Below are 136,672 nucleotides of genomic sequence, written 5' to 3'. Positions count from 1 at the left end.
GGACAAGGATGTGGGGTGGCAGGCTGGGGTCCCACCTGGCCCTGTGCTGGGTGTGAGAAGACTGATAAAGGCTGATGCTGACCAGGTGGTACTAAGGGCCAGGCCCTATCCAGACTCTGGCTGGGAATTGCATGTGGAACTTCATGGTGCTCTGAGGTGAGAACTGTTTTCATGCCTACCTCACAGATGCAGAAGCGGAGGCAGGAAAGGGGTTAGTTACTTGCTGAGCACCTGCAGCCCCTAAGTGGAGGAGTGAGGACTGGAGGCCAGGCCCCAGCTCCAGAACCTGTGAGCTGTTTATTCCTTAAAGATGCTGGCGGAAGGGCTTGTCCTGGGAATAAGAGCCTCAGTACCTGGAAGGCACTCAGGATGCTGGGTGGCTTTCTGCTGCTCCTAGTAACTGTCAGGGTGATGGGGAGTAATGTCCTGTAGGTCAGGCAGAAGAATTGAGGCCAGGTGAAGTGTTTGGACCTGTTCGCAGGATCCGTGCATTTTGCTGTATGTAAATTACACCACAAGTTACATCAATCCCAGTGGAGCAGGTCAGCTTCATGAAGTGGCTGAGAGGTGGCACAGCAGCCCTGGCGCCCCAGTGGCTGCTGGCAGCCCTGGGTAAGAGCAGGGACAGGCTGAGGACGACTGACCATCAGACTCATGGTCTGGGGAGACCTTGGGAGGGATGACCTTGCACCATGCCTGGCCAGTGAGCCAGCTGAGGCTTGGGGAGAGGGATTTCATCTTGGAAGATTTCATCTTGGGCTCTGTTCTCTACGGAGTAGACACAGGGAGGTTCCAGCAGGAAGCAGCAGTGCCCGGCTGTAACCTGGCCCCTGCCCAGGACCCACCCCTCCAGGCTAGGCTAATAGGGCCCCAGCAGGGGCAGAGGCAGGCATGACCATCCCTACCCTGCTGCCTCGGGCATAAACAAAGGCGGGTGCTGGCACAGGGCCCCTCCCTGCCTAGCGGGACTCCCGGGCAGACCTAAAGGAAGACTTTTATGATGCCTCCCTGGCTGCTCAGCCAAACATTTGGGGTTTAGGGCCAGGAACTCCTCCAGGGCAGCCTGCCCTTGAGTTGGTTTCATTCAGCTCAGCCAGCACTGGCTGGGGACACCCTGCTCAGGCCCAGGGCCAACACACGAGGTTCTGCACCACTCGGAGTGATGCTGTCACGTGATTGCTAGAGAGGCCCGGGAGCGGACGTGTGGGCTCCAGTCTCTCCAGCCTGGCTCTGAGTCCTGCCTCCTCCCCTCGATAGCTGTGTCTTAGTTTACTCCTCTGCAAAATGGGAATGATATCTGCAAAATGGGGATGATATCTGCAAAATGGGGATGATGTCATCTGCAAAATGGGAATGATATCTGCAAAATGGGAATGATATCTGCAAAATGGGAATGATATCTGCAAAATGGGAATGATATCTGCAAAATGGGGATGATATCATCTGTAAAATGGGGATGATATCATCTGCAGAATGGGGATATCATCTGCAGAATGGGGATGATATCATCTACAGAATGGGGATGATATCTGCAGAATGGGGATGATATCTGCAGAATGGGGATGATATCATCTGTAAAATGGGGATGATATCATCTGCAGAATGGGAATGATAGCACCTACCTCCTAAGTGTTAGAGAATTAAATGAGTGAATGTTTGTGAAGAGCTTAAAGCAAGAGTAAGCACTCAAGCATGCTTGATTGTGGCTGTTGGCAGTCATTATCACCATCATCACCACCACGTTACTGATGGGAAACAAACTCAGGTGAAATGGCTTGCCCAAGACTGCACAGTCGGGCAATGGCAAAGCCAGGGAATGCACCCACATCCACCTGACTCCAACACTGATGCCCTTTCCCCATGGCCAGGCCCTCTGGCAAATAGTGTCTTGGTGAGCGTGGCACCTTGCACGCTGCCTAGACTTCTACGCCCTTCCCCAGCTCATACCCTTACCAGCAACCCTGGGAGAGGCAGACCTCAGCACCCTTGTTGTCCAGATGAGACGGGGTCCCAGAGGGGAAAGGCAGTCCCATGGCCTCTCCGCGGTGGTGGCAGGGCCTGGTGGAGGGAAGTGTGGCACCTGTGGTTACATGGCTGTCTACTCAGGCTGGGGCCCGCAGAGACGGGCGCTTCCACGTCCTGCCCTGGAAATGCTGTTCAGCTGGAAAACATACACTGGGCTTTCTAAAGGGCCATTGGCTTTCAGCTTGAACTTTCAAAGTACAAAGTGAATTAAAAATAGTCATAAAACAGAGCAGGCAGCTGAGAAATGCATCATGGATTGGCGCATGCAGCTGGGGCTGGGGCCCTGGAGAGTACCTGTTCCACCTGCCTGTTCCACCTGCAGAGGCCCAGCCTCGGCGCTGCAGCTGGACAAGGCGTGCGGGGGTGGATGAGAAGGGAGGTGTCCTTTGAGGAGGCCTGCTTACCCTGGCTCAATGCTGGCTGTCAGTGTTGTCGATTTGTGGATGGGGAAGGTGAGGCCCAGGGAGGGCTTGAGGAAGCCTGGCACCCCCTGGCAAGCAAACCAGAACCCCGGCCTCCTCCCCTCCTCCCCTGGCAGCCTCCTTGCAGGGGAGTGCCTGTGGTGAGCGTGTGCCATGTTCCAGGCCATGTGTGTGAGAGGATTGCAGAGGCCCGTGCCACTCTCTGCATGCCTGGTCCTTGTTCATCCTCACAGCAGCCTCCCTGTGGAGGGTTCTGGAGCTCCATTGTCCAGGCTGGAACACCTTGCCCATGGCCACGCACGGTGGAGTGGCAGAGTGGTCAGTCTTCACCACTACCCGGGGTGTTGACTTCTGAATTCCCTGATTTTATCAGGGCTGAGGCACAGTGGACAGGGCAGGTAAAAGCCAGGACCTCAGCTCAGGGTGACCTCAGGTCAGGGGAGAGTGGTCTCTGGAGAAAGAATGCAGCTCTGTAGTTGTCCAGCCAGGGTTTCAGTCCTGCCTCTGCTGTATACCTGTGGTGTGGCCCCGGGCTGAACCTCATTGCCTCCTCTATAGAGGACTCTGGTAAATAGTGGGAATGAGGTTGGCATACAGCAGGTGCATAATACATGTGACACTGGTCACGGGCTTCTTTTACCCTCTTCTGTTCTCACCTCTTTGACTCAGAAACAGGGCAAAGTCCTGTTTCCACTTGTGGTTTAGGGCCTCCCAGTGGGCTGTGGGGCCTGCCCTTTTAGGCAGGGCCCCAGGCCAGGGCTTGCCCAGCCCTCGCATGCACCTGCCTAGGGTTGGGCCTGAGCCCCCCAAACCCTCCCGTGACTCCAGGCTCCTGGCTGGAGAGTTCGCAGGGTCTGTTCAGCTAAAAGGACCTGGGGACACATATCATCAGGTCTGGCCCCTGGGATGCTGAGGAGCCTCCCTGAAGCCTGCTGCACCTCCCGGTCCTCGGCCCTGGGGATGGGGCTGGGCAGGTCACTACCTCTAACCTGTGGGAAGACAGCCATCTTCCCCCAGGGAGAGTGGTCCCATACAGGGAAAATTCAGGCCTGGACTTGGATCTGTGTTTGAATCTAGGCTCTCGGTGGCTGTGGGCAAATCACTTCACGCTTTGTGCCTCAGTTTCCTCCTCTGTAAATGGGGATGATAATCCCTTCCTTCCCTAGGGTGGCTTGAGGGTCAAGGAGCCTAGGCAGCTAAAGCACCAGTCTGGGTCCCCCTCACATCCAGAATTTGCAGGTCACCCCTGCTGGTCCTGAGACAGTGACGTTCTTTTTTTTTTTTTTTGAGACGGAGTCTCACTTGTTACCCAGGATGAAGTTCAATACAGTGGCGTGATCTCAGTTCACTGCAGTCTTCACCTTCAAGGTTCAAGTGATTCTCCTGCCTCAGTCTGCCCGAGTAGCTGGAATTACAGGCACCTGCCACCATGCCAGGCTAATTTTAATTTTTGTATTTTTAGTAGAGATGGGATTTCACCATGTTGGCCAGGCTGGTCTCGAACTTCTGACTTCAGGTGATCTGCCTGCCTCGGCCTCCCAAAGTGCTGGGATTATAGGTGTGAGCCACTGTGCCTGGCCGACGGTGACCTTCTGAAAGAAGCAGGTAGCGTGACCAGTGCATGCACACTCTGGGAGCCAGGGCAGCAGATTCAAGTCCCACTGCTGCCCCTACCCTCCATGTGACCTTGGACAGGTGACAGCTCCTTGTGCCTCAGTTTTCCCATCTGTCAAATGGGATTCACACTAGCACCGGCCTCACAGAGTGGTTGTGAGAAGGAATGAAACCATTTAAGCATCAGAACTGCACCTAATCAGTCTCAGCTCTTGTATCACTGAGGGACAGGGGTTGCCAACATTACTGTAATCACCACTCCCACCTTTCTTTACCCTGCAAAGCAGTACAGTAAGTCCATATTTAAGTCTTTAATAGGTTCTTGGAAACTGACTTTAAGTGAAACCACATGAAGTCATTTGGATCAGGCCAGGTCAGTGGCTCACACCTGTAATCCCGGCACTTTGGGAGGCTGAAGTGGGCGGATCACCTGAGGTCAGGAGTTCGAGACCAGCCTGGCCAACATGGTGAAATCCTGTCTCTACTAAAAATACAAAAATGAGCCAGGCATGGTGGTGTGTGCCTGTAATCCCAGCTACTGGGGAGGCTGACACAGGAGAATCACCTGAACTGGGGAGGTGGAGGTTTTAGGGAGCTGAGATTGTGCCACTGCACTCTAGCCTGGGTGAAAGATTGATTGGGATTCCGTCTCAAAAAAAAAAAAAAGTTTAGATCTGTGTCCCCTTCCACATCTCATGTTGAAAAGTGATTTCATGTAATCCCCAGTGTTGGAGGTAAGGCCTGGTGAGAGGTGATTGGATCATGGGGGTGGTTTTCTTATGAATGGTTTAGTATCATCCTCTTGGTACTGTCCTCCTGATAGTGAGTGAGTTCTCATGAGATCTGGTCATTTAAAAGTGTGTGGTACCTCCCTCCTCTCTCCCTGGCTCCTGCTCTGGCCATGTGAACTGCCTGTTTCCCCTTTGCCTTCTGCCATGATTGTAAGTTTCCTGAGGCCTCCTCAGAAATTGAGCAGATATAGGCACTATGCTTCCTGTAGAGCCCGTGGAACCATAAGCCAATTAACCCTCCTTCCTTTATAAATTAACCAGTCTCAGGTATTTCTTTACAGCAATTGGAGAATGGGCTAACACACAAGCTGTAACAAAACCAATTTTACCATAGGCTAATTGATATAAATAAGAGTTAAGTTCGTACAGCATATTTTTGGTCACAAAAACAACACTAAACTTCCCTAATGCAAAGCACCTCTAATATTAAACATTGAAATAAATATGAGCTCTACATACATTTAAGAAAGACTAGTAAAAACAGGACAATTACCCACTTATTCCAGTTTCGGGTCTGGGCTGGCTGGAGCCTGTCCCAAGAGCACAAGATGGGAACCAGCCCTGGGCAGGATATCACCCCATTATCACTGTAGGGCACACTCACAGACACACCCACACTCAGACTGGGGCCATGTAGACACACTGATTCACCTAACATCCACATCTGCAGGATGTGAGAAGAAGCCAGAGTACGTGGAGAGAAGCCATGCAGACATTGGGGGAATGTTGCAAACTCCACACTGACAGCCAGGCATGGCCAGAAATCGATATTTTTTTCTTATCAACAAGACGATGTTGAACAAAATGATGTTATTTGAGGACCTGCTGTATTCAGTGACCTCTCTGCTATTTTCTGGGTGCCAGGCCCTGTGTTGGGTGCCAGGACACAGACCATGTCTTCCCTCCTACTGGTCTCCAAGTTTCTCCAGACCTGTTGCATCTCTGGGTCATTTGAGGACAGGGTGAGGGTCTAGAGGGCCAGTGTGGGAAGGAAAGGCCACTCTCACGGCACATGCAGTCCAACTTCTCCTTGCACAGACAGGGAAACTGAGACCCAGAGAGAGCAGGAGCCTTGGGCCAGACCCACGGGGAGGCGAGTTCAGCAGGGCGGTGTCCGCAGTGAGTAGAGCTTGGGTCTAACTGTGCTGCCCTGAATAAAGCAACCACTATCTTGAGCGTGAGCCATTTCCCCCATCAGATGCTGTGGCATGTGGCAAATGCTCAGTTAATATTAGTTAATAATATTACCTAACTCAGAGTAAGGAAGGACTTCCTTGTAGCCATAACTGTGCACAGAGCACCATGATAGTGGCCAGTGCAGAAGGAGCGCTTGCTAGTTTTGGCACACTCTAGGCGCCATGCTTGTATCAAATGGCTTTGTCCTCATGTAACTGTGTTTTGCAGATGAGGAAAGGGGACTGTGGGAGGTTTGATGGCCCCCCAAGGCTCTCCCAGCCAGGGTGATAGAGCCCGGGGCTAACACCTAGCTGGCCATAGTCATCCCCAGTCTGGGTGCCCTGTGGGGTGTGACCTCTCACACCCCTCAAAGGGGTGCAAGTGGAGGCTTGAGGCTGTGGGAGCCACCTGGGACTTTCCAGTTTCTGGGACTTTCCTAGCCCCTGCCAACCCTGAGAGGCTGAGTTTCTCAGGGTGTGCCCTGGTCTTGGAACCAGAGGGAAGAGATCAAGTGTGAGGGGGGCGCCTGCTGCGGCAGTGGGGAGTGTGCAGGGGCCTTGCCAGAGGCCCGCTCCCTTGTGGTACCCTCCAGCCAGTGTGCGCAGACCGCCGGTTGTCTCGGTAACCGATACCAGGTGGCCAGACAAAGTTACGGTGTGTGTCTGGGAGGCTATTTTGTCTAATATGCTAAAAGGCTTTTGGAAATTCCTGGAGCCCATCTGGTCCTAGTTACCCCACAATATTGCTGCCTCTTCAGCTCGCAGACAAGGGAACAGTTTTATTTCTCCTTTTAGAGCTCAGGAATGTGCCTTAAACACGAGCCGGCAGACGCCCACTTGGTGCACGTTTCCTTGGTCACGTGTCGCACTCATTGTCCTTTAAAAAAGGACTGCTGCTCTTTCCCCTCGGCTCCCCAACCCCAAAGGGTCCCTCCCAACCCCATTACCTAGAGAGTGATGTGGGGAGGGCAGATGCTTCGGGGGTGGGCCCGCCTGACTGCAATGTGCCCGGCCTCTGTGCTTTCTCGCCTGTGTCCTGGGGATGGGAACTCCTGAGAATGGAGCGCAGCCTGGTGCGTGGTAGGTGCTTGGTACATGTAGGTTTCCGAGCTGGCTCTGTGAACTTAAGTAGCGCCCTTGACCCATCCAAGCCCCAGTAGCCTGCTCTGTAAAATCCGGTTGGAAAGTGTGGTACAGGAGTTTAGGAAGGCCTCAGCCACACCAGGGGATGTGGATGATTGTTCCTTATTCACCTGGTGCTTCTGCCCGCCCGTGGCCACCTCCAGACCCAGAGGGTGAGAACACATCCAGGGCTGCACATCTGAAGCCTGTCTTGTGGGGAGGAGCTGTCTTCAGGCCCAGCCACTCCCATGCTTTTTGCGGGGCTGGAGTGTGCGTGTTTCTTCCCTGGAGTTCTTGTCCCTTTGGTTCTTTGGGTTCCTCTGGCTGCAGTGCCCAGAGGCTGGGTGTGGCTGCTCCAGGCTGGCTGAGTCTTGGCGACTGCCCTGCATGGTTGCTTGGGGCCAGGTGACATCCTTCTTACTTCCTTGAAGAGCTTCCTCTCCCCAGTCCCAGGCTGGAACAGGTGCCCTGCCCACCTGGCCCAGCCCCCGCTAGGCTGTAATTCCAGGGGCTGTGTGAGCGTGTGATTCAAGCTCAGATAACCCTAGACCAGGCTTCTTCCAGGCCGGGCAGGCCTGTACCTCCATCCCGTGCACGGTTAGGCGTGGCATGTACTTGTTTTATGAATCCTGAGCTCAGTGGTTTGTGTGCCCTCCAAGTGGAAGCTTTAAGAGCCAGCGTGTGATTCTCCACACCCCTTTGCCACAGCGATGGAGGGAGCACATTTCAAGCTGTAGCCCCCGAGAGTCTGGGTCCCTGAAATCCCAGATGACTCAGGTCTCCCAGTCAAACCAGGGTTGACATCCAGTATGAGCAATAAATAAACCTTCATTGTTTAAGCTCCTGATGCTTAAGGGTGGTTTGTTTCTGCAGCATAACCTTAGTGATATCAGCCTGGCTGATACACTTTCCATTTCCCTGATCATAGGGATGGTTTAGAGATATCATGTGACTCAAGAGTCCTTACTTTACTTTTACATTTTGAGTGGAAGAGGAAGGACTTTATCTTCTGAGTTATCAAGTTTTAGAGAAGCCATATTTCCTACCACAAAGAGAAAGCCTGTCTTACGCATGAAGTAGTAAAATGAAGGGAGAAAAAGAAAAAAACATGATGGAAAAGAGGGAATTCTGGTGATGTCAAGATAGGGCTGCCATGAGCATCTGCACAGGTTGTGCACTGCACAACTCTCGAGGCTGCTGTTACATAGTAATCACAGTAGATTTGTGTATTGATTAAAATAATTTTCTAGCAGACACTAGTAAATTATTTTGAGGAAGTGGAGTCTTTCTCTAATTTGCAAACAATTGCTGTAAAGGCTAGTGACTTTGCCATATCAAGACCCTGTTGTTAAGTTCTTCTCAAAGCAGAACCACTGATAATTCAGTCACACACAAGATGCATCAAGCTGATTTTCTACTTTCCAGAGCAAACCCTTAGTGCTTTTAGAAATAACAGCTCAACAATAAGAGAGAGACAGAACAACCATTAAATGCAGACATAAGAACAAGAATGACAACAAAATATCAGTTTGGGGCCATTTGTGTAGGTGCAAGTAACCTTTCCTATCTTACTGAGCACCAAGACCTTTACTGTACTGGTCTGTGGCCTGAAAATGGTTCACCATGGTAATTAACACAGAGAAGACATTGTGTAGACTCCATTTCCTCTTAAAATAGTTAAATTATAACTGTGTTGTTGTCTAAAAGGAAAGACCAAAATTATCTAGAGAGTTCTCATCTGTGGGACTTAAGCTAGATGAATAACGTATCATTGTAAAAGGATGGTGTCAGCCAAGGTCCAGCCCCCAGCTGTCCCCATTGTAGGAGATGGCCCCACTGGCAGCATCCCTGACAGCACTCTGACCTGCTCGGGACAGCTCTTTCTCACTCCCCTAAATGCCAGGAGTTTCCAGAAAAAGTCTGGGGGAGGCTGTGGGCTCTGGGGTCAGACACTCTGGGGTGGGGTCCCTTTCCAGCAAGGTGACTCTCAGCAAGTGGTTCCCCCACTCGGAGCCTCGGCTACCACTTCTCTAAAATGACAGTGGCCACACCCACCTGGGGGGCCGTTGTGGGGGTTTGGGGGCCGCTGTGGGGGTCGGGTGGGCCTGGGAATGACCCAGCACACAGTAGGTGCTCAATGAGAAGCAGCTGGCACCTGGGTAGGACCTGGGTGAGTTCAGAGCCCAGGCACGAGGGCTCAGAATCTCAGCCCGGCCTTGCTGAGGGCTTGGGCGATTCACTTTGTCTCTCAGAGCCCCCGTTTCCTCAGCTCAAACTGAGATCCCCAGGGAGCTGAAACAAGCAAGCATTCCTGAGACTGCGTTTCCTTGCCTGTTCTTCCTGCCGGGCAGTAAAGGGGCAGGATTGGGTCTGTCCCTGACTCGACCCCCAGAACAGGGCCTGCAGCATGCTTGGTAAAGACTCAGTCATTTGCTCCAGTCGGGAGGGAAGTTAGCTGGTGCCTGCTGGGGGGCTGCCCCTTCCCTCCTGACTGTGGGGAGCAGGCCCAGAGCCGGCTTTGGCCAGGCCAGGGTAGAGGCCTGCTTCTCCCATTCCTGGTGGGCCCCGGCGTCTCCTCTGAACCTCCACCCTGCTCCTGAGCAAGTGCTCCCATCCCCCACCCTGCTCTGGTGGCTTGGCATCGGTGGGACACCAAGCACGGAGCTCCCGGCTGCTCCAGCCACCCCAGCCAGCCCCACAATTGTTTTTCCACCTGGAGCGTCCAAGGAGTTGCTGGCAGCCAGGCCAGGCCGGCGGGGCGGAGGGGGTGGTGTTGGAGGAGACACCAGTGGGCGTGGGAGGAACAGGCTTCACCCTTTCCATCCACAGGGGTGTCGGTACTGGGATAAACTCGACGGCACTGGTCAGGGCCCACTTTCCTTTGACCTTAGGCGAGTGACTTAACCGCCCCAGTCTCATTTACTTCATCCATAAAATGGGGATAACATTAGTAGCTGCCTCTTGGGGTTGCTGTGAGGAATAAATGCATCAGTTCATGTAAAGCACTCAGAACCATGCCCAAAAGCGAGTGGTCCTGATGGCAACCCTTGCTATAGGCACTCTGGGCTGGATGCGAGGGTTCTGCTGCACACAGCTGCCTGGTGTAGGCCAGCCACGTCCACTGCCTCTGTGTACCATGTGCACCCACAGCAAGCCTCCGGAGGTGACAGCCCCTCACAGAGGCTGCAGGAAGGAGAAGCGGAGTAGGTGGCAGCACCCTCCCTTGCTTCCTCGGCTTTCCCTCCCTTCTTTCTTCCACCAGCCTGGCAGGTGCCCAGAGGCAGGGGATGGGTCCTCTGACCTGGGGGAGGACCCCCAGCCTCATCAGCTGTGGAAATGGTGGACCTGTGGGCCCTGTGCTACTGCCATGCTGCAGCCCTCGGAAGAACTGAGCAGGGACAGGGCCAGCCTGGGTCACTCGCTGCAGCTGCACAGATGTCAGGCCCGGCATAGCCGAGGTGTGGTCAGGCCAGGTTCCCCTGGGCCCCGCTGTGGGAACAGGCTGTCCCGACAGCCTGGCTGCCATCCCTTGCTGCTGTTGTTTGGAAGATAGAGCAGTCATCAGTCCCAGTCCCCGGCAGCCCCACCCTCCCCTCGGCTCCTGCAGCTCCCGGGCCTGGGACAGTCCCTGGCTGACCCAGTTTGTGTACTGGGTGGCCTGGGGCAGGACCTGACCCTCTGTTGGCCTCCATCTTTTACCTCTACTGAGAAACTGGGGGCAGAGCCCTCTGTCCCCACTGCCCTTCCAACTCAAGGCCTAGGAAAAAGGACAGGAGGCACATGGTGGGATCTGGGGCTAGGGTGCTCACATGTGCTTAGTGAGCACCAGGAGCCACCTTAGAAGGAAGGCAGGGAATTTGTAACCTTGGCCAGGAGAGCCACGCAGGAACTGTCCAGGAGGAGCAGCAGGACCCAGCCTTCTAGGCAGCAAGGGAAACTGAGGCAGGAGCCCAGTTATAGGGCCTAACAAACTTGATCCAGCAGGAGGCAGCTACTGCGTGGAGACTTGGGCTCCAAGGTCATTGTGAATCCAGGGCCCAAGACCATTGACTTCCAGCCCTACCCGCTGATGGGAAGGAGGCTGCCATCTCTCCCACACCCATTCAAGTAAGGCCCAGGCCCCAAACATGGGAGGCTGGTTTCAGGGGCATTGAAGATGGGTCCTGGGTTCAATCCTGCCTGTGCCACTTCCTGGCTGTGTGACCTCAGGCAGGTCCTTTCTCTCTTTTTCTCCATTTCGTCTATAAAGAGGGAGAGTAATGCCACCAACACAATGCAGTGGAGGTAAAGCTTGGCTGTCATGTACACCAGAGGCCTGGTCTGCAGTGTGAGCTCTGTGCCTCTGTCTTCCTCTGCCTCCCCTTATCCATTCAGAGGGCCCGAGGAAGCAGGCACAGGTGGGGTTTGCTCTGGCACTGGCTTCGGAGTCCTTGGATACCTCCAGGTGACTCCTTGATGCTTTTCCCAAATGATGCCAGCCCAGGGATGGACTCTTTGCCTATGGGAACTTGGGTCCATCCCAGGAATGTAGGCCAGATGGTGGGGAGGAGAAAGCGCAGGGTGGAGGCTCGGGCAGCTTCTACCAAGGTCCCTTGGGCACGAGGTGAAGAGTGGGCACCGCCTGCAGAGGCAATGCCAGAGACTGTCGGCCAGGGCGCAGCACAAATGTTGGGGTGGCCCCCCGAGGGTTGGCAGCAGGAGGCCTGGGGAAGCCTGCAGGCGGCAGCAGGTATGTTCTGCTTGGAAGGATGCTTGGGACAAAGTCAGCTCTGGGAACTCCTCGTGTGGCTGGACACATGGGGCAATTCCCGGGCTAGGGGAGGAAGGCGGCACCTGCTGAGGGGAGAGGAGGGCATCTTGCCAGGGTTGGCAGAGTCTAGGGCCTGGGAGCTGGGACCAGGCATCATGGCCTGGGTCCAAGGCCTTGGGAGGGCTGGCGAGACCCAGGCAGGCCCCAGTCTGTGGGCCTCACAGACCAGGACTCTGGGTTCACTGTGCCTTGGGTGTCAGCCCAAGTCAGCCCTAAGTCGTCCTCAGGGCTGGTCCTTCCCTTCCCCGAGGCTGACCCTGGAGGGGCAGCTTCCTGGGTTCGGGGAAGCTTGGTGACAGTGCTTCAGCTGACTTTGTCTCCAGAGTCCCATCTTCCCTCCCCAATGACTCCAGGCCTCTGGGGGTGGGCGAGACCAGGTGACCTTCCCTCTTCTGATACCCTGGCCCCAGTGTTACTGGAAGTCTTGCCCCCAGGTCCTATGACACACAGGGCTTGACTGTTTGGAAAATATTCTAATGAGGACAAGAGGGAAATAAACACAGAGAGTCTGGGGAGTGGGACAGTGGTGTGTGTGTGTCTGTTGGGAAGGCCCTCCTGCAGTGGTGCTGATGCAGGATTAGGCTGAGGCTGCACTGCCCCTACTCCGAAACCGCATCTTTGCCCCTCCTGCCTCCCTGGCTGCCTGGCAGGCCTCTCCCAGCACTGTGGGAGTTCTGTCCCCGTTCTCCCACATCTCCTCTCCCACCAGGCAGCCAGGCTGAGATTGGGGACCCTTTCCCTCTTTGGTCCCCCGTCAGGAAGTGGGCTGAGGTCCCCAAGGAGTGCCCACCCCTTTGCAGCCTGAGCATTGGAGAGGCTGCTGGGGAGGGCTGGGGCGGGGCCGGAGCTGGGCACCCACAGCGACCCCAATGGACCTCAGAGTGCCGCAGCCCCTGTCTCAGCTGCAGGAACATGGAGAGTGTGGGTGGAACTCCATGCTAACTTGCAAGTCGTCTAGCTCTGACAAGAATCAAGCCATCAGCTTCCCTTCCTCCTAAAGAGGTCCACTGGCTGCAGAGCCTCCGAGTATCTGGCCCCAGAGCCTCTAGCCCACCCTTGAGCAGCCCGGCAAACTCAGTGCTCTGAAAGCTCAGGGGCTTTCGGCCCAAGGAGCTATTCCAGCCCAAGAGGGCTTCCTGAACGAAGAGACTTTTGAGCTAAGCTTTGGGAAGGGCATTCTAAGCAGAAGGAACAGCATGTACAAAAGCCCAGAGGCACGAGAGAGCATGGTCCCTTCCAGAGGTGGTAGGTGGCCGTGGCTAGAAGCCTGGGAGACTGAGGACAGGGCAGAGCTCTGGTATTTTGGATGCCTTCTCCCCACTTCAGGCCTCTTCTTGTTTTGGTCTTTCCCTGACCCCGACCTGGGTACCTCCCTGGTTCTGCCACTTGCTTGCTGTTAGTCTTGAGCCAGTTACCTTTTCTCTCTGAGTCTGTGTCCCTATCTATAAAACGGGGCGGATCCTTCCTCCTCCCACAGCTGTTGTGAGGAAAACACCAGCATGAACTTGGCTAAACCCTCTTCCAAGGTCTGGCACAGAGTAGGGCTAACAAGGGGAAAGTGAAAGAACAGAACAGCAGCATCACCACAGTGTTTCCCTCCTCGCCTTCCGTTGGAACTTCTGTCCTCAGGAAACCTCAGTCCCATCTCCAAGGAAGAACGGAAATACTGGACCTGAGGGCTTTTCTGTTTTGGCCTCCCTGTGTGATGCCAAATGAAACCCACCTCCTTCCCGACCCTCAGTTTCCTCATCTGTGAAACAGGAGGGAGGAACCAAGAGGAGGCTTGCAAAGGACCGCCAGCCCCTCCGCAGGATGTCCTCTTTTCTGTCATGAGGAAGACCACCCAGATCGTCTACACCGGGACACTGAGGCCCACGGAGAAGGATGGAGTCCCTGCCCTGCACATGCTGTGTGGCCCTGACAAGTCCTGATACTCCCTGGGCCTCTGTCTCCCTGCTCCTGCTCCTTCCAGGCTATTCTTGGAACTTGCTGGATGGAAGGGACTCCAAGGCGGGGGACAGAGAAGGCTGAGGGGAGGAAGGGCGCTTGCCCTGGGTGCCCAGCTGCCGCTGGGGTGAGACAGTGCTGTGCCACCTCAGGGGGTCCCCACCCCACCTGCACGTCGCTGCCTGCAAAGGCCTTTCCACCCCTCCAGCCCCACAAGCCAGGTATCAATCCAGAGATGACAGTGCTAGGCCCAGGGGGAGGCTGGCAGTGTGGCCAGGAACTCTGGGTGACTGCTTGGTGCCAGCACCCCTTCCTGACAGCCCCACAGGACACTGGACTCTCAGGCCAGAAGCCCCACTCCCAGAGGGGCCACTGCGTGAGCTGCCAAGAAGAGCAGCTGTCCCGGGCAGGGAACCTGGGGTGTTCCTGAGTGGGGAGGTCATTTTACCATGCTCTCTACTTCTGCTAGAAACTTTCTGAAATAAAAATGTACAGCGCAGACCCTGGAGAGCAGTACACACCTGCCCACTGTGGCATGAACCCTTCTACCCAGGACTTGGTTCCTGACTGTTTTCTCTATGAATACATTAATTATAAGGAAGTGATCTGCCCATATGGGTGTAGATGTGGCAATCTGGTTTACAATTTTGTGTCGCATAAATGTGAGCCAAGAAGCAGAAGCAACCTAAATGTGCATCAGCTGATGAATGGATGAGTGAAATGTGGTGTTTGCACACAATGGAATATTATTCAGCCATAAAAAGGAATGAAAGACTGATGAGCCCTACCTCGTGGATGAACCCTGAAAACATCATGCTGAGTGAAAGCAGCCAGACACAAAAGCCCACAGAGTATATGCTTCCATTTGTCTCCAATGTCCAGAACAGGAAATCCATAGAGACAGAAGCTAGATCAGCAGTTGCCAGGGTGGGGAGTGGTGAATGGGCAGTGAGTGCTATTGGACATGGGATTTTTTTGTTGGGGTGATGGAAGTGTCCTAAAATTGATTGCGATGATGATTGTATAATCCTTCAAATATTCTAAAAACTATTGAGTTGTACACTGTATTTGTCTGTTCTCATGCTGCTAATAAAGATATACCCAAGACTGGGTAATTTATACAGGAAAGAGGTTTAATGGACTCACAGTTCTGCATGGCTGGGAAGACCTCACAATAATGGTGGAAAGCAAAGGAGGAGCAAAGTCACATCTTACATGTCGGCAGGCAAGAGAGAGCTTGTGCAGGGGAACTCTTCTTTATAAAACCGTCAGATCTTGTGAGACTCATTCACTATCACGAGAACAGCATGGGAAAGCCCACCCTTCATTATTCAATTACCTCCCACCAGATCCCTCCTACTACATGTGGGAATTATGGGAGCTACAATTCAAGATGAGATTTGGGTGGGTACACAGACAAACCATATCATACACTTTAAATGGGTGAATTATCTGATATGTGAGTTATATATGAATAAAGAGGTCTTTAAAAATATGTGTACTTTATGTGTTAATGTAAGTATGCCAGTATTCAACTATAAGGTGTTTTGTATTAGAAACTGTGAAAATAAAAATTATGATCTTGGAGTCAGTGTGCCTGTGGCCCTAGGTGTGAGACACCCTTCCTGAGCCTCAGTCTCCTCATCTGTAAAGTGGGGATAATACTAACACTTCCCTCACAGGGCACTTGTGAGGATTCGGAGGGGGAAAGCACTCTGGGCTGCCCCAGCTCTTACAGTTATTGTCGATGTTATCCTTGTTGGGCTGTGCAGGGAGGCCCTGCCCAGCTCTGGCAGATTTCACTCTGAGTTCGGGCCCTGCTGCCACGAGACAGCAGGTGTCTGCTGGTAGTGCCTGAGAGACTTGAGTCCTCTCCTGACTCCATCCTGCACAGCTGTGTGCCTTTGGGTAGGCTGGAGAGCTCTGGAAGCTCAGTTTCCCCATCTGTGAAATGGGAATGAAGCCAGCAGATCTCCCCCACCTCTTCCTTATGTCCCCTCCTCAGAGAAGCCTCCCCTGGGCCCTGTTTTAAAAACAGCCATCCTGCTACTCCCTCTTCTTTTTCCCCATTGTATTTTTTTTTTTTTTTCCCACTTGCCACTTCTGAACACTGATGTGTTTGTTCCTACTTGTTTTTATTGCTTTTCTCCTCTCCCTGGAATGAGCTCCGAGAGGGTCTCCGGCAGCACTGGGCACATGGCCAGTGCTCGGGAATGTCTCTGGAGTGTGGAATGAATCCCAGAAGTCATTGGCCAGGACAGGGAGCCAGTGTGTTCCTGCCTCAGGGCCTTTGCACTCGCTGTTCTTTCAGTAAGTATCCCCATGATTCCCTCTCTCATTTTTTTTTTTTTTGAGACGGAGTCTTGCTCTGTCGCCCAGGCTGGAGTGCAGTGGCCGGATCTCAGCTCACTGCAAGCTCCGCCTCCCGGGTTCACACTATTCTCCTGCCTCAGCCTCCGGAGTAGCTGGGACTACAGGCGCCCGCCACCTCGCCCGGCTAGTTTTTTTGTGTTTTTTAGTAGAGACGGGGTTTCACCGTGTTAGCCAGGATGGTCTCGATCTCCTGACCTCGTGATCCGCCCGTCTCGGCCTCCCAAAGTGCTGGGATTACAGGCTTGAGCCACCGCGCCCGGCCTCGCTCTCTCATTTTATGCAGTTCTTTGCTTACCTATCACCTTCTCAGGGAGGCCTTGCCTGACTTGTCTCATATTTACCCTCCCCTCGTGCCAGCCCTGCCCAGCTTCCCCCTGCTTCCCACGTCACCAGTTGACCTTCTGCATGTTGGCTTACTGACGGGCCTGCTGGTGGCCTCCCCACACAGAGGTCAGCCCCAGGCCAGCAGAGATCTGTGTGCCTTATTGCCTGCTGGGGCCCCTCTGTGCATAGTCAGCACTCAGCAAGTATGTCTTGCATTAATGTCATTTATTTCCTGGAAGAGTAACCATGCATGGAAACCCATAGAAAAATGCCTGGAAGCATAGACACCAAAACTCATGACTGTGGGTCTCTCTGGGCAGGAAGGAGAAGACCTGATTGCCCATTCTGTGTTCCAAGGAGAGGCAGGCAACTGTTCAAGGGGCTGGGCCACAGCAGGAAATGGGGAACAAAGACCCTGACCTTTGTGGGGCCAACAGTCCAGTGGCAGAGGCACAAATAAATACGTGCAACACAGAACTTCTCAAAGTGTGGTCCACAGACCCCCAGGAATCCCAAGGCTCTCTTAGAAGATCCACAGGGTCAAATGGTTTTCATAATGATCCTAAGATATCATTAGCCCCTTTCCCTTGCTGACATTTGCTCAAATAATGCAGAAGATGAGGAGAAAAGCACAGTCGGGGCCATGGTGCATCTGTTGGCGGCCCCTAGAGTCTTCACCAGCACACCTGGGCCACGTCCTTGCTAAGCTCACAGACTAGCAGAGGTGTTGAGCCTGACCCTTGAGTGCATACCTTCTGAATATTCTTTGTGACAAAGTGGGAAGTGCACATAAAGCAAGCCCAGGTGCGATGGTTCTCAGAAAAAAGACACACGTGAGATGTTTGAGTTGTCAGCCCAACTAGCCATGTTTTTACAGAACCCTAGGGTTCCATAAAAATGGCAAGCTATGGTTATTCAAACTTGGCAATGTGGCAGATATTTTCTTGAAAATGATCAAAGTAAGCTGTCACTTCAAGGAAAGCAATTGACAGGAATTGTTGCCAGTGAAAAGATTCCAGCTTTCAAGTGAAAATTAGAATGTTAGAAAACTGGCCAGGTATGGTGGCTCACACCTGTAATCCCAGGACTTTGGGAGGATTGTCTGAGCCCAGGAGTTCGAGACCAGACTGGGCAGCATCACAAGACCCCATCTCTACTAAAAATATAAAAACTAGCTGGGCGTGGTGGTGTGCATGCCTGCAGTGATTGGGCCACTGCGCTCCAGCCTGGGTGACAGAGCGAGTCCTTGTGTCAAAACAAAAAAACAAACAAAAACTTGTACCAGCACCAGAAGCCAATACTTACAGACTTTTCTGATGAGATTGGCAGGAATATCAGCAAACTGTGATGTTTACTTATTGAATAATAAGATACATCAACATTTGGAAGGTGAGTGAACCAATATTCTTTAAATGATCAACCCATATTGTTACAATTTGTCAGAAGGTGGAAAAAAAAAAAAAGCCATTCAAAGAACAAGATAGACAGGCTGGGCATGGTGGCTCACTCCTGTAATCCCAGCACTTTGGGAGGCCCATGCAGGTGGATCACTTGAGGTCAGGAGTTCAAGACCAGCCTGGACAATATGGTGAAACCCCATCTCTACTAAAAATACAAAAATTAGCCAGGTATGATGGTGTGCACCTGTAGTCCCAACTACTTGGGAGACTGAGGCACAAGAATCTCCTGCACCCAAGAGGTGGGGGCTGCAGTGAGCCGAGATCGTGCCATTGCACTCCAGCCTGGGTGACAGAGTGAGACTCCATCTTAAAAAACAAATCAAAACAAAATTCCAGGCGCCGTGGCTCACACCTGTAATCCCAGAATTTTTGGGAGGACAAGGCAGGTAGATCATTTGAGGTCAGGATTTCAAGACCAGCTTGGACAACATGGTGAAATCCTATCTCTACTAAAAATTCAAAAATTAGCGGTGGGAGTGGCACACGCCTATAATCCCAGTTACTCGGGAGTCTGAGGCAGGAGAATCGCTTGAGCCTGGGAGGCAGAGGTTGCAGTGAGCCGAGATTGCGCCACTGCATCCCTACCTGGGTGACAGAGTGAGACCTGGTCTCAAAAAAAAAAAAAAACAAAACAAAAAACAAAAAACAAAAAAGATAGACAGATGGATTTTTGTGTAGCCAAGTATGAAAATCTCTTCATATGGTTCCAAATTCTACATCATGAATAAAGTTTAAGAAATTAACACTTGTTGAGTTTTGGTGTTATAGCAAAGAAAAATATTCATAATGATCTGAAAAGTCTATTAAAATGCTCCTCCCTTTTCTAACTGCGTATCTGTGCAAGGCCAGATTTTGTTCACATAGTTCAATGAAAACCACATATCGCAACGAACTGAATGAAGAAACAGCTATGAAAATCCAGCTGTCTTCAATTAAGTCAGACATTAAAAGGATTTGCAAAAGTGCAAAACACCACTTTTCCCACTGATTTCTTTGTTTTGAAAAATGTAGCTTTTTCATAAAAACCCTTTATGTGAACATGTATTGTTTATTACTTTTAAAAATAGACTGATAAATATTCTAATAATTCATCTTAGTTTCAAATACAGTAAATATCAGTATTCATAACTCACATGAACTACAGCTCTTTGAAGTCCTCAGTAATTTTTAAGAGTATGGAGAATATGCTTGCCAGATAAAATGGAAGTGTGTCCTGTGCAATATTTGGGATGTAGTTGTTCTAAAAATAATTATTTGTTATTTATCTGAAATTCAAATTGAACTGGGCATTCTGTACTTTTATTTGTGTAGTAAATCCGGCGATCCTAGTAAAGGGATCCTGAGAGCAACATATTTGAGAACTGCTGGTTGGGAAGAAAAATAAATTGGGTAAGAATTCAGAGTGTTCCTCGTGATCAGGGCCCGTGTCATCAGGGCCAGCCGCATGGGGAGGAGGGCTCTGGCTCGGGGCTTGGTGAGGGTCAGGGCCTGGAGTCTGGATGGGGCTTAGTGAGCCGGAGACACAGCAAGGGGGGAGGGAGATGTGATCTCCTATTGCGCTCAAATCTGTTCCAGGAAGGAGGACACCTCTATGTCCAAAAAGTAGGCTTGCAGAGAGGCAGGAACAAGCCCAGACTTGCGAAGCTAGTGCGTGGCATCAGGAGCAAACCCTCTCAGGCTTGACACAAAGCCCACGCCTGGCCTTTCTAGTTTCTTCTCAGCTGCGGACAGGGATGAGGATGGGAAGGGACGGCTGGCACTGGGCCTGGAGGTGGTGTGCTCGGCAGGGAGCTTCCTTCCTCCCTGGCTGAAGAAAAGGCAGCCATGGGGGGCAGGGAGGAAGGGCAACAGAACAAAGGCCTTTTGTGCAAGGGAGGGTTTCGGGCTGGCCCTGTCTGCACACAGGATTAGGGTCACCAGTCTGGTGGGCAGGCACGGGCTGGCCCAGGCTGCCTGCCGGGCACGGTGTCCCTGCTGGTGTGAGGCTTGGCTGCTGGGGCACATCTGTGATGGGTGGACTCACAGCCATCTGGGCTGGGAAAGTGAGAGGGACCCTGACGAATGTCCTCCTGGAGTCACAGGGCAGAGCCAGAAATGTCCACATCCCCAGAGACCTCCTCCTCAGGCCAGCTCTGCCACTACTCAGACCAGGGGTGGTGGTTGCCCAGGCGGGACACAGTCAGGGTGAGGACCGAGGTGTTCTGGTGTCTCCAGGTGGGGGCCAACGTATATGAAACAGTCTCCAGCCACAGGATCTATGGGTTAGGTCAGAGGGTTAGGCCTGGGGGCGTCCGGCAGGACCCTTCCTCAGCAAATGAAGTGCCAGGGGTGTGGCAGACTAAGGCGAGAGGCGGGAACTGTCTGTCCTCGGACAGCCAGTAAGGGGTGCATTGACTGCTCATGATTTGAATCGGTAATGAACCCGGCCAAAAGCCAGGCTGCTTTTTATTATCACCATACTCTGAAAAATCTAAAACAAGGTGAATGATAGAATATTGCTCCTTGGGCTAAACAATTGCTGTAGATACTGTTAAGTTTTACTACTACATATGCATGCTCACATTAGCATATTCTGGTGACTTTTTTCTTTTTTTCTTTTTTGAGATAGAGTTTCACTCTTGTTACCCAGGTTGGAGTGCAACGGCAAGATCTCGGCTCACCGAAACCTCCGCCTCCCAGGTTCAAGCTAGTCTCCTGCTTCAGCCTCCCAAGTAGCTGGAATTACAGACATGCTCCACCACACCCAGCTAATTTTGTAGTTTTTAGGAGACACAGGGTTTCTCCATGTTGGTCAGGCTGGTCTCGAACTTCCAACCTCAGGTGATCCTCCCACCTCGGTCTCCCAGAGTGCTGGGATTACAGGCGTGGGCCACTGCGCCCAGCCGGCTTTTGTTTTAATAAACATGGAGAACTCGATTATGCAGTCAGTCCTGAAACATGCCCATTCAACGACAAGCATGTGTTTAGAGAGTCTGTTTGTGGTGATTTAGGATCATTTGAGCAGCTTAATGTACAATTTGTGTCTCTAGTTCCCGGTGGTGCTACCTACTCTTGTATTTAGGCAGTGGGTTTGAAATCATCAGCGACTGTGCAGTGAGTAGAAAGACAAAGAAACACGGGTGGGTGTGGTGGCTCACGCCTGTAATCCCAGCGCTTTGGGAGGCCGAGGTGGGTAGATCACCTGAGGTTGGGAGTTTGAGACCAGCCTGACCAACATGAGGAAACCCCATCTCTACTAAAAATGCAAAATTAGCCTGGTGTGGTGGCACATACCTGCAACTAGTCAGGAGTCTGAGGCAGGAGAATTGCTTGAACCTGGAAGGCAGAGGTTGTGGTGAGCCAAGATCGAGCCATTGCATTCCAGCCTGGGCAAAAAGAGCAAAACTCAGTCTCAAAAAAAAAAAAAAAGAAAGACGAAGAAACAAAAGTTGAGTTACTTCAGTTCTTTCTCTGTGCCCACATGAAGTTTTTATTTGGATTTAACATTTAAAACAGTGAAACAAATGCAGAGTGAAATGGTTTTGCTTGGTTAGTGCACATTTTATCCATACAGTATTTTCATTTTGTGATTATTACCAACAGCAACTTTGTAAAAGTGACCTGCTCTGAGTGTCCGATATGCTATGTCTGCCACTGGGTCAGAGTAATCACAGAGAGAACCCGGATGGGGTGCAAGACCCTGGGGTGTGCCACGCAGAAGGTGACTCTGAACCCCAGGTCTGGGCAGGGAGGCAAGGCAGGGCTGGGGAGGGGGTGCTGAAGGTGGAGCTGAAGCAGGGGTGGGAAAGAGGGCCAAACAGAGGCTGGGGGGCCACAGTAGGCTGGGGTGGAGGAGTCTGCCAGCAGCCACCCCTCTCCTACTTTCTGCATGTTGCATCAGGACCCTTGGCTGCTTCTGCTGGCAGACAGCCTTGCTGCCCTGGAGCTGCAAATAACAACTATTCTGCCCATGCCTCACCTCCTTCATCCTTTCTCTGCAATCATTTGTTTGACCCCAAGGGCAGAACAGGATGGAAGAGGAGGCCTAAGGGAAGCGAAGGAACTCTGACTGAATGCCCTCTCCGCAGCCCCTTGTGGCCTGGGCTCCTCCTGGGCTTCTCCACCCCTTTCTCCCCTCCCTACCCCTTTACTCCATCCCCACCCCTTTCTCTTGGCTTCCTTCCTGGCTGGCTTCACTCTCCTGTCCCCAAGGTTTTGCCTTATCCTCTGGCTTTTTCCACTGATATCTGGACATTTCTCTCAATCCCACATGCTCCCTTCCCCTCTCTCTGTTAGAACCCCCAAGCACAGCTCCAGTCCCCATGACTCCCATCTTTTCATTCTTTATGGCTGGCCACTCCTCCCTGGACCCCAGCCCCTGCCTTAGGCTAGTCACCACTATCACTCAGTCCGCTCTCCACTCCCAATGACACTTCCAGCGCACCCCTGCTCCAGCTACCCCTCACTCCACGCAGCTCCTGCTGTGTACCCACCTCTGTGCTAGGCTTCAAGGAGGTCCCCTGGGTCAGATGAAGACTTAATTGCCTCCCCAAAGGCCTCACCACACACTGGGGTAAGGAAATCCTCTTATCCCATCCCTCCATCTATCTCTCCCTCTCTCTGTTTCTGCATCCATCCATCTTTCTATATCTCCCTCTGTCCCCGCCTTCCTTCCTCTCTTCATCTCTTTCTCACTCCTTCCCTGTATCCATCCACCCATCCATCCCCTTTTCCCTCCATCCCTCCCGCCCTCCTTCCATCAAGTCATCCTTCCTTCTTTCAACCCATCATCCATCCATTTCTCCCTCTCTCCCTTCATCCACCTATTGTTCTCTCCCTCCTTCCATTCCTGCATCCATTCATCCTTCTATCCCTCTCTCTATCCAGCCCTCCCTCCCTGTATCCATCCATTCCTGCCTTCCTCCACCCACCCATCTCTTCTCATCCTTCCCTTCCTCCATCCCTCCCTTTATCCATTTATTGATTCAATTTGTCCCACTTTGTGCCAGGCTCTGGGTTGGGCATGGGGGCTCAGGCCTGATTCAGGCATAGTCCTTGCCCTTGCAGAGCTGGGTCTCATGAGACAAGGGGAGTAGGAATACATCTAATGGAGGAAGCTCAGGGCAGAGGGCAAGGCCTAAACTGGGCTCTGGAGGGTGAGTAGGAGTTTACCAGGAGAAAGAGTGAGTGCAGGGCATCAAGGCAGAGGGAAGAGTATTTGCAAAGGCAGAGGTATGGATGGTGTGGTCTGGCTGGAGGGGCAGATGTTGGGAAATGGGGAGGCAGAGCAGCTGAGCCTGCTCACAGGGACCTTAAAGGCCAGGCTGATGCATTCAGACTCCATCCTGAAGGTGGTGGGGGCCCAGGAAGCCTTCTGGGCAGGGGAATAATGTAGGCAGGTGTATGCCTCCAGAAGACCCTTCCTGGCTACAGTCTGGGATGCAAACTAGAGAGCAGTTTGGGATGCAGGTGAGGGCCTGAGGATGAGTCAGTACATTTCTCTCTGAGCATCCAGTCCCAACTTCCACAGTCAGGTTTTCATTTGGTGTCTGCTGGTAGCCTGAGAGTCCTGGGTTCAAGTCCTGACTCAGCCACTTCCTTAACCTCTCTGCCTCAGTTTCCTCAGCTGCAAAAATGGAAAGACGATGGCCGCCACGCCCCTAGCCTCAGCTAAAGACTCAAGAGCTCCATTGCTCACAGGGTCTCCGAGAGAGGGTGAACGAGTCCAGGATGGCCAGCAGTATTTGGCCCTCTGCTCAGCATGGAGGAGTCCAAGGAAGGGCAGGGAGTGGCAGGCCAGGCCCTGGCTAAGGGCCACCACGTGGCTCCAGCTGTGGGAATGCAGGCCAAACCAGACCCACTGGCTTTTCAATACAGAAAGCAAGAAATACAGATTCTTGAACTGTCCTGAGTTTTAAAGTATCCTGGGCAGTCAAAATGCTTTTGTGGCCCAGATCAGGGTTGCTGTGAAGATAAGCTGAGGCTGCATGTGTGGATGATGCCAACAAATGCAGCCCCTGACTCTTCTGCCCACCCACATCCCTCCCCTTCTTAAAAACAAGCCTCAGAAGGACTGAAAGCAGTCCTTCTGCAGCAAATCTCCCCAATCCCAGTGTCTGAGCTAGTGAGAGGAGCCAGTGTTCCTATGGTTTGAAATAATTGCAAGCAGGAACTTGAATAGATATTGGTTCCCTTATGTTCACAGCAGCATTACAACAGCAAAAACCGGAAGCAACTCAAGTGCCCATTGACAGATGAATGGATAAAGAAAATATATGGTCTATTCATCCAATGGAATATTATTCAGCCTTAAAAAGGAAGGAAATTCTGACCCATGCTGCAACATGGATGAGCCTTGAGGACATTATGCTCAGTGGAATAATCCAAGTCACAAAAGAACAAGTACTGTATAATTCCACTTAGGTGAGATCCTTAGAGGAGTCAAATTCATGGAGTCAGAAAGTAGAATGGTGGGTGTGAGTGCCAGGGGCTGGGGAAGGGGCAACGGGAGTCAGTGTTTAATGGGGACAGAGTTTCAGTCTGGGAAGGGGAAAATGTTCTGGAGCCCGATGGTGGTGATGGTTGCATGGCAATGTAAATGTACTTCATGCCACTGAAATGTACATTTAAAAATGGTTATGATGCTAAATTTTATGTTATGTGTATTTTACCACAGTTTTTAAAGAAAAGTGGCAGGTGTTCACTGAGGAAGGGAAAGGCAGGCCGGGAAGCTGACTTGTGGCACTGAGTCAGCTCTACCGTGCTCCCCAACCCCAGGGGCGGCCATCTTTGTAACAAGACAAGGCCTCATTGAGGCAGGACAAGTACATTTCGTTCCACCAGGGTGGGATCCCTTGCTATTTCTGTGTGATGGGCCTGGCATGAGAGGTGTTGAGGGACACTTGCCTGCAAGAGCAAACTGATCTTAAAATAGGACCTGCACACTCATCTGGCCCTATCTTTAGTTTTCTGTAGAAAACGAAATATTTAAATAAACTTTATGATATTAAGGCAGTTCTTTCCACTCCTAGCTTGTTAGGTGTTGCCTTCTGTTTTTTTTTTTTTTTTTTTTTTTGAGATGGGGTTTCACTCTGTCACCCAGGCTGGAGTGCAGTGGCATGATCACAGCTCACTGCAGCCTCCACCTCCCAGGCTCAAGCGATTCTCCCACCTCAGCCTCCTAAGTAGCTGGGATTACAGATGCCCGCCACCTCACCCAGCTAATCTTTGTATTTTTAATAGAGATGGGTTTTGCCATGTTGGCCAGGCTGGTCTCGAACTCCTGACCTCAGGTGATCCGCTTGCCTTGGCTTCCCAAAGTGCTGGGATTACAACACCGCGCCCGGCCTGGTGTTGCTTTATTATACACATTTCCCTGTCTCTACTGAGGTGATCATATCACTTTCTTCCTTTACCTTGGTAAACCAAATGCCTTGCTCTTCTAGGCTTAAGCCAAACTTGCCTCCCTGGATACCTCCTGCTGGCGGGTGATGAATTGCCTTCAGAAGCGGCTGCCCTGAGTTTGTTAGTGTTTGTACTGTAGGGTGCTGCGTCTGTGTCTCTGCATGAGGCTGGCCTGTGCTTTCCTTTTCTCAAACTTACGACCTCCTATTGCTCAATCACGTCCACCCTGCTCCCCACCCAGCCCTTGGCCATGCTCACCAGCTCAGTCATCTGAGCTGGACTAGGCACCAAGACCAAGAGCTTGGCCAGGACTGTGGGGCGAAGCTTCCTGGGCCCTGGTGGGGATGAGCTGGGGGTCCTCTGGGGAGAGGAGTTAATGATCCTGGGCATGAGGCCAGTGGCCACTTGGATATAGTCACTGAGGGTGATGGAGACTACCCTTAGTCTGGAGAGCGGCCATTGTGGTGGGTGGGTAAGTGGGGGGCTCCTGTGGCTGTGCCTTAGCCAGATTCCCCTTCCCCATAACCCCACATTCCTGGCTCCCCTCCCATTCCTTCTTCATGTAGGGCAGCATCCCAATCCAAGCACCACCAGTTTTGGGGGCAGCCTGAACTCTCTGGGAGGACAAAGGGAAATAATTCTCTTTTCCCTCTGTCGGTGCTATCCCCCGGGTTCTATGGACTCTGGTGGGCCCTAATCTCTATCTCTGGGACATCCCAGTACACTCAGATTGAAAATCCTGATCAGACTCTGTCACATTCCATGCTCCCCCCTCCCCACTGGGTTTGGATGGATGCAGACTGAGGCACCAGCGATGGGGTGGGGAGGGTGGGGCCTGTCTTTCCCTGAGGCTGGAGACAGTGGGGAGGAGGCCAAGTTTGACTCTACTGGCCAATCTCTGTCTCTGCAGCCTCCTGGCTGCACTGACCAGTCATCAACGCCAACAATGCCTTTGGTACGGCCTTTGTCCACCAGAGCTTTTGTGATTCTTCCAGAAGTGCTATTGGGAGAGGACCCCTCTGCACTTGGCTCCGGCTGGACCCCATCCCACCAGCTCAGTTCCTACTCCCATCAGGGTCCCCTTCTGCTGTGGTCCCCCCATGGCCAGGAGTATCTTTATGGTGCAGAACCAAGGAGACAGCCCATGCCAGACTCCCTATTGCGGTGACATTTAACTTGCAGAAACTCATGAGACCAACCCTGCCACCCCTCCTTGTCCTGCGGCTCTCTCCAATTCCCCTCTCCCTGTGCCGATGGGCCCAGGACAGCACTGCTGGTCTGCTGCATGAGATGACACCCAGGCTGAGATGGGGTGCCCATCTCCCCGCCTTGCAGGCACTGTCATTCTCCTGGAGATTTGGCTTTGGGCTTTACTTTGGCTTTTTTTGGAGCAGGAAGGGAAGTGCCGCTTTTGCCCCATAGCAACAGTTTTCAAGCCTGGTGATTTCTGAGCTCCCCTTCTCTTCCTGGATGTCTGCATATTTAAGCTGATAGGGCTGGCTGATGAGAGGATCTTGGGGTGCTGGCAAGGGCTGCTGGCTCTCTTTAGAATGTGGGCATCTGGTTGCTTCTTTGTCCTGAACTTTGGGTCCTGGCCACTAATTCCTGCAAAAGGAAAGGGCTCCCTCAACACCTCATTCTCCTGCAAGAGGCTCAGGCAAGGCTGGTGACCTGACCAACGCCCTGTGGTATGTTCTGATTCCTTCGGAGACTGGCATTCCCACCTCCTGATTCCCAGATACGAACAATCCCTCTTGTCTTAACATCTGGGGGCATGAAAGAAGACCTGGGGCAAGGATTTGGGTGCAAGTAGTTTATTTGGGAGCTTATTCCAGAGAACACAGTGAGGGTGTGAGGCAGGGAAAGCCCACAAAGGGTGTGTTAGGCCTGGCACAGTGGCCATGCCTGTGATTCCAGCACTTTGGGAGGCCAAAGCAGGAAGATCGCTTGAGGCCAGGAATTTGAGGTGGCAGTGAGCTATGATTGCGTCACTGCACTCCAGCCTAGGGGCAGAGTGAGATCCTGTCTCTAAATAAGAAAAGGCATGTTAATGAATGTCATCACTGGGAGCCGCTGGAGCTCAGTCCAGCCAGGATCAAAAGGGACAGTGCAGAGCACAGTTCAGAATCGTCCCAGCAAGAGACCTCCCGCCTTGCCCCCCACTGCTTGAGAGGGGCTCCTAGAGGCACTAACTCAGGACATGCCTGGGCTGCCCTGTCAACATGGGCCAGATGAGCTCTTGCAACCAGTGGTGTAGGTGAGAAGTCATCTGTGTGTGCAGGAGCCAACCATGAGGCTGCAGGTGACCTTCAGCACCAGCTGAAGGATGATGGGCAGGATGTCGTCTGCACTGAACTACTCTAGCCATGCCTTTAGAGACCAAGAACAAAATAAACATACCCGGGGGAACAGTGTACCACAACCCTGTCTTTCATTAGCTAGTGATGCCTGTATCATATGTGTGTGCACACTGGCTTTTCATAAACTGAACATACTTGTGGAACTGACACACAGATCAAGAAACAGAACCTGACCAGCGCCCCCCAATCCCCTTTGTGCCCCCTTCCAGGCACAGCCACCCCAAGGGTACCTGCTCATAACTTTTTTTCTTTTTTTTTGAGATGGAGTCTTGCTCTGTCACCCAGGCTGGAGTGCAGTGGTGCCATCTCGATTCACTACAACCTCTGCCTCCCAGGCTCAAGCGATTCTCCTGCCTTAGCCTCCTGAGTAGCTGGGATTACAGGCAGCCGCCACTAAGTCCAGCTAAATTTTTTTTGTGTTTTTAGTAGAGACAGCGTTTCCCCATCTTGGCCAGGCTGGTCTTGATCTCCTGACCTTGTGATCCACCTGTCTTGGCCTCCCAAAGTGTTGAGATTACAGCCGTGAGCCACCGCGCCCGGGCCCCTGCTCCTAACATTTAATAGCATAGATGAGTGTTGCCTGTTCTGGAACTTCACACAAAATGAACAAAGTGTATATGCCATACATGTATGTTCCTTTGTGTCTAATTTCTTTGGCTCTGAGCTGTGTCTGTGAGCTACATCCACCTTGCTGTGAGTAGTTGTGAATTGCGGATATTCAATTGTGTGGCAGCCCCATGATGCACCTGCCCATCTCCACTGTCAGTGGGTGGGGAGTGGCTTCCGGTTTGGGGAGCTGTGGCCAGTCCTGCGGGGGGATCTTCTTGTTTGCGCCTCCTGCCTGGAGGACACACGCTCTCTTGAGTGGAAACTGAGGAGGGAGATTTCTGGGTCACAGCATGCACATATGCTCTGTTTTGGTCGCTTCTGCCAAACAGTTTCCTACAATGGTCGTACCATCCGAAACTCCCACTGGCGGATAAACATTCCAGTGGTTTCCCTTCTTTGTCCACAGTTGTTATTTTCTGTATTTCTTGCCTCTTCTGCAGTTCCAGTGGGGTGGAGGCTCAGCTTGTCCATCCTCCCGCCACCCTTGTTCGTATTTCACGGGTGAGAACACAAAGGTGAGGGGAAGGAGTTCCTTGCTCCACGTCACACACTCCGTGGGTGGCAGGATGGAGACTGAAGTCTCTCCAGAGGGATGCAGGTGGTAGCGGGAGCCTGGAGGAGCATGGAGCTGATTTCGGCTGCGTGCAGTTGGCCGTGGGGTTGAGAGCCGCTCCTTCCTTGAAGTTGTCTGGCAGGCCGTATGGTGACATCTCTCCCTGCCCATTCTTGGGTTTGCTGCAGAGAGGTTGCACTGTGCCCAGTCTTCTAGAGGGAGGACTATCCCTTTTGATCCTGGCTGGACTGAGCTCCAGCGGCTCCCAGTGATGACATTCATTAACATGCCTTTTCTTATTTAGAGACAGGATCTCACTCTGCCCCTAGGCTGGAGTGCAGTGGCGCAATCATAGCTTACTGCCACCTCAAATTCCTGGCCTCAAGCGATCTTCCTGCTTTGGCCTCCCAAAGTGCTGGAATCACAGGCATGGCCACTGTGCCAGGCCCAATTTGGCACTTGCTGTGAGCTTTGGAGGACACTGTGGTCTCAGGCAGGAGCCTTGGGGGTGGCCGTGCCATGGGGTCAGGCTGCCTCTGCCCCTCCTGGCTGAGCCCAAGGGCTTACACCACCACTTGCAAGCATCCTTCATTTTTCATCTGTAAAACGGACCTGAAAGCAGGGCCTGCCTGGCGGGTTGGCATGAGCTGTGCGTGAGACAGGAAGCGGGTATGCTTTGCCTGGCTCCTGCAGCCCCACGGGAGGCTCAGATGAGGGCCTGGTGCAGCCGGGGTTGGGGCAGGGGTGGAAGGGAGTTCTCCTCGAAGTCCGTGGCATCTGGCATTCTGGGCAGGAGCCCAGACATTGAGAAGGGTGCTGGGATGCTGGGATGCTGGCCGCCCACCTGCCCCTCCTCCCACATGTTGGCATATGGTTTTGTTCAGCAGGAGCCAAGCTGTGAGGGGAAGTTTCCTCCAGAGAGCCCGGGGAACAAGGCCCCTTTGTCTGGTCTGGGGTCTGCCTGCTCCCTAGGCCTGGAATTATGGGGCAGACCTCAGGCTGGCCATCTAGGGGCACTGTTTGTGATGGAGGAGGCCAGGGGTCACTCTCTGTTACATGAGGAAACTGAGGCAGAGAGAGCAAGAGACTGGTCCAGAGAGCTCAGCTTGCCAGTAGTGGAGGCAGGACTGTCTCCCTGCTTCCCAATCCAGTGCTCTCCCTTCTCCACCCTAAGGTGGGTTCCCAGAAGTCCCTGGGTCCCTCATAGAGTTTGTGTTGGCGTAGCCACTCTTCTTTAACAACCCTCACTCCTCCAGCCCATGCTTTCCTCCTTCCTGCCCTTCCACTGAGAGTTTTAGAGAGCCGGCTCTGTGCAGCCACACTCCCAGCTACCAGGAATAGAAGTGTAAACAAAACAGTCATGATCTTGGCCCTCAGGGAGCTTGCCATCCAGTGGCAAAGCCTGATGAACCCGCTGACATTAATGTCACAGGAGCAGTGCCCCAAGACAGGCGCTCCCAGGTGCTGTGGTTGTACAGTCCAGGGGATGAGAGTGAGCCAGGAGAGCTCCCGGGAGGAGATGATGTTTCAGTTAAGACCTGAAGGCTGAGAAAGAAGGAGCCAGGAAAGAATGTGGCACCCCGGGGGAGGGGCAGGGTGCTTCTGGCAGGTGGCACAGCACAAGCAGGAGCTAGGAGGTTGCAGAGAGCGGGGAGTGGGCAAGCCAGCGGAGGAAGCAGGAGTCGCGGGGAGGGGAGACTGTGAACAGAAACAGGAAACAGCTCCCATCGAAAACGGAGACGCAGACTGGAGCCAAACCACGTTAGGGCCTTGCTGGCCAGGCTGCCAAATATGGGCTTGACTCCGAGGCCCACAGGGAGCCATGGAGGGCTTAAAAGCAGGGAGTCACAGGGCCAGATTGTGCTTTAGAAATTAGTGATTGCAAAGAAGAAAGCAATGTTTTAAGGGGCAAAAGCCGTGAGCAGAAATTTCACAAAAGAGAAAATGCAGATGCACGATGAACATGGCAAGATGTTCATCCTCATTAGTAACAAGGGACATGTGGACTAAAACCACACTAAGGTACCATTTCACACCTACTACACGGGCACACAAGAGTTGGTAAGGAGGTGGCATGCTTGGCAGCAACTGGTGGAAATACACATGGGCACAAACACTGCAGCAATTATTTGGCATGAGCTGATGAGCCTGAATATGTGCATGCCGCATGACCTAGCTGTATGTCTGCCCTAAAGGACGCATACAAATGTCACAGGGAGACAGGCATAAGGTGGTTATAGCAGCATTATTTGTAACAGGAAAAACAAAACAAGACAAAAACCAGAAAGCAATCTAAATATCCATAGACAGAGAATCATTCGATATGCAAGAGCTGGTCAGTCGAATACTATACAGCACTGAAAAGGAATGAAGATCACCTGTAGGCACTGATGGATGCATTTCATCTCCTCAGTGCAATGAGAACACTTAAAGTATGAGTCTCTTTATATCAAGTTCAAAAACAGCCCTAACTGAACAGATTAGGGATGCACACAGAAGTGGGAACACTTTTAAGGAAACTCCAGGAGTTAGTGTGACTGGGAAGGGGCCCCAGAGAGGATTTCTGGGTCAAGAAGCCCGTGCTTTTCACAGGACCCCTTTCTGGTGTTTGCACATAACCCGAATCAGCCCCTGGGCTCGTGTCACATTCTCTCCTGCTGGCTAACATTTTTGCAATGGGTGTAACCTGCTTGTTTTATTATTAGTCACCAACCACAGGCGACTTGCTTTTCCATCAGACCCTCGCGGTGTGCTGGCCTCCGGTTCGCAGCCTAGCGGGAGCCAATGACCCTATGAGATCTGGGTATTTCTGCGTATCTCTGGGTTCTGATTGGCAAGATCACGGGGCTTCCACGACTTGAGAGCCAATCACTGAGGAGCTTGACAAAGTCCCCTTGTGTCTGTTGAAAACTTTAGAGAGAACGTATTTTAAAAATATGTGCTCAATACACGTCTGACAGTGTCTGAATTTAATGTCCAAGAAATTGACCTGAAACTCAAGGCTGCAAATTTACCCGCCCTATTGGGGCCATTCGTGGATCACTCTCCAGCATCTGGGAACAGCCCTCAGTTTCCACATGGCGATTCCTCCCACCCGCTCAGGCCGCTGGGCACACATATGACCTGGGCGGAGCCAATCAGTGCAGCCCATCCCCACTGCAGTGACTGGTTCAGGCCTGGGCACCTGTATTGAGTCCCTCCAATTGGGGAGAACCTTAAGACCAGTGCACTAGTGTTGTATTCTAGCTGGACTTGAAGGGTTATGAGTTGAGGGACAAGCGGGGAGAAACTTGCTCCTGGTAACATATTTGACAGCCTGGATCAAGCTGTGCTTGAAGTTCACCCCGTACTCTGTCAGTACTGAAGTCAATATTTCCCTTCTTGACTTAGCCTCTTTGAGTCAAGTGTACTGTAACTTGCAGCAGAAAGTCCAGACTGGCACCCTTTCCCAACTCATCAGTCACACCTCCTGAGCCAGAAACCTGTGTGTGTGTGTGTGTGTGTGTGTGTGTGTGTGTGTGTGTGTGTGAGCCTGCCCCACCCTCTCCCTGGTTCCCAGCATCACACCAGTCTGTGTCCTCTCCCCACAGTATCTTTCCAACCCTACCATTGCCCCTGTGGCGCCACCAGTCCTGCCTGAATCCCATCATCTCCCACCTGGACTCTTGCACCAGCTGCCTCCAGTGGCTTCCCACTGCTCTCAGAATAAACATAGAGCTTCTTCCCATGACCACAGGCTCCCCTGTGACGCTTGACCCTGCCACCTCCTCTTCCCTTCAGCTCTCCCTTCAATGGACTCCTCAGCTTCAGGATCCCTTTCCCAGAGCCCACTTAACTGTCCTTGAGCACTTCCTGTGTGCCAGGCGCTGTCTGGTCCTTCCCACTGGTTAGCTCGTGGAGCCTTTCCTGAAGCCTGGCGATGTAGGAGCTGCTATTCTTATTTTATGGAAGAGGACAGGAAGCCCAAGTGGTTAGGAGCCTCCCGAGTCTGAGCACACAGCCAGGCAGCCGGGCTCCAGCTGACCACTGTCCGCAGCACCTCCCCTGCAGCCTCAAGGCGCTTCTTACTGTGTGGGTGTGAGGTTGTTGGATTTATATCTGTCTCCCATTGGAATGTGAGCTCCATGTGGTCAGGGGCGAGTCAGCCCTACTCATGGCCAGAGCCCTGGTGGGATGCACAGTGTCTGGCACAGAGTGGGTACCCTGGAAAGGTTTGTTGAGTAATATTAGCTAATACTTATTGAGCACTGACCACATGCAAGCCACTTCCTAAGCACTTTCCATATAACTCAGTCCTCACAACAGCATGCTGAGGTAGGCAGTTATTTTATAGTTGGGACCCTCAGACATAAAGGGGCAACTTCTCCCAGTTCCCGTGGCTAATAAGCAGCAGAGCTGGGCTTCAAACCCAGGCAGCCTGGCTCCAGAGTCTGACCTGGTAACCATGTGCTATGTCATCCCTCTGTGGGCGGATGGCTGCAAAGATGGTTGGACGGACACTGAGGCAACGTTCCTTCTGGGGGTCAGGGTGAGTGCAGATCAGTCTCGACTGGGCCCATGTCCTGAACGTGTCAGGAGGCCAGGGCTGACAGACGGAAATGAATGATCAAGGCACACCTTGCGGGGGTCTTCTCTACTTCCAGGGGTTTGGCCAGCTGGCCAGTGTGGTCCAGAGGATGTGGGTCTCCCATCTGCTGCCTTGTCAGGGCCCTGGTGAAGAGGCCTGGAGAAAGGAGGGGTTGAAGCACCTGAGGGAAAGCCGGAAGGACGGGAAGAGACCAGAGGGCAACTCAGTGCAGATACCCAGGACAGAGGGGCAGGCCTGCCCATGGCCAAGCAGCTCTGGACCTTCAGCTAGGAGGTCAAGGGACCCTGCAGTCAGTGTGTTGGCAGCTTAATACGTCACCCCAAATAACTACTGCCAGCTTAGGCCACACGGCCTGAAGTCTAAAGGCTGGAATGTGGAAAGTGAAAGTTCTCTATGGGCCATGCAGACCACCCTAAGGACCTGTGCTCAGTCCCTGGAATAGTCCTGGAAGAGGGATGGCTGAATTGGCCCCAGGGTACTAGAGCAACTGGGATGACTCAGCCTGGAGAAGAGCAGCCTTGAGGTTTTGGCAGAGGAGGAGCAGTCAGGCCAAGAGGACTGGAGGGTGGGGCTAGAACCCACAAGGGAGTCACCTCTCTGTGTGAGGATGACTTTTCTCTCAACATCCAGAGTTGCTCAAGAAGAGAAGGTGTTGCCCTCCCACCCCATAGCTCAGTTCCTGGCTCCTTCCTCTGGCCTCAGCTGGAGCAGGGTCCCTGGGTTCTTTCCACCCAAGGAAGGGGGTTCCAGGCTCTGTCTTTCCTGGCATTCCAGTGGCCCCGTGGGGCTCCAGGGCCTTAGGGTGGGATGAGGAAGCACAAAGCCTGCTGGGCCATGGCCCCAGGCAGAGGCTCTGGACTGAAAGGCCTAGACAGAAGAGCCTGGGACTCCAGGGGGCTGTGTGACTCACTTATGCTGCCTAGGGGGACCCAAGCTCAACTGTCTCTGAGCTGTCTCAGTTTTGTTATCTGTGAAGTGGGGACACTCAGTGTTTAACATTCAGCAGGTGGAGGACATGCAAGACAGGCAGCTGTGTCTGAGTTTCATAAACAGTATAATACAGTGACAATTTCAGTTACCATTTCTATCATTGGAATAGTTTGGATCTGTGAAGAAGCCCAGAATGATTTTGCCAAGCGAGACAGGATTAGATGCACAAGGAACATTTTGCAGGGAGGGAGTAGGAGAAGGCAGAGAGAGATTCAGAGGGCAGCACAGTTCTGACACTTGTGCTGGGAGGTGGGGAAGAAGGACTGGGGAGGAGGAGTCTTGGAATATGATGCAGTTCCAAAAAGCTTCAGCCAAGATGATGAGGGAGCCTTGGGGACTTTTCCAGCAGGTGAGTGCAAGGAGTCCTGGGTCTCTCTGGGATGCTGCTGCATTCCCATTCCTAGCTCTGTGCTTTGTCGTTGGTCGGGAGCAGCTCATGGTGGCCTCAGCGCAAATGTGATGGCGGGTGTGGAGGAGCAGTCAGTGACCTATGCTGCAGAGATATGTGGAGATCTGAGTGATACATCTTCATGGCTACCATAATCCTCATTATCCGAAACCCATCTATACCCAAGACTGGTTGGGTCAAGTCCTGCCAGGTAACCAGAAGTTACTTGCAGCCTCAGAGGCCAAAGTGTGTTATTTAAACAGAGATGTGTTTCCCTTTTCCACATTCCTAGAAGGGGAGGTTTCCAGGTATAACTGGAAATTCTTGCCCCATAACAAGGTAACCTGCTGGAGAACCAGCCATCAGCTGCAGGGGAAGGGCAGCCAGAGGGGCTCGGGGTTAGAGTTAAGGGCAGCAATAAATGAAGGTTGGATGGATGGATGAAAAAAAGAACTGGAATAGAATACAGGTAGTTTGCTATTCTATTTCTATCTTGGAATAGAGGAAGGCTTTCCAAGCACAACCTCAAAACCATAGACCACAAAGAAAAATACTGGTAGGTCTGTCTACATCAAATTCTTAAAATTCTGTGTGTAAAAAAGTACATAACCAAAGCTAAACTAGAGGACTCTGCAGCATGTGCTTGGCAGACAATAGGTCAGCATTCCTGCTATAAAAAAAAAATGCTTATCAATTACTATGACCAAGATGGACACCTCCATAGTGAAAAGGAATGAAGAATATCCTCAAATGGCTGAACATTTAAAAGAAAGAAAATACATGTATACATGCCTTTCGTTCTTGCAACTTCTTGGAAATAGACAAATGCTCCAAAATATAGATTATATATATATTTTTATTTAGGAACAGGGTCTCACTCTGTCTCCCAGACTGGAGATCAGGGGTCAATCATGGCTCACTGCACTCTCCCACCTCAGCCTACCAAGTAGCTGGCATTACAGGTGTTAGAAATAAACTTTCAGTGCTGCAAAAGAAACAGCACTTGAACATGAATTTTCTCAGCAAGGCAATTTTACTTCTATAGAAGGGTGCATCTTGCAGATGGAGCAATGGTGGGAGCACACAAGGGAGAGGAAGGGGTTTTTATCCCTAACGCAGGTAGCCCCTACTGCTGTGTCATTCCCCTATTGGCTAGAATTAGACCACGCAGTCTAAGCTAATTCTGATAGAATACTGGACAGCTGTTGACAGTGATTCCAAAGATATCTGTTATTGATGTAGAAAAATGACCATAATATATCTCATGATAGAAAATGTTTATTAGAAGCTGTGGGCAGGCATACATACATACATTCATGTATATGTATAAAACAAAAGCAGTTGGGGCTGGGTGCAATGGCTCATGCCTGTAATCCCAGCACTTTGAGAGGCAGAGGTGGGCAGATCACTTGAGGTCAAGAGTTCGAGACCAGCCTGGCCAACATGGTGAAACCCCCATCTCTACTAAAAATACAAAATATAGATGGGTGTGGTAGCGTAATCCTAGCTGCTTGGGAGGCTGAGGCAGGAGAATCGCTTGAACCTGGGAGGTGGAGGTTGCAATGAGCTGAGATCGCTTCACAGAACTCTAGCATGGGTGACAGAGCGAGACTCTGTCTCAAAAAATAAATAAATAAATAAATAAAACAAAACAAACAAACAAAAAACCCCACTAAAAAAACAAAAACAAAAGCTGTTGGAAGAGATTATCTTGGGAAGACTGAATCTCCCAATATTGAATGTTTTATTATATGTAGTTTCTAACTTAGGTATTAAAATCAGAGCCAGTTTCTCTCATTTCACAAATGGGGAAACTGAGGTTGAGAGTAGGCAAGAGCCTTTCTGGCATCAGGCCCCCTGTCTCTGGGCTGCCTTTGCTGTCCTGTGGGCCCCCTTCAGCCCCTTAGGGTTTCGCAGTGTGGGCTTAGGCAAGTCTCTTCCCTCTCTGGGTAGCTGCAGTGGGGAAGAGGCTCTGAGGCTGCTCAGCCTATTTTTCCAGCCTGCTGGGGAGGTCCCAGCCTCTGAGACCAGCACCCTGCCTCCTCACCCTTCCCCCTGCCTGGAGAGTTGGCCCCAACAGCAAGGCTGGGCCCAATTTCGTCACACCAGGCGAAGGAATGGGCCAGGATGAGTCACGAGCGAGCCGGGCCATAGGAGGTAGGGCTGACCATTCCCAGACGGGAGTTGTGAGGCCAGGCAGCTTTCTTGGAATAAGTACACTGCTTGGGAAAGTGCAGAGAAATCCCAGAGTGGAATAAAAGTTGTAATGCCTCTCCCCCACTCCTCTCCCCAGACACCCTATTCCATGTACTTCAGCCCTTTTTGCCACTCTGCCAAGGGGTCACCCAGTCCTTGCCTGCACACCCCAGCTCCCCACCATCTCACTATGATGTTCTCCCTCTTCCTCTGGAAGGGCAGGGAAACACGTGCTGACTCTGGAATTGGGCTGCTCCGGGTGGCGGCCCTAGCTATGCTGCTGAGCCTCAGTTTCTTTGTAAAGTGGGGGAAATATCTAGTACCTCTAGAATTGTGTAGAGGATTAAGTGAACTAATCCATGTAAGGTGCCTGTTAAAATGCTTAGTACCACAGTATATGGTTAACAGACATGAGTTTATTTTTCATCACAATCACTGCCCCCCTTTATTTAAGGCAAACCACCTTTGGAGAGAGCCTAGACATCATGAAAAATGGAACCTCAATGGCAAACACCAGTGTTCAAAGGGGCCTGGGAAGTGCAGGTGCTGGACTTGGTGGTAATGTTGTCTCAGGGAGATGAATTCTATTAGCCAAGGCTCTTGGATGATAGAAGTGAGCACACCAAATCTCAGGTACAAGAAACCCCAACTCAAATTGGCTGTAGCTTCAACTAAACCAACTCAAAAAACAAAACCCCAACTCAAATTGGCTGAAGCCCCAAAGAGCATTTGTCGACCGCTGTAACTGAAAGATCCAAGGGCAAGATGACTTCAGGCCGAGCTATAACCAAGTGCTTAAACATCATGCCATCAGAAAGCCTCTCTCTCCTTCCCCTCCTCCTCTCAGCCCTTACCTCTGAGCTGGTTTCATTCTCAGCAGGTTCCCCTAAGAGGTAGTCTCCAAGCTACTGGCTCACACCCCCAGCTGAGCAATAGGGCAGAAAGAGCGCTCCCTCCCCTGGCTCCAGCGCAGGCACAATCTGTCTTACATACAGATGCCCCTCACTAGGGCCATATACCCTTCCCTGAGCCAACCACTGTGACTGGGGAGGGGATTCCCCAGTGGGCCATACCACATCAACCGAATGAACCACATCAACCCAGAACAGAGCCAAGAAGTCCCTGCAGAGAAGCCTCAAGGGCTGGCAGCTGGAGCAGGGGACAGGGATGGGCAGAAACCAAAGATGTAAACTGCACAAGTCTTCTTGGAAGATTCTGAGTCATGAGCTTTGGTGGGAGACTAGAGAACACAGCTTGTCTATCTACGACTTCTTAGTAGAGCATTTGAGCTCGATGTTGAAGTGGGAGGGGTGGTTATTAGTTGGGTGTAGGTTAGGCTGCTAGTTATAGCAAGGATATAAAAGACTTATGTGAAGGTACAGGCCAGGTGAGGTGCTCCTCTGCTGCCCAGGGACTCCTTCCATGCAAGTGTGACTTTCACCTGATAATACAAAGTGGCTGTTTCCAGCCAGCAGGAAGGGAAAGGAAGGATAAGACTCATCTTTTCCTTTGAGGCCATGAGCCTGAAATTGTCCACATTACTCTGCCCTCACTCAACAGCACAACATGTTTGTAGTCCCACCTGGCTGCCAGGGAGGCTGGGAGTGAAATCTTCAGCCAGAAAGCCATCTAAAATTTCTACAGTAATGTTTCTTACATGAATGGTGGGGGCCAATGAGGGTTTCTGCCACACGGTAGGAAGGATCTGGGTAGGTGGAACAGCGTTCATAGTGGGATGGAAAGGCAGAGAGCTGGGGAAGTTCTTGGTGTAAGAGAAGAAATCAGTTTTTCATTGGGTGAAGAGTAGGGCTCTGGGATATAAGGACGGCGTGTAGGTGGGTGAAGGGCTGGGGAGGCAGTGGGGATCCAGACCAGAGAGAGCCTGAACTCGGCTCCCAGGAGTGACTGTGTGCCCACATGTCCATGCTCTGCTCATGCTACCCACCAGCAGCTGCCCTCGGGCCTGGGCAGTGTGTAGACTGGTGTGCAGTCCACTCTTGGGAGGAAGGAAGATGGGAAGAGACTTGTGCAGGCCTTGGGAGTCAGGACCATTTAAGCAGGGACTTCTAGGCACTGGAATATGATCTGGAAAGGAGTAGGGGGGTATCAGGGACTCCTGGAGGGCACATCTCCTTGTTCTCTTAGACTCTTCACTCTGGGGAGGGAAAAAGCTGGAAGAAGAAGGCCAGAGGGAGGTCCCCCAAGTGGTATTTTTCAAATCTGGCAGCATCTTACAACCTACTGGGGATAACAAAAAAAAAAAAAAAAAAAGTACTGATGCCCAACTCCACCCTCTGGAGACTGGGGTTTAATTGTTCTGGAGTAGTGTCTAGACAGTGGTATTTCCAAAAAAAAGAGAGAAATTCCCCAGGTGATTCAAATGCACTGCCAGGTCTGAGAAGCCTTGTTCTAAAGCCTGGGAGCTGGTGTGCTGTCCTGGGTCTTTGTTGGGCAGCAGGATGGCAGGTGGCGCTGTCCCCTGGGGGAGGTGGGCCTCTGTCTAGATATCTTTCCTATTGTGTGGAATTCTCCGCCTTGAGGGTCTTGGTGGGCCTGGACACCGACTTTCCTAGTCTGTCTTGCAGCTGGGGCCAGATGGGAGACCCACACTGCCCCTACTGTGTCTGCAGCTGCTGTTAAATGGGAGGCTGGAGAGATGACTAAGCAGGTTCAGGGCCATACCCACTGCTGGGGAAGGAGAGGCACTGCGACCCTTGGAGGGAGCTGGGGAGAAGTCCTGGCAGGGAGTCCTGGGCCCACCATTCAAGGAGAGGGCAGCCGTCACGCTATCTGCACCCAGGTGGGCAGTGAGATTTTGGGCCCTCTTGCTGGGTCTTTCTCCCCGAAGCTTGGTTTCCAGAGACACTGTGATCACAAATTTCTTCTCATCCAAACAGCTCAAGTTAGTTTATATTGTTTGTAATTAACAACAAACATTTAATGGAGGACTTATGATATACCAGACACTGATGTAAGCATCTTAACTTCAAAACAATCCTGTAAGGCAAGCACTACTTTATAGGCTAGGACACGGAGGCCAGAGGGGTGAAGCCACCTGCTGAAGGTCATACAGGGAGAACATGAATTTAAATCAAAGCCATTGGGTCCCAGAGCCCAGGCTCCTAAACCTGTATTATTGCATGGGGTTATTATTATTGTTACTCTCATTTTCCAGATGTCAGTACTGAGGCTCAGAGAGGCGCAGGCGGCCTCTCCAAGGCTACCCAGTAAGGATGCAGATCCAGGAAGCTCAGCAAGCCTTCTCTTCCCAATCCAGGCTGCACAGGTGGGACAAGTGAGCTTCATGCCTGCTGGCCCTGGCGCCTCAGTGCCCAGGGAGCTGGTGAGATTGTCACTGATGTAACTAACTTTGCTGCCCACTGTGATCATTCTGTCTAGACCTTGTCAGCCCGAGACTTCCTCCAACCATGTCTCAGCCAGGCCCTGGGCCCCAAATTCCTGGTGGGTGATGCGTGCTCTCTCTGCGATAACAGCCTTGGAAGGGCTCTGAAGGGACGGCGGCTTTGGCCACATCTCCGGCTCAGATAACAGGACGGGAGAAGTGTCTCCATTTTATCTTGTGGAAGGCGGGCCAGGCCTTGGGTTCCGTGGGCTGCAGGGTGAGCTGCATCTGGCTCAGTGCCTCTCCTTCCAGGCCTGGGCCCTGTTGGGGGAGGGAGCCTCATTAGCAGTTGCCCAGGGTCTCTATCACCCTAGGCCACTGCCCCTCCTTCCCCCACAGGAGGAAGGATTCAATCTGTCACTTACTCATTAGATATTTACTGAGCACTCCCTTGGGTCAAGTCCCATCCAAATTACAGATAATCCCCGACTTACGATGGTTCGACTTAGGAGTTTTTGAATTTAGGATGTTGAGAAAGTGGTACACACCCAGGAGAAACCCTACTTGGAATCCCCAGGCAATCATTCTGTTTTTCACTTTCTGTACAATATTCAATGAGTTACATGAGATATTCAACACGTCATTATAAAATAGGCTTTGTGTTAGATGATTTTGCCCACCTGTAGGCCAGTAATGGAAGTGTTCTGAGCACATTTAAGGTAGGCTTGGCTGAGCTATGATGTTCTGTAGGTTAGGTGGATGAAATGCATTTTCAACTTACTATATTTTTGATTTATGATGGGTTTACGGGGACATGATCCCATTATAATTGAGGAGCATCTGCACTTTTGGTTTGGCTCATTTCGGTTCATTTGATCTTTCCAATAACATCCTAAGATAGGCTTTGATGTCTTTATGTTCATTTTACTGTTGAGGAAATAAAGGCCCAGAGAGGTGAAGTAACTTGCCCAAGGTCACACAGCTGGTGTGTGGTGACTTTCTTAACGACCAGGTGATCCTACCTATAGTCATTTATAAATGAATAAGAGAAGTCAGCCAGTGACAAGCACTGCAATGAGAGTGCGGCTGAGTCCCAGGGTGGAGAGTGGTAGTTGCTACCTCTGCTGGGGTCTCAGGCGGGGCTTCTCTGGGGATGGTGGCATTTCAGCTGCAGCTTAATGCAGGGATGAGTCAGCCACTGTGGATCTGGGGAAAAGCATCGCAGGCAGAGGGAACAGCAATGGTAAAGGCCCTGAGGGAACAGCAAGCCGCAGAGCTCCAATGGGGAAACGGGCCCAGAGGGAAGGCACTTGCCTGGGGTTAGACACAAGTTGGGGCAGGCCAGGCCCAGGCTGCCAGCTCAGGCTTTGGCCCCTCCATCCACTCCTGGCTCCTCTGTGGGTGGCCCCATCTGAGCCAATGGGCCCTTCCTGGCTCCAAGTCCTCTCTGCTGTGTGGCCCTGGGCAGGCAGCTGCCCTGCCCTGTGCCTTTGTTCTTGGCTGCCTCACCCCTGTCCTGGGCTGTGAGGAGACCCCTGGGGTGGGGGCGGGCACACTCTGGGCCCATGGCTGCTGCTCAGGTGTGAGGTGGTGACCGCCAGGCCCTGTGTCTCCGGACAGGGATGGGAGGGACTCAGAGAAACACAGAGACCAAGAGATAAAGTCAGAGGGAGATGCAGAGACCAAGAGGGACAAACCAAGGGAGACAGAGAGACGACTTTAGATCAGAGATGGAGACCCCGAAAGAGACCCAGAAAGGGAGCGGCGTGGGCTGGGGGAAGAGACACCCCGGTCACAGGTCATGCAGTGGTCACAGGTATCAGAGCTGGGCTGAGGGAAAGGACAAACTGAGCCTGTCCCAAAGCTGGGGGCTCAGTACCGTCTGCCCAGGGACGTGCAGCAGCAATGGAGCTGCAGGCAGGCCCTCAGGGTAGGAAGCAAGGCGGGAGGGAGGCAGGGCCTGGTCTCTGGGCCGTTTTGTACCTAGGCCCCTCAGGCCCTCACAATGTGCACAAGGCTGCTGGGCCCATCTTCCAGGGGTGATCACTGAGGCTCAGGCTGGCTAAGGCGGCCGGACCCCAACCCCTAGCCCTACCCTGTGGGCAGCAGTGCCAGGTCTGGTACTCAGAGGTTAGGCTGGGCGCAGGGAGGGTGAGGGCTCCGCAGTGAGCGGGTCGGGCGGCCTCTAGGAGTCGGGTCTGCGCGTCTGGGCTCTCAGCTAACGGCGCCGGCCCGGCCCCCTCCCCGGCTGGCGGCCGAGACCCCGCCCCGGAGGCGGAGGCGGAGTCAGTGGAGGGGGCCGGGGACCGGTTGGTCCCGCCCCTCGCGCCTCCGCCCCGCCCCGCGCGCACACAGCCGGGGGCCGCCCGGACTCTCGACGCGCCGACGGCCGGGCGGACGGACGGACGGACGCCGAGCGCAGCGCCCCTCGGTGAGTGCACGCGGCCCCTCCTGCCCGGACTCATCCCCGTCGGTCCGTGCCTCGCAGCTCAGGACTCGGGGGCGCTCGGACGCTCCGACGGCTCAGCGGACCCTCGGACGCGCCCAGCGGGCTGCCCGCGCCTCCACCCGCGCCGCCGGTCCGACCGGGTCTCACTCTCCCCATCCCAGCGCGGAGACGGCCCGCGAGCGCCGCGATCCAATGTACAGATGCGGGCGCAGAGGCCGGTGCGGGGTGGGGGCCGGGGGTCCGAGGGCGGGTTCCCCCACCCCGGGTCCGCAGCTTCCTCTGCTCTGGGTCTCACTTCTCCCCCAGGGCCAGCTCCCACCAGTCATCCCCTGGTCCCACTGCTCACCCCCACCCGGACCCAGGACCCCGCCGCCGCTCCGGTTCAGAGAGCTGGGTCAACACCCTCAGGGAAAGAAGACTAGAGTCCCTGGTCTAACACTACCCCCTCCGTCACCCCCAAGTCACACTCACCACCACACACGCACTCACACCAGCAGAAGTTTCTGCACGCTCTGCGTTGGCACACCCAACCTCCCTGTCACCCCATCCTCCCTCTCCCAGCCCCATACTCACCCCCCCACCCAGCTCCCCCAGGTCAGAATCTCTGACATTCATCTCACGTCGGCTTAGCACACAATGCTCCACACACACGTGCCTTGCACACTGGCACCCCTCCGAGGCGTGCCTCTCAGCAGGCAGTTGTGTCTCGGATAAACACATGTGCCCTTACGGCCCTCTGACACGCACACACGTCTGCCACACAGGGGTGGCCATCACACGCGTATCTCCATCATATGTATCACACATGTGTCTCTCACATGCATGTGCTCCTCAAATACCTGGAATCACAAACACTGGGAGTGCCACACACACTGTGAGTCTCACACACGAGTCACAGACCCCCACGGCTTCACAGTCCCAGCCCCCTGGCAATCCATGGGCAGTCCTCCCCTGTCCTGGGGCATGGGGAGCCGATTTTGAAGAAGGGAGGTGGTTGCTTCTGGTGGAAGTTGCTTACCATGGGACCTGGCTGTGGGGATCATGGGGGTGGCTCAGCCTCAGGCTGGGCCTGACTCCTCACCTCCCTGCATCCTCTCTCCCTTTCCCTGCTCCAGTCTCCCAAATATGGGTGCTCTCCCTCCGTTTTTTGCTGCCACAAGGAGTTGCCCATATCAGCTTTGCAGTGATCACTTGGGCCAGTCCCAAGCTGGCCTGAGCCAGCAGGCATCCCCTGACAGGCCAAAAAGAGAAAAAGGGAAGTGGATGGTTTGGGTGCTTGTGTCTACCGTGATGCCCCTGAGGTGTTGTTCTGGGCCCTCCCAGAGGGAGCCCTGATGAATTGGGTGGCAGCTGAGAAGTGTTCCCTCGGCCTGGCATGGATTGGGAGCCGGCTGTTAGGGGCTCTGGGCCTTAACTTCCCTATATGCAAAATGGGCTGAAGACTCCCCAGCAGGAGGAAGAGAGTGAGGGAGCTACTCCCCTGGGGTGCACCCTTGACTTCCCGCCGTCCCCTCCCCTCCTGCAGCTAAGCTGTGTGATGGGGGTGAGCAGGGGATGAAGTCAAAGAATCTTATTCCGGAGGCACAAACCTGCCAACCCCGTCTGTGGCTGGCCCTGCATGTTTTGTTTGGCTCTTGCCATGTTATTATTATTTTAAAAAATTAATTAGCTGCCAGCATTTACAAATTGGCAGCTTTCACGTAAAAGTCCGGATTTCCGTCTTCTCTTGAAAAAATCACGAGGTCTGATAGTTCAGGACCTGCATCTCCTGGCTGGTGCTGCCCGCTCCCAGCTCAGGGGATGGGGCAGGGGCGCTGTTAGGTCCCCGTCCCCACCTGGCCCTCTTACACCTTCTCAGTTCCTGCCTGGCCTGTGTGGCCTTTGTGCGGCTGTGACTGCTGCATGCATTGGGCTGATTTTGCTCCATTGCCCGCCTCAAGCATAGGCCCAGGCTGGTCCTCCATGCATGGCTGGGGAAGCCCTGGGCAGGCCTCCTACCCTTCAAGGCCTTAGTCATTGGAGCAATGAGTGGCGCCCAGGGCCCTGGGCCACAGGGCATCTTTGTGATGTTGGCAGACACTTCTGCTAGGCTGTGGGGGACGGTGGTTTGGGGACCCCATGAAGCAAGAGCTCATGCCAGACAGCATTCTCCGAGGCACACTTTGTTCATCGTTTTTCTTCCCAGAGCCTGCCACCCCTCCTGCAGGGTGGAACTCGTGCCCCTATTTAAGAGATGGGGAAGGGGAGGCTGAGAAAGGGCCTCCCAGCAGGCAAAGGGGAGAGCTGGGGATCAGCCCAGGATCTTCTCCCTCCAAAGCAAAGCCCTTTGCCCCTCTCAGTGAGCCACTAGTGAGTGGGAGGACTTGGTCTCCTTGGCCCTGGCGGGAGTGCCCTGAGCCCATCCACACCTGACATGAAATAGGTGCTTCACAAATGCTTGGGGCCTGCTGATGGTAAGTGAAACTGTGTTCTCTGCAGCAAATTTGGGCCTAAGGTGATTGCACAGCCACTTACATCACCTTTGACACTTTTCATCTGCTGTAAAACCCGGCCCAGGATTCCTACTTGGGTCTTGATGGTCACATTCACCGTGACCCTATCATCACCAGGTGGAGGCCACTGAGTCCTGGGTGAGTCCAGGAGGTCCTGGGACCATCACGGTGTGTCCTGTTGGACACCACATGCAGTGTTTGCTTTGCATTTAGGAGCTGTGGGTGTGAACATCTTTTCCTTAAACCCCTGGTTGGCCTAGGCACATGAGATCCCACATGGGACTGAGGGACTCAGGGCCAGTGTTAGGTAGGGGACAGCTGCCCCTCTCAGCTCATGTTCCCCTGGGTGGCTGAGTGGGCAGCATGGTGTGGGGCAGTTGCTGCATTGTTCTATCCCAATTCCTATGGCCCTCTGCTCTCTGCCTGCCATCTGTATGTGGCTGAATTCATGTAAACTAAAGGCCTCCTTATGTGTGGCCTCTTGGAAGTTTGCTGCCTGAATGAAGACCAGGCCTGTGTGCGGCACGTGGGACTTGAGGTGGGGGAAGCAGCCCTGGCTTCTTCCTTGTATCTCCTGGAGAGGCTGACCCTAGCTTTTTTATTTCTGTCCTGTTGGGGGAGAGGTGCTGGGCCTGGACGTGCCAGGTGATGTCTGGGGCCTGGGGCCTGGTCTGTGTGTGACTGCGGTGTGCTCCTGGGTCTGGTCCTCCCTCTGCTGGGCCCCAGTCTTGCATTCTGTAAAGTGGGTCTGGGGCCGGGGCTGGTCTGTGTGTGACTGCGGTGTGCTCCTGGGTCTGGTCCTCCCTCTGCTGGGCCTCAGTCTTGCGTTCTGTAAAGTGGGTGCTTCTGATGGTTTTCAGTGCTCAGGGTCTTGCTGTGGGGCGGTGGGGGGTGGGATTCTGGGACTGCTCTGCAGGAGGCAGTTGGGTGTGGGCCACCTCTGGCTTCCTGAACTCCCCCATCTGAGCCTTTCTCTGAGATACAGTTCCAACCTGGGACAGGCTTCTGGGCACTGTGTTCTCCCTGGATCTTTGTGAGGCAGGAGCTGCAGCTGGGGGCCTGGCTCTCCTGGGCTAAATGGGGAGTCACTTGCCCATTCTGGGCCAGGCACGGTCTGGATAGGGGGCTCACAGAGGACAATGCAGACACCGTCATTGCTCCCACGCAGCTTGTATTCTAGTTGGAGTGGTGAAGTGGGGTAAGTGGAACGATTGGAGCTGTATTTAGACTCTGTCAACGAGGTAAGGCCTGCCGGGAAGCGGCATCTAGGTGGGCAGGGAGGGCGCATTTGAGGAGGGGATTTCTGAGCTGAGCAAGGGGGGAAAGAGGGGGCAGCTTGTGCAAAAGACCTGAGGTGGAGCCTGCTTGGCATGCTAGGGACAAAGAAAGAGAGGAGGCTAGAGTGGGTGATGGAGAGGAGAATGGGGCAGAGGAGGCAGGCAGGGAGTTGGAAAGCTACTGGAAAGTTTTGAGCCGGGGTGCAATGAGGTCAGATTTTCATTCTAAGACCCCTTCCCTAGCTGTGAGGTCGAGAGGCTTTGTACCTCCGTGGAGAGATGTTGGCAGGACTGCTAAGCTGCCTGTGTCCCTGTACCAGGCCCTGTGCTGGGGACAGGCCTCACTTTGAGAAGCTACAGGTAGGTGGGGGAGGTCAGCCTGTCCATAGGTGCTGAGGTACGGGGTGATGCATGCTGCTTCAACAGATGATGGCTAATCCTCACAGGGAATATTATGCAGCTGCAAAAAATGAGTATGCTCTCGATGGAAAGGTCTTCAAGATCTGTTACGAGAAGAAAGCAAGGTGTTGACTGGTGTGTAAAGTGTGCCACCTCTTGTGTAAAATTGGGATATAAATTCACATCCACTTGTATCTGCATCAGCAAATCAGGAGCTAGTTTCAGTGGTTCCCTGCGGTCACCTGGGGTTGGGAGAACAAGGGTGAAAGGGGAGGTGAGACTTCCCACCTCATGACCTGTTATATTTTCTGATTTTTGGGCTGTGTCTCTGTGTCGCCTGTTCACATTACATGAAATTAAAAAGTAGTTGGTGGTTGAATGTTCATTTGTGAGTTTTAAGTGAAAATGTTTAAGATGGTTTTAAATTCTCTGTGTTACTGACCTTGTTGAACAGACTTCTTCCTGGTGCGATATATGAAAGTTTCCATTGTGATTAAAATTATATGTTACCAAAGTCACTTTTTGCAGTTTGGCCAGTGGACAAAAGAAAAAACCCCACCCGTTCTCCCTCCCGCCTTGCCTTCACCTCTCTTCCTGTGGGTGTTTCCTTCTGTGGAGCCGACTGCAGACTCCTTCTGCGGGGGCATCGCTGCATGTAACATTCTGTCCGAGCCTGTTTTCTCAGTCTGCCCCACTGCCCCAGGATTTGGTGACAGGTCTGGGCCCCAGGGGTTGGGGAGCAGGACAGGGAGCAGCCAGGTGCAGGGAAGGCGCTTTTTGGCCTTCTGCAAGGTTCCAGTCCAGCTCTGCTACTCACATACTGTGTTCCCTTGGGGCCAGTGTGTCACATCTCAGGTCTCAGGTTCCTCCTCTGTGAAGTGGGTGTCAAACTCCCTAGCTCTCAGGGTGGTTGGAAAAAGGAAAAGAGGAAGTGAGGCTGGGTCTGGTGGCTCACGTCTGCAATCCTAGCCCTTTGGGAGGCCAATGCAGGAGGATCACTTGAGGCCAGGAGTTCAAGATCAGCCTGAGCAACAAAGTGAGACCTCATCTCTACAAAAAATATAAAATTAGCTGGGTGGTATGCACTTGTAGTCCCAACTACTTGGGAGGCTGAGGCGGGAGGATCACTTGAGCCCAGGAGTTTGAGGCTGCAGTGAGTTATGACCACGCCACTGCACTCCAGCCTGAGAGAAGGGACGAGGTCCTGTCTTTAAAAAAAAAAAAAAAAAGGAGGGGTTGGGCATGGTGGCTCACGCCTGTAATCCCAGCACTTTGGGAGACCGAGGCGGGCGGATCACAAGGTCAAGAGATGGAGACCATCCTGGCCAACATGGCGAAACCCCATCTCTACTAAAAATACAAAAATTAGCTGGGTGTGGTGGTGCACACCTGTAGTCCCAGCTACTTGGGAGACTGAGGCAGGAGAATCGCTTGAACCCAGGAGGTGGAGGTTGTAGTGAGCCGAGATGATGCCACTGCACTCCAGCCTGGCGACAGAGTGAGATTCCATCTCAAAAAACAAACAAACAAACAAACAAGGAGGAAATGAGAGCACACGTTCCTTTATTCTGTAGGTGTTTATTGACCACCTGCTGGGTGCTGGGGACTGTTCTGGGTGCTGGGGACTGTTCTGGGTGCTGGGGACTGTTCTGAATGCTGGGGGTAAAGCAGTGACTGAGACAATGTCCTCTACCCCCACAGAGCTGGCTCCCACAGGGAGACTCAGATGGGAAACACACTGATGCACACTATGGTGTCCTTGCCGACCCTGTGTGCCAGGAGGGGTGGAGACGCTGGTCCAGGACAGGGACTGGAATTGGGGCTGTTTTAGGTAAAGTGTCAGTGGGGGCCAGGACCCAGCCCTGGATGTTGCTGAGGAGAGGGACATTAGGACTGAGGATACAGCAGGTGCAGGTGATTGGGTGTGATGAGGAGCTGCTGGTGGATTCTGGTTTGGGGAGGGGTGGGGTCTAATTGAGATCCTAAAGGTCCCTTCCCCTGCACTGCTGCTGGCAGGGAGCAGGCTGGAGGGCAGCTTTGGGGATCCATGCAGCAGCGTCCAGGTGAGAGAAGTTGGGGCTTGGATTAGGGCGGTGGCAGCATTGGAGGTGAGAAGTAGTCAGATTTGGACTGACTTTGCAGGTGGGGCTGCCAGATTTCTTGATGGATTGGAAGTGGAGTGAGTGAAAGGGGAGGCCAGGGTGAGGCCGGCCATCCTGCCCCATGGTGGACACAAACACCATGCGTGGCTTCTGGTCCTTAGCCGCCCTCTGTCATCCAGTTTCCTTCCCCAGATCCCCGAGTGTGGGTGGTGCAGGTGTCTCTGTGGCTGCAGGCAGCTCTGCCTCCAGGGCTCCTTCTGAAAGCTGGGGCTGCAGAGGTCTACCCTCCTAATAGATCAGACAGAGGGGCTGCTCCTGTATGCTACAGGGGCAGAGGGGACCACCGGGCTGTGCCTCCAGCCAGGCATTATGGGGTGGTGGGGAGCAGTGGGTTTGTGACTTCACCTCGGGAGGGCCAGGAGCCTTGACTGGGTGTTATGTGGGGAGGGAGAAAGCCAGGGAGGCTTTCCTCTGTGTGGGGAGCCAGGGAGGGGCTCTGTGGAGTTGGCGTTCCTGCTTTAGCATCTCTATGAAACCCTTTGCCAGGGAGTGTGCCCTGGGCCTTGGATTCTCTTCATCACCCCACAGTGCTGGCAGTAGCCTCTGGTGTGGGCCAGTGCTGTGCCGGGGGCTGGTGCACAGAGGAGCGGAACACAGGGCCCCTTCTAAGGTCATCCCCAGGGGCACCTACATGGGTTGTTCTGAAATGCTTTGTCGGGACCATCCCGACAAAGGAGGAGAACGCTGAAGCCATGGGAGCTGGGGAGGCATCTAGCTGAGCCTGGGTGGTCAGGGAGGGCTTCCTGGAGAAGGTGGTGTAGACACTATGATATGAAGGTAGAAGGGTGAGGGGCACCTGGGGACAGGATAAAGCCTGGCTTCTTTCAGAATGGGGGCTTGGAGGAAGAGTGGAAAGTAAGGCTGGCGAGGCAGACTAGACCCTGAAAACAGAGGACCTCCAGTCCTGGTCTGCAACAGGTAGCCTCAGGGCGTTGCGAGCAGAGGAGGTGCGGCCAGACCGTGAGGTTGAAGGGTCCCTCTGCAGCCCAGGTGTAGGGGTGGGTCTAGAGAGGGCAAGGCGGCAGGTGGGAGGCCTGTGAGAGTGACAGGGCCGGGAAACTGAGGCTCAGAGGGGAGCGTGCTTGCCTGCAGTCGCATAGCGACTGAGGAGGAAGAGCTGGGACGGGAGCCAGCTCCGTCCACCTCCAGGTCCTGCCTGGCGAGCTGCCCTCACATACGGGGCACCACTGCACGCCCACACCACACAGTCGCCTCCTCCGGGCACGTCCTTTCCCAGAGCCCCTCGTGGGTCAGCCGTGCGTCATTTTGTGCCATTGTCTTCAGTTATTGGAATTTGGAAACGTTGCAGAAATGCCTGTCTCTCTCCTCATATATGGAGATTGTTGCAAAGCAAGTGCTGGTTTGGGGAAAGGTTATTTCCTTCCTCCAGGGCGGGGAGCCCGGCTTTCCTGAGAGGGGCTGTATTGTAGGCGGCCAGTGCGTCCCGCCCAGGTCTGTGTGCTGGTAAGGAAGTGGTGCCACCCACCTGTGCCAGGCCAGGGATGTGGGGGGCAGCACCCACGTGCTCAGACAGACCCTGCTGGTCCCAGGCCTCACATCTTGTCGGGTCTCTGGTTGTTCTTCTGTGAATCGGGGGCACCCCCCCGGGCTCTGCTGACACTGTTGCCCAGGAAGAGCCTGAAACGGGAGGAGGTCTCTGAAGTGTGATGAGGCCCAGCTGGGTGCATGGGGAGCTCTGTGGGCTTTGAGCGCTGCCTGGGCCTGAGCCCCTGGAGCCTGCATCATGAGGGGTTTGTCTCCCAGCCTCAGCTTCTCCATCCGGAAAATGGGCCTGGTGGTAGGGGCCCCTAGTAGGGTTGGTGTGAAGGCTGAAGGATGAATGGAGAGCCCCAGGCCTACTTTGGGGAGGCAGACAGCGCTGCTGGCCGTAGCTGGTTCTTGAGTGTGGCTGAGTGCAGCCACCCATGTCTCCTGTGGCTTCTGTCTTCTGGCCACGGAGACACCATCATCTGTGTTGGGGCCAGCCCTTGGGCTTGTGATCGGGGTACCCCAGTGCTTGATAAGCCTCCCAAAGTTCTTCCCTCCTTAGCCTGGGTCCCCCATCCTGGCCTTGAATCCCCAGCCCCGACCTTGGTCCTGAGTTGAGCTTTTAGATGATCCAGAAAGTTCTGTTCTTAGAGTCTCCTCAAAATGAAAACACATCGTCAAAAAACATTGATGAGCACACATGTGCGTGCCCGCACACACACGTTCTGTCTTTCTCTCTGTCTCTTGTCTGTCTCTGAAGATCCCACTCGTCACTGTGGTTTCTTAGATAACTTCCCTAGTCCTTGGAGCGGAGAGACTCACTGTCCTTGTGGTGGCTGGTGTTGGCTAAGCGTCTCAGTGTCCTCCCTCATCTCTGTTCCCCTGCATGGCTGTGGAAAGAAATTTCACTGCTTTGGCCCATGGGCGTCCCAGGGGCCCTGACGGCTGTTGTCTGATAATGGGGCTGGTAGAGGCAGAGGGCTTATATGGGGACCTGTGCACTTTCTTGGGGAATAAGCCAGAGGGTGTCAGCTTCCTTTCTGACAGAGTGAGGATGAGCTTCACGACCGTATTTTCAGCTGCATCCTCCCACCTCCTCTCATTGACATCATACTTAATAACTTAATGTAATTTAAAAAAAATCACTTCTCCATTTTGCTTGTACTTACCTTTTTTTTTTTTTTTTTTTTTTGAGACGGAGTCTCGCTCTGTCGCCCAGGCTGGAGTGCAGTGTCCGGATCTCAGCTCACTGCAAGCTCCGCCTCCCAGGTTCACGCCATTCTCCTGCCTCAGCCTCCCGAGTAGCTGGGACTACAGGCGCCCGCCACTTCGCCCGGCTAGTTTTTGTATTTTTAGTAGAGACGGGGTTTCACCGTGTTAGCCAGGATGGTCTCGATCTCCTGACCTCGTGATCCGCCCGTCTCGGCCTCCCAAAGTGCTGGGATTACAGGCTTGAGCCACCGCGCCCGGCCTACCTTTTTTTTTTTTTAAGACTGAATCTCACTCTGTCACCCAGGCTGGAGTGCAGTGGTGCGATTCCGGCTCACTGCAACCTCTGCCTCCCAGGTTCCAGTGATTTTCCTGCCTCAGCCTCCCGAGTAGCTGGGACTACAGGTGCACGCCACCACACCGGGTTAATTTTGTATTTTTGGTAGAGACGGGGTTTCACCATGTTGGCCAGGCTGGTCTCAAACTCCTGACCTCAGGTGATCCACCCGTCTTGCCCTCCCAAAGTGCTGGGATTACAGGCGTGAGCCACCGCGCCTGGCTGCTTATACTTTTAAAGGAAACCGTTGATCACAACTGTAGATAGAAATCAGGATCACTTGCCCTAAACCAACAATACCCATAAAAATAAATGTAGCACTAAAAATACGGTGCTTAACATCCTAGCCACCTTGTATTCCCTGCCACAGCCTTGAGCCCGAGTGAGTGTTGCCTGGTTTTTATTTATTTATTTTTATTTTTATTTAATTAATTTATTTTTTTGAGATGGAGTCTCGCTCTGTCTCCCGGACTAGAGTGCAGTGGCACAATCTCGGTTCACTGCAAGCTCCGCCTCCTGGGTTCATGCCATTCTCCTGCCTCAGCCTCCCGAGTGGCTGGGACTACAGGCGCCCACCACCTCGCCCGGCTAATTTTTTGTATTTTTAGTAGAGACTGTGTTAGCCAGGATGGTCTCGATCTCTTGGCCTCATGATCTGCCCACCTCGGCCTCCCGAAGTGCTGGGATTACAGGCGTGAGCCCCTGTGCCCAGCGCCCTGGTTGTTAAAAAGAACGGTTGGCAAGCGTCTGAGAGGTGTGGGAGGCACACCCATTCTGCCCAGAGACGGTCCCTGATAGTGGGATTGCTTCAGAGGGAGTTGGGGGGACATTTCCTCACCACAGGACCACCGAGCTTTGGTGCTTGTCCCTGAAATCAGCTGTCCCTGCACAGTCATCTCTAGCCCTACTGGGAAAGGCCCCTGTGGCTGGGCATGGCATACCTCACATCTCCTGGGGCTGCCTTGGTGGGTTTCGTGCTGGGCTGGGGTCAATGGAGGAGGCCCCAGGCCTCTAGCAGGAATGTCTTCTCTGAGACCAAGTCTCTGGCTCTCAGGGAGTGGCCATGTCCTCTGTGTCCCCAGCTCCGTGCCCTAAGACTGTCCTAGTGGGTTCCGGCTGCTGTAGCAAATGTCATAGATGAGTTGAGGAGGGGATTGAAGATGGACATTTATTTCTCAGTTGTGGAGGCCGGAAGTCTAAGCCCTAGATTTCATTCCTGGTGAGAATTTTCTTCCCGGTGTGCACATGGCTGCCTTCTTGCTGTGTCCTCATGTGGTGGGGGGCGGGGAGTGGGGAGTAGTGGAGGGAAAGAGAGAGAGAAGGGAAGAGAGGGAGGGAGGGCGAGTGAGCCCTGGTCTTTCTTCCTGTAAGGACACTAATCCACACATGGGGGCTCCACCCATGTGATCTCATCTAAATCTCCTAATGGGGGGCCCCACCTCCTGATACCATCCCACTGGGGTCAGGGCTTTCACATAGGAATGTGGGGAGGACACAGATGTTCAGCCTGTAACAAACTGGTTTAATGAACTGCTGAGGATGGAAACGCTGTAATACCAGCTGCTGGTCCCTGAATGGTCACCCTGTGACCCCAAGGCAGGGTGTGGTGGGGAAGCCGTGGCTTCCTGTGCATGGGATGGGAGGAGTGACCCCTCCTTGGCCCCAGATGTTGGAGTTCCCAGGGGCTGGTTGGGCATCAGCACATGACACGGTAGCCCACCTGTGACCTGATCTTGGTCCCCCACAGTGACTTCAGAAGTTGGCCTGCCCATTGCTGGAAGCAGGGACCCCTTTGCACAGGCTTCTCTGTGTCTGAGGCTACTCAAGAGATATAGGGGCCCCACTCTATCCTCATGGAAGGACTAGTGATCTGTCAGCCCTGGGTCAAGCTGCAGCCACCAGGACTCCCTCACGCCCCATCTTTCTTTTGTCTCTGCCTTTCTGTGTGAGCCTGCCTGATTCTCTCGAAATGATGCCCACCACATGGCAGGAAATGTGTGCCCACCTTCAGAACTTGCTGTTTCTTCCCCTGCAGGTGGTCTGTGTTTTCTTTTATTTCCACTTCAAGAGCTCAGGGAGGGGCTGGGCGCGGTGGCTCAAGCCTGTAATCCCAGCACTTTGGGAGGCTGAGACGGGTGGATCACGAGGTCAGGAGATCGAGACCATCCTGGCTAACACAGCGAAACCCCATCTCTACTAAAAAACACACAAAAAAACTAGCCGGGCGAGGTGGTGGGCGCCTGTAGTCCCAGCTACTCGGGAGGCTGAGGCAGGAGAATGGTGCAAACCCGGGAGGCGGAGCTTGCGGTGAGCTGAGATCCGGCCACTGCGACCAGCCCAGCCTGGGAAGAACGTCTGCCCTGGGCCAGTCAGCTGTGGCTGGGGAGGGTCAGGGGGTCATGCGTTGATGTGGCCCCAGGGGCATGTCTGGAGCCGTTCCCTGAGCCTGGGGACTGAGCGAGGCAGCCTGCTGCCCTAGGAGGGCTCTAGTCTACTACAGATATACAGTTTCATAACACCAGCAACATAGACATTTTGGGGTTAAGTCAGCCATGAATACAAGAAGGTGTTTCTTCTTTCTTTGTTGTCACAAATGTCAGGATAATTTTGGTTACAGGTGATAGAAAGTACAATTTCAGCAAACATGTCACGGAACTAAAAAAGTACGGGATGTAGCTTCAGGCATGGCTATATCCAGGGCCTCTGCAGACGCCATCAGGACCGGGTCTCCGTCTCTTGCTCTGCTGTTCTCTGTGTTCCATACTCCCAGGCAGGCTGTGCCATGTGGTGGTTAGGTGCCCCAGCAGCTCCAGGCTCAAAAGCTCTGGAGCAAGGCAGCCCCCTCCCAGGAGCATCAGCGTGGGCCATGTGACTGGGTTGTGTGACTGTTCCGACCTGTCACCGTGGATGGGGCAGGGACACCTCTCATTGGCCATCCAGCAGTCCACCTAGCCTGAAGTGTGAGAGGGGGTTCCCCAGAGGAAAAAGAGAGGCTGATGTGATTAGACCCATTGTGCAGATGAAAGCATTGCTGCTCAGAGGGTCACGTGCTCCAAGGTGCCCAACAACCTAGTGGCAGGGCTGGGTTCAAATTTGAGCTCTAATCTCTGGGAATCCAGAGCTTGGTCGTGCTGGCTGTCTCTCTTGGCTTTGGCAGCAGGGGCTGACTGCCTTGGAGGCCTCCAAGGCTCTTGAGCCTGACAGTTATACCACAGACTGGGCCAGACACCGCTGTTGGTTACACACCGGCCGCCTCACTGGCAGCCCTGAGAAATTCCTAAATTTCAGGGCCGTGCAAATAAATTGGGCACAGCAAAGGCCTGAGGGAGTCACAGAGGAGACTGGGCTGCCTGCTCCCCTGGCTGCTGCCTCCTTCCAGATGCTGTGGTGACCGAGGGAGCCTGGGTCTGCCGTAGGCCGGCCCCGCCTGCCTGTCTGCATAGGCTGTCTGTCTCTGGCTGTCTGCTTGACTTTCGGTCTGTGCTTCTCTCCATCTCTCTGTCTTGCTCTCTTTCTGTCTCCCTGGTGGATCTCTTTCCTTGTCTCTGTCAGTCTCTGTGTCTCTTTCTGCCTGTCTCTTGCTGGCCCCACTCCCCCTACCTGGCCACCCAAGTCTAGGATCTCAGCCCTTTGTGAGACTAAAAGGCAGACGCAGGAGTGAAAGTGCTTGTGTATGGAAGCACCTTGGTTGTTTACGTCACTTAGCCAGTGACTAGCCAGGTGACTTCAGGGAAGCCTTTTCTGTTTCTGAAGCCCTTCTGGGATAAATGTTTGTGATACTCACATTCATCACTCATGTCATCCTCTGTGCCAGCCCTGTGCTAGGGCCATACGGATTAATTAATCTACCCCTCTCTACTTACCCACCCATCCATATACCTACACACCCATCCACCCACCCACTTTTTTAGCCATCCATCCATCCACCCACCCGTCCATCTACCTACATACCCCACCCTTGGGGCTTGGCCTTAAAGCATGGGGTGGGATTTGGGTGTTCAGGGTTCTAGGAGAGTTTCAGGAGAGAGGGCATCGCAGGTTGAGCTAATGATAAGAGAAAAATGGGGGGTTGGGAACCAGAGAGCGTTTTCCAGTTTAGCAGGGGTTGGGTGTGTGGAAGACAACAGAGGGGAATGGGTTAGGAAAGCTAGGTGGGGTTAGATGGTGAAGGGCTTTGAATGTCTCCGTTAGGAGCTTTTTCTTTATCTTTGGGCCACAGATCTTCAGCCAGGGGTCTGTGAGTGGACTCCAGGGAGTCTATGAAACTCCCTCACACAGCAGTTTTAGGTATGTGCCCATGTGTCTGTTAAGGCTTTTGGTTGCAAGGGACAGAAAACCTGGTCCAAGTTAGCTTAATCAAAAGGAGTTCATGTCATTGTGAAGTTCAGCTTTTCGGTTAGCTTCAGGCACAGCTGGATCCAGGTGCCGGGCAGCGATCACTATGACCTGTTTCTTTTTGTTGGATTTCTTGGCTTTTATGTGTTTTATGAGCAGGTGCCAGCCTCTAACAGTCTCCACCTGATGACAAGATGGCTTCAGGTATCCTTGATATTAAATCATCTTTAGTCTAATACAGTAGGAAAGAGAGAAGCCATTTGCCCAGTGTTTCACCTGAGGTGGGTCTTATAGGCTCTAATTGTGCTGGTGTCCATCTCTGAGTCAGGCACTGTTGCGAGGGGGAATGGAAAGTGCTGATTGGAGCTCCAGCAGGGTGATGGGGGCACAGAATGAAATCTAGGGGCTGTTCTTGGAAAGAGGCTGAATATGTGCCAGGTGGTCAGAAACCACCTGGCATCGCTGCAGAGCTTGGTTCATTATGGGCCTTTTTTTGGTGGAGCTGGGTGTGTGTTATCCATAGCTTTTTTCACATTCTTCAGGGGGCCAGAGCTGATAGAGAACCATTCAGGGTTTGGAGCAGGGATGAGAGGTGATGAGCAGTCCCTGGAGGCAGGATCTCGGTCCAGGGGCAGACCATGTGGAGGATGCCTGGGTATCTTAGGACTCCCCCCACCCCAGGGGGGGCAAGGGTGTGCCTCCTTTTAGGGTCGGGTGGAGGGTGTGTGGAGCGCCAGGTGGGGAGGGCGGTGAGCTCAGCCTTGGCCGTGGGCAGCCTCATTTCTCATCGCTCCCACCCTGGGAGTGTTTCCTCTTTGCAGAGGAGTAACTTGTGGGGAAGGAAAATACCAGCTCTCTTCAATGCCAAAAGCAACATTTTCTTTTCTCAAAGGTTGATTAAAAGTCACGGACATTAATCTTTGTAATTTTTCACCTGCTTATGTTGGTAATGAGATTAGTGATTGTGTATGTAAGGTCACCTCTTACCTAAAATTGAAGGAGCTTTTTATTCATTTCTTGTTTTTTCTTGTTTTAGGGAGGAGAGGGAAGGGAGGGGAGAAAACCCTGGCTGTTCCACTTGAAGGATTATTTTTCCCAGGGTTCTCATGAGCTCACCCTGTTGAAGGAAGGACCCAGTGACCAGTGAGCGTGTGAGGAGCACGAGACACCTGGCACCCTAAACCCCACCTGCGGCCCACAGCTTGGTCTGTACTTCACATGCAGGGCTTGCCCTGGACCTGCCGTCTCCCTCCTCCTCCTTGGGGGTCTCACACGACCCATCCAGCCTCACCTGCTCAACAGAAAGGACCACAGACCTCTCCTCATCCTCCTGGCCTGGTAGCCCTTTCCTCGCAGCCAAGCTTCTGGTCTTTTTGCACATCATGCTATTATTAAGACATTTGCCCATGAGGAAATGAAGGCAACTGTAGTTTTCAAGATTGAAGCCAACATGATTACTTTGCTTTGATAATTTGTGAATTTCAAATCACTCCCCTTCTTTCCGTTTCTCCTGCCAATACCTTCTCTGGCTTTTGTTTCCTTTTTCTGGATTACTGCAATGGTACTTTTTAATTTTTTTAAAAAAGTCTCTCTCTCTGTCTTTTAGTTATGGGGTTTTGCTCTGTCACCCAGACTGGAGTGCAGTGGTGTGATTATAGCTCAATGCAGCCTCCAACTCCTGGGCTCAAGTAATCCTCCCACCTCAGCCTCCCAGCTAGCTAGATACAAAGTTTCTTTGAAGGGGAAGAAAACACACACACACAAAAGAGTAGCTAAAAGTCAGTGTAGGGTGGTAGAGGAAATTCTTGGATAACTACCGCCTAGGCAAAGCAAGAGGACACTGCCTGCCCCCGTAGGTCCTCCGATTTCCCTTACTGGCTGCTAGACTTTGAGGGTGACAACTCCTGCTTCACTTTCTAGTTCTGGTTCCTACGTTTGCAGTCCCTGAATGATATAGCTAAGATTTTACCAGGTTTTATACTTTATATGACTGGAATCTGTCTCAGATTTCTCAAAAGGGGTGTCTACAGTTTGTTCTTGAATTCCCAGTGTGCTGTGACCTAGTGGTGGCCCTGCCACCCTGTTGGGACAACATCCACTAAATGTACCAGATGCTTTGCCGAGGTCCCTGGGCCCTGGATGCAGTGACTGACTGAATGCCCCCTCCTTGGCATCTCTTCTTCCTTGATGTGCACGTCCCCCTCCCCAACCTCTATCATTTTTCTTTGTGCTGCTCACTTCCCAGCGACTACTCTCTTCCTTGTTTGCTGCATGCCAGCTGCAGTGTGTCAGGCTGGTTCCTGCCTCAGGGCATTTGCACATACTGTTAGTGCTGCTTGGGATACCATTCCCCAGATCTTTGCATGGCCACCACATTTTTGCATGATACCACCAAGTAGGTGTTGGCTGAAATGTTGCCTCCGAGGCCTCCTCGTTTGACCATTATTGCCAAAGGAGCATGCAGTCTGTCTCTGTCGCAACGCCCTTCTTTCTTCCCCCCGTCAGAATGTTGGCTGCATGCGGGTAGGACTTTCTCTCGTCTTGTTCACTGCCACATCCCAGCATCTGCAGTGGGCTGGCAGGTAGCAACTGTTTGATGAATAGCTGCAAACTAAAGGACTCTAGCTCTACTTTCTCGGCCAGACAGACCTGTTCAAATCCCCACAGCTTTTACGATTTATGTGGCCTTGGACAGATCATTTACTCTGTCTGGGCCTCAGTTTCCTCGTTTGTAGGTGTTAAATGGTTAAGGAAAATAAATATCCCTGGAAACTCGCAGTCCGGTGATTGGCATTGTGTTGGCACTGAGGAAGTGATAGTTAGACACGAACTTGATTAACTGCTAAAATTCCTACTTAATGCTTTGTGCCAAGAACAAGTTTATTTTTCCCCAGTGAACTAGATGACTTCCTCTTATCAGAGAAGGAGCACCGGGTCACCCTCTAATTTCCCTTTTGGCCTTGGCTGCCAGGAAGCATACTGCGAAGGGGAGATCTCAGGAGCAGCCCTTATTTCCTATCCATTTTCAGTGCAGTTCTTCTTCCTTTTCTTCTCCCTGTTCTTTCTGTATTTACGTTTGGCTCTACAGTGCATGTGTGTGATTATTGTCTTTTATTTTGGTAAAATATATGTGACATGAAGTTTACTCTTTTTTTTTTTGTGATGGAATCTTGCTCTGTCGCCCAGGCTGGAGTGCAGTGGAGCGATCTCGGCTCACTGCAACCTCCACCTCCTGGGTTCAAGCAATTCTCATGCCTCAGCCTCCCGAGTAGCTGGAATTATAGGTACATGCCACCACACCTGGCTAATTTTTGTATTTTTAGTAGAGACAGGGTTTCACCATGTTGGCCAGGATGGCCTTGATCTCCTGACCTCGTGATCTGCCCGCCTCGGCCTCCCATAGTGCTGGGATTGCAGGCCATGCCTGGCTGAAATATACCATTTTAACCTTTTTAAGTGCACAGTTCAGTGGCATTATGGAAATTCACATTGTTGTGCAACCATTATCACTATCTATTTGCAGAACTTTTTCATTATCCTGAACAGAAACTCTGTCCCCATTAAGCAGGAACTCCTCCTGCTTCCCACCTCTAGTCCCTGGACCCACCATTCTACTTTCTGTCTCTGAATTTGATGACTCTAGATATCTCATAGAAATGGAATCACACAGGATTTGTCCTTTGGTATCTGGCTTATTCACCTAGCACGGTGTCCTCAGAGTTCGTCTGTGTTGCAGCGTGGGTCAGAATGCCCCTCCTGTCAAGGCTGATAGTGTTCCATTGTATGGAATATTTTGTTCATCCGTCCATCCATTGATGGTCACTTGGGTTGATCTGTGTCACTCGAGTATATCATGAATAACAGTGTAGTGAACTTGGATGTGCCAACATTATTTTTAAAAAATTACTTTCTGGGCCTCGGGTGGTCTCAGGCCCACTTATAAATTAAGGGTAGATTTTTGGACAGTTTCTAGGACCAGGCTGTCTTGCCTGCCTCTGCCTGGTGTGTGTCTGTGTGTCTGTGCTCAGTAAACTCCATGGCCACGGTGGGTGCCCACCCAGGTCTCTCACCTGGAGGTGCACGTGTCTCCCAGCAGCCACAGGTGCTGGCTGCTGATGGCTCACACCTGTGCCTTCTCCAGTCACCTGCCCTTTGCTGGCAGGTGTCACTTCCCCATGAGGTGCCTGGAAGGTCACTCTCCATGGTCTTTGGCCAGTGACTGACATGCCTCTGAATGGGATGAGACTGGGGCGCCCCCCACACTGCATGGCTTCTTGTGGGTCTCTGGACTCCAGCTGAGATGCAGCCTTGCCCAGCTCCCCCTGGCTCTGCCTGCTTTCCTTTGCCCTTCTCCTGAGAGCTCTCCCCCGACAGACCATGCCCTCAAGCGTCCCTGCCTCGAACTCTGCTTCTGCGGAGCCCAGTCTAAGACAGTGTGCAGCTCACATATCCCTCTGAGCACTGTGGGTCTTGCATTACTGTGGGTGTTGGGTTGGACTCTGATGCAGCTGACATACTGAGGCTGACTACACCATGTGGCTAGGGGTGGTCTCCTTGGAAGAGGGCAAGAACTCCCAGCATCTACCACATATAGAAGAGGAAGGTCCTAACCCAGGAAACCAAGCTATTCTGGAGGCGACCCTGGGGCTGGGTGGTTGGAGGGGCAGGAGCTCCCGCCTCATCCAGGCCTCTCTCCTCCTGGTGTGGTCAAGAGATGCTCCAGCCTTGGAGTGTTCAGGCTGGTAGAGATGACCCAGGGAGCCCAATGATGCCAATGGGAAGGGAGTGTGGATCTCGATTAGTCCAGGGAAGCCCTGTTGCTGGGCCCTACAGCTTCATTGTCAGATGTCCTGACATTAGTTATCATCTTAAATTAATTATCAGTGAATAATATTGGCAACTAATTTAAAAAGCACCATGTGGGCCCCACAAACACATCTGTGTGTGGACAGGCTTGGGGTCTGGTTTGTGCCTGCTCTCTGCTTGGACTTGGGCCCGGGGGTAGCCGTGTGGGCGGAGCCAGCGGGCCAGGTGGTACTGATTCCGGGTTTCTTTGTCACTGTCTTGTCTGTGAGTGTCTTGTGTGTTTATTTCCCTGCTGTCATCCTCAGCTGTTTGCAAGTCCCAGTGTTTTGATATAGCTGCTTATTAGTTTTTAAAAGAGATCCCCTGCAAATATTTAAAAAATTTTAAAGCCATACCGGCACCAACCTGAGACTTCGTTCTTATCTATAGTTGCCTGATCAAATGGAGGTTGCCCAGTTAAGTGGAATTTCAGATAAGTGACGGATGTATCCCAAATACTGTACAGGACATCTTTAAATGCTAGACAGTTCTCCATCATTTCTCTGAGATGTCTATGCACATCCCAGATCTGTATTTGCTGGATCTCATCAGAGCCAGAAGGGTCAGAGCTGGAGGCGGGAAGACCTTTCCTTCCTGATCCAGTGTCATATCCTGTGGCCTGTGTACCCACTAAGGTGGGACCCCACTTTCCACAGTGGCGGCACTGGAGATGTCCCCCCCAGTTGGCCTTGACCTTCCATTGTCCTTGCCAGCCCAGAGAGGTTTCATCTGGGGCCTGCTGTGGATGAACGTGGAGGTTAATTTATCTAAGGAAGCAGTGTCGCTTTACTATAGGATGTGTGTTTGTTTTTGTGGTAGGTTGGGGCCCTTCCCTGGATAGCAGAGTGAAGAGCTTGTGGCCAGGTGAGAGAGGCAGCTGGGGCCTGAGCCACATCCGGAGGCACTTCTGCCTCTGATGTGCCAGAGCCCTCCCTCCCCATTCTGACTGCACCAGGTGCCTTGTGGGGACTGGGCAGGTCTCCAGGGGGCTCACACTGTGTGCTGAGTCACCTGTCCCTGCTGGACACTCCGTGGGGAAGACCCTGGCTGAATGTCTCCCCGCTCCCACACTGCCCTGTGCACGTTCAAGTGATGGCCCTGAGTACGTAACCCCAGGTGTGAACCCTGCTGCCACTTTAGAATACCCTGGTCCCCCAACCCACAGCAGGGATTTGATCAACAAAGACCAAAGCTGTGGTAGCCCCACCCACCGCTGGTCCTGTCTGGAGCCTGCTCTTGTGTCTCCACTCCAGCGGCAAAGCCTTGCTCACAGTGCTGGATGCACTCCCAGATGCTAAGTGCTGAGTGCCACTTCATAGTAGCTTGATGTCCTCATTGTCACCTAAATGCCCATTGTCGTTTTGGCTCTTCCTGTGAAGAATGGGCCGCCAAATACAGAGGAATGGCTAGGCGCAGAGGCACACGCTTGTGATCCCAGCACTCTGGGAGACGAGACAGGGCGATTGCTTGAGCCTAGGAGTTTGAGACCAGTCTGGGCAGCAGAGCAAGATCCTGTTTCCTGCCTATTTTTTAATGCCATGATTTATATTACACACATGGTAATATGTAAAGCATGCATCTTTTAAAAATGCCAACAGTTGCCAACCCTCACCCCTCCTAGGGGTACAGCCTGAGGCCAGCCTGGACAGTGACTGGCCTGGTGTCCTCCACCTGCCAACCTTTCCCGTCCCCAGATGGCAGCCCGGTGACCACCAGGGCCATGTGGACCTGGTACAGACTTCTCTGAGTCGCATACTGGGCGTCAGAAGCACAGGGTCGTGGAGTGCATGTGCTGAATTCTCACATGGGTACTACCTTGCAGAGAGGTTGCTCCAGGTGACACTTCGGCCAGTGGAATAAGAATGATAATAATACCACTATGCTAGTGTGTGCCTTCCTGATGGAAGCAAGGGAGAGACTGCAGTGGTTTTACTTTGCATCTTGCTGGTTTTTACGTCCCCACCCGGGAGGGCTGGCTTGCTGCAGTGTGACTGCCTGGCAGGCCACCACATTCTGTCCCAGGGGCTTTGTTTGCTGGCCGGGCTCTGACTGCTGGGACTGCCCCCACAGGGAGGTCAGGCCTCCTTCCCCACCCCATCTCCAGGGGTTTCTCTTTTCAGGTTGGTGAGGGGTGGGGGCTGTCTGCAGAGGCTGGAGATGTGAGTAAACTCAGTTGGAGCTCCCAGAAGGGGCATGTTTGATTCTGTGACCCTGCAGTGTAGAGACTGTGCTCTCCTACTTCTCTCTTGTACGAGTGTCCCCAGCCCTGCTTATTTCCGGTGATAGGGAGCTCACTCCTGCCCAGCAGCCTGGTCTGTCCCTACCCTGGAGGGAGCGTTCTCCACTTGGAGCTGACATCTACCATCTCTTCCACGCCCCCACCTCCCGCGCCACACATACACGCTGCATTGGGAACAACTGTGGAGATGTGAGGACAGGGGGGTCTGCTTTTCTCCCAGGTGAGCCACCCCAAGGGGCCTGGGCTCCCTCCCCCACGTGGGCCACTCCCTCTCGACACATCCCAGATAGTCCTTTCACCTCCTGAGTGGACAACCTTCGGCAGCACCAGGGTACTCTGAGCTGCATGCATTTGGGGGTGCCCAGACGACATGGGGAACCTGGGAGCTCACACCCCATGTGATATCTCAGGGTGGCCAGAGCTCTGTGGCTTGAAACAGGAGTGGAGTTGGAAACCTGAATTTTTATGTGAACGTTTTCAATTTATGCATGCTGGTAACCAATTTAAAATGAGAAACCCACTGTGTGGGCCAAACAAAATGCACTTGTGGGCCAGAGAATGCTGGTGGGCCCCCGACCATGACCTGAGGTGTGGTGGAACATGTTCACTGTGTAGATGCAGAACCAGGGCTCAGAGAGGGCAAGGGCCGTGCCTAGGGTTGCACAGTAGATGTGGAGAATGTAGAGTCAGGCTTGGGCCTGATGTTCTTTATGATTGCCCTGGGCCTGGAGTGGGGAGATGGGCAAGCCTGAGGTTTGGGATTGCTTCAGCATGGACAGAATGTGATGCCGGGCACTCAGGAGGCCGAGGGGCCGGGCCACCCTGGGGGCTGTGCCAGTGAGCAGAGCAAGGGGACAGACTTGGTGGACCAGGTGGTGGGGCAGGGTGGGCTGGGCAGGAAGTTCTTCTGGAAGAAGTTCTAGGACAGCCCTGTGTCCTGTGGCCAGGGTACTGTCCTCTCAGGATGCAATGTTCATGCCTAGGTGTGTGATGCACTGGAAGGCAGGAGGGCAGGGAGCTTGGGTCTCAGTTCACCAAAGATTTCCTTTTGTTTTGAGACGGAGTCTCACTCTGTTGTCCAGGATGGAGTGCAGTGGTACGATCTTGACTCACTGCAAGCTCCACCTCCGGGATTCAACCAGTTCTCCTGTCTCAGCCTCCCAAGTTGCTGGGATTACAGGTGCATGCCATCATGCCTAGCTAATTTTTATATTTCTGGTAGAGATGGGGTTTCACTATGTTGACCAGGTCTCGAACTCCTGACCTCAAGTGGTCCACCTGTCTTGGCCTCCCAAGTGCTGGGATTACAGGCATGAGTCACCTCGCCTGGCCAAAGATTTCCTTTCCTAAAAGGCACTGTCAGCTGGCATGGTGCCTCATGCCTGTAATCCCAGCACTGTAGGAAGCTGAGGTGGGAGGATCACTTGAGGTCAAGAGTTCAAGACCAACCTGGGCAACACAGTGAGACCCCTGTTAAAAAAATTAGCTGGGTGTAGTGGCGTGTACCTGTAGTTCCACCTACTCAGAAGGCTGAGGTGGGAAGATGGCTTGAGCTCGGGAGGTTGAGGCTGCAATGAGCTATGATCACACAACTGTGCTCTAGCCTGGACAACAGAGTGAGACCCTGCCTCTAAAAACAAGCACAGAAAGGAACTGTTGAGAGTGGACCTGAGGACCTCTCCCTTGCAGTCTGGAGGGCCCTTGCGTTTGCTGACTGGGGTTAAAGGCCCTGATTCTCCCAGGCATGAGGATTGGTGAAAAGGTGGCATTTGAGTGGCTCGTGCAAGATGAGAGAAGAGATCCCTGCGGCCCACTCCTAATGTCAGTGGCTTTACGGAGTCCTCCAGTCTCCTGAGGTGGCATTTCAGTGTGAGGGCAGGGGCGTCAGCCCTCGAGGCCACAAAGGCTCCCTGGTACTCCCCCGGCCCTGGGCCTGGTCTGGGCATGGGCTTCCATCTCCCCGCCTGTCCATGGACCTCCACTGCAGCCTTTCCTGCCTCGGTCACACAGCTCCCCCTTTCAGGCGGTCCTGGACTTCTCTCTTCTGTCCACTGCATCCTATCCATCAGCAAATCCTGTGAGTCCTACCTTCAGAATAGATCCCCTGACTCCTGCCTCTCTTCACTCACTGCCCTGGGCTCTCTCACCTGCTCCCTGCTGGCTCCCCTGCTGTAGGCAGCTGGGTGGGTCCCTTGCACTGGAGAATCCCAGGCTCTAGCACTTGCAGGCACACCCAGAGGCCCTCACAGCAGGCCGTAAGCCCATTGCTCCGCAGTTACCACCCTTGTGCTGGCGTGGCTCAGCTCTAGCGGCCCTCTCTGTCCCTCACCTGCCTGCTGCTGGTCTGGCCTCAGCCCCTTGGCCCTGCCATTCCCTGCCTGATGCCCTCCTCAGAGAAGCCCTCCTCTTCCACCAGGCTGACGCAGGCTCCCCCAACACTGCCACGGACACTGCCACGTCTCCTTGATTCCCTTCGTTTATTTCATCATGGGGCTCATGCCTGCCTGGCGTTCAGTTCTCTACAGATTTGCTCTTGGGTTTATTATCTGCCCCTCCACCTCTGAGGGTGTCAGTGCTGGGAACCTGTCTTGCTGGCTGATAAACCCCCAGTTCCTAGAGGGGCTAGGCACAGAGGAGGCGTTCCTTCAGAGATGGGGCCAGCCTGGGGTCTACTGCTGTGACAATGAGCCCCGTTGTCCCTCTGTCACTGCCCTGTGGGGCTGTGCTTTAGGCTGGGAGTCGGAGAAGGAGCTCTTGCCTGTGACTTTGGGGAGCACGCTGTCTAGAAGAGGCAGGCATGGCCACTGGGTCAAAAGTGGGGCTACAGGCACCGGGGACTTGGGCCAGGGTGGAGGAGGGAGGAGGCATGAGGATTGGTGAAAAGGTGGCATTTGAGTGGCTTGGGCAAGATGAGAGAAGAGATCCCTTGGGGAAGTTCAGGCCTAAGGGCCCGTGGGAGGGTCAGATTGGGATGGCTCCTGTAGGGCCTTGAGTGCCAGGTTCAGCTGGGAATCCAGACCTTTCCTTGCTGGCCATGGGAAACTGGGACAGGCTGTGGGGCCGTGGCACGTCGGGGCCAGCTGCCGTCAGACCAGACTGGGTTCCCTGGGAAAGGGGATGAGTGGAGTCAGGGTGGGCAGGGAGGTGGCGGGGCTGTTCCAGTGCAGACCGGAGGTGAGGCTGGAGAGCGGGGACAGGGCCTAGAGACGGAAGGAAGGGTAGAGACCGTGGGGAGGGAGTGGAGATGGATTGCGGGGAGAATGGACATGACTGGGGGAGTTGGTGGGGTGTTAGGGACAGCAAGGCATCAGGATGCATTTGCCAGTGCTAGTGGGGAGGGGGACAGGAGCATCCCCTGGGGCTAAGCCTGCAGTCCCGGGGGTCTCACAGGGGTGTTCCTGAGTCCTAGGGTCTGCGGGCTGGGGCTATAGTGGGGGTCTTATTCTTGCCCAGCATTTCCCCACTGACTGTATTTTCTGGCCAGCAGCTGTGGTGCGTGGCTGGGGACTGAGTCAGGGATCTGGGCAGGGATTGGTCGGGTGTGTGCATGGGACGGTGCGTGTGAGACTGCCCAGGGTGTGTACTGGCACATGGGCATGCTGCAGGTGAGACAGTGTGTGTGACTGCGTGGAGGATTGTGGGGCATGTTGCCTGATGTGCCCTGGTGAGTGCGACCGAGTGGGTGTGGGGCTGTGCATGCGTGTGTGTGGGCAAGAGGGCTCACTCAGAGGGTCTGCCTCAGAATGCAGGTGAGGGTGGAGGGTTGAGTGGCCCAGCAAACACACGTGGGGCTGTAAGCAACTCCAGCTCAACACCTGTGGCACCCAGTGACTGCACACTCATCTGTCTGTGATCTGCCCCACGTGTGGCAGAGCCCGTGTGTGGGGGGGAGGCAGTCCTTAGTGTGCTCCTGGGGATGAGGCATGCATGTGAGGTGGCTGAGGCTGGGCCCCCTGCCCATGTGTGTGCCGGTGTGCACTCTGTCTGTGTGCGCACACCCAGTACTGACAGGCTTCCTTTCCGATTCCCCCAGGGTCTTGCAGGAGAGGGGACCGTCCTGGGCTGGCCTGGACCATGGTGCTGCTCTGGGAGCCTGCAGGAGCCTGGCTTGCACTAGGCCTGGCCCTGGCCCTGGGCCCCAGCGTGGCCGCAGCTGCGCCTCGGCAGGACTGCACGGGCGTGGAGTGCCCGCCGCTGGAGAACTGCATTGAGGAGGCGCTGGAGCCGGGTGCCTGCTGCGCCAGGTGTGTGCAGCAGGGCTGTGCCTGCGAGGGCTACCAGTACTACGACTGCCTGCAGGGTGGCTTCGTGCGTGGTCGCGTGCCTGCCGGTCAGTCCTATTTTGTGGACTTTGGCAGCACTGAATGCTCCTGCCCACCAGGCGGCGGCAAGATCAGCTGCCAGTTCATGCTGTGCCCGGAGCTGCCGCCCAACTGCATCGAGGCTGTAGTGGTGGCTGACAGCTGCCCACAGTGCGGCCAGGTGGGCTGTGTCCACGCGGGCCGCAAGTATGCAGCTGGCCACACTGTTCACCTGCCGCCCTGCCGGGCCTGCCACTGCCCTGATGCCGGCGGAGAGCTCATCTGCTACCAGCTCCCTGGTTGCCACGGGAACTTCTCAGATGGCGAGGAGGGTGACCCTGAGCGACACTATGAAGACCCCTACAGCTATGACCAGGAAGTGGCCGAAGTGGAAGCAGCAGCAGCCCTGGGGGGTGAGGTCCAGGCGGGTGCAGTCCAGGCAGGTGCAGGGGGCCCCCCAGCTGCTCTGGGAGGTGGGAGTCAGCCACTGTCCACCATCCAGGCACCCCCCTGGCCAGCTGCCCTCCCCAGGCCCACAGCAGCCGCTGCCCTGGGTCCTCCAGCCCCAGTGCAGGCCAAAGCTAGGAGAGTGACTGAGGACAGTGAGGAAGAAGAAGAGGAGGAGGAGGAGAGAGAGGAAATGGCTGTCACCGAGCAGCTGGCAGCAGGTGGCCACAGGGGGCTGGATGGGCTGCCCACTACAGCCCCAGCTGGACCCAGTCTTCCCATCCAGGAGGAGAGGGCAGAAGCCGGGGCAAGGCCCGAAGAGAACCTCATCCCGGATGCCCAAGCCACGTCCCGCAGCAGTGGGCTGGAGGGTATGACGCCTGCACCGGGCCCGGGCAAGGCCGCTCTCATCCCGACTCAGGCCATGCCTGGCTCTCCCAGGGACCCAGTCAAGCCCAGCCCCCACACCATCCTGTCCACACCACTGCCTGATGCAGTCTGGATCCTACCCACCCGGGAAGTACCCAGGAAACCGCAGGTTCTGCCCCATTCCCACGTGGAGGAAGACATAGACCCCAACTCTGTCCATTCTGTCCCCAGAAGCAGCCCTGAAGGTAAGACCCTGTCCTTGTTCCTTCAGGGCACTTTGTGTGGGAAGGGCAGCCTCGGGCTCTGGCCACTGCCCCAGGTCTCTGCCTGGGGCTGGGCATGCTGGATCTGTGGGGCCAGGCCTAGGGCGGCCAGCCTAGGCCCTTGATGTGGGCAGGAGGCTGTGAGAGTGCACCTTCTCCCAGGCCCAGCTCTTGGGATGGGGTGGGTGGGTGGGTGGGAGTGGGGTTCCTGTTGTGGGAGGTGCTGGGCCCTCCGGTAGGGCTGTGGTTGTGGTCAAGGGTCCAGAAGGTACACATCTTCAGAGCTGGGGGCCCTGAGAAGGGTTCCTGCCTCAGCCCGGTAGGCCCCTGCATGCTCTGGCAGGAAATGTGAAGGGCAGTCTCTTCTCAGCTGCCCCGGTGGCTGGCCTGTAACCTAGGAGCCTAGCATGGCCACCTCTGCCAAGTTTTCAACAAATGTCAGCCAGAAAGCTGGATTTTATGTGACGTCTTCCCGTTTCTAAGTGTCTGCAGCAAATTCTAACCTCATAAGCATGTGTTGTAGAAGGAAGTGAACTCGTGGTCAGAGGCAAGGTGGGTGGGCCATTTGAGCAGGGCCGCTGGCCATGCTGGGCCAGTGGAGTTGGTGGGGCCACACCAGTTGTACTGTCACTCCATGGAGGCCCCTCTCCAAGCTGGGCAGACAGCTTCCCGTCAGTCCTTCCAGCAGCACCAAGTGCTTACAACCACGTACGCTGTTTCACCAGTGAGGCAACTGGGGTTTGCGGTGGTGCTGGAGGCTCAGGTTACACAACCAGTGAGTAGTGGACCTGGAAGGCCCTGGAGCCTGACTGTATATCCTATATCCTCCAAGCCACCTGACACAGAGTTCAACACACTCCATTGGGCACATCAGAGCAGGCAGCCAGGACCAGGGCACCCAGGCTTCAGATGGGGACTGGCCTGAGGCTGTGCAGAGGCAGGTAGGCAGCCCAGGCCTCTTCCTGCCTGTCCATGCCTGCTCCCAGCAGGTCCTCCATAGCCCAGCACAGTCAGACACTCCATTAGAAGACCCCATGGGCTGTGGTGAGGAGGGGAAGGGTCCGCTGAGCCTACCTAAGAGCCATCCTCAAAGGGCTCTGCTGCTAAACAGGGGCCACAGCCCCCACGAGGCTGACCCCTTCGTGCTCACTTTAGCAGCCTTGAACTTCTGCAGGGTATGATTCTGTCACATCAGCTGGGGGCTTGCAGATCCAGAAACCTGGTCTAGCTTCCATGGGACCCTGGGGTGATGCTCCTAAGACCCCACCCATGTTTGAAACCCCTGTGGGCCAACACTGGAGAGGAGAGGCTTCAGGAGTCCTCTAGCAAACAGGTTAATCTGGGCAGATAACCCTGTGCTGCCACAGCCTGGGCAATCTGGGGGCTTCACAGACCCGTGGCCATTGGAAAGGCCCAGTGCTCCCTCAGTGTGAGATGGGACAGCCCCACACCTGGAGGGAGCGCCTCAAACACAAATCAGATCATGCCATCCTCTGCCCTATATGGCTCCCTCCTACCCCTCCCCAGCTTCTTCTCACAACAGTCAGAGCTTCTTTTCAATCAAGTTCAATTCCCTCTGGCTACAGAGCCTTTACACGTGCTGTTTCCCCTACCTGGAGCACCCCCTTCTCACCACTGCCCACTTACGACCTCATCCTCCACATTGCAGCTCAAGTGGAAGCTCAAGGCTCCCTCCGGGGAGCCTTCCCTGACCCCCAGGAGGAGTCAGATCTCCTAAGTGAGGCTCACCACTTCACTCCTCAGCTCATATCACTGCTCAGAACATCACACCTCTGTGACTGCTGGGGTCTTTATCTCCCCGTCAAAGACCCAAGCTCCCCAAGGGCAGGGTCTCTGCTGGGTTTTGCCCAACCTGTACATTCAGCATCTGTCTGGCTCCTGTGCACATGCTGGGCACTCAAAAACCACTGTCAGAGGGTGGGCTGGGTGTGGTGGCTCACGCCTGTAATCCTAGCACTTTGAGAGGCCGAGGTGGGTAGATCACCTGAGGTCAGGAGTTCGAGACCAGCCTAGGCAACTTGGTGAAACCCCATCTCTACTAAAAATACAAAATTAGTCTGGCGTGGTGGTGGGTTTCTGCCATCCCAGCTACTTGGGAGGCTGAAGCAGGAGAATCACCACCTGGAAGGCAGAGGTTGCATGAACCAAGATCGTGGCATTGCACTCCAGCCTGGGTGACAAGAGTGAAACTCAAAAACAAAAACAAAACAAAAAAAGAAATGACTGTCAGAGGGTGAAGAGCTGAAGAAGGCAGAAGAGAAGCCTGCTTCCACCACTTTCTGCCCTTGTGTCCACAGGCGGTGGCCTGAGCTCCCTGTAGCCCACTCTCCGCTCCTGTAAACTAAGAGGACTGTTGTGAGGAGTACGGGGCTCAGCAATCACAGAGTGCTGAGCATGGTGCCTAACAGAGTCACAGTGTTGAGGGATGTCTGCAGTCGACAGCAGCAGTCATTTGAGTTTTAGCGTTTCCCTGTTAGCCAGAGCACCACGGCATTCAGATACTCCTGCCCTGCAGAACCTCCTTGTGTAAGGCCCTGAGGAAGGGGCCCCTTTCCTGCCATGCATTCCTGGGGCCACAGGCTGTGCTGAGGACTTCTGCAGGTCAGGGGCTTTCCCCAGTTGCCCTGGGAACCTCCAACCTCCTGAGGGCCACCCTACCCCAGGGTTCCTCCATGTGGTCCTCCACTGTGCCAGCCCTGCAGGAAAAGCCGCCCTCACAAAGCCCCTTGAGTGACAACAGACGTCAGACCCCTTCTCCCCAGCCCAGGGAGCTGGGCATGTGGCTTCCATTAGGCCACATCTGGACATGCTCAGAGGCAGGGACGTCCTGGCCGAGGCAGTCTGGATCCCTGGCAGGGCTCCAGCTCGAAGACAGGACCCCCAGCACAGCCAGGCCTGGGGCACTGGCTGGAAACCCCTTCTCTAGGCCCCAGGGCTGCCATGGCAACGTGGCTGGAGGGGTCACTTCCGGCCCCATTACCTCTTTCTGCAGGGCCCAGGGCTGAGCAGGGCAAAGCCACCTCCCCAGCTTCTCCTCACCAAGGGCTCCTCCATCATTCAGATCCCTCCTCCATCATTCAGATCCCTCAAGGCCTCCCCCAACAACAGCAGCCAGGGGCTCTAAGGCCCAAACCCCACTTAGTCCAGGAGGCTCAGCTGGGCAGCCCGATCCCCCACCTGCTGGGCTTCCATCTCCCACCCCTCCCGTGCTGCATACACATGTCTGTGACCAGGGATAAACCTGCCTGTGTACATCTCTGTAACGCCCTCCTCCCCGCTTAGACCCTAAACGAAGGCAAGGTTGCGCCTGCCTTGCTCACTGTCACACGCAGCCTTGGCTCAGTGAGTGTGCTCTGTGAATATCTGTTGAAGATATCAGCGGGTGGGCTGAGGACAGATGGTGACTAATCATCGTCACATTTCTAATTACTCAGCAAGTCCTCAGCCGAGCGTTGAACACGAATTAGCTCATTTAATCCTCAAAGCAGCTGCATGACGCAGGGACTTCCCTGCTGCTTACAGATGGAAAAACTGAGGCACAAAACCATAAGCCACATACTCAAATTCTGTGGGTTGTAGAGCCAGAGCCCATGAATTGGTGATGACGAGTGGGCCACGGGTGGGCAGGAGGGTGAGAGATGGGGTGCGGGTGTGGATGTTTATCCGGCCAGACCTGAGCTTCTGGGTCCGCTTTGAAATCATCCTCTGCCACTGGGTCCTTAAACCTTCCATTCCCTGCGCACCAAAAGCTGCAGCTGCCTGTCCCTGCCCTAATTCTGGTCTCTGGACCTTTGCATGTGCTGGGTCCCCTGCCAGATCAGCGGTCAGACAAGATAAGGGAGACTTAGTTGGGGGCCTGTCAGCCAGCAGGCCTCATCAAAGCCCACACCCAAAAATCCATTTGAGAAAGCTCAGGGCAGAGGGGAAAACTGGGGCTCCTGAGAACAAAGCTGCTCTCCAGGATCCCACAGCCCAGACCAGAGAGGCCTTGAGCATTAAGAGGCAGGGTTGGGGGCCAGGGGTGGGGCTGCTTCTATTTCAGAAACCCTGGAAGCTACACTGTATGCACCATGCTCCTGAGCCTGGCTGCATGTCCTCCCTGGCACACGTGCACTTCATTACATACCCCACCCACAACATGCATGCTCCCCACCTCTCCCATCCCAGCCCGCCACCTCCCGCCTGTGACTTGGTGCTGCTAGCCACACCTCTTGGACTGTGCTCCACTGAGAATAGGGAGTGGAGCCTACCTCCCCAGCTTATTGGGAGGATCAAATCACAGAAACAGGAGCCGGGCACCCAGGAGGTGCTTGGCGAGGGCGAGTTCTGTGCCCTGCCCACCGTAAGCAGGTTGGAAGCAGAGTTGGCAGGGGTGGCAGCCGGTGGGCCTGGAGGAGCCCACAGAGACCCCAGTTTCACCCTCATTGCATGTGAATGGACTTTGCACATGATCCATGCCCAGCAAGTGCTGTGGGAGGCCTTGAGAGATGGGAAAATGGGATCCAAGCTGGTTAAGAGCCTTGCCCAAGGCCACAGGTATGGGCAGCAGAATGAGTGGATGGGAACACTGCTGACACTCCAGAGCCCCTCATGCCCCCTCCTTCAGGAAGCCTTCCCAGATATCCCACAGGCATGTCTTCCTCACAGCCCCCAGCCTGTGAACCAAGTCCATATTTGTTCATCTCTGCCTCCCCAGGGATGCCAGGACATGCTCACAGTTGACACCTAATGAAGGTTGTAGAGGAAATGATATGGGATTGAACAAGACACAGGCATCCAGCTGTGGAGACAGATCTCTAGAAACCTCAGAAGGGAGACAGGGAGAAAGTAGAGCTGGAGCTGGGGGAGGGGCTGAGCAAAGGCACAAAGATCCAGGAAGGCTTCCCAGAGGAGGTGCTGTCTGAGCTGGCCAGGAACAGGTGTAAGCAAATGCTTGGAACAGAGGGGAGATGGTTCGGGATGCTCAGAGGATGTCAGTAGAACTAGGGTGAGGAGGAATTACTGAGAGAAAGGGTGGTCAGGGGGATCCCCCCGGTTTACTGATTTATCCACCCAATATTTGTAGAACTCCAGCTGTGTGCAGAGCCTGCTAGAGGCCCTTGGGCTCTGCAGAGAATATGACAGGTATGGTCCCCACCCTCACCTCACAGTGCTGACATTCTGTTGGGGAAGAAAACAGTAAACAAGTCCATGGGAGTTACCTGCTGTAATGTCAGGTATTGCCAAGAGAAAGCAGAGTGAGGCCACGTGTGGTGGCTCACACCTGTAATCCCAGCACTTTGGCAGGCCAAGGTGGGTGGATGGATCACCTGAGGTCAGGAGTTCAAGACCAGCCTGGCCAACATGGTGAAACCCCTGTCTCTACTAAAAATACAAAAATTAGCCAGGCGTGGTGGTAGGCACCTGCAATCCCAGCTACTCAGGAGGCTGAGGCAGGAGAATCGCTTGAACCCAGGAGGCAGAGGTTGCAGTGAGCCAAGATTACGCCACCATGCTCCAACCTGGGCAACAGAGCGAGACTCTGTCTCAGAAAAAAAAAAAAAAAGAAAATAAAAAAAATTAAAGCACAGTGAGAGGAAGGGTGGGTGGACACGGGAGTCCTCCCTGGGGCGGTGACCTGAGCGGAGAGCTGAAAGGAGGGGAGGAGCGAGCCACTTGGACACCTGGCAGAGGGAGCAGCAAGTGCAAAGGCCCCAGGGCAGGAAGGTGCCCGGACAGGAGGTCAGTGGAGCCGAGATAAGTGGGGGAGAGGAAGGGAGATAGGGGATCTGGGAGGTCACTGGGGCAGGCTATCCAGGGCCTGTGGCCACCATGAGGACTTTGGCTTCTACTCTGAGTGAGGTGAGAGCTACAGCAGGGTGTTGAGCAGAGAGGAGTGACACTGGCCAGCTTATGTGTTAACAGGATCCCTGGCTAGGAGGAGTGGCAGAGTTGGTACAGGGCCCTCACAAGGAGCTCCCAAAAGGGAACACATCCTCTCTTGTCAACACAGAGACCCAGAGCACAGCTGTGCCTAGAGGCTCTGTCGGAGAGGATGGGAGCAGGTGGCTGCCCTGGGTCCACAGAGCTCCGAGGCTGGACAGGTGCCCTGCGTTTGCTGCAGGCCCCTCCGGGCCAGCTCCCCAGGTCTGGTTGCCACCAGCCCTGGCTGGTGGCTGGGTTCAGGCCCTCTGCTCAGGGGCATCTGTCAGAAGCAGCAAGTTTCACCCTGTGACAACCTGGAGATACTCCACATGGACGTCCCATTTCATGGAAGAGAAACTCTCATCTTGGGGCTGTGGCGGGGGGCCCCAGTCTCCCAGTGGAGGAGGAGGGCTTGTGGTTCCCATGGGGGACCTAGAGGTACAAGTGGGTCTGGGTGGCTGGTAGCTGGGTGCTCCCTGTGTTTGCCTGCCTGGGCAAAATGCGTGCATTTCACAGCTGGACCTAACCCATCTTGAGGGTCTGGGGCCAAGGCTAGGCCTGTGGTGGGTTTCTTTATTTTAATTTTTGAAACTAACTCTGTGGGTTTATGCAAATAAAACCACTTTATTGAGATATTATTTGCATGCCATAAAGTCCCTCTTTGAGGGAGCAGAATCTAGTGGGTTTTAGTAGGTTCGGAGTTGTGCAGACATCCCCAGAATCAAATCTCAGAGCATTGTCATCACTCCAGAAAGACACCCACATCCTGTAGCAGTCACTTTCCATTCCCTCCTTCTCCCAGTCACTGGCAGCCAGGAATTTCCCTTCTGAGTCTATGGATTTGCATATTCTGGATACCCCTGGACTCTCTGGGAATCATGCACTATGTGGTTTCTTGTGTGTCTCTTTCATTCAGCACAATGTTTTCAGGGTCCATTCATGTGGTAGTATGTGTCATTAATTCCTTTTCATGGTTGAATAATGTTGTATGAATATACCACATTTCAAAAATCTATTCATCTGTTGATGGACATTGTTCTTCCAACTTTTTGGTATCATGAGTAATGTAGCTATTCATATTCATGTGTAAGTTTTTATATGGACACATGTTTTCATTCATCTTGGGAACATATCTAGGAGTGGCATTGGTGGGCCACATGGTAACTCTGTGTTTAACCCTTAGAAGAACTACCAGACTGAGGCCGGGTGCGGTGGCTCACGCCTGTAATCCCAGCACTTTGGGAGGCCGAGGCAGGCAGATCGCTTGAGGTCAGGAGTTCAAGACCAGCCTGACCAACCAGGAGAAACCCCGTCTCTACTAAAAATAAAAAATTAGCCGAGCGTGGTGGCACGTGCCTGTAATCCCAGCTACTTGGGAGGCTGAGGCAGGAGACTAGCTTGAACCTAGGAGGCGGAGGTTGCGGTGAGCCACAATTGCGCTGTTGCACTCCAGCCTGGGCAATGAGAGCAAAACTCTGTTTCAAAAAAAAAAAAAAAAAAAAAAAAAGCCAGGCGCGGTGGCTCAAGCCCCTAATCCCAGCACTTTGGGAGGCCGAGGCAGGCGGATCATGAGGTCAGGAGATTGAGACCATCCTGGCTAACATGGTGAAACCCCGTCTCTACTAAAAAAATACAAAAACTAGCCGGGTGAGGTGGCGGGCACCTGTAGTCCCAGCTACTCGGGAGGCTGAGGCAGGAGAATGGCATGAACCCGGGAGGCGGAGCTTGCAGTGAGCTGAGATACGGCCACAGCACTCCAGACCGGGCCACAGAGCGAGACTCCGTCTCAAAAAAAAAAAAAAAAAGAACTATCAGACTGTTTTCCAAAGTGACTGCACCATTTTACATTCCCACCAGCAGTGCGCAAGGGTTCCAGTTTCTCCACATCCTCACCAATTGTTACAGCCATCCTAGTGTGTATGAAATAGCATCTCATCGTGGTTTAGATTGCAGTTCCCTGATGACTAATGATGCTGAGCATGTGTTCATGAGATTGCTCTAGAAACTTCTAGAATACACAAGCACACATCCCATTAGCCTCAAAGTGATGACATCATCACACTGTCATGTAGTCTCCAGAGAACTCCACTATACACTGTGCTCTGGGGGAGAGTGTATGAAGAAGGTAACCAATGTCCTAATGTTATTACAAACATACTTTTGACCTTATGGATCTCTGAAAGAGTCTTGGAGACCCTATAGGGCCAGGACCACACTTGAGAACCACTCGTCAGTGCAACTACAAACATGTAGGTGTGTGCACGTATTTTTCACAAGATATAGGATGCACAGCGTTCTGTTCTATGCCTTTTTCAAATAACTATGAATATTGGAGCTTTTCCCTGTCACTGCATGGAAAGTTCCCTTTCTGTGTTTGACGGCCGCACTGCCCCACAGCATGCAGACCCCGTCTTTGATTTACCAGTTTCCTTACTGATGGATATTCAGGTTGGTTCCAGTCTTTTGCTCTTAAAAAACGATGCTGCTGTGAGCATCTCTATAGCATGCCCCACTGTGGAATTGTGAGGTCAATGTGTCTGTGCTTTTTTTCTTTGTATGCTGTTCATTGACACAACCACTAGAACCTGTCAGAAGCACACAGCTCAAATGAATTTTCACAAGTGAACACACCTGTGGAGCTGACCATCACCTCCACAAGTGAACACACCTGTGGAGCTGACCATCACCTCCACAAGTGAACACACCTGTGGAGCTGACCATCACCTCCACAAGTGAACACACCTGTGGAGCTGACCATCACCTCCACAAGTGAACACACCTGTGGAGCTGACCATCGGCTCATGAGACAAGACCAGCCCCTAGGAAGCCTCCTTTGTGCCCCTCCTACGAAACCACTTTTCTTGACTTATAATGGCAGAGGTTAGTTTTCCTGCTCTTAAACTTTTATAAATGAACAGACTGTGCTGTCGCGTGTATTGGCAGGAGGTCTTTTTGATTGTTGCGTAGTGTTCCATTGTAGGGATCGACCCTGCCTAGGTTGTTCCCTGGCTAGGGGCATTGGGTTGTTTCCAGTGGAGGCCGTGAGCTTTCTCTGCCAGGGTCCTGGTCCTTATGCCTGTGCATTTCTGTTGAGAGGTGCTGGCTGGCTCAGCACTGGGAGATACAGATGTATTTTTATAGCCCTGGTAGATGTTGTTCACTTGTTCGCCCTGGAGGGTGTACTGGATTTTACTTACACCTGCAGTGCATAAGAATGTCTCTTTCCTCATTCTATTCATGCAACAAATATTTATTGAGTGCCTATCTCACTGTTGCAGGTGTGGGGGAGACGGTGAGCAAAACAGACAAGACTGGAGCTGCCACTCGTGGGGTGGGGATTCACACAGTCAACAAAATGAACATCTGAAATCTGGCACGTTAGATGGTGAAAGTGCTAAAGAGGAAATTAAGCAGGTTCTGGACTTTGCCAGTCTGAGAGGTGGGGGGCAGCCTCTCCTAGTGGTTTTAGTTTGTGCGTAGCTCTCCATCCACTTCGTCTGAGGGTTCCCCAGTGAGTCTCCCTGGTCACACTCCCACCAACACTGCTGTGGGGGTGGCCTTCCTGCCATTCTCACCAAACCAATGTTAGTCTTTCCTCCTTGGACACACCTCAGTCATGGTATAAATGACCCATTGTCACAATAATGCAAGTGAGGCAACCACAGTACCTCCATAGCACATGCAGTGCACATTTATTATTGGTCCCAAGTCCACAGGCCAGTTGGGCAGTCCTGCTGACGTAGCCAGGTGTGGCTGACATCAGCTGGGCCTGAGTGTGTGTCTGTGATCTCCTGGCAGCTGAGCTGGTTCGGGATGGCCTCAGCCAGGATGGCTCATGTCTGTGCCACGTGGTCTCCAGCTGGTTAGCGCTGGTGTGTTCTCATTGTGGAAACAAGAGAGAGATTAGAAACACACAGGTGTTTTAATTTAGGATTTTGAAGATGGAGAGCATTCCTTCAATTATTAAGATAGTTTGAGATTTTATTACTTCCTGGGAGATACGTGGTGCACCTGGGGGCCACACACACAGGGAAGTCAGGGAGCACAAGGCTGGGGCGGAGGGGGAGGTGCGGGGAGAGGTGTGGGCCTGGGGCACTGGCTTTCATTGGGGTCTAGGGTGGGGAACATGAAAGTCTGGTAGTTGTTGGGCAGTTTAAAGCAAGCAGGCCTGAGATTTGAAACAAACCAATGCAAAGTCCTTTCCTGGATGGGTGTGTTATTTTGGAATCCTGCTGGCCTGGAGGCCAAGTGTGGGTTTGGGGCGAGAGCTCTCTGGGCTGAAGTAGAGGAAAGACAGCAGGAATTTATCATCTAAGTTACATGGCCAATCAGACATGGAGGCTGAGGCAGTACACGTGTGGTAAACCTCAACACCCACGGGCTCTTGCACCTGGGCTCAGAACTGGCTGGGCCAGTGCTTTTGCCACATTGTGTTGTCAGCCAGTTAGGAGGCCAGCCCAGGGTGAAGGCTCCTGGCCACGAGAGTCACTGCAGAGTCCCGCTGCCATGGTGGGGATTAAGGAGGGGGAGAATGCAGGCGGTCAGTTCAGTGGGTGCCCCATGCCTGAGCACCAAGCCCCAGACCCCGTGCCAGTGCTTTACATGCCTCATCTTATTTAGTTCCCATAGTGACCCTACAGCAAAGGGATTACAAGTCCCTTCCCACTGTGGTGTCAACCTGTGCCTGGCCACAGCCTAGGGCAAGGAAGTGTTGAGCCCAGCTCTGAACCCAGATCTGTTGATGTAAAAGGCATCTCTGTATTTTCTGCCTGGGTCCTGGCACAGGGCTCCCCAGGTTGGAGGCTGGCTCTACCCCTCACCAGCTGTGTGACCTTGGGCAAATTGCTTAACTGTCCTGGGCCTCAAGATTTCTCACCCATAAAAGGGGCTTACTGATGGCTCCCTCCCAGAGCTGTGTTCTCAATGGGAAGAACGCCTGCGGTGGACACCAGGTGCAGGGTAGGCCTGCCACAAAGCGGAGCTCCACTCGTGGCTGGCATCCTGGATGCTGTGGTTCCAAGTCCTGAGGCCCTGCTGGGAGGGTGGCAGTCTCTGACCCCTGGGCTGCATCCTGTTCACGCACCCAGGTCAAGGCAGCAGATGCGGCTTTCCTGAGGCTGAACCATGCCTGGAAGTCCTTGGCCTCCTGAGCCTTCCAGAATCCTGGGGGCCTGAGTGAGCTGGAGTTCAGGATCTGTGCTGCGGGTTTCCCTGTGGGCAGTGTCAGCATCCTCTATCTGCCAGCACCTCCTCTAGGCTAGGCCACGCTGTGTGCCTCTAGGACCTCTGGCCTGCAGCATCTGGGGCTTTGAGGGGAAGCTTCTGGTTGAGATCAGAATTGTGTGGGCTGGGGCTCTGGTGGGACCTCCACCCCCTTGTCCACTCCTAGGCTTCCATGCTGGGAAAGTGGGCTTGGGGCCAAGTTGAAGTGAGATTGAGCCTGCTTTGGCCCTCAGAGAGTGAATTCCTGCCTGTGCCGCTCCTGGCTGTGTGACCTCAGGCAAGTGACTCACCCTCTCTGAGCCTCAGTTTCTGCATCTGTACAATGGGGTAGTCTCAGGATTAATGAGAGGAGCAGGCGGGCTAATGGCAGCCAGCACGGAGTGCTGCTCCCTGCCTCTTCCTGCCAGAAGTTCTGCAGGAACTGGGGTGGCGGGGGAGGGATAAGAGGGCTTTGTGTTTTTGTTTCTTCAGACAGATGTAGATGTGTATCTTTTGGTGGCCAGAAGTTGTCCCCTCTGGCAGAAGAGCAGAGGGGCCAGGCCTGGTGGGGTTGGGCAGGGGCTGTTCAGCTGCTGTGTTTGCCACTCCAGTTGCCTGCAGATGTGCAGCAGCGTGTTCCTCAGTGGCTGTCTCCCTCCCGTGCTGCTCTCTTGTTTTGGCCCCTGCCAACTGCGTCAGCAAACGCGCGAGCTGCGAGACCCCTCCTTCAGCCACACAGCCTGGCTGCGAGGCTGGCTTCCCACAGACAAGGGGAGGGGCACCCTTCTCTACTGAGTCTGCATGTGGGGCCCTCTTCGTCACCCTCACAGGTCACCCTGCATCAGTGGAGCATTTATTATGTGCCAGGCACTGTGTTCATCACTGGACACGTATCAGTCCATTAGGCATCATGACCCCCCGTGAGGGGATGTCATCATTTTGTCCATTTTGTAGACAAGGTGACTGAGGCCCAGGCAGGTTAAGTGAATTGTCCAAGTTTCCTGAAACCAGTGAAGTAGATGTTTGCAAACCCCTGACTTGGCCCTCTGCACCAGGCACTTCCACCTCCTGCCTGCTGCCTCCCTGAGTTTGCCTGGCTGCCCAGCGTGAGCAGGCATTTCCCTGTTGTGGGCAGACTGAGGCTTCAGGACTCTCTGGATGGCTGGCCCTCGAGGGGCAAAGGTGAGCCCAGGGCAAGCTGGCAGGCCTCAGACTCCGCACTCACCCCCCACCTCCCACCCCTCAGGCTTCTCCCTGGTATCTGCCTGGTCAAGGTCTAGGCCGGTGGACCTGGTGGGGCTGTGGTTTCAAGTATAGTCAAGGACCACATAAGGACGTTTTGGTCAGTGATGGACCCCATATATGACGCTGGGATTAGCAGGTAGGCAAGCCTGCTCAGCACAGAGGGCCCAGAACCTGGGGGCGGGGGAGTGGGAAGAGAGGGAGTAAGAGGCTTTCTCTCCTGCTTCCAGCCCCGCCCTCTCACCTGCCCCCCTCACCCTTTGGGTGCCAGGGATTCAGTGGGAACCACAAAGGTGAAGACCCTTAGGGATGAGGGTCCCTGCTGTCACTCCAGCAGCTGGCCTTTAGAATGCATATGATGGAGAAGCAGAACTAGAAGTCTGGGAGTGAAACAGCTTGTGGGAAAGTAGGGGCCGTGGGGACCAGAGACTGTACCTGGAACACAAGGGCAGTCATCCCTGCTATTGCCCTGGGGCTGTGGAGGCCCGGGATGGCCCGAAATTTTGGATTTTCTGCAAGAAGCCTGGGATCTGGAACTTCATATGACAGCTCCCAATTTGTAAATATTAGCAATTCGTTCACATATTTTTAAAGCACCCAGAAAGTATGCTACAGGCACCTGCTTGCTGCTGTAACTTGAACACTCCCTCTGCTGCCCCTCATGACACCACGAGGATGACACAGAGGCCCAGGACTGGGTGAGGAGCCGCAAGCTCCGCATAATGACATTTCCATCAATGATGTACTCCATATGTGATGGTCCCATACGATTATGGTGAAGCTGAAGGAGCTGAAAAATGCCTTTGCCTAGTGACAGCGTAGCCATTATTCGTGTTTGTGGTGATGCTGGTATAAACAAACCTACTGCACTGCCAACAGTATAGAAGCCTAGCACACGGGCTGGGTGTGGTGGCTTATGCCTGTAACCCCAGCACTTTGGGAGGCCAAGGCAGGAGAATCACTTGAACCCGGGAGGCGGAAGTTGCAGTGAGCCAAGATTGCGCCATTGCACTCCAGCCTGGCCAACAAGAATGAAACTCTGTCTCAAAAAACCAAACCAAAACAAAAAGCCTAGCATATGTAGTTAGTTACAGTGCATCATACTTGATAATGAATGTCTGTGTTACCAGTTTATGTATTTACTGTATTTTTGTTGTTATTTTGATAGGCCTAGGGCACTACTGTGCACTGGTGTGTTATTTGGCTTTCTACTTATTTAAAAAATAGTTAACTATAAAACAGCCTCTGGCAGGTCCTTTGGGAGATATCCAGGAGAAGGCATTGCTATCATAGGAGATGAGAGCTCCATGCATGTTACTGCCCCTTAAGACTTCCCAGTGAGATAAGATGTGGAGGTGGAAGGCAGTGATATTGATGATCCGGACCCTGTGTAGGCCTAGGCTAGTGTGTGTGTTTATGTCTTAGTTTCTTTTTTCTTTTTTTGAGATGGATTCTCGCTCTTGTTGCCTAGGCTGGAGTACAGTGGTGTGATCTCGGCTCACTGTAACCTCCATCTCCCGGGTTCAAGCAATTCTTCTGCCTCAGCCTCCTGAGTAGCTGGGATTATAGGTGCCCACCACCACGCCAGGCTAATTTTTGTATTTTTAGTAGAGACGGGGTTATACCATGTTGGTCAGGCTGGTCTCGAACTCCTGACCTCGTGATCCGCCTGCCTTGGCCTCTCAAAGGGTTGGGATTACAGGCATGAGCCACCACGCCTGGCCTATGTCTTCGTTTTTTTTTTTTTTTTTTGAGACGGAGTCTCGCTCTGTCGCCCAGGCTGGAGTGCAGTGGTGTGATCTTGGCTCACTGCAACCTCCGCCCCTGGGGTTCAAGAAAATTCTCCTGTCTCAGCCTCCTGAGTAGCTGGGACTACAGGTGCATGCCGCCACGCCCAACTACTTTTTTTTTTTTTTTTGTATTTTAGTAGAGACGGGGTTCACCGTGTTGCCCAGGCTGGTTGCAAACTCCTGAGCTCAGGCAATCCATCTGCCTCAGCCTCCCAAAGTGCTGGGATTACAGGAGTGAGCCACCGCACCCGGCCTATGTCTTAGTTTTTAAGAAAAAGTTTTAAAAGTAAAAAAATAAAAATAGGCTGGGTGCGGTGTTTCATGCATGTAATCCCAGCACTTTGGGAGGCTGAGGAGGGCGGATCACCTGAGGTCAGGAGTTTGAGACCAGCCTGTCCAACATGGTGAAACCCTGTCTCTACTAAAAATACAAAAATTAGCCGGTCACAGTGGCGCAGGACTGTAATCCCAGCTACTCGGGAGGCTGAAGTAGGAGAATCGCTTGAACCTGAGAGGTGGAGTTTGTAGTGAGCCCAGATCAGGCCACTGCACTCCAGCCTGGGTGACACAGCGAGACTCTGTCTCAAAAAAATAAAAATAAAAATAAAAATAAAAACACATATAGAGTAAGATACAAAGAAATATTTTTCTATAGCTGTACAATGAGGGCATTTATGTTTTAAGGTAAGCGCTATTACAAAAGGGTAAAAAATTAAAGTTTATAAAGTAAAAACATTATAGTAAGCTAAGATGAATTTATTGAAGTAAGAAAAATATTTTAAACTAAATTTAGTGTAGCTGAAGTGTCCAATGTTTCTAAAATCTGCAGTAGTGCACAGTAGTGCCCCAGGTCTTCAAATGCACTCACCACTCACTCATTGAGTCACCCAGGGCAGCGTCCAGTCCTGCAAGCTCCATGGGTGGTAAGGGCCCTGTAAACCAAAATTAAAATTCTAAAGCCCCTCCCTCCCCCGCCACCAACCATCTAACTGGACTTCCTCCTCAGCAGGGGCTCTTAAAATTTAACTTGAAAGACTGGTTCAGGCCATGAAGGGAAGTGGGGGTCGGACAGGCCTCATTATACCTCTCACGTTAACATCAACACAGATTTTAAGTCTGATAAGAAACATTTTACAGCCTAGCTAAAAGCTTCATCTGCATGATAAAACTACACCATGCACAACCTCTTATCCTATCCCAAACATTCCTTTCTGTTGATCCCAGGTCTTTAGACAAACTCAACCAATCATCAACCAGAAAATGTTTAAATTTACCTATGGCCTGGAGGCGCCCCCCAATCTTGCTTTGAGTTGTCCTGCCTTTCTGGACCAAACTAATGTGTTTCTTAAATGTACTTGATTGATGTCTCATGCCTCCCTAAAATGTACAAAACCAAGCTGCACTCCAACTACCCTGGGCACAAGTGGTCAGGACTTGCTGAGGCTGTGTCTTGGGCACGTATCCTCAACCTTGAAAAAAAAACTTAAAATACTTTCTGAATTAACTGAGACCTGTCTCAGATTTTCTGGGTCTGCAGACCCTATACAGGGGAACCACTTTTTATCTTTTATACCGTATTCTTACTGTGCCTTTTCTATGTCTAGCTTTGTTTAGATTCACAAATAGTTACCATTGTGTTCCAGTTGCCTATAGTAGTACTCAGTACAGTCAAGTTCTGGACAGGTGTGTCGCCTAGGAGCAAGGCTACATCATGCAGCCTAGGTGTGTAGTAGTCTATGCCACTTAGGTGTGGGTAAGGACATAAAGTGTCCTTTCTCAGAATGTGTCCCCTTCGTTAAGTAATGCATAATTGTGTGGGGTGAAGGGTAATGGAAATCTGCCAGGTGGAGGCACGGGGCATTCGGTTCTGGAAGGGCCCCAGCCTGGCCCCGTGGCTTCTCATTGGGAACCCTGAGCTCCAGGTCCCAGACCACCTTGGCTTTGCTCTGGCAGAGCACAGCTGGTGGCTGCTCCCGGGGTACCTGCTGCCTCTTCTCCAGGCAGGACTTCTGAGTCAACGCCTCCCGGGCCAGCGCGGATCACCTAAGGCTTTGCAGAAAACCACGCTGGACAGCTCTGGTGCCCCACTTCCTGTTTACTTCTAAGAGAAAAAAAGATCCAGTTTATATTATGTGATATTTTTACTTTTATTTTTTATCAATCACTATTTATTAATGTTTCTAAAAAGGTATGTTTACATTTCTCACAGTAAATACTGGCCTGGGAACACCAAAATTGCTATGTAGTAAAATATATCTTACTAAACTGTACGTATGATGGGCTGGAAATTAAGCGAGAAAGAAAAAACAATAAACAGAATTAAGTCATTTATAAGATTCATCTATAAGTAACACAAAACATTATTCTAAGAATCAGAATTACATCAAACTTCAGTTTGAGCAGAAATACAGCCTCTTAGGTAATAGCAGTTCCTTAAAAAATAATGTAATTCACAGTTCTTTCTGAGAAGGGACGGTGCACACTTTTAGTGTCTTGCAAGTTCCACACATTTCTTTTTAAACAGAGTTAAACTTGTCAAGAATTTCTGTGCTTCTCCTGAATCAGGGCGGCCCAGAATTGTGCAAGATACTTTTCTCTCTTTCGCATAGAGTTGGCCCCTAGACATCTCAACAAAAATAACCCATGAAAATGCCGATGACAGTCGCACACATCACTGGCTCCCTGGAAGGTTGTGGAAGGGTGAGGCTTGTCCATGGGTCATCTGACTGAGAACATACCACTTTCCAGAGCTTTCTAAGGAGCAGCTGGAAGTCAGATACTATGGGGTCTCACAGCCCCTCCCCGCCATGTTGTTGAAGCCCACCATCAAGCCCCCTTTGGTAACTGTGACTCTCCCAGCCACAGCTCACTAACATCTCAGGGTTCCACCTGGAACCCCAGCCCACACCAAGCAGCTGGGACAGACTTTCAGTGGGGCTGTTTGAGGGGGAAGGGGGCTCAGTGAAGAAGGGGCTCAGCCTCATCATTATCCAGTGCTCTCTCTCATTTGGGACACACACACACACACGGATATTTCAATCTTGACACTGTATCTTGCAACTCTAAAAAATAACGATATTCTCTAATGTTATCACATACTATGACCCTACACTTAACACAATTACCAATGCCCTAACGCCTTCTAATATTCAGACTATATTAATCTCTCTCTTCTTCTTCCCAAAGGGTATCGTATAGCTCGTTTTGTAAAAGTAATGTCTAATCAAGGATGATTAGATAATTTGGTTTATTTTTGGTTATGTGTCCTGAGTTTTCTTTTTTCCTAAAGTTTCTATTGAAGCATAATATACACGCTGTTGAGTGTCTTTTAATCCAAATTAATATAACAGTACTCAGAGCTTTTTATTAGAGTAAAATGTATAGACAGTAAAGCAACAAGCCTTAATAGAATAGCCCAGCAAGTTTCTACTTATGTGTAAACCCAGGCATTCCACAGTCAAGATAGAAAGCATTTCAAGCACCCCAGAGTTTTCCTGGTGCCCTTTCTGAGTTCTTACACCCCATTGCTGCCTGAAACCATTATTTTGACTTTTATCACCATCTATTATTCTTGCCTATTATTTTTGATTTTTTTATAGAGATGGGGTCTACCTATGTTTCCCAGGTGGGTCTCAAACTCCTGGCCTCAAGCAATCCTCCTGCCTCACCCTCCTAAAGTGCTGGGATTATAGGCAGGAGCCACCGTGCCTGGCCTAACTCTTGACTAGTCTTTAATTGATTAATTTATTGAGACAGAGTCTTGCTCTGTTGCCCAGGCTGGAGTGCAGAGGTGCCATCTTGGCTCATTGCAACCTCCGCCTCCCAGGTTCAAGTGATTCTCATGCCTCAGCCTCCCAAGTAGTTGGGATTACAGGTGCCCACTGATTTGTTTTTCTAAGACCACCAGAGCGGGCACAAAAGAACCAGCGAGTAGGCAAGTGTAGGAGCAAAACTGCAAGTTTATTTTGGTCACCTAAGGTGTGGGGAAGAGGTCTGTAGGCCTCCGGCAAAGAAGGCGGACAGAGTCCCCCGGTGGGGCTCTCGGACGGAGTTCCCGCAGTCCTGACATCCCGACAGGAGTGGAGGACTGAGGAAGGCTGCATTTTCGTGCGCGCGGGAAAAGTTGGTGAAGAAGAACCCGGAAGTGCACCATCTTGCCTCCGTTCGTCCAAACACCCACCATGACGCCTGGCTAATTTTTGTATTTTTACTAGAGATGGGGTTTCATCATGTTGGCCAGGCTGGTCTTGAGCTCCTGACCTCAAATGATCCACCTGCCTCAGTCTCCCAAAGTGCTGGGATTACAGATGTGAGCCACCATGCCCAGCCCTGTTTTGTTTTCTATTCTTGAATATATTTTGAATGATGGGAATGTACAGCGTGATCTTGCTTGTGTTTGGCTTCTGTAGCTCAAGATAAAGTATTTGAGACTCATGCATGTTCGTGCATATAGCAGTAGTTCATTTTTAGAAAATTACTGTTTATGATTCCATTGCAGGAATAAATCATAGTTTTAAAAATCAGTTTTAGTGTGGATGGACATTTGGGTTCCATGCTGCACACAGTTGTTGTGAGCATTCTCGTCTGTGTCTTTGGAAGACTTAGGCATCCATATCTGTTGGATACATACCAAGGACTGGAGTTGCTGCATCAAAGGTTATGTTTAATGTTAGCAGATACTGCCAAATGGTTTTCCAAAGTACATTGCCAGTTTACATCCCTACCATGCATGAGAGTTCCATTTGCTCCACATTTTTGCCAGCTCTGGTGGTTGCCATTCTTTGTAATTTTGGCCAGTCTGGAGGGTGTGTAGTAATAGCTCACTGTGGCCTTTATTTGCCTTCTCTTACAAGTTATGATGTTGTCTACATTTTCATATTACTCTTGGCTATTTTGTTGTCATTTGCCTATTTTAAAATTAAGTTTCTTTGTCTTATTGATTCATAGGCGTTTTAAAAATGTGTTCTGGTTATGAGTCTCTTGTTGGATTCCACATATGTGATCTCATTCTAGGACTTGCCTTTCTACTCTCTTAATAAAACTTCCTGATGAATTCATTGCAAATGTTGTCATCCGAGGGACACAAATTCCAAATTGGAATGAAGTATCATCTATTGATCTGTATATTTATGTTAATACATTTTGTATTAACAAATAGCCCCTAGACATCTCACATGGGGTTTCACCATGTTGGCCAGGCTGCTCTCGAACTCCTGACCTCAGGTGATCCACCCGCCTCAGCCTCCCAACGTCCTGGGATTACAGGCGTGAGCCACCCCACCCGGCCAATGTTTTCTGGCCTCTCTTTTCTGTTCCATTATCTATCTTTGCACCATTACCGCTCTGTCTTGATTATTGTAGCCTTGTAGTAATTTTTAATATCTGCTAGTGAGAGTTTTCCAGCATTTTTCTTCTTTTTCAAGATTGTTTCAGCTATTCTGGGTACTTTGCATTTCCATTGAAATTTGGAATTAGCCCTTTTAAAAGGCTGCTAGCATCTCAATTGGTATTGTATTGAATCTGTAGCTCAAATTTGAGAGAATTGGCATCTCAATATTAAGTTTCCAGCCCATGAACGTGATATATCCCCCTATTTGTTTAGGTTGTTTTTATTTTCTTTTGGGAGTGTTTTGTCATTTTTAGTGTAGAGTTCTTGCATATCTTTAATTAGATGTATTCTTAACTAATTGATGTTTTCAAGACTATTGCAAATTGTATTGATTTTAACACTTCATTTTCTACGTATTTGTGGCTCATATTAATTTGCTTTGGCTACAGTTTAGTTAGCTCATTTTGTGAGTTGGGAATTTGGGCTGGGCTCTGCTGATGTGGGCCAGGTGTGGCTGATGTTAGCTAAGCTTGCTCCTGTGTTTGTGGTCAGCTGGGGGCTCAGCTGGGGAATGGCTGGTCTGGGATGGCCTCTGCTGGGATGGTTGTCTATGCGCTCTTATCCTCCATCAGGCCAGTCCAGACTACAGAGTCCAGGAGAGAGAGCAGAAGCCACAAGGCCCCTTTGGATTTCACCTGTGCTATATCCTATTGTCCAGGGCAACATAGTCACGAGGTCAGCTCAGATTCAACAGGTGGGGAAATAGATGCCGCTTCTCAATGGGAGGAACTGCAAAGCATTGCGGCGATTTCTGCAGTCGTCACAGATAGGATGGCAATATTCACACTGAATTTAGCAGCCACCTCTGGAGGGTTGGATCCTCACTGGAGTCCTGCACATGTTAACTACCCAGGCATGGGTTACAGTTAATTTGCACACTCACATTGTGATATAAACATAAGTAAATGTTTTCAACTTTGTCTCTGGTAGACAACAGCCTGGGCTTTGGGGACAGGCAGAGCTGCATTCCAATCTCGGTATAGTCACTTTCTTCACCTTTAAGAGGAAGATAATTGGCCAGATGCTGTGGCTCACACCTGTAATCCCAGGACTTTAGGAGGCTGAGGTGGGTGGATCACGAGGTCAGGAGTTCAAGGCCAGCTTTGCCAACGTGGTGAAACCCTGTCTCTGCTAAATATATGAAAATTAGCCGGGTGTGGTGGTGCACCTCTGTAGTCCCAGCTACTCGGGAGGCTGAGGCAGGAGAATTGCTTGAACCTGAGAGGCAGAGGTTTCAGTGAGCCGAGATCGCACCACTGAGATCGTACCACTGGACTCCAGCCTGGGCAGCAGAAAAAGTGTCTCAAAAAAACAAAAAAGAGTGGAAGATAATTGCCCCTAGCCTGCAGGGTTGTGGGGAGAATTAAGTGGGTGATATATTCAAAAGTTCCCAGCATGGGCGGCTGTAACCATCAGCAAGTATGAATTCTTCTCTCAGCCCCGGAAGCAGCCTGTCTTAAAGCACCGTACCTCCTCCTCCTCTGCCCCCGACACTGCAAGCTTTTATAACACTCATTTTACCTCCACTTCAGAGTTGAGCTGAGCTGTGCTACAGTCGACAAGCTGATATCTTGTGAAATTTATGGACTTTTAAGTGAACATTTTCTCAGTTTTTTTCTGTGGTTTTCTCTTTAGATTTTGGAGCCATTATATTTTCTTCCCAGGCCCAGGAGTCAAGCATTTTTTCTGGAGACTTTTGGAAAGCTCATAGACCCCAGTGGGTGGGTAGGATACCAAGAGTGTGGTTAAACCCACCCTCCTTGATGTTTGGGGGCTGCGTGTAGAAACATGGGCAGAGTTCCGTCGCTCAGAGAGCTGCTTGCCCAGGCTTGATGGGCTGGGAGTGGTGCTGGGCAGGGCAGAGGTTCCCTGATGTGATGGGCTTCTCTCTGGGTGGAGCAGAGGTTCCCTGCTGTGATGGGCTTCTCTCTGGGTGGGCGGAGGTCCCCTGCTGTGATGGGCTTCTCTCTGGGTGGGTGGAGGTCCCTCACTGTGATGGGCTTCTCTCTGTGCTCAGACCCACACCATTCCTGGGCTCAGGGGACCTGCAGCTTGGGCAGCTTTGACTCCTTTCCTGGGGAGTAAGGATCACCTCACAAAATAAGCCTATCATTTAAACCCTGTGTGTGACCTTGGGCACGTCACTCTGCCTCCCTGGGTCTTTGGTTTTCCCAGCTGGGTGGTGGCTGTTACTAAAGTGATCCTGGTTCTGCGGACTCTGGAGGGAGGGGGAGCCCTAGCCCCCGACCTGGGCCCAGGAAACAGCTCTTGCCAGGCATCTCGAGCTGGCAGAGCTGAATGGTCAGGCTGGCTTTCAGGTGGCACTCTGCTGGGGACACAGAGGGACCCCAGAGCCCGGGCCCCTGGCTCCAGACCGTGTGCAGGATGGTGCATAGCTGAGAGCCTGCTGTGAGAGTGGGCTTGGGGAAGGGGCCAGAGGGGTGGTAGGGAGGGCCCTGCCTCCCTTGGAAGAATTGATGTGGATGGGTACTTGAACTTCCCTCCCCTTCTTTCCTTTCTTTGATGCTTGGCTCAGGAGCCTGCACTCTGGAGCCGTGCAGCTGGGGTGAGATCCTGTGGCTGCCCCAGCTGGGTGTGTGGTCTGGGGCAAGCTGTGCCTCCTCTTTCCACAGCTGTCTCCTGGTCTGCAGGATGGGGGCTGGGACTGGGACATTCCTTCTAGAACCAGAGGGAGGATACCATGGGTGCAGGCTGGGGTCCAGCAGGCAATTCTGCCAAGCCTGAGATCCGGTCGGTTGGCAGGACTGGCCAGGTGCCTCCTCTGGGCTAGGCTGGGGTGTCCAGATGGTAAACACCCAGAGGAGAAGGTGATGTGAGGGCCGCAGAGAGCAGTGGGGACACAGAAGCTGGTGCTGAGGGGGCTGGCTGGGGCTGCTCTGCCTGCTGAGGAAGGCATCCCTCGGGCTGAGTTGGGTGAGCTCAGGCAGACCCCGCCACCTAGCCGCTCCTGCTGTTTCTTAGCCATCCCCTGCTGGTTTCTGTGATCCCAGGGAGGAAGGCAGACCCAGGTTCAGAAACCCTTTCTGTCTGTCCATTTTACAGTCCTCATAAAAAAAAATTCAAGGCGCCCCCAGACTTTCAGGTAATCCCCCCACCCTGTCCCTCCACACGCCCAGGAGGACACCAAGGCTGGCGGGAACATCAGGGCTGCAGCCTTCTCTGCGCTGTTTGCTCAGGTCCTACAAACATCCTGTCCAAACAGGGGCCTGGCGGAGATGGCCCTATCACCAGCCTCCTGCCAGGTGTGGAAACTTCTCTGCAGCATTTTCAAAGCCAGAATTCTTTAAGGCTTTAATGTCAAGGGACTGGGACTGTCTAGAGGGGTCATGACCTCTGCGTTGGATTGTTCCAGGAACCCATTGTCCTATGATCAAAGGAACTTAGAATCCTCAGAAAATGGGTAATACCTGCATAAGATAAGAAACAAATACAAAATACAAAAAGGGTAAACAATCAGTTTCCTTCCTCCCTCCCCAGGGCTGAGTCCCTCCCCAAGATAACCGCAGTTACCAGTTTCTTGGGTCTCCTTCAAGAAATAATCCATGCATATCCATGCATCTTTTTAGAAAGACAAATGGTAGCTTATTAAAGATACTATTCAGGATTGACCCTTAAAAAATTATTCATAGTACATGTGGAAATTCTTTTCATGTAAGTGCATGCAGAGCTAACGCTTTTTAACAGCTGCATACGATTAGATGGATATAGCATCAGGTTTGCTTTGTTTGGAGATAAGGTCTTGCTCTGTCCCCAGGCTGGAGTGCAGTGGCGTGATCACCGCTTCCTGCGGCCTAGACCTCCTGGGCTCAAGGCATTCTCCTGCATCAGCTTCCCAAGTAGTGGGGACCACAGGTGCATGCTACCATGCTTGGCTAATTTTTTAAATGTTTGTGTGGAGATGGAGGCTCACTGTGTTGCATAGGCTGGTCAGCATCAGTTATTTAATCACTGCCCTGCAGGTGGGATTTAGGTTGTTTCTGGATCTTTGCTGTCACAAATGCAGGTGCCTCAGAATCTGTGATGTTTCCTGTTTGTGTTCATGGGGGCATCTAATCTATCAGCAGATTAGATCCCTACAAGAATTGTGGGGTCACAACTTTTTTTTTTTTTTTGAGACCAGGTCTTGCTCTGTCACCCAGGCTGGAGTGCAGTAGCGTGATCTCGGCTCACTGCGAACTCCGCCTCCCAGGTTCACACCATTCTCCTGCCTCAGCCTCCCGAGTAGCTGGGACTACAGGTGCCCACCACCACGCCCAGCTACTTTTTTGTATTTTTAGTAGAGATGGGGTTTCATCGTGTTAGCCAGGATGGTCTCGATCTCCTAACCTCGTGATCTGCCTGCCTCGGCCTCCCAAAGTGCTGGGATTACAGGCGTGAGCCACCGCACCCGGCCCACGACTTTTTTACACTGCAATGCATTATTATTATTATTATTATTATTATTATTTTATCACATAACATGACATTTTCTATTTTTAGTTGTGGGCTTCCAAGGCATGAATTACATCCACCTCATTGTGCAGCCATTACCACCATCCAACTCCAGAAATTTTTCATCTTCTCAAACTGAAACTCTGTCTCCATTAAACCCTAACTCCCTATACCCCCACTCCCAGCCCTTGGCACCCACCATTCCATTTTCTATCTCTGTGAGTTGACTACTCTAAGGACCCCATACAAGTGGAATCATAGTCTTTATCCTTGTGTATCTGGCTTGTTTCACTTACCTTGATTTTATTTTTAAAATTTATTATTGTTTATATATATATACACACACACATATACACACATATATATACACACACATATACGTATATATATGTGTATATATGTATGTATTAGATAAGGTCTTGCTCTGTTGCCCAGGCTGAAGTGCAGTAGCATGATCATGGCTCACTGCAGCCTTGACCTCTCAGGCTCAAGTGATCCTCCTCCCTTAGCCTCCCAAGTAGCTGGGACTATAGGCACACACCATCATGCCTGGCTAATTTTTAAATTTTTTATAGGGATGGAGTTTGGCTGTGTTGCCCAGGCTAGTCTTGAACTCCTGGCCTGAAGCAACCCTCCCTCTTTGGCCTCCCCAAATGCTGGTATTATAGGCGTGAGCCACTGCATCTGGCCTGGATCTATTTTTAAAAGAGTCTTTTAGTCTTTAGTCTTAGAGTTTTCTGATCATTCTACCTTTTTCAGTACTGTTTTTGTTTGGGAGGAGAAGAGCAGTTCAGGAAGTGTCCACATGGGCAGCAAGACAGAAACCATAGGATCGTCAATGACACCCCACTCCATAGTTACCACCGTGCTGACGGCAGTCAGCAGGAGTTCCCTCCTTTTCTTTATAATTTACCCCTGAACATTCTTGCCTCACTCTTCTCTGTTTCTGAGCCTCTCATGAAAGGCTGTGTGCAGTACTCCCCTGTGGCTGCCTCTTTCCCCAGTGCAGTGCTGGTGTGGTCCTGGTGGGTCGTGGCACATGGTGGCAGTGAGGTGGCTGGCATCATGTGGTCACACTGCAGGCTGTGGACCCTTCCTCTCATTTGTGGGCACTTAGAAACCACCTGGAGACCATCAGAATACTCAGTGTCATGGGTGTGGTGCCTTCTGCTTTACCAGGGGACAATGAGTGGTTTTCCAGAGTGGACCTGCTCTGTGCCGCTCGGTGTGGGAACAGCGGGGTTCCTGCTGGGCAAGGGTCATGCTCACCCTGCTACCAGACCCGGAGCCCTGATGCTGTGAAGTTAACCGTGGCAGTGTGTTCTGAAGCTGGGAGGTTGCCGGGCCATGTCACTGCCAATCCCAGGAGGCCAGAGAGAACCTCTGGGTCGAGGCTGGGCTGTCAGAGTGGGAGAGCACCTGCGTCTTTCTTTCCACAGTGCTGCTGAGAACCAGCAGGTGGGGAAGGTCTTGTTTCCCCTTGGCCTGAGCTCCTGCAAAGCAGCAAAGTGGACAGAAATGGGGAATTCTCGAAAAGCCAGAGGAAAGAAGAGGCAGGGTAGGCGTGGCTGAAGGCTGCACCAGCTTCTGCTGCTGAAGGGATGGTTGCTAATCCTTCCATGGATTTGTTTGCCTGTTTGTTAATTAATTTGGAAAGTAGTCACCATGAAAGAACACAAACACATCACAGCCTTGAGCAATGCCTCCACTTCCTGGGCCCGACACAAACACATCACAGCCTTGAGTACAACCGTTTGTGAAAGCGCAGGAGCCAATAAGAAGGCTGCTAAAAGCATAACTTAACATTAACATGTAAACCAATTGTAATGCTGTAGCCTAGAGAAATGCCTTGTTCCTCTGTAACCTGACAAGTCCTGTTTACCTCGAGCTATAAAAAGCGAGCGCGCTCATTGTTCCGGGCCCTCTTGTATGTTGTAGAACAGAGGGACCAAGTTCGAACTTGCATTAAAGATCCTTGCCGCTTGGCTTTGACTCTGGACTCTGGTGGACTTCTTCGGGGAACACACGGTCTGGGCATAACAACCAAGCATCTTGTATGTGCCAGGAGACAGGGAGGTTGTGTTTACTGAGTACCAGCTATTTGCCACGCACTGAATCTTACATTCCCACTTGTGAAATGTGGGTGGGGAGGGTTACTTGCCCATTTTGCAGGCAAGGACATGGAGGCTCAGAAGCTGAGTGACTTGCCCAAGTGCCCCAGCCAGTGAGTGGTGGCCCAGCCACACACCTGTGCTTCCAGCAGTGGAAGGACATGCCTGTGCTCGTCTTGTGAGCCTGGTAGCATCTGCTACATAGAGGTGGTGTAAGTGGGGGTGGCTAGTAAGGGTTTGCATTCTTGCTTGTAATTTCCCTAAGGCTGTGCCCCTCGGCTGCCTCTGTTAAACTCTTAGAACCTCTTTTTACACTTCTGGGACAGGGGGATCATCACACCGACCTCCCATTGTGATGTGAGCTTTACATGAGATGATATACACCAAGAGCCTGAAATATTTCACCCAGCCCCAGATTTTGCCAGGGCCCTGGTCTGTGCTGTGTGCTGGGCACTGGAGACCCTGAAATGATTAGGATGATTGTTGGCCCATCAGACCCTCCCAGTCTGGTGGTTGGGACAGCTTGCCACCCGACAGGGACATTGTGGTGGAAGGATATGGGTGAAGTGAGAGGAGGGAGCTGCTTTTCCTGGGTGCTAGACAGAGCCTGCTGGACGGACACACAGGCAGGGAGTCACATTTGGACTGGCTCATTAGGGATGGGTAGTTGGATACTCGCCAGTTGGCCAAGGTAGAAGAAGGGCATCCCAGCATGGAACAGCGTGTGCAAAGGCATAGAACAAGAGAAGATGTGTGTTCCTGGGAACTGAGTCTGGGCTGTACTGTGAAGGCCCTGAGTCTCACTCTAGAGAGAGGCACTTTATCCTGTGGGGCAGTGGCTTTTCCATGGGATCTGTGGAGCCCCAGGGCTCCCCAAGATGACTCTGGGATGTGGAAGGCCAGAGCATTGTGAGGAAGGCTAGGTAAGATGACATGATGAGGGTTGAGTAGGAGTTAGTTTAGATATGGAAGTTAGGGAGACCCTCTCTGAGGAGGAGAGACCCCCAGAAAGAGAAGGAACCTGCCCTATAGAGAGTGGGGGCAACAGATGGCACAGGGAGAGGTGGAAGATTCCAGGCAGGCAGCATGGCAAATGCCAAGGTCCTAGGGCAGGACTGAGCCCGAGGAGGTCCTGAGGAGAGACAGCGAGTTGGAGAGTGAGTCAGAGAAAGGAGGTCACTAGGGGAGGCGGGCAGGGCCCCACTGTGTAGGACTTTGTAAGGAAAGTGGGAACCATGGGGGGCCATAGGCGCAGGAACGATCCAATCTGATTTGTATTTGTGGACAGTCATTCTATAGCCGTGTGGGTGATGAGCTGGAGGGCGACAGTGTGGAAGCAAGGAGTGCAGGAGAGGGTGGTGGAGGAGGGTGTGGCCGGCGGACTGGGATGCCTTTGGAGATGGCCCTGTGAGTGATGGATTGGAGGGAGGCGGGGGATGGGGGATTGGCCTGGGAGGGTCCTGAGGATGGTAGGGCCTTTGTTGACACAGGAAGACCCAGGGAGGGGGCGGCTTGGGGGAATCCGGAGCTGAGCAAATTCCAGCTGGGGAAATGCCAGGGAGACATCTGGGGTGGTTTCTTGGCCAGCTGTGGGCATGTGCATGTGACGTGGGGGGTGGGGGCAAGAGGAAGGTGGCATTGGAAGCTTGGAGATGAGATCAGCCAGGCCAGGGTGTGTTGGAGAATAGAAGAAGCCCCAGGGCTGAGACTCCAAAAGTCTGGTGCTCAGGAACTTAAAAAACACGACAGAAAGAGAGAGCGAAAGAGAGAGAGAGAGAGCGAGTGCCAGGCAGAGGCTAGGGGACCTGTGAGAGGTGGTCCTAGAAGAGAGGAGGTGGCTGCTGGGCGGAGCCTTGGAGAATCAGGGTGGAGGGCTGGGGCCTTTGGACATAAGATGAGGGGTACTCACTCACCTTGCTGGGCTTTGCCTGGCTCTGCCTCCCACATTTTGGATGGCACCTGGCAATGCCACTCATGGTACCTACACAATTTCCCCTCCTGCTGCAAGTGGTTGACCCTCCCAGCATAAGGGTCATAGTTCCTGAGCTTTGTTTCAGAAGGAAGGTGGCCAGGAGAGAATGGGGGGAAGCCTACTAAGCGCAGGCTGAACCCTGGCACCTGATCAAGGAGGAGCCGGCAGAGAGCGCCATTCAACACCCACGAAAGCAGAGCCCCTCTCAGGCTGGTGACGGTTAGAGTCTCAGAGAGGACCTTCAGGATCGCCTGCATCAGGTCACCTGTGTGACAGACATGGAGAAGCTCAGGCCTGGAGAAAGGAGGGGAAGAGGGGAAATTGAGGCTTGTGACTTTTACATTTGTACACTTTTTTTTTTTTTTTTTGAGACGGAGTCTTGCTCTGTCACCCAGGCTGGAGTGCAGTGGCCGGATCTCAGCTCACTGCAACCTCTGCCTTCCGGGCTCAAGCGATTCTCCTGCCTCAGCCGCCTGAGTAGCTGGGATTACAGGTGCCCACCACCATGCCCGGCTAATTTTTGTACTTTTAGTAGAGACGGGTTTTCGTCATGTTGGCCAGGTTGGTCTCAAACTCCTGACCTCAGATGATCCGCCCACCTGGCCTCCCAAAGTGCTGGAATTGCAGGTGTGAGCCACCGTGCCTGGCCATTTGTACACATTTATGGGGCAGGTGCATGTGAAATTCTGTGACATGTATGTAATTCATAGTGATCAAGTCAGGGTGTTGGGGGTGTCCACCTGACTACCGTGCATTTTTGTTATGTGTAGTCACTCTGCTTGAGATTTCTAACTCCCCAACTCATCTGTGAAATAGGAATGCTAACAGTTCTCACTCTTAGTAACTGTGAGGTTCGTGTGCTGTGACCCTGCCTGGCTGGTTGCTAGCGCTGCTATATTTCAGCTGTTACTGTTATCTTCATTGGGCATCCCACTGATGTCATCTGGCTAAGAGCCAGGGACCGTAATCTCTGTAAGGCAATCTTGGAAGAAGTTTAGGGAGGAAGGATTTGGTCCTGTAGAAAAATATTGTGAGTCTCAGCTGTGCAGAAGAGAGGATAAGCCGCCTGGGCAGAGTCACCTCCTGTCACCAGAAGTATTCAAATAAGGAGAGTCTCCCACATGCCCGGAGTGTAACAAGAGGGGATGAGGCATTGAATGGTGGTGTCACTCTCAGTGGCCGCAGAGACTCAAGTCAGGACTGTGGCATCCTGGGAGGTGGAGGCAGGGCTCTGCCTGGCACCCACTGCTCCTGAGTCCTGGGACAGACATGTCTGAGCCATGTGCCATTCAGACAGTGAGCACCGATGCCAGCCTCTGACACGGCGCCTCTCAGTTGCCAAGGGTCTCCTAGATTCATTCAGCAAATACTCATTGAACACCCACCATTTGCCAGGGGCTGAGATCGGCTGTGAAGAAGATAGATAAGAGAGCTACCTACTGTCTGGGAGCTGACATTGCCGAGAAGGAAACAGAGGACTGAGAAAGTAAACTCATCTACAAGAGGCTCTCACAGTGCTGACTGCTGTGAGAGGGTTATTTATTTGTTTGTTTGAGACAAGGTCATACTCTCGTCACCCAGGTTGGAGTGCAGTGGCACAAGCATGGCTCACTGAGGCCTCCATCTCCTGGGCTTAAGCAATCCTTTCCTCTCAGGCTCCTGAGTAGCTGGAAATGCAGTCATGTACCACCATGCCTGGTTAAATTTTTTCTTTTTAAGAGACAATCACACTATGTTGCTCAGGCTGGTCTCACGCTACTGGCCTCAAGTGATCCTCCTGCTTCAGCCTCCCAGAGTTCTGGGATTACAGGCTATGGATTTTATTTCTGAAGAAGATTCTCTTTTTTCTAAAATCATCTTTGGAAATTTTATTCTAATACTGCCTTTATAGATTTGGAACTTACTTTTGCGTATGGCGTGATGTGGATCCCAGCATCATATATTAAATTCTTTCCCTGCTAAGTTTGAATGCCACCTTTATCATATATTCAATTCCCATATGTACATGGGTCTGTTTCTGAACTCTTTTCTCTTCCATTGAGCTCCTTGTCTTCTTGTTTTGATTATTAGAACTTTGAAGTGTATTCTGATACTGTTAGAGAAAGTCTGCCTTCTCTGTTCTTATTTTTCAGAAATGTTCTCGGGTATTCTTAAACATTTCTTTTTTTGGATGAATTTTAGAATTAACATGACAAATTCTGTGACATTTACACTTTGCTTTGGTTGGAATCGCATTGAAGTTGTAGAGTAAGTAGAGGAGAATTGACATCTTTAAGGTACATATTAGACACATGATACGTATTTTGAATAAAGTGTACCTTGTACCCATTAGACGATCAAATTTTCTTCTTCATGTGGATCAAGCGTGTTTACTGTCGATTTATTTCTAGGTTTGTTTCTCTTTTGAATGGGAATTTTTTCCTATTAACTTTTCTATTTAATTGTTACGGGGGTATAGGAAAGCCACTAATTTGAGTGTGTTGTTTTTGTTTTTGGCTGTTGTATTATAATCATTATTGTTAATCATATTAATTCTAATAGGTTGTGAGTTTTGGTTCTCTTGGATTGTCTAGGACAATGAAACCATAACATCTGCCAATAATGACTATTGCTTCTTCTTTCTATTATTTCTTTGGCCCTTTTTTCTTTCTTTCTTTTTTTTTTCTAAGACGAATCTTGCTCTGTCGCCCAGGCTGGGGTGCAGTGGTGCGATCTTGGCTCACTGCAACCCCTGCCTCCTGGGTTCAAGCAAATTTCTTGCCCCAGCCTCCCGAGTAGCTGGGATTACAGGTGCACGACACCAAGCCTGGTTAATTTTTTTACATTTTTAGCAGAGACGGGGTTTCATCATGTTGGCTAGGCTGGTCTCGAACTCCTGACCTCGTGATCTGCTTGCCTCGGCCTCTCAAAGTGCTGGGATTACAGGTGTGAGCCACCATGCCCAGCCTCCTTTTTTCTTGTTTTACTGCATTTGCTAGTATCTCCAGGACAATGCTATATAGTAGCATGGCCCATGGGCATTATTTTTGTAATATTTAATAATTCAGTGGGGGATGTGTCTAATGTTCCCCCATTGAGTATGATGTTTGCTATGTGCTTCTGGTAGACACCAGTTCTCATTCCTCTCCGTGCCTCAGAGCAGAACAGTAACAGGTTGTGATGGAAGCTGTTTTCCCTGTTTTACGGAAAAAGAATGAAAACTAAGGAAAGCTTGGTAACTTACCGTGCCTGCTAAGGTGACGCAGCCGATGACCCTCAGTGAGCTATTGCTCCTGCTGGAGTGTGCAGGTGCCGTCCTTCACGGCATCTGTCGCTCAGCCCTGTGCCCTTATGTGAACTGCTCAGGACATTTAGAGGGCTTTGTGGGCCTTAGCACCTGCACAGCCACTCAGTCCTCGTACAGAGAAGGACACTGAGTCTTTAGGGAGGAGAAGCAGCTGTCAGTGGCAATGCTGAGGTGTGGACTCAGGCCCACCAGGCTCAGAGGCGCTCACCTGTTACTTGTTGCCCCCAGCACGAATGTCTAGGCATTCTGTATGAACTTGACTTAGGAATATCACTTTCAGACCTCAGGGGCAAGCGCTTGGGTTAATTATACTTCTCATTTCTTGGCATGGCTCTTATTATCCTCTTTGCAAGGCTCTCTCATGTTTTATTTATATAATAATATTTTATTTCCTTTCATCATCTTTCTCCGTTCCCATCCACCACCTCCATCCCCATAGCTAACAGTTTCATCTCATCAGTGTGTTTTTTGCTATCATGTGTTCTCGCAAAGTATGCATTGTTATTTTATGTGTGATAGTTTAAATTTGTATAGTAGAACTGATTTGGTTTCTTCCTTTTCTCCCTTAGTGCTGTGTTCCTCCACACTGCTGCGTGTCCGTGCGTCCAGCTCATGCTGCTGTGTGTGTATCCAGTCTGTTGTTTCTGACAGCTCCTCCATGTAGCATGGCCCCAGATTTTCCTCATCTTCCCCCCAGTAATGGACACCCAGGCTGTCCCCAACCCCCTTCCACAAATAACACTTGACATGGGCATCCTTATACTGGTTGTGTTATGGGCTGTGGTGGGGACTTCCCTTCCCTCCGAGGCACCAGGAGCAGAGCATCTGGGTCCTCGATGATGCCTGTACTTAACTGCATAAGCGATGCCACGTCTCTCTAGCTGGCCACAGTCTCCACTCCCACCCCAGACACACAGACATGCAGCAGTGTGGAGGAATACAGCACGAAGGGAGAAAAGGGGGTCCCCACCTCTGCGTGGCATTTCTTACTCTTTCTCATATTTCCAGTTTAATGGATATTTTATTATTATTTTTTGAGACAGAGTCTCACTCTGTCGCCCAGGCTGGAGTGCAGCGGCTCTGTCTCAGCTCAATGCAACCTCCAACCCCCCTCCCCATCCCTGGGCTCAAGCAATCCTCCCACCCCAGCTTCCCGAGTAGCTGGGCTAACTTTTGTATTTTTTGTGGAGTTGGAGTTTTGCCGTGTTGTCTAGGCTGATCTCAAACTCCTGAGCTCAAATGATGAACCCATCTTAGCCTCCCAAAATGCTGGGATTGCAGGTGTGAACCACCGCATCTGGCCTAAGGAATGTTTTACTTTGGAGTTCTTATTTTCTTGTTAATTTTCAGGAGTTTATTATGTTTTGTAGATGGCAATTCCTTGTCAGTTTTGGACATTCCAGAAACGTCTCCTGGTATGTCAGCAGTCTATTATATGTGTACATGGAATTCTTTGTTATACATATTTGAATTTTGAGGTAATCAAATTCATTAATTTTTGTAACCTATAGCCTGTGCCTTTGAGTTTTAAGACATTCTCCCCTCCCTTGACTCCTTCCAACCTCCCCAGCCACAAATACAGTTGAACCTTGAACAACTCAGGAGTGAGGGGTGCTGACCCCATTAACAGTCAAGAATCCATGTGTAACTTTTGACTCCTTAAAAACTTAACTAATAGCTGACTGTTGACAGGAAGCCTTACTGATAGCACAAATAGTCAATTAACCCATATTTTGTATGTTATATATATTATATACTGTATTTTTTTTTTTTTGAGATGGAGTTTTACTCTTATTGCCTAGGCTGGAGTGCAATGGCGTGATCTCAGCTCACCACAACCTCCACCTCCCGGGTTCAAACAATTCTTCTGCCTCAGCCTCCTGAGTAGCTGGGATTACAGGTGCCTGCCACCGTGCCTGGCTAATTTTTGTATTTTTAGTAGAGACGGGATTTCACCATGTTGACCAGGCTGGTCTTGAACTCTTGACCTTGTGATCCGCCCGCCTCAGCCTCCCAAAGTCCTGGGATTACAGGCAAGAGCCACCGTGCCTGGCCTATATTCTGTATTCTTGTAGTAAAGTAAGCTTGAGAAAAGAAAATGTTATTAAGAAAATCATAAGAGAAAATATGTTTACTATTCATGCAGTGGAAGTGGACCATCATAAAGGTCTTCATCCTTGCTGTCTTCATGCTGAGTAGGCTCAGGGGAAGGAGGGGCTGGTCTTGCTGTCTCAGGGGTGGCAGAGGCGGAAGAAGCTGCTGTGTTGTTCAGGGGTCAAGTGTGTATTCAACATGAACCTTCCGTGAATTTCCTGGATGAGCTTAAACTTCTCTTGCTGCCACTGCTGCTGTTTTCTTATCTCTTGTCCTGTCGTAGCATCTTAGGTTGGGTTCCTTAGAAGCAGAGCCTGGGTTGGGGGGGTCTTGTGCACATGTTGGTTCATTTGGGGAGACCTCTCAGGAGAAACTCTCTGAGGAGTGAGGGATGAGAGGCAGACAAAGCTGTGGCCCGCGTGCGGTCTGACTCCTTGGGAGCTCTAGAGTGTGAGTGGCCACCACAGAGCTAACTGCTTTGAGACTGGGGGCTGAGCTCTAGCCCCATGTTAGCCTGTTATGGGCTGGGCTCTTCCCAGCCCCCGTAGGGAGGACTCCACCTCCCAGACAGTTCTCCAAAGTTGTGTTGTGGGCTGTTAGCGACCAACATGCAGAGCAGCAGGGGTGGGTGAGTTTGCCTGCTCAGTAAAGACCTGGACAGGCCCCTGCACATCTGCTGGACTTGGTGACCTCTGTATGGTGACTCTGCCTCATGTTGCTATCCACAGGCTCCACCAAGGACCTGATTGAGACCTGCTGCGCAGCCGGACAGCAGTGGGCCATCGACAATGATGAGTGCCTGGAGATACCTGACAGCGGCACTGAGGGCAACGTCTGCAGGTAGGGTGGGCTCCCTGGAGCAGGCAGAGCAGCCAATTTGCCTTCTCCAGAATCCTGCTTGCCTAGGACCCCAGGCCCAGGGCAGCCCAGAGAGAGTGCACCTTCACCTGCCTCTGGGGCATGAGGGCGACTGGGTGTGGCTGCCATGCGCCATCTGGCCAGGCTTTCTCCAGGCGTGGAAAGTCCAAGACTGGTCCTGGGAACAAACCAGCCACATAAATTGGTAGCTGGCCTAGTGAGCAAGATCCAAGGAATGTACAATTTGAAACAAGTTTTAAGGGACTGCTATCCCCTAGGAATAGTCAGGTGCTCCCCTCACCGCATGCTGCAGTTGCTGCCGCACTTATCCCCCTCAGGCTCTCTCTCCTCTGTCCTCTTCCTTTCTCCGCTCTGCTACCCTTGGGTCTTCAGGAGGCTGGCCTCTCGCTGTGCTCCCTTGCTGCTGTGCTTGTTGTTTCTTCTGACTCTGATATTGCAGCAAAGCAATCCTTTATCCCCACGCCTTCCGTTTTCCAGGCCCAGGAGAGCTCTTGGTCAGCTGCTCATGCTTTCTTTTTTTCCGGGGACCCTGTCTAACCTGCTCATTTTTCCAAATAAGAAAGATGAAGTTCAGAGAGGCAGTGTGATGCACTCAAAGCCACACAGCTCACTGGCAGCATGGCCAGGATTAGACCCCATGTTTCCCAATGTCCAGACCACTCTGCTTCCTGGAATAATTTATGTTCTAACCTTGTCTTTCCCTTCTGCCATTCCACCACTATGGGGCTATTTAGAGCATGCAGCATTGGGAACCCTGGAGTTTGACGCTAAGTGGTCCTAGTACATGCTTGCATCCCTCTTGTGGATGTGCCCCACCTCAGCGGGTGCTGAGCCCTGTCGCCCATAATCCCGACCGCCCTGTTCTGGCTCTGGCCTCTGCAGCTGACTCATCAGCCACCTCTGCCCCAGGCAGCCCAATAGTGACTGGCAGGCAGTGACCAGGGACCCGGAACCTGTGCTCCTCCAGGCTGACCTGCCATCCTTTTCTGGGATTGGGTCTCTCTGTCCTCCCTGACCGTTGTGGGGGTGGAGACTCTGATGCCAACCCCTCTCTCTCCAAAGTCAGGGACATACAACTCCGAGTCCAGTGGGACCCAGGCCTGCATCTTCTTGGTTAAGCCAAGAAATGAAACCTGTGCAACCCAGTGGAGGTTGTGCCGGCTCTGCCACCTGTACTGGCTCCCTTGCTGTGGACCTTGGGCAGGGCTTCCCTCCTCTGAACCTCACTCATTTTCTACTCTGGGAGGATGGGGTGGGCGATTGGGGGCTGAATTGCCCCCTCTGTTGCAGGACAGCCCAGAGGCACTGCTGTGTCTCCTACTTGAAGGAGAAGAGCTGCATGGCCGGCGTCCTGGGAGCCAAGGAGGGTGAGACTTGTGGGGCTGAGGACAACGACACCTGCGGCGTCTCCCTATATAAGGCAAGCCTGACCTGTGGCCTTCTCAGTGGGGTGGGGCGGGGCAGGGCGGGAGGCTGGCCTGGGCCTGAAGGTCCTTGCGGCCCAAGAAGTTAGGCTGTCCTCGGGGCTCCTCCTGGGAGTGACCCTCACGCCTGGGGTGGAAGGACTCTTCATCTGTGCAGAAAACATCGTCAGTTATTATATTGACCAATTAATTCACAGATTATTTTTAGAGCACCAGTGTGTGCCCTGGGCCCTGTTTTAGGCATCAGGGATGTAGCAATGAGTAACACAGATGGCAGTTCCCGCCCTCCAGGGGATTTCTTTCTGGCCAGGAAGACAGAGGAAGATCACAATGAATATGTTCGCACCTGGAGTGGTCGCAGGCGATTGTGCTAAGGAGGAAAACCTGAAGAGAGGCGGGATAAGCAGTGTCAGGGCTGGGGAGGGACTGCAGTATCAGCTGACAGTGGCCAGTGACAGCCTCACTGAGAAGGGGACATTTGTGCAATGCCCGGGATGGGGGACGTCTGTGAAAATGCTTTCAGGCAGAGTGCAGCATGTGCGAAGGCCCTGAGGTCAGAGTCTGCTTGGCATGTCTAGACTGTGTGGCTGGAGTACATCGAGTGACAGGGGCAGGTGGAGCTGAGCCCAGAGAGATGCCAGGGTTCCTGGCCATCATCAGAATGACTGCGGTTTGACTCTGAGTGAGGTGGACCCCATGGAGAGTTTGAGGGTCCCTTCTGGCAGTTGTGGGGACTGGTTATTGAGGGTGTTTCTCGCACCTGGGAGGTGGGATTGGGATGGGGTAAAACCCCACCAGGCAGTAGTGGTACAGAGAACAGTGTGAGCTAACACACAGGCGAGGACGTTGGGAAATGGGGTGTGTGGTCTAGTGGTCTGGCAGCAGTAAAGATAGGCCACCAGGAGTCCTTAGGCTGGAACATAAAGGACAGTAAATGTTGAGAGCTTTGGGCTTCAAGCAGAGTGTCTGTAAAGCCGTGGGAGGGATTTGCAGCAGGAGATCAGGTTGTGTGCTCGAGCTCATGGGGGCCACTGGGGGATAGGGTGTCAGTTTGGCTACAAGTAATGGAAAATTTCCTGGAACACTGGTTTTTCTATCATATGCTGCAGGCTGGAGGAAGGCAGGGCTGAGTTCGAGGAGTGAGCAGCTCCATGGTCATCAGGAACGGGGCACAGGCATGGTGGTCTTGTCCTGCCAGCTCTCATTTGCCACCTCACGGTCCAGGACGAACTCCAGAAAGGGGCAGGAGAGCCCCCTTGTTTTAAATTATTATTATTATTATTATTATTATTATTATTATTTTGAGACAGAGTCTCTGTCGCCCAGGCTGTAGTGCAGTGGTACGATCTCGGCTCACTGCAACTCCACCTCCCGGGTTCAAGCAATTCTCCCACCTCAGCCTCCTGAGTAGCTGGGATTATAGGCATATGCCACCACGCTTGTCTAACTTTTGTATTTTTACTAGAGATGGGGTTTCACCACATTGGCCAGGCTGGTCTTGAACTCCTGACCTCAAGTCATCCACCCACCTCGGCCTCCCAAAGTGCTGGGATTACAGGCATGAGCCACTGCATCTGGCTTAAATTGTTTTTTGATCGTGGTGAAATACACATGATGTAAAATCTTAACCATTTGTAACTGCACAGCTCGGTGGCATTAAGCACATTCACATTGTTGTGCAGCCATCACCAGCAAGCATCCAGGGAAGTTTCTTATCTTCTCAAGCTGAAACTGTTCCCATTGAACACTAAACTCCCATTCCCTCTCCCTGTAGCTCCTGGTAACCACCATTCCACTTTCTGTCTCTGTGGGTTTGACTCCTCTAGGGAACTCATGTAAGTGGAATTATACAGTGTTTGGTCTTTTGCGTCTGGCTTATTTCACTTAGCATCATGTCGTCAAGGTTCATCCATGCCATGTGTAGCAAATATAAGTGTTTCCTTCCTTTTTGAGGTGGAATATATTCCCTTGTGTGGACAGACCACATTTTCTGTATCTGTCCGTTCATCGACGGACACTTGGGTTGCTTCCACCTTTTGGCTATTGCGAATAATAACGCTGCTGTGAACATGAGCAGAAGAAGAGCTCCCTTTTTTGAGGGTGCACTGTAGTTCTGCTTAGATTTCATTGGCTGGAGCTTCATCTCCTGGCTACATGTAACTGCAAGGAAGACTAGGGAATGTGGTGTCTTTATTCTGGGAGGTCAGGTGCCTCACTGAACGTGAGAAAGAAGGGAAACAGATATTGGGATGGATAGCTGGCTGTTTACAGCAAGGCGACAGCAAACTAGGACAGTGGCACAGTTTCAGGAAACCTTCCAGAAGGGACTTCATCTGGATTGAGGAGTGGGGGAAGGAATTGAAGAAGCCCACGGTCTCAAACCTGGGTGATGGTGACAGAGGCTGCTGGATGGTTCTGGCATTTGGGAGAGGATTTTGACTTCAATTTTGGTCATCTTAGGGTCATCTTTTTTCCTTAAAACCACTAGTATTAGTGATAGGACCCTGTTGACAGTGTTTAGAAACGTTTAGAATCCCCTTTTCTGTCTTTATGTTTGACCCTGGACCAGTTCTCTTTTCCTTTCTTTTCTTTTCTTTCCTTTTCTTTTCTTTTCTTTCCTTTTCTTTTTTCGACGGAGTCTCACTCTGTCGCCCAGGCTGGAGTGCAGTGGCGCCATCTCGGCTCACTGCAAGCTCCGCCTCCCAGCAGGTTCATGCCATTCTCCTGCCTTAGCCTCCCAAGTAGCTGGGATTACAGGTGCCCGCCACCATGCCTGGCTAATTTTTTGTATTTTTAGTAGAGATGAGGTTTCACTGTGTTAGCCGGAATGGTTTCGATCTCTTGACCTCGTGATCCACCCACCTTAGCCTCCCAAAGTGCTGGGATTACAGGCATAAGCCACTGTGCCCGGCCAGTTCTTTTTTCCGAGCCTCAGCTTTTCTATCTGTAAAATGAGGATAATAATCCATGTCTTTTTGAGTGGTTGTGGGGATCAGAGATAATGCAAACTAAGTGTTAAGTATGTGATGGGCCTTCATTAGTGGGAAGTGTTCAACACTGAGAGATGCAAGAATAGAGTATCGGTTAGCTGTTGCTGGGTAACATACATTCCAAAACACAGTGGCCTGTTGCTGGCTTAATGCATGAATTTGTGGTCAGCTGAGTACTTCTGCTGACCTTAGCCATGCTCAGCTGATCCTGGGGGTGGGGGTAGGTGCTTGCTTATGTGGCTGCTGTCAGCTGACAGCTCCACTGGAGCTAGATGACCTAGGATGGCCTCAGCTGGGATGACTTGTCTCTGCTCCCTGCAGTGTCTCAACCCCCAGCGGGCTAGCATGGGCCTGTTCAGTTAGTGGATGTGCAGAGTTCCAAGAAAATAAATAGAAGCATTCAAGGTCTTTTGAGGCCTAGGCTAAGAACTGGCACACCATCACGTTTATCTCATTCTATTGGCCAAAGCAAGACAGAAGGCACAACCAAGACGTTGGGAAATACACACTTTCTTTTAATAGAAGCAGCTGCACTATCACATTGCAAAGACAGTGAACACAGAAAAGAGTGAATAATTGGTGCTGTTATTGCAACCAGTATACCACTGTATTTTAAAATAAATAAAACCAATTTATTTTTGAAGAAAAGCAGCCTGGGCTGGGGTAGATCTACATCTTTAGGAACCTAGTCTTCTATTTTTATGTTTAATTATCTTTAACTTGTAGCTTCCATCTTCAGGGTTACTTCATGGCCCAAGTTGGCTGCTAAAGCTCCAGCCATCACATATGTGCTCCAAGAAGGAGAAAGAGGGGGAGCAAAAGCTATGTACTTGATTCAAGTAAAGTCATCCCCAGTTTAAAGCCCTCCTGAAGGCTCTGCCGAGTGCATCTATCTATAACTGCAAAGGCCCCTGGGAAATGCCATCTTTTAACTGACTTGAGTAGAATTGGGGTTTGCTAATAAACATAAGGGGATAATGAGTGTGGCTGGGGGGTTAGTTTAGTTCCTTCCATAAAAGGCCGTTTATTTGTTATCTGTTTCAAAAGACTTATGATAGTCCTACCCTGTGCCAGAATTGGGAAATAGAGGCAGAGGACCTCTCTGCCCTGGGAGAGTGCATAGTTTGGCAGAGGAGATAAGAAAATGGTGAATTCAGCCAGGGACGGTGGCTCACGCCTGTAATCCCAGCCGTTTGGGAGGCCGAGGTGGGCGGATCACGAGGTCAGGAGATCGAGACCATCCTGGCGAACACGGTGAAACCCCATCTCTACTAAAAATACAAAAAATTAGCTGGGCGCGATGGCGGGTGCCTGTTGTCCCAGCTACGTGGGAGGCTGAGGCAGGAGAATGGTGTGAACCCGGGAGGTGGAGCTTGCAGTGAGCCGAGATGGTGCCACTGCACTCCAGCCTGGGCGACAGAGCGAGACTCCGTCTCAAATTAAAAAAAAAAAAAGGCAAGAAAAGAAAATGGTGAATTCACCTCCATTTATCAGTCCTTTCCCTGAGCCTAGCTCCAGGCGGGGGCCAGGGATTGGGCAGTGATAACTGTCTCTCCTTGCAGCAATGCTGTGACTGCTGTGGGCTGGGCCTCCGCGTGCGGGCTGAGGGCCAGTTATGTGAGTCCAATCCCAACCTGGGCTATCCGTGCAATCATGTCATGCTTTCCTGCTGTGAGGGTGAAGAGCCTCTCATAGTACCTGAGGTCCGCCGACCTCCAGAGCCCGCGGCTGCACCACGGAGAGGTGAGTGCTGCCCTTCCCTGGCTGTGGCATATGGGGCGAAGGCTGGGTGACCTCTGGCCTTCTGTGGAGGCCCTGGGTCCTTCATCACCTGTGGCTTGAGACACAAGCTCTGCTCTAAACAGAGTTCTGAGGATGGTGATTTCATTGTTTTCTGTGGATTACCCACTCCACCCACCTAACCACCAACTACCGCCCATCACCCTTTCACTGTCCACTCACCACCTTCCCCTCTCTTTGTCTATACATCTTCCTCCCTATCTATTTTGTCTGTACATCTTCCTCCCTATCCACTTACCAGTCTGCTCTTTTTCCATTCATTGCACTTATCTCCCACCCATCCTCCCATCCTTTTGTCCATCTCTCCATCCATTCGTTCATTCACTCCGTCAATCATCCTGTATCCCATCATCTGCCCATCCATCCATCCATCCATTAATGCATCCATCCATCCACCCACCCACCCAACTACCTACCCACCCAATTATCCATCCATCCCTCCAGCCACCCACCTACCCACCCATCCACCCATCCATCTATCCATCCATCCATTCATCCATGTATCTGTCTACCTATTCATTATCCACTCATCCGTTTTGTCTGTTTATCCATCCATCCATCCATCCATCCGTCCATCCATCCATCCATCCATCCATCCATCCATCCATCCTGCCATCCATCCATTTTTCCATGTACCTACCCATCCATTCATTCATTTATCCATCCATCTGTCTGTCCATCTGTCTGATCATCTATTCACCTATCTATCCATTCATCCATCCACCCACCCACCCATCTGTCCATTTATCCATCTGCTTATCCATCCATCCATCCATCCATCCATCCTTATTGTCCTTGGTGTCACCCCCTTCTTCTTCCTTTCTTGTGCTGTGGCCACTGTTCCAGCTGCCATGTCCAGTCCCTGTCCCCTAGCCAGGGCTGTCTCCTGGACCCATGTCCATTAGCCTTCTCTGTGCCTGGTAGGTCTGCAGGAGCCTGATGAGGGTACCCCAGTGAGTCAGCAGATGTCCTTTATGTACATGGGCCTTGGTGGCTGTGGGGATGGCGCTATGAGATTCCTGGCAGGTCTGCTTTGTGGGTATCCACATGTTCAGCCTCAACTGGTTGGGGACCAGAAGTCCAGGTGGGTTCTAGAACCACTAGCCCGGTTTTTTTGCTGTTCCTATGGACCATCATCTGGGTCCCCTGTGAATTTGTCCTGGGCACTTCATGGAGTGGGAATTAAAGCCACAGATGAGATCCTCGTATCAAGATTAAACTCTTGGCCTCTGGAGTCAGGCAGACTTGGTTGGAATCCCAGTTCCTTTGTTTACCTGGGGCAAGTCACACAGAAGGAAGGCTCTTTCTCAGAGCCTTCATTGTGGCATCTATTAAATGGTGTTGTATTCTTTACCTTGCTCAGTGCAAGGACGAATGAGAGGATGCCTGTCAAGGGCTTTTGGCAGTGCCTAGCGACACACTCAGCATTGCCACTACTGTTGCTGTTACCGTTGCCATGCTTCAGTAGCTCAGAGGGGGAAGATGAGGCCCAGAGAAGGGCAGGATCTTGCCCCAGGCACATGCCGGGTCTTTGGCACAGCCAGGACTGGACACCTTGGCTCTAATGACTCTCACTTTTGCCCCAGGCTTTCTGCTGCCCAGAGTTTTATCTAGACCCAGTCAGCCTTGGCTTCAGTCAACCCAGATCTCTGTCACTATAATGCAAGATGGCAGAAGTCTGTGCATAGGGATTAAGATGCCTGCTGTCCACAGGTGCCAGGGCCCAGGAGATCATACAGGAAGAGCTCATATCCTGTGAGGTACAGATGGGAGAACAGATACCTGGATCTCCCATCAGGGTGAGGCAGGGGCAAGTGTATGGGGGTTGGACCAGGCCCAGCCTGGGCAGATCCACCAAAACAGATGGACCAACCACCCTCGCTTGTCCCATGTGGGTACAGAGAGTAAGTTGAGTCCAAGGAAATGCTACTTGCCGAGATTGGCTCTCAGGGGCTGGTTGAGTACTGGTGTGAAGGCCAGGTTAGCACCCAGAAGAGTCTGACCGAAGGTAGAGTTTGGGAGGAAGTCTGGCTTCAAAAGTCAACGGGCGGGTGGGTGGAAGGGAGGTGGGCAACAGAGTCAGGCATGATCCAGGCCAGAGATCAATGTTCCCTCCTTCTGTGAGGAAGGTGCTGGTGAGGGTGAGCTGAACCTGAATCCGGAGGTGCTGTCTAGCCTGTGGTGTGCTAGGAGGAGTCCTGGGCCCAGGTCTGTCCGCCGCCTGCCTGCAGTGCTGAGTCTCTGCAGGGCCAGACCGCCAGCCATCATGGCCCTGTCTCGAGGCACCGGCTGGGACTGATTGGGCCTCAGCTTAATGTAAACACCCTCCATATGAAACACGTTCCTCAGACGTGACTTCATGCAGCTACTCTCTATGTGGGCTCCACTGCCTGGATTGGGTGGGAAGGGCGGAGGCCCTGGGCTGGCACAGAGCTTAGAGGGGCTGTAGGCCTCTCCCTGAAGTCCTAGCTGCATGCTTTCCCCACAGCTGTTAAACAAAGAACTTCCCAAGGAAGCTCAGCCCCAGGAGCCTTCTCTTCCACTCTCACCTGTTCCCCAGCACAACCCTGGGAGATGGGTTTATCCCAGAATCTGGAGGCACAGAGAGGCCTAGTGCTGCCCAAGTTGACCCAGCTAGTGAGGGCCCAGGTCAGTGGTCACATCTGATCCAGTGGAGCCCAGATTTGGAGCTCTTTCTGCTGCTAAGGAAGGTCCTCCCTGATGTCACTGAGGTTAGGGGTCTGAATCCATTATAACACTTTAGTGAGAGCTTCCTTGTGGATCTGACCCTGTCCTATTGTAGGGGACTCAGTGATGAAGACTTGGACCTGGCTCTCATGGGTTCATTCTTACTGTTTGAGGTCTGTTCATTCATTTGCCCGTCCGTCCATCCATCCATCCATCCATCCATCCATCCATCCATCCACCCACCCACCCACCCACCTACCAATCCATCCATCCGTTTGTCTGTCTGTTTACCTGTCCATCTACCCATCCACTCATCCACTCATTCATCTACCCATTCATCTACCCATCCCTCCATTCAGCCACACACCCATTTGCCCATTCACTCACGTATCCATCCACCTACCCATCCTTCCATCCACTCACCCACCCACCCATCCACTCACCCATCCATCTATCCATGTACTCATCCATTCATCTACCCATCCATCTATCCATCCACCTACCCATCCATCCATTCAGCCACACACCCATTCATCCATCCACCCACGTATCCATCTATCCACCCATCCTTCAATCTACCCATCCACCTATCCATCTATCCTCCTTCATTCATCCACCCATCCATCCTGCTTCATCTATCCTTGCTGTCTGCTGGGCACACAGAGGCCTTGATGAGGACCCGCACTAATTTCCCAAAGCTGGTGGTCTCAGCCACCTACTCTGACCAAGCCGGCTCTGTCTTGAGCTCTAACTCCTGTCCTAGTTTCAGAGGCAGAGATGGCGGGCCGAGAGGCCCTGTCACTTGGCACAGAGGCCGAGCTGCCCAACAGCCTGCCGGGCGATGACCAGGATGAGTGCCTTCTCCTCCCGGGAGAGCTATGCCAGCACCTTTGCATCAATACTGTGGGCTCTTACCACTGTGCCTGCTTTCCTGGCTTCTCACTACAGGATGATGGCCGCACTTGCCGCCCAGGTAAGGGCCCTGATGGCCAGGGCAGGGGCTGTGGGCAGGGCTGATCTTGCCAGGGGAGTGTGGCATTTCTGAGGTGCACACTGTGGGGTCCTTCACCTCCTGCTACCCCATACGTTGGAACCCACAGAAGCCTGAGGCCTCCAGTGATGGGAGATTTGGTTGGCAGGGAAAATAGAAGCTTCCTTCCTGGAGCTCCATCTGCAGGGACCTGGCCCCAGTGCCTTGTCCTATATTTGAGTGCAGGGACAGGCTCTTACCAAAACCCAGCTATCTCCCCAATGCTGGGCCCATGGTGATCCAGAGGGATTTCCTCCCAACCAGTGGTCCTAGAATTGATTGTTGGTTTTTAATCTAGACACTCTTTTTCCTTTCCCCCCTCTCTTCTTCCTTGCCTCCTTTCCTTCCACCCGCTCTGCCCCCAGTAGCTGAGATTGATCTTTCCCAAGGTATATGCACACTTCAAATCTCATTTTCCTCTCCTGTGAAATGGGGTGGGGGATTAAACGTCAGTGCTCTGCGTGAGAAGGGCAGGTGCCTGGAAGTGCCTGAAGCCTGGCTGAAGACCTGAGACCTCCCCCAACCCCCTCTCTGCTCTACCCATGATAGAGGGTCACCCTCCACAGCCAGAAGCCCCACGGGAGCCTGCACTGAAGTCCGAATTTTCCCAGGTGGCCTCTAACACCATCCCGCTGCCACTGCCGCAGCCCAACACCTGCAAAGGTAAGCAGTGGGGGTGGTGTCTCCAGGACAGGACCCAGGGTCCAGGGAGTGGGTCTGGGCTGCTTGCAGGTGATGAGCTCTCTGGTGCTGGATATGTACAAGATGGCCCTTCCAAAGGGTGTGCTTCTGTTTTGGGATGATGGGCTTACCTGGGACTGAGTGAGGAGCTGAGGAAGTCACTGAGGAGATGTGATGTGGGGGGCAGCCTAGGGCCTGGTGTGTGACCCCAAACAAGCCAATTAGCTGCTTTTTGTCTCCATTCTTATAACGTTGAGGTAGTCATATCCTGGTTTGCCCACCTGTTGTGGAGACTGTGTTCAGCGATGCCTAGAAAGCCCTCTTCTTTATTGTTCTTCTCATTCCCTTCCCCCACTTCTTTCCCTGCCTCCTTCCTTTCTCTTCCTCCTTCTCTCTTCTCCTCCATCTCCTCGCTGCTCTTGCTGTCACTCAAGGCATGGGCTGGGATCTGAGTGGTGGGGGAGGTAGACCAAGAACATCGTCCCTGACGCCAGATGGTATTGGAGCAGACTTAATGGATGAACCTATGAAAAGGATCAGGAGTGGGGTTCCTTGTCTCCCAGCCTCCTTGCCTCCCTGCCTGCCAGAGGCGTTGTTTCTGTGTCTCACTAGTAGGTTAGAGCCAGGGATAGGGAATGAACCAGTGTGGGCCAAGGCCAGGGCCTGGTGGTCTCTGATTTCTGTGTGGTTTTCTCCAGACAATGGACCCTGCAAGCAGGTGTGCAGCACTGTTGGGGGCTCAGCCATGTGTTCCTGTTTTCCCGGCTATGCCATCATGGCAGATGGCGTGTCCTGTGAAGGTGAGTGCCTTGGGGTGCCCTCCTACCTGTGCAAACCTGAGTTGGCCTGTGATGGGGGCCTCCAGGTAGGCGTGACTGGTACCTAAAACCTGCTGAGTTTGTGCGGGAAAAGTCTTGGCTGCTATGATGAGCACCCCCAGTGGAGCAGGTTAAACAGTCACTCCCTCTCACTGTATGTGCGGTGTGTACATGCACTCCAGGCTGGGCTACAGCGGGCTGCAGAGGAACAGGGCCCGGGCTTCTCCCATGGTATTGCTCCACATTTCCTGGAGCAATGTTTCTCCCGCGGAGTGTGCACCTGAGTCCCTGGAGGCCTGGGTCAAACAGGCGGTCCTGAGATTCTGCTGAATCCCCAGAGATCGAGTCAATAGGTCTGGGTGGGTGGGCCTGAGAATTTGTGCTTCTAATGAGGTGATATGGGTGCTGCTGGTCTGTGGACACTACCTCCACTCTCCTTGCCCTGGAGGGTTGCCCTGGTCTGTGCAGCCATGTCCAGGCCTGGGTGGAGAGGGGGAAGGGGAAGCAATGCCAGTTGTTTTAAAGGCAGCCGGAAGTGTCCCCGATGGGGAGTGGGAGGGAGGCTGGACAGCAGGAATGCTTGGCTGAATCTGTTCCCAAATGAAGGACATTGGTGATGATTAGCTCTCCAAGGATCACATTCCTTCCACCCCCGTGACCCTGCCTAGGTCTGGGTCTTGTCTCTGTGGGGCCTCTGTGGGTCAGGACCCCCCACTGTAAAATGAGGCCATTGGATCCAGCACCTGCTGGGTTGGTTCCCACAGTGAATGGCATCTGAAGAACCAAGCTGAGAGGTCTCAAGACTTCACCTCCTGCCTGGGGGCAGGACAGAAATGGAGTATGCAGAGTCTAGGAAGTTTGGCAGTTCTGGCTCAGAGATGAGACCCTCATGGGTGTCTGGGGAGAACAGAGTCAAGTCTGCCTGGGTGAATACCCACATCCCTCTCAGAAGCTGAAAGCCCGTGTCCATCCCCAGCTGAGACTATGTTCTGATGTGGACAAACACTGTCCTGTGAGCCCAGAGAGGAGAGTAGACTTGCCCAGGGTACTTGACGTGGCAGTGACCGGCAGGCCTTCCTCTCCAATGCTGGGGGCAGCTCTCAGGTCCAGGTGGTGCTGGGTTCTCTGGGCCCCGCTCCCCATCTCCCAGGGCCCTGAAGATGTAAGGGCTGCATCTGTCCTGGGGCAGGCCTCTTTTGGGCCCAGCCCTGTGAGGCCCCTCTGCCTGTGCTGGTCATGCAGCCTGGCCCATGTCTGCACATCCCCAGGACCCCCTCCCTCCTCTGGGGGCCCTGGCAGTGAAAGCCAGGGTCCAGGCCATAGGTTGCAACGGGCATTCAGAGGGGCACCTGCCCTATAGAGGAGCACTGCTCAACTCTGCTGCATTGGAAATAATCAAGTGAGTTCCAAACATGTTGAGTACAAGAATGTTTAAAACACTTCCAGATTTCTCTTGAAACTTTGTGAAATCTGCATACAAGGTGTCCACACCCCTGTCCCCTTTTGGATGGAGCACAGACACTCAGTGTCCTGGAACCCCTGCGGGCCCTTCCCTGGTTTATGTTTCTGGCCTGGTCTAAGTGCTGGACTTTGCAAGCTCTCAGTGGCATGGTTCTCTTGGCGCCTGTGGATGTGGGAAGTGTCGAGTGCGTACGGGAGGCATCCTTTGGTCCTGTCCCCACTGTGACTGTGGACAGCCACCCACCCTCTCTGAGTCTCACCTTGCCACCATCCTTACTGGGGCATTGGGGATCAGCTCTGCACACTCAGCTACACACAGTCAGGCGGGGAGGCCCCAGGCAGGCCCCTGCCCCTTGCTGGGTCTCATTCTCCTGTCACTGATGCTCCGTGGCAGCCCATGCCCCTCTAACAGTCCTTCTGTTTTTCCTCCTGCGGCTGCCACTAGACCGAGACGAGTGCCTGATGGGTGCTCACGATTGTAGCCGGCGACAGTTCTGTGTGAACACCCTGGGATCCTTCTACTGTGTCAACCACACAGTGCTCTGTGCAGATGGCTATATCCTCAATGCGCACAGGAAGTGCGTGGGTAAGCCAGGGCCCCACCTGCCGCCCGCCGTCACAGCTCTCCGCTCTGCTCCACGCCAAACCTGCCACGCTGTCGCCACATGCCAAAGGGCCTGCCCTTTGCATGTGAGCTCTCAGCACAGCCGGCACCGCAGTGCTCCATGTCATGCCCTTGTGTCCTGGCGTCTTGTCCCGCTTGGCTGCCAGCTCCACCCGGAGGCTGCTTTCCCCAGGGACGTGTCTATGTGTCAGGGAACTGGATGTGTTGGCCTAGTGGATCATGGACCCCACCTGGGCTGCAGGAAAATGAGGGGGTCAGACATGCTGGGAGAAGGATAGCATGTGTGGGGTCTGGAGGCAGGAGGCCTGGGCTCCAAGCAGGACCCCCAGAAGCTCTGTGGCCTTGGATGAATGACTTGTCTTCCCCCAGCCTTGGTTTTCTCATCTGTAATAAGGAGGCTGTTGATCCTCTTTTGACGATTGTGTGACGTGTGCGGGGTAGCACAGAGCCCGGGCACCGTGAGCATGCTACAACAGCTACATGCCTTCCCCAGGGTCCTCCGCAGAGGCTGGTGGACAGAGGCTGGGGTCCAGCAGAGCCCCCCTTGCACACCAGCTTGGCATTCCTTTGCTATGTGACCTCGAGCAGCAGAGCTCTCCTCTGAGCCTCCCTTTCCTCCCCTCTGACCGTGGGGCCAGAGGACTGGGTGCGGGCTCATAACCGGCATCTGGCCTGCACATCGCCTGGGTCGGTGCTCAGTGATGCCTCTTTCTTCCCCTCTCTTAGGCCCCATGTGGGCCAGGCGCCAGGGCTCTGGGAGTGCTCTGTGCATACGTCTGCAGCCTCTGATATTTTCGCAGAGGACTGTAAGCCCTTGTCCTCCTCCAGTTTGTGGTCCCAAAGAAAGATAGACCCAAAGTAGCTGGGACTCAGGGCAGGCTGTGGTAAATACCATCACAGAGACACGCGCAGAGGGCGAGGTCATTCCAGCTGGTGGCATCGGGTTAGCATTTGGAAATCAGGAAGGGTATGCAGGGTGGAAGGAACAGCTCGAATAAAGGTGTGGAAGTAAGATCAGAACATAGTGCGTTTAGGGCATGTGACCAGAGCCCCATTTGTCTTCTCTGTGCTTGGGGACCATGTCCAGCCTGGACATATCCCCTTCCTTCCTCGCCTTTCACCGCTGGGCACATGAGCCCATGGTGCTGGGCTGAACGCCTGCTACAGACATGTTTGCCCTAGGCCTCTAGCTGTTGGCACAACATGCGCCTCCTGACCCTGCTTGCCAGCAGCCAGCCGGCTCCTCCTGTCTGTGTTGGGTCCGTGTGTGTGCGTCTGGGAAGGCAGATCCCACCAGGGCCCACGAGCACCCCTCCCATGATGCTCTGCCCTCTCGCGATGCCTGAGTATGCAGGCTCCTCTGGCTGCCTGGAGATAAGACCTCACACTAAAAGGGATTCCCAGGCAGCTGCAAAGTGGGTTCTGGGAATGAAAGAGCAAGGGCACATTCCATTCAGCAAAATTTATGAGCTCACACGCATTCCTTTATTTCTTTCCCTCCTTGTTCATCCTGTATAAACCCGTCAGCACCTCTTCTTCATCCTTCCATGCCCCTCGCACACGTGTTCATCCCGTCGTGTTAGCACCTGCGGCGCATTCTTTCTGTCATTTGTATGCCCACAAATGTCCACTGGGCTCTCCTGCAGTTCATTTGTTTGCTCTGCACTTGTTTATTAACCCAGGCAGGTGAGATGGGAGGCTCATGCTAGAATCAAGAGTGTGGCCTCTGCAGCCAGACTGCCTGCCTGTGCTGAAATCCTAGCTCTTTCAATTTCTAATATAAAGCCTTAAAACAGTTGGTTAAACTCTGAGCCTGTTTCCTCATCTGTGAGTGAGATAACAGCACCTACCTCAAAGTGTCATTGTGGGGATTAAATGAATTAGTCCACTTAAAGAATTTGCTAGTCTTGTGACAGCATTGTTATAACTCAGCCAATGTTACACTGAGGCAACCTGCAGAGGTAGTAAACTCCCCATCACTGGAGGTATGTAAATCAAAGTGGGACAGTATTGGGTGCGACCTGTGCCAGGGACTCCCCTGTGTTTACCATTTGCCTTTTGTGGTCTGTATTTTGAAGACTGTCTTGGGCACAGGGATAAGTGTTTCAGGTGGGCTGGGCTGCAAGAAGATGTGAGGGAGGCAGCCCCCAGCTCTGAGCCCCCCATGAAGTGGTGCTGCAGCAGTGCCTGAATGATGGGGCAAGGGTACAGCTCTGGGCCGGGCGCTCTAACTTCCGTTCTTGATCTGCCACATGGCTGTCCGTGTGACTCTGGTCCAGTCACAGCACTAGTGGGAGGCTGATTTCTTCCTCTGAGAAATGGGGCTTGCAGAACGATGTCCTCTAAACCACCTGACCCTGGTGAGCCTCCGCCCATGGTGCTGCTATTTATTACCATAATTCCTCCAGGCTGTGGGAGGCTCCTTGGGTTATGGGCATTTCTGGGGTCCTGGGAATGGTCTCCTCCTATAAGTCCAGCCTATAAATCAGAAGTCTTTATCTTGCCCAACCAAGCCTTCCTTGGAAACCACTGGCCCAGAACTGTCCCTTTCCCTCCTCCCCATTCCCAGCCAACCCCAGGTCTGCCTGGTCTGACACTGTTTGGTTCACCTGTAAGTTTGGAAGGGTCTCTTTCCCCAGGGCCTTGGCCTCCACCTCTCCACCCGGTCCCCTAGTCATCCTTGTAGACTCAACTCGAATGCCACCACTCCTGAGAAGTGGCTCTGATGGTCCAGACCACAGTGGGTAGTTCTCTGGCCGGAGCCCCCAAGCCTCCACCTGCCTGTCCTTGAGGGCCAGGGCTGGGGCCAACCCACCCGCTTGGTCACAGGAGCCTAGCACAGAGTTATGTGTGTGGAATGGATAGATAAGGAGAGGACTAGTGCACCTGACTGCCGCCACAAAGTGGAGCACCAGGAGGGAGTAAATGGGTCTGCCCTCCACACTGGCTTAGCACTGGCCTTGGGGCAGTTTCTGAGTTGGTGGCCCCTGTGGCCCCTGGGCAGTTTCTGAGTTGGTGGCCTCTGGCCACTGTGGCCCTGTGGCCCTGGGGTGGTTTCTGAGTTGGTGGCCTCTGTGGCCCCTGGCAGTTTCTGAGTTGGTGGCCTCTGTGGCCACTGTGGCCCTGGGGTGGTTTCTGAGTTGGTGGCCTCTGTGGCCCTGAGGCGGTTTCTGAGTTGGTGGCCACTGTGGCCCTGGGGTGGTTTCTGAGTTGGTGGCTTGTGTGGCCTGGGGGTGGTTTCTGAGTTGGTGGCCTCTGTGGCCCAGGGGCAGTTTCTGAGCCTCTGTGGCCCGGGGACAGTTTCTGAGCCTCTGTGGCTCCCCACCTCCCTTATGCGTCCTCTCTCTCCTTCATTGGCTTCTCCTCTCCCCAGCTGCGTATCCCTGGAATCTCCCAGGAGCTGGTCCTTGGCCTCCTCTCTGTGTGCTTCTCTTCCCTGGGTGGCCTCAGCCATCTGACCATTCTCAAGTTAGTATTCCCACTCAGACCCCTTGTGTGAACTCCAAGGCATGTCCTTGGCTGCCTCTTGACCCTCAAACTCTCACGGCCAGCAGGGTTCCCACCTTCCCCCACAGCCTACACCTCATAGCTGGCCTTCTCTGCCACCTGTCGAGCTGCTTGGCCAGAAGCTCTGGGCCCCTCCTCCCACCTCAGTTTTATCTCATCCATCAGTGGGTTTTGTTGGTTCCAGCTTCACAATACTTCAGAATCCAGCTGCTTCTCCCAGGCCATAAAAGGTAGTCCGAGCCACTGAATCTCCTGCCTGGATTCTCACCCCTATTCTCCAGCCCCTGCCAGGGATCCCTGCTCCAAATAAATCAGACCACTCTCTCTTCTGCTTGGAACTCTCTGTGGCTCCCACCGTTCCTCCTGCTCCCCCTCTTTCTCCCTTCTCTGCCCTGCAGCACACCCACCTCCTAGTGGGCCCTTGAACCTGCACAGCTGGCTTCCTTCTCAGGGCCTTCACGTCCCTGACCCATCTGCCTGGTCTGTCTGCATGGCCCAGTCTGTCATCTTGTGTCATCTTTGCTCAGATGTCTTCTTTTCTGAGAATCCATCCCTGACCCACCCCCCGGCAACGCCCCCACTGTACCTGGGCACTCCCTGTCTCCTGTGTCCTGCTCTGTTTTGTCCATAGCACTCCGCACCACCTCCATTTATGTTTGTTTATGTATTTATTGTGTCCTTTCCCCTTGAGTGTCTGCCCCACAAGGGCAGGGATTTCTGTCTTGGTCACTGATGTACACCCAGTGCCAAGAACAGTGCTTCGTGCATAGCAGGCGCTCAATAAATCTTTGTTGAATGAAGGGATGTTTGGGTGCCGAGACATCAGCCACATCTCTGAATGGTGAGCACCTTGAGGGCGGGACCTGGAGCTCTCTCCCTCCTGGTAGCCCAAGGTCTGCTGGCTGCACTCAGCCACTGTCCTAGGGACTCTGCAGCTTCTGACAGCCTCGCTCTCCCTGCAGACATCAACGAGTGTGTGACAGACCTGCACACGTGCAGCCGGGGCGAGCACTGTGTGAACACGCTGGGCTCTTTCCACTGCTACAAGGCACTCACCTGCGAACCAGGCTATGCCCTCAAGGATGGCGAGTGTGAAGGTGAGAAGGGCCCAGAAGGACCAACTGGAGGCCCTGCCCAATGGCCAGCTTTGCCCCACCCCTCCCTGGCCCCACCCGTGTCCTGCCCTGGCCACGCTCAGGCCTGGCCGTGCCCCTCTCCATCCCCTCCTTTCTAGCAAGCTCCCCTTAGTTGGGTTTCCTGCTGGTGGGAAGACCCCACGATGGTGGTGTTTGGGGCAGAGATGGGAGTCTGAGGCAGGGTGAGGGCAGGCTAGGTCCACCCTGGCTTTGCTCCTGCCTGCTGATGTCTGGGTGCCAGTTATGCCCCTTGCTGTGGCCTGGTTTGTACATTGAGGTAGAGCCCACAGAGGGTTCACTCCGTCCCTTTCACTGGAAAATTCCAGCCTTCTAAGCAGAGGGAGGGGTTTCATCCAACCCTTTCAACAAGTACTTCCTGAGCTGTTCTTACGTGCCTGCCAGGTCCTGGGTACCAGGGATCCAGGGTGGGGTGCTGTGGCCCTTCTCTGACCTCGTGGTGGGGGCAGTGGAGTCCACATAGGCACATGGAGATGGCAGAGTGACTGGGGGCGGGGGCCCCTGTAAGTGGTGGGTCCAGGGAGGCCCCCAGAAGAGGTGATGTTGGAGTTGAGACCTGAATGAGAAGCTTCAGGCAGAGGGGGCAGCATGCCAAGGCCTTTTGGGTGTGGGGAAGAAGCACTCTTGGCATGTTCCAGAAACAGAAAGTCTCCAGAGTTGAAGCCTTGCTACCTGTGCTACCTCCCTAAAGTGTGAACACATGACCTTACCTTACAGATTTAGGCACACGGTGGGGACATCCCCACTTCTGCCCCCTGCAAGTGTGGGACAGCGGCTAACAGAGCAGGCTTGGGAGCCAGTCCCCCAGGTTCTGGTCCTGGTGCAGTGCTCCCCAGCAGTAGAGCCTTGTCTGTGCCTCAGCTTCCCTGTTTGTAAGATGGGGCTTGTCATGACATCTACTTCTTTGGGCTGAGAGTGCCCAGAACAATGGTGGGACCAAGGAGAAGTGCAGTAAACATGGTTATGTTGCTATTACTCCTGGGACAAAGGCCATGCCAGCAACAATGTGGCTCTGCCAGCTTCCCGGAGAGATCTTTGTAGCCATCAGGGTCATGGGTCTGTGGGCAGAGATGTGTGGGCAGGGCTGCTGGGTGTAAAGGCAGGACCTGTCCCCCAACCCTTGACACCCAGCCTCTCTGCTGCAGATGTGGATGAGTGTGCGATGGGCACGCACACCTGCCAGGCGGGCTTCTTGTGCCAGAACACCAAGGGTTCCTTCTACTGCCAGGCCCGGCAGCGCTGCATGGATGGCTTCCTGCAGGATCCTGAAGGCAACTGTGTGGGTGAGTGGGGGCTGCAGCGCTGGGGATCTCCAGCCTAGGGCTCTACTGGAGGCATTGCGGGGGCTTTGAGGGCTTTAGAGACCAGGGAGGCCTGGCTTGCTGCTCCATTCCTCTCCCAGCCCCCTTGTCCCTACCTGTGAATGGGCATGTCAAGTGTTCAACCCTGGGGGCACCACTGCCCCCAAAGTGTAGCTGCTCCTATTACCTTGAGCTGTTGGCTGAGTTATTATTCAGTGGCCTCTGTGAAGCTATCTGTGGGGTTGGACTGGATGTGAATGAGTATCCAGTTTTTTTTAACCAGTCAGCAGTGGCTATGTGATAGATCATGACCTGGCACATACATCTACACACATCCAGGAAGAACTGGAACACAAATGTCCCCACACAGTACTGCGTGTGACACCCACTGAAATTTCCCATTTTTGGAGAATGCTCCTAAATTCTCTAAATTTGGAGTGAGACCTCCTAGAATGATTCCATGCTGCAGTCGAGGGTTGAGACTTACAGTTTTACAGACGCCGGCCTAGTCCCCAAGGGGGTCTGAGATTCTACCCGCTCTGCGCCCCCCAACAACTCCTTCCCTAAAATGGGTTGCTAACTTAGTCTCTGTGCCTCTAAAACGTCTTGTTAATGTGCTGTACTTCCCCGGCACCTATACCCCTGGCACGTGGTTGGTGTAGTTATCCTAGCACTCAACCTCGATCGCGCCCTGCCTCCAGCTGCTCTGTTGGGCAGATGTGAGAGGGCATAGGGCCAGCCAGCAGGAACTTGGGTTCTGGGAGGTGTATCCCTTGGGTAGTGGGGCACAGAGGTGGGACAGTCTGGCCCTGCAGCTCTGACCAGGGCTGGTCTGGAGCCTAGGACCGACCCCTCCCAGTGTGGCCCTGGGAGGGGCAAGGGCCTGGGAGGACGCCATGCCAGGCTCCCTCTCACCTCCACCTGCCTCTGCAGACATCAATGAGTGCACGTCACTGTCCGAGCCATGTCGGCCAGGCTTCAGCTGCATCAACACAGTGGGCTCCTACACGTGCCAGAGGAACCCGCTGATCTGCGGGCGCGGCTACCACACCAGCGATGATGGGGCCAAGTGTGTGGGTAAGGCCAGCCGCCCCCACCCTGCCAGCCAGCCCGGCCTGTCCGCTTCCCCACCCGTGGGAGGTGTGTGTGGAGGGAGCTCCAGAACTCAAGGTACCCTGCTCACCCCCCACAGACGTGAACGAGTGTGAGACGGGTGTGCACCGCTGCGGTGAGGGCCAGGTGTGCCACAACCTCCCCGGCTCCTACCGCTGTGACTGCAAAGCGGGCTTTCAGCAGGACGCCTTCGGCCGGGGCTGCATCGGTAGGTAGGCTGGTGGCCAGGACCCGTGGGGAACACCTGGCTGGGCCCCTGCCCTCTGTTCACTCCACCTCCCCGTGCCCAGCACCTCCACTGCCTGAGTGGGGCCCACCTGCTGGAGCCCCCAAGGCCGCCTTCCAGCAGGCCTCATCCTCCTGCTGGGCCTGCCAGGGCCTGGCTCTGGCCCCCGCCCCCACCTTCTCAGTCCCTCCTGTCTCATCCTTGTGACTCTGCCCCTCTTAGTCTGGTCTTTCCTGCCTCCCTCAGTCTCTGTCACCATCTCTTCTTGTCTCTTGCCTTGCCTGTGTCTGTCCCTCTGGCCTCTTCCTCTTGCCTTCCTCCGACACCCTTGCTGTCTCCTCGCCACCTGGTCTCTTTGCCTCTCTCTTTGCCTGTCCTGGCCTCTCCCGGTCTTTCCTTCTGGGTCCCTCTCCTACTTAGCCTCCCCTTCAGCCCTGGATGGCCCCTGGGGGAGCTGGCTTCAGGGCCACCCACCCTGTGCCTGCTGCCTGCCCTCCCACAGACGTGAACGAGTGCTGGACCTCACCAGGCCGCCTGTGCCAGCACACGTGTGAGAACACACTAGGCTCCTACCGCTGTTCCTGCGCCTCCGGGTTCCTGCTAGCAGCGGACGGCAAGCACTGTGAAGGTACGCTGGCCCTCATCTCTGACCCCATGCTGCCTAGTATCCGCAGGGGGCAGACCCACCGTGGAAAACCCAGAGCCTTTCCCGACCCTTCACTCTCACATGTTCACCCACGCTGGCCCCTCCCTCCTTCTCTGTCTGACCCAACCCTCTCTGGCCTCCATGCTCACCTTTCTCCTGTTTTTTTCTGTCCTGAATTCCCCTGCTGAGGTCCTGGGGCCTCAGCTCCCTCAGTCCAGAGAGGCTGGGTCTCTGTGTCGTCTGTACCCACAAATGGGGTATTTGAGGCCTCCAAGGTCCGTGTACCCACCTGTGCGGGATGCGCCTGTGGGAATCCCGCTGAGGGAAGGGCTGTAACATTATTCCCATATGTGCTCATGGTGCTGTTGGCCCAGCTCAATGGGGACTGATGTGGAGTAAGGCCACCAGGCTGCTCAGTGAGGGGGCGAGGGGCCAAGCTAGAGGGCCATGGGGTCTCGGCCCCATTTACCTGGCATGGTCTTTCCCAGCCCCTCCCCAGGTTGGAGGAAATTCCCTCATTTTCTCCTGGTGAGGTGAGTTGGCTGAGACCCCTGGGAGGCCACGGATCCCTTCCCAGTCACCGGGCCTGGCAGGAAAGCTGGCCCTCGAATGGGTCAACCCCAGTCCAGCCCAGGGAGCTCGGTGGGCCTGGCTGTCAGACTGTATTTGGATGGGCTCTCCAAGGCAGACTTGGGCCCTGCTATGACTGCCTGCTGGTGTCCCTGCAGACGTGAACGAGTGTGAGGCCCAGCGCTGCAGCCAGGAGTGTGCCAACATCTATGGCTCCTACCAGTGCTACTGCCGCCAGGGCTACCAGCTGGCTGAGGATGGGCACACCTGCACAGGTACCTTCCCCTGTCCAAGGGCCGCCTTCCAGAGAGGCACTCCTTTTGCTTGTGCCAGGCTCCCCGAGAGTCCCTCCTGGGCCATGTATACAGAAAGGTTTTAGCATCAGATCTGAGTTCAAGCCCCAGCCCTGCAGCTTCCTGGCTGTGTGACCTTGGGCGGATTGCCTCTCCACTCTGACCTCAGGCTTCTCCTCTGTAAAATGGGAATAATGGTCCCGACTTCAGGGGGATGAAGAAATAAGTTTACATAGGTGCCCGTGACTGGCATCTGATTGTCCCCTCAGCTGGTAGTAGGAGTCAGGGAGCAGCCCTCGGGCATGAGCACTGGAGTGAGAGTCCTGTTTTGCTTCGTGGACTCAGGCAACTCTCTTCTACTCTCTCAGTCCCCTTGTCTTCATTTAAAAAATGGGCCCCTAAGCTCTGTGGCTATGACAGGGACAGGCTGAGCTGGGCTCTGTGGGTGGATAAGGTTCACCAGGGGCTACACCTCTCTCTGACAGACATCGACGAGTGTGCTCAAGGCGCCGGCATCCTCTGCACTTTCCGGTGTCTCAATGTGCCAGGGAGCTACCAGTGTGCATGTCCTGAGCAGGGCTACACCATGACGGCCAACGGGAGGTCCTGCAAGGGTGAGCAAGTCCCCCTGCCCCTGCCTCCACCAGGGCCTTGGGCAGGCTCCAAGCAGGCACGGAAAAGCTCACAGAGCTTGCATGCACTTGGAGCCCCCATACCCGATGAATAAATGCAGGATGGCCAATGCTACCAGTGGCCATGTTAATTGAGGTAATGCCTGGGATGAAGAAGGTGACAATCTTGCTGCTGCTCAATCCAGCTTAGAATCTTCTAGGCCTGTGCTCAGCTCTGGACTCTGTTCTGAGAGTGGAACAGGGATACTGTGGGGTGGTTTTAAGGAGGCAGGAGGCCTGTCTAGTGAGGAAACTGCAGAAGAGCCACAGGGATCCCAGGCAGTGTCCCGAGTCTCTGCAGTGTTATGCAGGGACAAGGAGATAGGCAGGTCTGTGGACCCAGAGGGTAGGGCGAGATCCCGGGGAGTAGGGAAGGGTGTCATGGGGAGGCTTATCCTAGTCCTGGTGCAGAAAGGCACTCTCCTCATCAGAGCTGTGTAGAGCTGGGAGGGGCTGCGCAATGGGAGGGTTCCCCACTCCCCTGCTATTGAGGATGTACAAGGGCTGGGCAGTTAGCTGTCGAATTTGCAAGAGAGGGTACTATGTCCCTGGAGAGAGACCATCTTCTCTGGTATTTAATGTTCCTCCTCTGCTAGAGAGTCATAATTCTAAGGTCAGTGCCATTTGCCACCAGATTCTGGGCCTGGCAAGCCACCAGGGCAAGGTGAGGGGCCAGGATGCAGAAGGGGTCATTGCCTCAGGAGAATCAACCACTTAACCCCTCAGCCCCTCGGTCCCTTGGTGCCGCAGAGCTCAGACCTCCTCCTGACTTCAGTGGCCAGGTCTTCCCCACACATGGAGCTGAGAACATGGAGTTCCCTGGGGTGCAGCCTTCGGGGTGTGACCAGGGTCCTGGCCCAGCCTTGGGCATCTTCTTGTCCCACAAAAGCAGGTCTTGGTGTTCTGGGGACCAGGGGGCAGAGTTAGCACTCAGAAGGGTTTGGAGTTAGGCCAGCACAGTGCAGGCTGGTGGTTGCTACCTGTCAGTGGATCCTGAGATCGAGTCGGTAGACTTCAGCCAGCTGTCTGTGTTCTCCTTTCTATTAGCATAGAACAGAAAGCAGTATAGGGCAGGGTGGAGTGGCGCGGCATGGGGCAGGTCAGAGTGCATTGTGCCCCTAGGTTCCACCCCTTAGGTGTGTACGTAGTCCCAATGCACAAGGAGTCCTTTGGGCGGACTTATATCAGAGTCATAAGTTAAATCAGAAGACCATGAGAAGACCCTATAAATCACTGACTGGGAGGCCTGCTGGGCCCACAGAAGCTGGCTTAGGTCTGGCTGGCTGCAAAGCCCTCTTCTTTTTAATTAAAAAAAAGTTGATATGGACTCCATAAAAGGTAAGGATTCTACTCACCATGTCCTCAGCTTGGCAGGAAATACGACTTTATCCTTCTGGATAGTGATTTCACATGTGACACCAAGGCCCTGTTCCTGGGGGCAGAACACAGGTGTGGCCACTTCAAGGAAGCCCCATCAGACACTGCAGTGACATTTGCTCTTGGAGGAGTTTCAGGTTGCTAACCTGTCTACACTGAGGACAGACTCCCTGGCTCTTTATTTTCCGACCCACACCGAGCCCCTGGGGGGTGCTAGGGATACCTGGATGCCCACATGTGCCTGGCTGGCCACTAGAGAGGGCTTCCCGGGACCTGGCATATGCCCATCGTGGGTGCACCTGACCCCAACGCTTCTCTCTTGCCTGGGCTTGCCCGCCACCCCGTCTCTGCGTCCTCTTCTTGGGGTGGCTGCCCCTCTGCTCCAATGGCTTGCTCTGTGTTGAAGAACTGGCAAGGCCAGGTCCCCTCTGCAGGCTCCCACTGTGCCACCAGCCCCCACCAGGAGATCGGGGCAAGGTAGAGCCCCACACCTGCACATGTGCCACCCTCGCTTCCTCTCCAGACCTTCCTTCTGGAGGAGCCTTCTGACTCACATGGTAGGCGAGGGCACAGTGGGGGCTGCCTGTTCCCCGGCCTCGTCCATTTCCCAGGTCACTCCATGTAGCCACTTTTGCAGCTCCTGACCTTCGGAGCTAAGAGGCTGTCCTTTTGTCGTGTTCTGGCTTGGGCCAAACTCTGAGGTCTCTCGGCACAAACAGGGTGGGGGAGGCTGGCTTGGGGGAAAGAACATGCTGGATAATGTCTCTGTTAGCCTTTAGCCCCTCTCCAATAGTTAAAAAAAAAAAAAAAAAAAAAAAGGACAGGAAAATCTGAAGGAATTTAGACTCAGCCTTCTCCCCTGGAATGCACACTTCATGAAGGTAGGGCCCTGTCTGTCTGGCTCACCAGCATCTAGAGCAAATGCCCAGCAGTACATAGTAGGTGCTCACTGGACATTTGACCCCATGACTGAGCTGAGAGGGAACCACTGCTCATGTTTGCATGCATTTCCCTCCAGTCTTTCCCAAAGCAGATATAAACACACACACACACACACACATACACACACACACACACACACCCCACTTGTATGAAATATCAGTCGAGGCCATGCTGAAAGTCACCCTGCGTCCTGCTTGCTTCTGTGTAGTAAGAGCCCTTCTCTGCATGCCACTCGATGGGCCAGGCCAGCTTTGAGCAGTGCCCTCAGTCTTGACCCTGAGCTGTTGTGGGCTTCTGGGCCTCAGGTCCTTCAGACGCCCTTGGAAGCCTCTCCCGGGGCTGCATTTTGTGGGACTCCCCTGTTTCGTCCTTTTTGCTCTGTCTCCCACTTTTGCACATCTGAGTTGCGACTGACCTGCGGCTGACCCTGGCTGTCTCTGATGAGGCTGCGATGGCAGCCCTGGATACAGGGCCTAGTCCGGCTCCCACGTTAGCCCTCACTCTCCAGGGGCCTGGCAGCACCGATGGGCAAGGCCCTGGGGCGTTAGGGAAGACCTGCGACTGACCGCCTCCCGCAAGCTTGGTGAGGCCAGGCCGCAGCCACTCACCCTTCTCCGCCCTTCCCTTCTGGGCATCTCCATCAGTATCAGCCCAGAGCCAAAGCAAAAAGCTCCCACATCCTTCCTGCCCCACTCACACAAGCTCTGGGGTCACTGAAGCGGGCCACCCGGGGCATAGGCTGAGGAGCAGGAGGAGGCCCTCTCCATGTGGAGTCTGCTAGCGAATAATCAGCAACCCCGGGACCACCCAGTTGAGCTCTACCCTGCCTGGCCTCTTGCCATGTTTTCTCCCACTCATCTCTGCACCACCCTGGGGCCCATTTTATGGAGGGAGGGAAGTGAGGCCCAGAGAGGTGAACAGATGATGTGAGCTGACCCCCTACAAGAGAGCCTGGTGGCCAAGAGCCCAGAGTCTGAGGTGGGCCAGAGGTATTGAGTCCTGGCCTTGCCCTGGCAGCTGTGTGACCCTGGGCACATTTGTGGACACCTGCACCTACCCCGTGGGGTTGACGCAGAGTCCCTCAGGCATCACAGGGATGTCAGGCGGTAAACTCTGGAGGCAGGCTGACTATTGGTGTTATTACTATTATGTTGTTGTTATTCTTAGGAGTCAGCTTGGCATCATGATTGGATCACAGATTTTGGCATCAGGCATGCCTGGCTTGCTGCCCTGGTCACTGCTGTGTGACCTTGAGCAAGGCTTTGCCCCTCTCTGAGCCTCTACACCCTCCTCTGAGGAATCCAGTGACCCTCGCTGCACAGGGCTGGTGTGAGGACTGAGTGAGGAGAAATTCCTACATGGTGTCAGTATGAAGGATTGGAAAACAAAAACTGAAGCCCTCTGTGACTGCCCCTGGAAGACCCCCTGCCCTACCTCACCGGACTTCCCTGAGGCCTCCTGAGGCGGCCCTGTCTGGGCTGAGCAGCTCATCCTCAAAGTTTCTCAAGAACCCATTTCTAAGACCTTTTGTCCTCCAGGGTGCCTGTGGGTTACACACACACACACACACACACACACAGACACACACACACACACACACAGACACCCCTACCCCTACCCCTGCTTCTCTGAGCTTTTGTGAACGGTATCTATTCATATGTCTGTTGACGTTTATATGTGTATGTTTCTTTGTCCCAAATGGGCCCTCTGTGTGTGTGTTTCTGTGCACCCGTGTGGGTGTGCGTGTGCTCACGTGTGTGCTGAGCCTATGTGCCTGTTGGAGTTGCACATGTTATGTTTGCTCTGAACCTACAGGAAGCGTGAGCACATCTGTTGCTCATGTGGGACATTTACTCATAGCTCTGCCTCTCTGAGTCTGAACTTGCAAGTGATGGGTCTTGGACTTCTGTCCAGCAAGATGTATTGAGCGCTGCTCCATGCAGGCAGGCACTCCACTGGGCACTGGGGACACCATGGGAATGAGAAAGACAAACACCCGTGCCCTCCTGGAACCCAGGTTGGAGGGGGATGGTAGAAACATACAAAACATGCAGTCATACAACACACCACAGCCTCGGTGTGTTGCAGAGTGTGACGAGCTGTAGGAGGGTGATAAAATGGGGTGGGATGGAGGGTGATGGGGCAGGAGGACCACTGTAGAGTGGTCAGGGAGGCCATCCTGGAGGGGGTGGCTCAAGATCTGAGAGTTAAAAGATGAGAAGGAGCCAGCAGTAGGAAAAGCTGGGGAAAGCATTCCGGCAGCAGCAAAGGCCCTGGGGTAGGATAAGGGTCAGGCTATTGGGGCAGCCCAAGGATGTCCAGCAGGACTGTGGCCCCTGTGGAAGAGAAGGGGCTTGGAGAGGCCAGAGAGGCCTTACACTGTGTGGCTTGGCGTCCAGAGGAGGGACTTGGGCTTTATTCTGGAGCGCGAGAAACCTTGGGAGGGCATGACATGAGGTGATTTACACTTTAGAACAAGGCCCCCTGCTGCAGGTTCCGAGCAGGTGAGATGGGGCATGTGTGTGCAGGGAGGCACGTGGGCTGTTCTCACAGGTCATGGGGCCCAGGCCTTTCATGCAGGCTGGGGAGTTTCAGGCTGGGCCCCCCAGCTGTGGGGACCCTGCCATTGCCCCTCTTCTCTCCCAGACCTGGATGAGTGTGCACTGGGTACCCACAACTGTTCCGAGGCTGAGACCTGCCACAACATCCAGGGTAGCTTCCGCTGCCTACGCTTCGAGTGTCCTCCCAACTATGTCCGAGTCTCTAAAACGTGAGTGTCCCCACCCCAGTCCCAGTCCCAGGGAGCCTGTCCTAGTCCTGTACTATCCAGGGGAGAGGCCGAGACATGGGCGCCTGCCTTGACCACCTTCCTCTCTTCCCAGCCCCTGACTGCTGGGTCTGCGGGCTAGGTGACCAAAACAAATATAAGTACCTTGTAGAGAGTTCAAGGTTGGGAGAAGAAAGGGGAAAAGACACACAGAAAACACCAGCCCTCCTCCTCATTCACACACATAGTAGTTACTGCTGTGCGACCAGTTATCCCAACCAACATTTAACACCATAAAACAGCAGATACTTACTCTTTGTCACGCAGTGTCTGAGGGTCAGGAGCCTGGGAGTGGTACAGCCAGGTGGTCTGGCTCAGGGTCTCAGGGGCTGCCTGTCTGAGCTGCAGGGTCCTGCCACCGCTCTGTGGCTCTGGGCAGGAGGCCTCAGCTCCACATCACAGGAGCCCCTCCAGGAGGTTGCTTGTGACATGCCACTCGCCAGCTCAGGGTATCAGGAGTGCGAGTGACAGCCCCTTAACCACACTTAACCTCAGAACTGACAGACCGCTACTCTGCCACCAGCCACACAGCCCAGCACTTGGGAGGGACCCTGGGAGGGACACTGGGTGCACTGGGAAGAAGGGAGAAGGGAGGAGGAAAGGAAGGAGAGAGGGAAAAGGAAGGAGAAAGGAAGAATGGGAGGATGGCAGGAGGGAGGAAGAAGGGAGCATGGGGACAGGTAAGAACTGTTAATGAGCCTGGCCGGTGCCATGCTGAGCTCGCCCATTCCAGTGAGCCTGTGAAGCTTTTATTAACCTCATCTCACAGGCTAGGAAACTGAGACCCAGGAGATGTAAGGGGTCTTACCTGAGGCTTCCAGGCCATTAGGGAGAGAGCTGGCCCTTGATCCTGCCGCTGAGCTGTGCCATCTGTGTTCCTGTCTGGGGTTGGGGGGAGGTGGGCGAGCCATGGGTGACCCGGCCCATCCTCCCTGCAGGAAGTGCGAGCGCACCACGTGCCACGACTTCCTAGAGTGCCAGAACTCGCCGGCACGCATCACACACTACCAGCTCAACTTCCAGACGGGCCTCCTGGTGCCTGCACATATCTTCCGCATTGGCCCCGCGCCAGCCTTCACGGGAGACACCATCGCCCTGACCATCATCAAGGGCAACGAGGAGGGCTACTTTGGCACGCGCAGGCTCAATGCCTACACGGGCGTGGTCTACCTGCAGCGGGCTGTGCTGGAGCCCCGGGACTTTGCCCTGGACGTGGAGATGAAGCTCTGGCGGCAGGGCTCTGTCACCACTTTCCTGGCCAAGATGCACATCTTCTTCACCACCTTTGCCCTGTGAGGTGCTAGCACTGGCCACCTGCGCATGCGACGCAGCCCAGGGTTCACACTGCTTGGGAGGGACTGGGTCACTATTGTGGTTTTTACTATAACTTTGTAAATTAACTTAATTTTGCTGACTTGACTCCTGTGGGCTTCTGGACCCCTCCTCTGCCCCGCAGGAGGAAGTTCCATGGCAGGTGGTGCATTCCCACGTGGGCACCAAGTGGAAGCTTGCGGGGTGGGCCACGGCCATGGTGGGTGCCCTGTGGGTGAGACTGGGTGATGACCTGAGGACCAGAGACACACGACCACATTGGGGCTCTTGGACTCCTCTGGATGACCCATCCCCAAAGTTGACATTCCATTTCATGTTCCACTGTGATTCTTTTCTTTTTTAAAAAATCATTTTAAAGTTTTTTGTTTAATTATAAAGTAGTACATCTACATTGTAAAAAAAAAAAAAAATTCAACTAGTATGAAAGGGTTATAAAGTAACAGAGGAAAACGCCTCTTGGTCCCTTTACTTTTGTAAAGTGTTCAGAGTTTGACAACCTTGTCCAGATGTCACAGGGCTCTATGGCTTGGCCAGCATGTCAGTTCATTGATCAAGACCTTGGTGTCCTTCTCAAATAACGAGCCCCAAACCTGGAGTTCACTTTGGGGTGAGGGCACCCCAGTGTGAGCAGCCACTGACCGGGCCCTTTATTCTGCTTTTACTACTTCAGCTTTCCCTCCTCCTTCCTCCCTCTCCCCGCTCCCTCCTCTGCCTTCCCCATATGGGGACCTCCGCCACTGGCCTGTCACTTGGATGTCATCCAGAGCTTGGCCCCTGTTGCTGAGCTGTCAGGTCAGGCAGTAGACCTGGGCAGGAGCCTGAAGGAACCTGGGAAACTGAGGCCCTGAGAGCGGAAGGGATATGCCCCCAGCCCACAGCGAGCATCAGACAACACGTTGGGACCCAGCTCTGAGGATCCTGCTCGGGCTCCATGGGTCTAGAGTTAAATATAGGGGGCAGCAGCCAGCACTTTTAAAGTGACGTAGAATAGAGCAGATGAGATGTGAGTGCTTCACACCCTGTAAAGAGAAGAACTGCTTCACCAAACCACAGCACGTGTCTGTGCGTGTGGCGTGTGTACCTACGTGTGGGCACGCCAGCTCTGGCTTGTGGTAGAAAGTGTTTCTCACTGTGGGTGGAAGGAAGCAGGCCTGTCGGGGTGCGCTGGGGAGCACACACCCTGTGTGAAGGGGGCGGCTACACTTGGCTCCAGCAACGGCCGCCTTCTGGGCATGTGGCCCGGGATGGCCAGATGTTCTCGTTCCTCAACACAAGCTCTCCCAGTGTTAAGAGGTGGCGACTGGTTCAGGCTTCTAAAGAACAGGTGTTTGGGAGCCTCTTGCCGGAAGGCTGCGGTGGGGGCCCTCTGTCCCTGCTCCTCGCCAGCCCCCATCCCCAAGGGTGCAGCAGAAGCCAGGTCTTCCTTGTCCCTGGCCCGGCTGTCTCTATTCCTTCTATTTTGCTGATTTTCAGAAAAACTAGATCCGGCACCTTTCTGGTGCATAGTCCCCACCAGCGGAAGCCAGTAGGCAACAGGCTCCATTCAAGAGGACAGGCAGGTTAGGGATACCCCTGGCTGGCAGCAGCCATTCCTGCTCCTACCCAGCCCCAGTTACTCCTTCTGGGACCTCAGGCAAGTGACTTCGCCTCCCTGGGCCGCACTGGTTTCCCCTGTGAACAGGGGCATCAGCTGTTCTTCCTGCACAGGCCATTGAGCCAATAAAATGAACTTGGCACCCAGCGCATCCATACGGAGGCTCTTGGAGAACAACTTCTTTTCTGACTTTAGAGTTTCTAAGGTGATTCTGGAATTCCATGCCTGCAAGTTTGGCAAACTGCAGCTTTAGGGAATAGCCCCTATGAGACTACCCTCACTGCAGACACCAGAAACAAGCTCAGGCATCCCCAGGACCACCCTCACGGCAGAGCAATGGGCTACAGATTTGGGGGTCCTTATGTCCACCCTCAGGCTCATTAATTCACCTGTGTGACTCAGACAGCTCATGGTGAAAGGAAGCAGGTTAAAGTCATTGGTGAGGCCTAGAGCAGAGTCCAGGAGAGCCCAGTCACAGAGCTCCTGTGTCCTCAGGATGCAGCACACAGAATAGTGCTGAGCAGGCGCCTTTGGGGTCCAGGTGTGTCTGGGAGCTTGACCACATGGCTGTCAGTGTGGCTGGCCCTAAGTCTCCAGTCCCTCACAGAGGTCAGAACTGAGGCAGCGAAGTCCCTGGAAACACTGGTACTCCAGTGACAGCCAGGATGTTCTGGGAGCCGAGAGCTCACCCTGCAGGCCACCCCTGGCCCCAGCCCCGCGTTCTCAAAGTGGAATAGTCACGTTTGTCTGGGCAGCTCCTTTAGCATTGCCTGCTTCCTGCCTTGCTGCAGGGCTGCCTGTGCCTACAATGCATGTAAAAAGAACCGCTGCATGCCGGCATTAGCCCAGGGTTGGCTCCACCCAGCTCTTCCACAGATGTCATTATTGTTGCTGTATCCTGAGGAGGCTGGAACTCAGGGTTTCAATACATTTGCAATCACCATCAATGTTATAACCTTACCAACAGGGCCAGGTGGGACCATATTGCAGTTTGGTGGATATCACCTAAAAAGGAAGACCAGAGTCCCACTCAGTCATAGCAGTTTATCTAGTCCATCACCACGTCAGACCAGCAGATGTCCTCCAGGGCCAGGCCACTCAGGTTTGCAGGCTGCCATTCAACCTTGTCAAGTTCCAAAAGCAGAGGTGGCCTTGACGTCCACCCTTTCAGGCATCTGGTGTAGTTGAGCTAAGAGATGATGTCCTCCACACCCCTTTTAAGGTAGTACTGTAATGTAGGATTCACCTAAAATTGGATTTCCCGGCCGGGCGCGATGGCTCACACCTGTAATCCCAGCACTTTGGGAGGCCGAAGTGGGCAGATCACCTGAGGTTGGAAGTTCAAGACCAGCCTGACCAACATGGAGAAACCCTGTCTCTACCAAAAGTACAAAATTAGCCGGGCGTGGTGGCTCATGCCCATAATCCCAGCTACTCGGGAGGCTGAGGCAGGAGAATTGCTTGAACCAGGGAGGCAGAGGTTGCGGGTGAGCCGAGATTGTGCCATTGCACTCCAGCCTGGGCAACAAGAGTGAAACTCTGTCTCAAAAAAAAAAAAAAAAAAAAAAGAATTTCCCTCACCACATAACCCACTTATTGGTTCCTTTACCCTCAGCTCCAGTTCCTCCTTTTCTCCATTTGTATTGAGGTATTTCCACCTTTAGAAGGGCCAGGAGGTTCGACCATGCTGCTGGGCCAGATTGTCAGAATCAACGCCAGCCTAGCAAGTGCCTCCCTGACAGTCCACTCCGGTTGGTGTAGGATGGGGTTTCACAGGTGTAGAAAGTGGGCTGTCTCCACCACCAGGCAATATGCCTGCCCTCACGAGCAGCCCTGATTTTTCTGGATGGCGTGAAGGCACCATCTGTCCCATCAGCCCTCAGGAGCTCTGGCATGAAGCTTTAGAGCACCTTCCTGCCTAGGAGTCATTGCTACTTCAGCACTTGCAGCTGCAGCCCTGGTCCTGGGGCCATTGCAGCAGATAGGAAAGGAGGAAGGCAAGGTGATGTGGAGAAGAAAGAAAAAAAGCAGTCTTACCACAACCTGCCTTCCCCAGTTCTCTTAGAAAAGGCATAGGAGGCCAGGTGCAGTGGCTCACACCTATAATCCCAACACTTTGGGAGGCCAAGGCGGGTGGATCACTTGAGGTCAGGAGTTCGAGACCAGGCTGGCCAA

General features: G+C 53.0%; 1 protein-coding gene across 2 annotated transcripts; it reads left to right on the top strand.

Moving 5' to 3' along the window:
* Window positions 1-42,826: 42,826 nt before the first annotated feature.
* Window positions 42,827-133,356, top strand: FBLN2 (fibulin 2). 2 transcript variants are annotated; one of them, XM_010384472.2, is made up of 18 exons: window positions 42,827-42,904; window positions 67,739-69,067; window positions 103,277-103,388; window positions 104,718-104,847; window positions 109,404-109,584; window positions 113,093-113,302; window positions 113,909-114,022; window positions 114,739-114,840; window positions 116,765-116,905; window positions 121,414-121,548; window positions 122,751-122,888; window positions 123,840-123,983; window positions 124,099-124,227; window positions 124,748-124,873; window positions 125,620-125,736; window positions 126,240-126,368; window positions 131,391-131,514; window positions 132,510-133,356. In XM_010384472.2, exons 2-18 carry the CDS (start codon window positions 67,780-67,782, stop codon window positions 132,865-132,867), a joined length of 3,678 nt encoding a protein of 1,225 aa, XP_010382774.1. In that variant the 5' UTR covers window positions 42,827-42,904; window positions 67,739-67,779; the 3' UTR covers window positions 132,868-133,356. The 2 variants fall into 2 exon arrangements, with proteins under 2 accessions (XP_010382774.1, XP_010382775.1); XM_010384473.2 differs by lacking the exon at window positions 116,765-116,905.
* Window positions 133,357-136,672: the final 3,316 nt, after the last annotated feature.

This window comes from Rhinopithecus roxellana, chromosome 1, assembly GCF_007565055.1.
Source record: "Rhinopithecus roxellana isolate Shanxi Qingling chromosome 1, ASM756505v1, whole genome shotgun sequence".
NCBI classification, from domain to species: domain Eukaryota; kingdom Metazoa; phylum Chordata; class Mammalia; order Primates; family Cercopithecidae; genus Rhinopithecus; species Rhinopithecus roxellana.
The sequence above is the reverse complement of the archived record's forward strand: the minus strand, read 5'-3'. Positions and strand labels throughout refer to the sequence as shown.

What these genes read in the sequence shown, in the direction of transcription:
- FBLN2 (XM_010384472.2), top strand. Translation starts at nt 67,780, where the DNA reads ATGGTGCTGCTCTGGGAGCCTGCAGGAGCCTGGCTTGCACTAGGCCTG. An exon ending in ACTGAGGGCAACGTCTGCAG is followed by an intron (nt 103,389 to 104,717) that starts GTAGGGTGGGCT and finishes CCTCTGTTGCAG; the next exon opens with GACAGCCCAGAGGCACTGCT. An exon ending in CAACGGGAGGTCCTGCAAGG is followed by an intron (nt 126,369 to 131,390) that starts GTGAGCAAGTCC and finishes CTTCTCTCCCAG; the next exon opens with ACCTGGATGAGTGTGCACTG.